Below are 144,179 nucleotides of genomic sequence, written 5' to 3'. Positions count from 1 at the left end.
TACTCTGGGAGACAATGTTTATAAAATTTCATTTTTAAAATTGTCTTTAATGGCTGGTCCTAAAAATTTTTTTTGGGTCCTTTTAAATTCATTTTTTTTCCCCCTCAAAAAGACAAGCAGTTACTAAGTTTCCACGCACTTTATTTGAGTTTGATTTGAAGATTTATCTTAATAACTCTGCCAAGGTTTATGTTTCACATCCTGATAGTCTTATCAAACTAAAAGAGTGCATGGCCTATCTCCTGATTACCCAGAAAGAAAACATCCAGGTTGGTCTCAATCCATTTACAATATGTTGTTAAAGAGAGAGGAAGCTGGTTATTAAGGACAGTTTGAATGGAGTACTATAAATTCTTTAGCTCTTCAGAGGCAGCCTATGGAGTTGGAGAAACTCCTACCCACAAACACCCTCCCTCAGTAATTTCTGTGTGTCCCAAGTCTCATTGCTGCATTTCTATGTCTGCTGAACCCGAATCACAACAATGCCAACGGACAGAAGTAATTTGACCAAGGAAGTAATGATGCTCAACTGCCTTAACTACTACTTCAAGTTGCAAACAAATATTGACGCACTAACTATGGAAACAAACTAACAAATGAAAACCTTGGCCCGATAAATGGAGATAAAGTATAATTTTCTTTCTTGACCAGCATTTCCTAAAGCAGGTTTCATGGAACACAAGAAACAATGACCTCCTTTTCAGGCTCTCATAAATTGGAGGAATACAGCTTACGTCACCCCTCCCTGGGAGAGTCATAATTAGTGGTTCTGAGAAGGCCTGCAGTGAGGAAACCACTTTCAAGTTGTTTAACGTGAGTTTTTTAATTTCCTTGGGGCACAGAACTTTTTCGGAATTCTACTAACAATATTTCTAGAACATGCCTAGGGGAATGCTACTTTGGCCTTATCTTTCACACTCTCTTTTAGGAATATTAGATCACAATACTAAATCAATTTAAACAAATATTTTCCTTTTCCCCAGGTGACTTTTGGTCAAAAGTTGACCCATTGGGAAGTAGCTGTCAGAATTTGACTTTCCAAAGAACTTTGCTTAATTCCAAAATTATTAAATCAGCAAAGGGATCTGTCCATACAAACAGTATTTTTTTTTTTTTAAATCATGGATAGAAAGATAGAGCTGGGCACCTAGTCAGAGGCCAGGTTACCTAGAGTCTTATGAATGATATGACCATTCATCCTGAGTAGGATTATACCCATTATTCCTGTGTAATTATTAGTAATGTTCTTTTCATTCTCAAAAATGTTCTGCCGTGGACCATAAATTACATGGTCACTCTACTTACATTCCACTCTAAAAAATGTGATGAGTCTGTCATCTGCACCGGATTCTGATAGTCTCTGGGGTGGGAGTGGGGGTGGTGCAAGGAGGCTAGGGTAAGAGTTAACCTAAATGTGGGGTCCTCAAAACAAAATTTGGAGGAAAATTACTGAGAATGTTGTTAGATCACGCCCACTGACAAAATGAGGAATAGCCAAATGATAAGAGAATGGTAGGTAACTAAGAACTTCCTTAGTTCAAGAACTGACAAATGCGGGCGGGGCTGGGGAAGGATTTGAAATCAAGACTGTATGTTTGTCAGTATACTTTGAAATAGCTAAACACAATCTGTGAACAAATGACCTCTCATTGTACTTATGAACTTGTATAAAAAAGTAAGGATTTAATCTTCACCTTCTGATTTCCAAGACACAGCACATATTCAGGTGGGCTGGAGATTGGCATGGTCTGGCATGTTACAGAGTCTTTGTCTTGGGAGTTCTGGATTCCAGTGTTCTGGTTACCAAAGGAGATTCATGAGATGATTTCTTTCCCAAAACTGATGATCACTCATGTGCTAGGTTCCTGGAGCCTTTTAGAGGGTTATTTCATCCCTAGTCAACGTCTTCACTTCCCTGAAAAATTAAACTCTTCTCTGGAAGACCTCAGCCTTGCCTTTTGGTTTAATTAAAACTATACCAAAAGTAAATAAACACTAGAGGAACTCTTGCACTTTGGCTATTTTCCTTTATTGTACTATGCTCTGAGAAGGTCATAAAAATGTCTAGGGCTATGGCAATTTTCCAAAATTAAATTTGTGAAAGGTTTATTATGGGCATGCTGTAGTGCCTTTTCAGCTCATGTTGTGGGTTAATAAAGGGGCTTATTTAATATCAGAAAGTCATGCATGATGAAGAATATGACTTCAATTCTTCAAATAAATACAGAATGGTTCTGGATATGACACAAGATATTCCAAAGCTTTCCCTAATATCTTTGGGGGCAGGGGTTATCTCCTGGGAAATTTGAGCTGACAGCTTAGCTCTTTGTCTAGATGAGTGGTTTTATGTGTCAAATTCTCAGTATTACTTATAAGTCACCCTCAAGGTCATGAAGACTATGTGATTGGACCAAAGTCACATACATCACTTATAAACTGGAGGTTTAAAAAGCCTGCTTACAAAGCCCCAGGGAAAAGAACATTTTGTTTTCCTTTTTGACAGCATGGCGGTCAAAGATTACAAGATTGTGCCCCTACACCGGAACTTTAATTTCAATGAATAAGAAATGCAAGTAATAGTAAAAACCAAACAAACAAAAAAGACAAACAAACAACAACACAACAAAAATCTAAAAGCAGTTACCTCGAACTCTTCCCTCATTGGACTATATCCAGATGGACATGAACTCTCATCAAGTATACCTTTCAAATGAATCTTGACTCTTGAATTTCTACTGCCACTACCATAGTTCACATCCCATCTTTTCTTGTTTATGCTATTAGAATAGCCTCCAGCTTTGTTACTGGACTTTACTTTTTCCCTCCCCAATACATCCTATAGCATTTCCCAGGAGATATTCTTTAAGAACAATTTCAATTATGTCACATCCCTGCTTAAGCACTTAACATTTTGACCAATGTATATTTAAAGCAAACTATCACATTATCATGTATCACTAAACAAGAAAAAAAATGCTATAAAATAATTCTTATCACTTAGACTTTTTACATGTGTAAACTCTTCTGGACATCTTTTTAACAGATTTTTATTATATATCACCTATAAATCATAAGGAAAAAAGTATAAGCTGTGGCTGTAAATAATGACAATTATGTCACAACTCCCACTGTGTGACACTATCCATTGAAAGAGACAATGTAATGTGAGAATTGTCAATAAGTGAAAAGCATATATCTTAGAATCAGTAAACACAGTGAATGCTTACCATCTTATCTAGCAATCATGCCCCTTAATATTTACTTACAGGAGTTGAAACTTAATGTCCACACAAAAACCTGACACAAATATTTATTAGCAATTGCTAAAACTTGGAAGCAACCAAGATGTCCTTCAGTAGCTGAATGGATTAAAAAAACAAAACAAAACTGTGATACATCCAGACAATGGAATATTATTCAGTACTAAAAAAAGATGAGCTACCAAGTCATGACAAGACATGGAAGAAACTTAAATGCAAATTACTAAATGAAACAAGTCAATCTGAAAAGGCTACATGCTGTATGATTCTGACTATATGACATTCTGGAAAAGGCAAAACTATGAAGGCAGTACAAAGATCAGTGATTACTGAGGGGTGGGGGAATGACGAATAGGTATAGCACAGTGGATTTTTAGGACAGTGAAAATACTCTGTGTGATATCATAATGATGAATACATTTGTCCAAACCCATAGAATGCACAACACCAAGAGTGAACCCTAATGTTAACTATAGACTTTTAGTGATAACATTGTGTTAATGTAGTTTCATCAATTGTAACAAATGTACATCTCTTTGTGGGAATGTTGACAATGGGGAAGGCTATGCATGTAGTGGGGGCAGAAAGCATATGGGACATCTCTGTATCTTCCCCTCAACTTTGCTGTGAACCTTTGCAATATTGTGATTTAGTGTGTGTGTGTGTGTGTGTGTGTGTGTGTGTGTGTGTGTGTGTGTGTGTAATTCAGATGACCCAAATGTATTTCTCAGATATATTTAGTCTTTGTCTACAGTTCCTGGCTCACAGCTCCCAATCTCCTCAGAATTTCTGAAGTGACAAGAGCAATTATGTTAATGAGGTGACTTTAGACTCCCCCCAAGGGTGAAACAGGCTGCTGATAGGAGTCAACCATGTGGTTAAAGAATTGGATCTTTCATTCCCACTCACTGATTTCTGGAGAGAGTAGAAAGGCTTGAGGTTGGCTCAATTGCCAATGGCCAATGACTTAATCATGCTACCTAATAAAGCCTCCATAAAAACTGCAAAGGATGGCTCATCTTCCCTTTATTTTTTTCCATAAAGTCTACATGTTAAGGAGCCAGAATGGTACTTCGTGCCACCGTGCTGGGCCCCAAGCTCCACAAGGACAGAAGCTTCTTCACTTGGGATCTCATCCTATGAATCTTCACATCTGACTGTTGATTCATCTCCTTTAACATCTTTTCTAATAAATCAGTAATCTAGTGAGTAAACAGGCTTTCTCGAGTTTTATGAACTGTTCTTAGCAAATTAATGAAACTTGAGGAATAAGTCGTGGGGACCTCTGCTTTGTAGCCCTTTGGTCAAAAGCACAGCTAGCAACCTGGGCTTTTGACTGGTGTCTAAAGTGGAAGGTGGTCTTGTGAGACTGAGCCCTTTACCTGTGGAATCTGATGCTAAGTCCAGGTGAAGAGTGCCAGAAATCAGGTAAATTCTTGGACACCCTGCTGGCTTCTGAGAATTGCTTGTTGGTGTGGGGAAGCTTCCTTACACAGGTTGGAATGGGATCCAGGAACACTTTTCAACCTTAAACTGCTCTAAAAAATTAAAGTTTAAATACAGAGTGTATACACGTGACTTGTATTCATGTTTTGTTATTGGTATATATTATTAGAATTTTAATACAGTTTTTTCCTTTCTTAAAATGTGTATACATTTTTTTGGCACCCTCTGTATATGGTATTAGTTTCATGAATTCCGCACACCCCTTTTCCCCACCCCCACCTTTGATTACAGGTAAAAGACTGAATCCCTCAGCTTCACATTCAGAGATTTTCATTCCATAATCTGTCCCACAACTAGGTTTTTGATCTAACTTCTTTTCATTCACCAGTGTCAACACACCTGCATTTTCATGTTGCTCTGCTCTTGGCCCCTTTCTTTCTCTCCCTAAAGTCCTAGATTTAATGCCACCTTTGTTGTTTTCCCTCTCCACTCTGACACATTAGTTCCTCCCTATGGTCCCCATGTAGCATTACCTGCATGCTGGCAGTGTGGGGTTTGAATTCATTGCTCTGTATTTAGTAGAATATATTATCAGTGGCCATGTCTTTTTATGATGCCTGGAATAAAGAAGATGCTTCATAAATATATTTTGACTGAATTGAACTAAAAATTATAAGAAAGCCATTCATGAATAAAAGAGCAAAATACATCAAAGAATTCTTCTACCATCATCGTTATCATCATCATTATCAAACAAACAAGGTCATCTATGTGTATTTAAAGTGATAAAAACTGATTAAAAATGGCTGTGCAGCTGCCGTGACAGTGTTGGTGTTTAATATTTTCCCTTTTTCTTCTGGAGGAAACTTGCTAGGAACTAGAAGTGACGCTCAAGTATCTAGATGGGAAGCAGCAGCAGAGAGTCCTTGGCTGCAGAGAGTTTATGGCATTTGTTGTGTGGAGGTCATTTCCAGTAGATAAGGAACTGGCCCTGAGCAAGGGGAAAAGTACTCCCATTTCTTATTCCTCGAAGGTTTATTTGCTCCAGAATGGTTAGAACTGTCATGCAGCTTGCTATTAAAGTGCTTATTCCAAGGATTGCTTCTTCTGCTTATTTAATCCTTTTGATAGTTTTCATGAATAATGATCTTTAATGGACAGAAATATTTCCCACAACAGTTGATCTCCCTTCTCTCTTTGTGAATAAAGAGAATTATACGTAGTTTGTAATCTTTGCCTCGTTTTAACCCTTGAAGAGCTGTGTCTTCTCTAATATTTGGAAATACATAAACAGATAGCACATAACTGAAGTTAGATACAAGTAGCATTTGACTAAAACTACCATGACATTTTTTGACATTTTTGAGAAAAATATGTTTTTAAACAAAGCATGTTAAAATAGATACATTGTGAATTCAATTGCATGTTGTTTTGATTTACAGAGAATTATTAGAGGTGTTTCCTGGCAATTTGTACTCATTCGTTCATTATTTATAGCCCTAGTTGTTGTCTTTTTCAGATACAATTTAATTCCCAGTGGCACTGAAACATATTTTGAATAAATCTTGGCAAGAATAAAGGCATAAACACTTGAACTTTGTTCAGTCAAAACAGCTGTATTCTTCATTTGGAAACTAGTGCACTAGAACAGCTTTGGTTTTCATACGACTCTCCTGGTTTTATAGTAGTGGTTCTTTGAAACAATAGATCAACTTAAGAGTCAAGACTTAGCTGACAGGTTTTTGGATATGTTCAAGAAGATACAGGAGCACGTTAATGCAGTGTTAGTGAGCCAGTTACTCTTTCTCATTCACAAAATTAGTTCTTGACCCACCCAACTGTGCAGCTGTTCTACAGAGATACATTCATATTTATATTTTTAAAGTAGAAAGATCTAAGAATTAAAAGTTCATATTATTTTCAAACATAATTTTTTGGGAATTTTGTTTCAAAATAATACTTGTATTTATTTGAGGCATATACATTGAGTCAAAACGTATTAGGATAAACAACTACAATAAAAGATGTGTTGGATCATCGGCTTTAGTTATCTCAAGGGTAATTAGAGGCATAGCTAAGTTGAGAACCCAAGTGTCCGAAACGACAGTTCCCTTGTCCCTGTGTTATATCGTATTAAAGTCAGAAAACCTCTGAAAAATTGCTACCATCATTAAATCATCTATGTGATGTGGGCCCGGTTGCCAGGAAACGGCTCTCCATGTTGGTGGATCTGGGCCCAACCTGATTAGCCATAAGTAACAGCCATCGCCCAACTCTGTGCCAGGAAAAGACTAAAATCACTTCTTGAAGAAAATATAACCTTCTAATAATTGTTGAAATAAGCAGTATATTTTGAAGCACACTTCTGATTTACTTTTCATTTAGGTAATCTTAGACTTAGTCCCAGTTGATGTGGCATTAAAATAGCTGCTTCTCTCTAAGCTTAATAAATATTTGTTGAATGGATATCTTTTATTTATCTTTGTAGCCTCCCAGGTGCCTTATCCGGGTACTTGCGTAGCGTAGGTGGGATAGCAACAATAGTTGAATTGCATTAGTATGGGGCTCATGCCCTTTCTTTTCCTTTTTCCCTTTCTCATGTCCCCTCCTTATCTTTCCACATCTCTTTCTTCATCTCCTCATTCCTCCTTTTTTTTAAATAAGAAATTATATTCCCAAAGCCAATCAGCTAATTACCCTAAAATTTAGCTTCTTTTGATTTTCCCAGCAGTTTCACAGGGTTAGAATATATCACGTTGGGCAATTTTTAAGAAAATGTCTGTTAGCCCTTATGAAGCTCAGCTTTATATAAATCTTTATATAAATTATAAAGTTATACATACATTTATATAATCTTTATATAAATCTATAACATTAAGATTTTGATCCTGCAATGTCATAGGTGCAATTAATAGAAATCAGCTATTATGGCCAATTTCTAGCTCATTTGGTTACTTCAAGCTACCAGTTAAGTAAATAGTAAATAGATGAGACCAGTTACATCTGCTCTCCCTTTGCATGTCCAGAAGTCTAGGGAGGAGAATGCAGGAAACTATTTCCTGCTTAGCCAGGGGAGAGATTGGTGTAGGCCTTATACCATATCACATAGCACTGACTGATGACAACGTGAGCTGCTGGAAATGCTCTACTTGTATTCCTAGGTAGGTTCAGAGACTGATGACTTGTAGAAATCCCACAAGACTGAAGCCAGAGATTTGCACCTATACGTGCTTCTGATACACGGTCCAGGAAATAGTTGTGGGTTGAGTGGCTGAACAGGGATTTAAAAGGCATGCCCACTAGATAGTGTAGGAGAAATATGAATAGTTTTAGACTATCCTCTCCATGTCTGTTGTTTGCAGTTTTCTAAAATAAACCATGGCCTTGAGGACTCTGCAGACAATAATACTTTATATGATCACAGTGCTTTGTACTTCATGTATCACCTCGTCATTCAATTTCTTTTTTAATCTTCCCTAAAACCATAGGAGGAGAGGTGATGTTTTCACATAAAGAGCACACAGATATGAGGTTTATATGTTTTACTAAATGCTCTCTAGGAATTTTGACTATTTGGTATCATAAGGCCTTAAGAAATTGGGGGTCACCGTGATACACACACACACACACACACACACACACACACACACACCCTTCACAGGTGAAAAAGAATTCTTATTTATGAACTACAAAAAGGATGCCTTTAAGGTTTGTTCTCCCCAGACAGGCAGGGTGATCTAATGAGAAAGTATGGATTTGGAGTTTTGAATCTGGTTCTACCACATGTTAACAATGTAATCTTGGGTTAGTTATTAATCTCACTGAATCTCATTTTCTTACCTAATAACCATAAACATTTTCCATACAATTACTGTTAGGACTATATGAAATAATGTAGATTAGATGCCTGGGATGCAATAGGCATTAGTAAAGTCAATTTCTTGCCCAAATTACTCTGTACCACTGCACAGACTATCTTTCCAATCCCTTCATTAATAAATGACGCCCTTTGAGAGATAATGAGCTAACAATGCAGTCTGTAGCCTTTGGGAAAGAGAAAAGTAACTGGTCCATGCCAAAACCAAACCTGGAGCTCTGATCTCACGAGCACACAGCAAGGAAGGCTAATCAGTCGCAGATTTGGGATGGCTCACCATTTGGGCACTTGAGGGAAGTCTTGGGACTCATCTATTTTCCTTATGTCTCTGAAAAACTGGTGTGCTGAGACCCCTCTACACATGCAGATCTATTGTTATTCCAGTATAAGTGTGCCTCAGTCTACTCACTGAGTGCCCACAGAACAAACTTAAGCCATTAAACAAGTTGAACAGCTATGGCACACACTAGATTCTATCTTGAGTCTTGTCTTGCTGATTAAAAACTCTCACACTGAGGTAGAGGTTTGATTGGAGAAAGAACTTACATAAATTTAAGAAAGTTCAATAGAAAATCCTTGCCTATAATTCATTGATGTCCACAAGGTATTGTGTGTGGGTGAACTTCCAATCATCAGTGAAACTATAACAGTGGGATTACTGAGTGATGGGATTAATTGCGATTTTTCATCTTTCCTTCTGTGTGCTTCTCTGTATTTTTTCAATAAAAATTATGACTTTGTCTGCTTTTGTGTTGTTTTTTTATTTATAACCTACATATGAGTTAAATCATATGATACAGACAACAGAATGGCGGTTACCAGAGGGGAAAGGGGGAGAAGGGAGAATGAAGAGGGGAAAGGGGTCAAATAAATGGTGGTGGATGTAGACTGTATTTTGGGTGCTGAGCACACAATGGAGTATACGGATCTTGTATTATAAACTTGTACACCTGAAACTTACATAATGTTATTAACCAATGTCACCCCAATAAACCTAATTTAAAAAATACATGATGAGGTAAGGGCAGTCAATTAATCAGTCTATCCATTAATTAATACATGTAGGAAAGAAATACTATTTTAAGAATTGTCATCCAGGGTCTCTGGTCCCACTCTTGGCAAGTGGACACAGCATATGGTGAGGCCAAAAAGGAACCCCAACGGAGCTATAGATAGGGGAGTCATACCTCTATATTCTCACTGTTGCCTGAGTTGGAGACACAGAACATAAGAGACGCAATCTGCCGTCCTCGTTTCTGCCGCCAAACAACCAACCCCCTTGCCAGCCTAGCCATGGCAGTTATATTAGTGGCTAATGGCTAACTGGTAACAGCTGATGGCCACCCAGCCAGCGTGCATGGCCATCTGATTACAGCTGATGGCCATCTAATAACCCAACCAGCACCTTTCCACGTGAGGCTGAGAGCCTGGAAACTGTTCTCTGGGACTCTGTCCCCACAAGAATTCTTTGGGGATAGAATGAAAATACATTCACTGAAGTAGGAATTGCTTTTGACAGAGAGCAAGTGCTTTTGTTCATCTATGTTCTGGGGTTTTTCTGCTCCTAAGTTAGGTTTTCTTTTCCTGAAGCAGCTCTTTCTGCCCATCCATGGATCTCATCAGCACAATCTGTAGGATTTGTATGCAGCTGGCTTTCCCTGTTTTTACTTTTGAATGGGTAGCTTATTTCTTCCCAGCAGTTCTTTATTTTTTTCTGATTGACCCAAAATGGGTGCAGATGTGGTAAGCACATGCTGGAAGTTGTTGAATAGTATTTTCACCCTGAAGAAAGGCCTGACATAAGCAGTTTCAGATTGTGTGAATTCTTGATTTTGCAGTGGCCTTCCAACACTGGTTCTGTTGCCAGTGATAACAGAAACCAGGGCGAGACCCTGGGGGGCGGGGGGTAAAACCACAGATCTACTTGGTTTTCAAGAATTGATGACCTCATGTGTTCCTTGGCATGTGATCTTGTGAAGTGCAGAGGTGTAAAATAATGTTTTGATTTTCAAAATTGGTAGTAGGGCTAAATTAGAGTGTATGGTAATTTCCCCATAGTTTTCAGTGCATACTTGTAGTAGCCAACTTCTGTTATTTGTGTATTTACAACAAAGATAATGCTTTGTGCTAATTCTAAGTCCTGAGTATTTGTTTGGTTCTTTCTAATACCATTCTGTTAGCTGCATGGTGTGTTGAAGAGCCATTAAACTGGGAATCAAAAGTCTGCATTTTCCCTTTTGTTTTGTGAAAGGAGTGTATATTGTAAATATATATTTACTGAATAAGGATAATGTTACCATCTACCTAAATCTAATGCATAATTTCTAACCATATTACTCATAAATTGTTTTTTAATACTTACATAAAACATGTTTTTATATAGTGTTAGCTCGAATATATATATATATATATATATATATATATATATATATATATATATATATATATGAAGTTTTTGTGTTTCCACAGATGGATTTTTTTATCTGTGGAAATGTAAGACTTCTTTCTTGACAGAAGGAATTGATAGAATTAGTATATTTCCTTGTATCTCTAAACATCCAAGGACTAGATTAATACACTCATTCATTCACTTATTTAACAAAAATGTATCAAGTGCTCACCACATACCAGATACCTTGCCAGGGGTCAGGGATACAATAAACCAATTAGAGAAACATAGTTCCTGCTATCATTTTGTCTGCAGGTGGGTGTGGAGATGAACAAATAAGCAATTGCTGTAAGAACACATTGGAGGAAAAGCTGAACCTAGCTTTCGGGGTCCGATAAGGGATTCTGAGGGGAAGGGAGATTTGAAAAATGAATAGAGGTTTTACAAGTGTTTGAGTGTGTCAAGAAAGGGAAAGAGAGTGTGCATGTGTTTGTATAAGAAGGCAGAGATGACAGATAGAAGATGACAGATAGATAGATGCTAGATAAATAATAGTGCAAGAGAGCTTGATAGCTAATGGCTTAAGCCTACATTTGTAATGAATTAAAATAACAATAAAAGCTGGTGGAAACTCACCCCTCCATCATCATTAGACTCTTACAAGCTTACTGGCTGGTTCCAAGGTTTGCTTTCTTGGAACACTTAAAGAGAATTTAATAAATTTCCCCTTAGGGGGAGGAGAAAGTTAATAGACCAATAAAAAGGCCTAATTTACCTCCCAGGATTCTATTACTCAGAGTTAAAATGGGGCAATTAAGATGCAGATGTCATGTTTAAAAGCTAGAGAGTTACTCCGTGCAATTCCGAAAGACCAATCCTCCAGAAAGCACTAGAATTCCTTAAAGGCACTGAAACTTTACTTTCTCACGAACCTCACACCTTCGTTTCAGGTAAAATGAAATGAAAACTAGTCGTGCCGATTCTGTTTTTCATTCTCAGGCACGGTCTTCAATGTGGTAGATTGTTTGGTTTTACTGGTGCCAGGATGAAATTCATGTTGTAGGAGGAAAACCAGATGATCTTTCTGAAATACATCTAAATTTCTTGCCAGCTTCAAACGAATGAGTCATATTGACCTCATCCTAGGGAGCCACGTTCTAAGCTAAATTCCTAATCCTTCAATGATCCTTATTGATTCTTTGGCCTATTTTCCTAATTTTTTTGTTTGTACTGTCACGCAATGTCTTTTCTCCTACACCTCAGAGCCCAAGCGGACCTCTTGGTGAAACTGGAACTGGTTCTGGCTGTCATGATGTTTGCTTAGCATTTTACAGAAAGATTCAATCCAGTTTCAAAACACCCTGGTTTGGGAAGGTTCTGAAGTTTTGTAAGAGCTTTAAGATGCTTACATTTAACTCAAGGACTGGGACATGAATTAATGTACATTATTCAAAAGACAGAGGATGCCTCCAAGTGGTCCTTCAAACTTGGGATTTATTCACTCCTTCAAGAGATATTTACCAAACATCTGCTATGCACCACTCTTCTAGGTGTTGCGGTATGACTGAAAGCCTAGATACACCTGATTCTGAGTCAGAATTCCAGTATCATGAGACAACGTTCATTGATCTTTCAAACATGGGTGAAACGATCCGAATCCTGGCTCTGCCACTCAGTTGCTAAGTGGAGCAGGGAGCTGATTTATGAGCTCTGGTCTCTTACAATTCACCTGCCAGGGTCAGCCAATCCGTGGGCAGCCTGGTATATTCCCCTCAGGAGTCTCTTCATGAACTACTCTTACTTCAGGCCTGAGCTTTAGCATGACTTCCTCCAGAAGCCATCCTTGACAGCTTTGCACTGCCTCTACTATGGCCTTTACTATGATTTGTCCATGAAAGATGTTTAATTTATCATCTGTCTCCGTGTTAGAGTCTAAGCTTCAGGAGGGCAGGTTATGTGTCTGTCATGCGGGGCATCCGGCGGGGTCTCTGCTCCCGCTCCCCATACAAGAACGCAGGACATGGTGAGGCCAAAAAGGAACACCCACGGAGCCATAGGTGGGGGAGTCATACCACTATATTCTTGCTGGCGGCACTATACTCTCACTGGAGGCTGGATCCACACTGTCCGCAAACCGCCATCCACGCTTGCCAGCCCAGCCGCCATCTTCTTGCTAGCCCCCATTCTTCCTCTCTTCCCTCTTGTAGCCACAGCAGTTATATTGTGGCCAATGGCTCACTGGTTACAGCTGACGGCCAACTAGCCACAGCTGATGGCCATGCAATCACAGTTGGCCATTTACTACCTGAGCCAGCACCTATCTATGTGAGGCCGAGAGCCTGGAAACTACTCTCTGGGGCTCCGCCCCCACAGTGTCTGTTCTGCTTTCTGATGTAGCTACAATGTTTAGCAGAGTCCATTTATGGCTACTGAACACATAAATGAAAGTATGTCTCCATCCTTACATGCCTGCTAAGAGGAGTTTGAAAGGAGATGAGAAGGGAGCATATGTACTTTGTCTGTATTGTTTGCTGTACGCTTATACACAAGTGATTGCATTTAAACCTCATGATCACACTAAGTGGAAGAAGTCACAGGAAATTTGATTCCTGTCTCTTGAGGAAAACGAGGTTCAGAGAGTAAAGTCACTTGTCTGTGTTTGTATGGCTAGAAATTGAGAGGACTCGAACTGGAACCCAACTTAGTTTGATGCCAAATCCTTTGTTCTTTCCATGAAATCACAGTGTTCCTTGGTCCTGAGAAACTATTCTGGAACTTACAATGACAATAGGATTAAGAGTCTTCTGGAATTTGATTTCTATGAGTGTCTTTTCATATAGTCTATTTTTCATTTCTATCTGCTGCTTTGCTCTTATCAAATAAAAATAAACAGCAGCTGCTACTGGTGCTGTTGATTGGGGTTTCTGTTTGAAAATGAAATCTTGGGCATCTGTTCTCCCGTTATAATTTAATGTGAAAAGAAAATCTATTTTTTAAAAATTTTTAAATGAACTTTCTAATTAAATTTATTTAAAGTTACTTTTTAAAGGTAATGCATCCATGTGCATCCATATGGTAAAAATGTACACAATACAAAAAGGTATTTCTTTTTTAACACATGGTAGCTTACTCTGTGTGTCTCTGTGTACCTTGCTTTTTCACCGAATAATAGGGCTTTCTAGTCACTCTATATCGGTACATAAAGAGACCTATTTCATTATTTTAATGTTTATATGTAATTTCATTTTATTTGTAACACATAAATGGCACATATAATAATATAACCACAGAAAAAGTGATCTAATATCAAAAGTTACAATGTTTATCTGGTGAGCACAAGACTAAGTATTAGTTTAACAATATAGGTTAAATCAAGCAATGTGGCTAGTAAAAACAGATAGAATAGGAAAAGACAGACTATTTTTATATTAAAGCAATAAAAGTTTTTTTTTTCTTTTTAAAGTTGCATTGCTTTTATTTTAATTATTTGTGGTCAAGTATCACTTAGAATCAGAAAGTTTTAGAGCTAAGAGTGAGTTTAGGGATCACTTAGTGCAGTAATTTTAAAGAACTCCTGTGTGTGTGTGCGTGCGTGTAAGTTTTCTTGAAGAGTGAGCTTATACAGAGGCATAATGATGTCTGATTTATTGAACACTTACTATGGGCCTGTAATATTATGAGCATTTTACATTATTATCTTATTGCTTATAATAATTTTAGAGATAGGTACCAATATCATATTTATTTACACGTGAGAAACAGAAATGCAAACTTTTTTTCTGATCCTAAATACTATGCTCATAACTGTGGTATACTATTTTGTCTACCCGATATAAACTGGCTGAACTCCAGAAATGGTCTCATAGCCTACCTCCTTAGCTCCAATATTTAACCCTGAAAGTCCTCCAAACTTTTAGGATGTTTCAGAACATGTTTTTAAAATCCTCACTAAGTCCATGCCCTGGGTTAATAATCAGCCACTACTCACTGGTATAGTTGTACCAATTTTGAAAATATTAAAGTACTTCTGACTGTTCAGTAAATAATCCTGCGAGATCTAACTACTCTCTAAGACATGCTGGCTGTTATGGGCTGAATTGTGTCATCCCCAAAATTTATATGTTGCAGTCCCAATCCCTAGGACCTCAGAATGTACCTGTATTTGGAGTTAAAATCTTTGAAGAGGTAATTACATTAAACAGGGGTAGTTACAGTGGGACCCTAATCCCATTTGACTAAAGTCATTAGAAGAAGAGACAGAGCCAGTGTAGCTCTCTGTCCTTCCACGCATGCTCAGAGGAAAGGCCGTGTGAGGTCACAGAAGACTTGCTATCTGCAGGCCATGGAGAGAGGCCTCAGAAGAAACCAAATGTGCTGACACCTAGACCTTGCAATTCCAGCCTCCAGAAATGTGAGAAAATAGAATTCTGTTGTCTTAGCCACCGAGTGTGTGGTGTTTTGCTAATGGCAGCCTATACAGACTAATAGAGTAGTCCGCCTCATCAACTGGAAACTACAGAGTTAATGCCTGGCACACAACAGAGGTCCTCTCTCAGGGATATTGCTCTGGTTGGTTGCTCCGTGTGACTGTCCCCTAGTAATGGACACTTTGCTTGTTTCTCACAAACTATGGTACGATAAATTTTCTTTGTCTTTGTTCATCTATAGTTTAGTATGCATTTCTAGAAATGGTTAACTTAGAAAATAGCTACATGTATTTTAACTTTCTTCATAATTTTTTAAAAATTCACCTGGGCAAAGTTACCTTTGTGGAAGATTCTAGTGTACTGGTTGAGTTCATTCTCACTTCTTGACGTGAACAGCGACCTCACCTTTGAAGGAAAACAAAAATATTTCAAAGGAGAAAATATTTCAAATGCATTAGGGAGAAGAAGTTTGAAATATTCCATCACCTGATAAATGAAACCCAATGCCACAAAGGGAAGACATGTCTAAGCAGCTCTGACAATGGCTTTGGGTGTGAGTAAGGCCCCAGAGCACCACTGCTGAGAATGGAGACTTCCAATAATGCCTTTTCCCTCAGGCATCCTTTGCCCACAAAACTTATCCATGATGACAGTTTACATTATGTTCATTCCTTCAGGAAAAATTACTGTGCCTCCATGTGGAAGTTTTCTCATTCCAAAGAAGCAGGACCATCCATCATATCAATGTGATACGGTTTTGCCAGATGCCAGATGAATTAGCAAATGGTATTCAACATACGCATTCGTCAGTTCTGACTAGTGCTTAAATAAAACCATAAGGACATATCCTTGGAAAATACTCGGGGACTTTGAACATATTTTAAAAATTGTCCAGACAGATATATGATGCTCTCAGTCACTTAAAAAGTTTAGAATGAAAATAGTGTTTGTCAAAAGCTAGTTCTCTTAAATATAAATTGAAAAAGGCCAGAGGCGGAAATTCTTACACTTGAACATGCATCAGAATCGCCTGAAGGTTTGTTAAGACACAGATTACTGGACTGGACCCTAAAATGTTGGACTCGGTAAGTATAGAATGAGACCCTGGTTCTGCATTTCTAACAACTTTTCAGGTGACAGGGATGGATGCTCCTGGTCTGGAAAGCACACTTTGAGGATTGCTATTGTTGACAAGTCTTTTACAAAATGTAAGGCACGTGTGAGTCACCAGGGATCTTTGTAAAATGCACATTTGGGTCCAGGAGGGGCTCAAGAGTCTGCATTTTGACCAGCTCCCAGGGATGCTGATGCTGCCTGCCCGTGGACCACACTTGGGGCATCAAGGTTCTGTACATTGTACAACACATTTTAGTTGACAGATAAGTTTGGGGGTTTCCTCATTAAAAGACAAAGGAAATTAAAGAAATGTGTAGATGTCACCCACTCCCTTCCAGTTTCTCTGTCAACTGTCAATGAACACTTTGAAACTGATTGCCAGGCCTTTTCATATACCCCAGGAAACTTAATTAATGCGACCCATTCTTTCCACCTCGCAATACTACTGAAACCTAGTTTGATAGCTTTTCAATGACATGCCAATGAACAGAAACTGGGCACGGAACATTTTTGGATATTGAGACCACAGAGATTCTGAAACCCAAGTTTCAGAGCATGTAAGTAATTTACTTAAGACACAGAGCCCAGGTCCAATATGCTACTTCCGTTTCCATTGCTTAGGAAGGCAATATGGTGGGGATGGAGTATAAGGCTGGAAAAGGGAGGGAAAGAGATACCTGGATGTTCTGGTGATACTGACAGCCTTCTAGGAATAGGGTGAGGTGATTCCCCATATACCTAAATTCCCTAGCTCAGTGTTTTGGATTAAGAAATCAGAAGCCTCTCTGTTTCAAAGCCTTGAGGAAGGACTTCAGACTTCAGCCATCAAATTCCAGGATCCATTCCTGTTCCCTACTCCACGCATACTAGTTTACATCAGTTCATATTGGGGTCAGTATGTTCTGGGAGATTGAATCACACAGTTGAAAAGAAACTTAAGAATTTTCCAAGGCGTTTTCTCCTCTGAGACTGTGGTTCAGCACTAATAAAACTCACAAGAGGAAAGTTCATAACCCATCTCTAAGATAACATTTGCTAGATATCAGAACACTTGCACCCCGAATATAAGACTCCTCTGACTAGTAATAAGACTTTGAAAATGAATAAGAAGTTTGATGAGCATGGAATCAATTACAGCAGGAGAAGATGAGAGGTTTTGTGAGACATTTCACACAAATATGGAAAAATCTGAGCACTAACTTGTTCCCCTATTAAATACTGTAACTGTTGGCTCTAGATATTCTGAGCTGGCTTTAGATTCAAGCATTTTATCTATTGTAGTCAGTTCTCCTGCTCAGACCACATGTAACAAATTTTGATTTTGGAAAATGTAGTTGACATAACTAGAGAGTTCACTTTTCCTGGGGCTGGCATCTCTTTGTCCCCGGAGAGTCTCTCTCTGTCCCCTGGAGAGGGCACAGTGATGAACTCTGTCCACCCAGCTCTCCTGGCTCTGGGCTCTGTGCTGGTCTCGAGAAAGAGCATTCTAGGCAGAAAGAGTCAGTGGTAGAAAAGTCCTAAGTCCAGAAGAAACCCCATCTATTCCAGGAAGCGAAAGAAGTCCAGGGAATCTGAGAGCGAGGAGACCTATAGTAACAATGGGAAGAGATAAGTGATAAAAGATAAGACAGTATAAATTGCTTTGGAAGGAGGGGCATGTGTAACTAAGTGAAGAGATAGGGGACTGTGGGGCTCTGTCCTGGGAGCATTCAAAGAGGAGGTGGCTTTTGCAAATGGCCTTTACAAACAGGAGCCTTAAAGCAATCATTCATGTAGGGTGCTTCTGGGACACTTACCTAAGGAGACTGGAGCCAATGAGTGGAAGGGATGGGAGTCGGGGGGAGGAGAGCAGAGGTGATGGTTGCGGGGATGCTGCCTAAAGGGTTCTTATAATTTTATCCATCACCATGATGAAAACGTCCAAAATAATTTATACACCTAGAGATGCCACTTTCTAAAACATTTACACAATTAGATATATTTTGGCTCAATCCTTTCCTGAGTGATCACAAATTCCAATTTAGTAAGGTCTGCATTTACGAAATTTTCATGTAGTCATACCCTTTGTCAAGCAAATTGAGACCTATGTCAAAAGCAGCTTTTTCCTTATTAAGCTCATCTGTTCTTTTATGGGTCTTTAAAAATATACATTTATGTGTGTGTTGTGCACTTTTTCTTTATAATGGAGGTGTTAGGGATAAGGAATAAGCGTGAATTTAATCATCTTGCTTGGTCCTTCCTGCTAAGGACTGTGGGTTCTCTAGAAATGTAATTTACTTGTGGCTAGAAATAATTCAATAATATTAGCACTTAAAAATAAAAAAGGAATTTCATACAATTTGGGTTTAAAAATCAGAAATATTCTTCTAGTAATGTGTGTGTGTGTGTGTGTGTGTGTGAGAGAGAGAGAGAGAGAGAGAGAGAGAGAGAGAGAGAGTTGTTCTGATATTTTAAGACAACAAATGGTCCAGATATGCTCATGGTTTGAGCACCACCATTGCCTCAGGATCTTACTGTTCCTCTTTTTTAGATCTTCAGCCCATCTGGGGCTTTATGGGTAAAAAGTGAGATGTATCACCTACATTTCATTTATCATTTAGTATAATTTCATGTATCATTTAGTATCACCCTAAGCCAGCTGATATTTAAACTTCTCTTTCATATTCTGAGAAAAATGTGATTCTAGCTTTTAAAATCCTGCCTGAGTCTGTCTCTACCCCTGTAAGTGGAACCAACAACAAAGCTAGTGCTGTCTGTTGCTAGCTCTGAAAAACACAGGTGAGGGCATTATGAAATAGGTTTTATAATTACTTAAAAATGCATTCACCTGTGCTTCTTTGCCTCGCTAAACAGTCCCCCCAGAAGTTTGTTTTTAACTGAGAGGATTTCAAAGCTTGGTGTTTTCGAGAATTGCAGTAGTGTTTTTGTTCTTTAAAATAAATTACATTCATATGCATAAGCTAAGGTTAGAAAAGAATATAATATTTTCTCTCATGCTTTGTCTTTTAATAGAAAGATTAGAATAATAACACTTCAAATTGAACTCAGATAGCATCTTTTACCAATTTTAAAAAAACACACATATTTCCTGTTCTATCTTTTCTGTACACATTTAAATTACTTTTAAAATTCTAAAAGCACTATGTTCCCCAGAGGTTCCCTTCATGGAGGACAGAGCATTTTGCAGTTAACCCTGCGTAGTGGCTGAAATGGTTCAAAGCAATTTGTCCAAGGGTGCACCTGAATTAATGCAGTAAGTGGATTGTATATTATGTTACTTTTTAAAATTCAAGACACACTACAACCTTTTCAGTTATTCAGTGTCAGCATTAAAGTATAAGTGGTGTAAATGATGGGACATGCATTTTGGGAAGAGATGCGGAGAGACACTCCTTCCCATCCCCTCCCCTTTTCTCTCTCCTCAGGGTCCAAAACTTTTCTGTTGGAAAGACTGTGTGTCTAGAAGTGTGATAGTAGAATGCAAATACCTATGTCAAAGGTTAAATGCAGAGCAATGATTCATCTATGATTCCTCTCTGGAAATGTATTCATCAGATTACTTAGCCAAGCACTTGGGGTTGGGGGATAATATTTACAAATATTTTATTGATGAAAATAGTAAAGAAGAGAGAAAAGCCCTGGTTTTCTTTCCAGATTTCACGCCCCCCCCCCCCCCCCAATGTATGTAAGGGGCTGGGAAAGTTTAAAGGGGAAAAGGGGTTGCTTAAGTAACCAGTAGAAGGATGAAGCCTCCTGACCTGTCTTTGGATTCCTCCTGAGGCTCTCTTTCTACCTCTGCACAGGTTACCCTTTCTGGCCTCCACCCCGGCCTCTTCATGAAATTCTTCTTATCTTCAAGTCTAAGGTCAAATGTTGCTTGTTTCCAAAATTCTTCTCTGACCTTGATTCCTTTTCTTCCCTCATGCTTTCTTCTCTGTTTCCAGTGCGTCTCTGTTACTGTTAGCTCCCCTTACAATGTTGTGTTTGGTTGTCTCCCTTGCCAGACAGCTCTTCAGTAGCTGTGACGACGCGTCCTTTATTCTTTGGAGGACCCGGCATAGTTATTCAATAAATGCAGAATAAATGCATTTCAGCTCAGCTTTTGTGTGTTTCCTGACTTGTTTATCTCCTATAAACATTGCTAGATGATCTTCCATTTCAATGCCTTTAATTAAAAAAAATCGTAGTCATCACTATTTTTTTTCCTATGAGTTCCCCACATCTTTATAAAATGGAAACTGCATGTGCAGACTCTAATGTTATAGTCATCATGGTTCACCTGCTCTCTGATCAACACCACCCCATTCACCTTCCCCATCTCATTCAAAATGGGTAACTGACGGTTATTCCCTGCTTGACAGAGGGAAGGCAGCTACCAGCGTAACGCCCCCAACTCCTAACCTACCAGGAGTGGTCCCCCTTCCCTCTTCCTTTACTAGAGATTCCTTCTTCAACATGCTCTTCTACATATTATTTATTCTATATCCTTTGAGAGATTGTTCGATTACGTTTCTCTTCTTTTCCGTATTTTCAACAACTCCAATGACTCCTTCTCTACAGCATGCAAATATACCCAAATCTCTTTAAGTAATAATAATAAAAAACCCTGTCTTGATCAGAAGTGTTCCCAGATCTCTGTTCTTCTTCCATTTCTATTCAATAAAATAATAACAATTACTGTCAATCTTAATCTCACATTTCCTTCACTCCTAAACTATTGGATCAACCATGCTCAGTACCAAAGCCAATGTTCTTTTCAGCCTTGAATCTCACTTTTACCCTCTGCTGCATTTAACTCTGTTGGCCATAGCCAATTTTTTAAACTTTCTGATTACTTCTACCCTCACCTGATCTCTTTCTGATTTTCCATTTACATCTCCAGCCAGTTTTTTGAGCCTTTTCTCTGAGCCTCTCCTTTTCTACTTGCTGCTTAAATGTTAGTATTTTCCAAGGTCCTACACCTGGCTTGCTTCTCTTCTCACCCTACACTCTCTCCAAGGTTAATTGCTTCGTACACATAAGATCCACTACCAACCATGCTGAAAGGCTCTCAAATATTGGTGTTCAATCCAGGTAAAACTCTGCATTCCCAGGCGCCCAGTCTGGAACTGGCAGTCATCTTGACTTTTTTCCTTTCTCTCAGTCCTACAAATAAAAGTTTCCAACCAATTAGGAGATGGAAGCTGAAGCTGAATAGCTTTCTTCACCCTGTTTTCCCCAGGGGGTGGATCAGGTTAAGAGCAGTGCCCTGCACTCCCTTGTGGGAGAAACATGGCTGGAGACCGATCAGGTGCAGGAGCGTTGGGTTTGACCTGGCCCTGGTGAGGAGGGTGTACGTGGGGGAGAGGTTTTCAGGACGTGTTCTTTCCTCCCAGGGAGTCCCCTTATGTCAGCCACGTCATCTCCTCTCCTGTCCTCTCCCTTCCAGTCTTCCCTTTCCTTCCTTTGCCCCCTTCCTCTTCATAGTGTGGTCTCTCTCTGTATTGGAGAAACACTTACGTTTTTGGATGGACTAGACAAAGAAGGTCTTTCATTCTGCTTTTATTGTAGAGTTCCAAGGTTGAATTTGCTTAGTAAGAGGAACTCCTCTTGGAAACAAGGAACTCATAAGACCTCCCTATTGGACTCTTGTGTCAAAAGCCTCAGCTAGAAATAAAAGGGGTCATTTTTACTTTGCTTTGTGCTCTGTGTATATATCTCCTTTTGGAGAACTGTGGGGAGAGGTAGGTAGCGCAAAATAGGATTCAATTATACATGGACCTCTGGTCAATATGGTCAACGTAATTTTAATGTGATTATCTTTCCTCTTTCACCAGCAGCCACCAACTGTTTGGACTCTACCTTCTATTTCAAGAGCCTGTCTCTGTGGTTAGATTGCAAAAATGACCACAATTTTTGTAGCCCTCCCGTCACGAAGCACAGTCTCTTTCTCTGTTCCTTGGATCTGGGCTGACCTGTGACTTGCTTTGGCTCAGAGAATGAGGCTGATGCTACACTGTGTGCATTCTGGGGTCTCAACAGCCTTTTCACATTTCTTCTTGATCTCTCAGAGCCCTGCCTCCACCACATGACCAATTCCTAGTCAGCCTGTGGAAGGAAAGAAACGACAGGGATCAGAGAGAAGTTGTCACAGCGGAGCCACTTTAGCTCAGCCAGCTCTCAGCAGACCAACTAGCTGACCACAAACAAATGCATGAACCAGCCAGCGGAGATTGATTGAGCCCGGAGCACAGCAGCCCAATCCCAGCTAAGCTCAGACTAAACCGATGACCTGCAGAATCAGAACCTAATTCAGGGTTTCTCCACTTCAGTACCACTGACATTTTGAACTGCATCTTTCTTGGGGGCTTTCCTGTGCAGTGTTGGATGTTTAGAGGCATCCCTGCTCTCTACTTACTGATGCTAGTACTACTGTCCCCCAGTGTGACAACTAGAAATATCTCCAGACACTGTCAAATATCCCCTGATGGTGGTGGCAGGGGACAACCTCCCTTCCAGTTAAGAACCAGTGAGCTAAAAAGTCGCTGTTGCTTTAAACCTCTAAGGTTTGGGGTGGTTTGCTATATAGAAAAGTAGCTAAAAGGTTTCCTTTCTTTCTAGCTAATAGGTTTCCTTTCTTTCAGTCATTGTCTTAGGTCAGCTCCCTAGAACTTTGTTTTGCCTAAAATATTGACACTTGCCTAACCAGTCTCCCTACTTCCTGTTCCTTTAATCCATCCCACACATTTCCACCAGTGGTTAAACAAATAAACATACAAACGCAGATCTGATCATATCATGTCCTACTTAAGTAAACTTGACTGCTGCCCCATTGCCTACATGGTACAATTCTAAACTCCTGGCATTCCAGGTCCTTCAAATTGCAGTGTCTCTGCTACAAATCTGAGTTCCCGCCTCTCCACATACACAACTTGTTTTTCAGTGTCATCACGCTATTTGCTGTTATGGAATATATGTTATCTTTTCATGATTTTTGTACCTGAAAATTAAATTGAAGTAATTCAGATCCCGCTTTCTACCACCTTAAATTCTGAAGGATTTTATAGCTCATTGCTTCTTGGAAGGCTTTTACCTTTTTGTTTGTTTGTTTAACAAGCTTTACATTATCCTCAAATATATACATATATCTGCATAACTTCATACACACATATACAGACACACACAGAAATTCTAATGAGATTAGGATTCAAATTTCAGTGTTTTGAAAGTTTTTTAGGGTATTTGTGGGTACCCCTAAAAAGTATTTTGTTAACTCTGAAGTTCTTAAGAGTATACTCAAGTACAGCATATATTTCTTTTATTGGCATTCATTATTATGCTAGTTTATTTTGATTTGGTAAAAACAACTTAAATTCTTCTTAGAAAATTACCTTTCCTCCACTATGTTCAAGACTAGTAGAGCAATCAACCAAGGTATCTTGCCTTATCCTAGGTAGGGGGTGGAAATATGACTTAACTTGGCCCAATCAGCATCTCCTCCAGGATGCTGACTATTGAGCAGAATGACGCAAAACCCTAAAAATTAGTTGGAACTTCCTCACCTCATGGTGGCTGATTACCTCTGCAACCTGGCTAATACCCAATGCCCTAATTCTTGTTATTTTTCAAACTTAGTCCAGGTTTTTCTTTGGTTTCAGAGCTACCTGAGATCCTTTCAATAGATTCCTTTTCTGCTTTTTTTTTTTTTTTTGGAGTTATTTTCTGTTACTTGCAACCAAACAGCCCTAAGATATCTCAAACTACCTATTATTCTCACAATAGAAAAAACAATCATTAAAACCTAAATAAAACAAGAATGAATAACTTTAGCCAATATGTCTTTTATGACTTTAGGTGCATTAACAAAGCTTCCACTGCTTTTCAAAGGAAAGTTTGTTTTTATCTCTTTGAATTATAGTCCAAACATAAGTTTATCATAAGTCTTCATGGCAAGCTAACAAAGTCCATTCCTGTTCCAAGGGAAAGTTGGGTTTCCATGAAACCAGTAATTCGATAGTGTAGAGATCAAGCGGCCTAGAAGTCACTGTGACATGCCAGATATTTGAGATGTATTAGATTCCTCATTATTTAAGTCAACATATATAAGCAAATCTGATTATTTGGTGTTTTGTATGAAGTATTTTCCCTTGAGTCTTTTGGAATAATGGCAATAACATTGTTTTCTTAAGGACTTGGAAAGATAGCACTGACATTTGTTCAGAAGAATAAACACCTAATATTAGGTTTTCCTTTGACCAGCTGTTATAATGCTGTTGATGTCCATGACTTTTTGAAAGAGAAAATAGTAACTTATTCATCTTTTTAATACATAAACTTAGCACTTAATACATATTTTTTTTCCTGTTGGAAGAAGTGCCTTGAAAGTCTATTACTAATGATATGTAACTGATCTAACTAGTACTTATATTTATTTTAGAATAATATTGAATTAACTTGCAGATATTATATATATGTATATATAATTTGCAGATATTATATATGTATATAGATATTATATCTATGTCTATACATATATACATGTATATATACATATATGTGTATATATAAATATATATACATCTATACATATATGTATAGATATATACATATATATGCGTTTATATTCATATACATATACAATTATTGTCATTCATTATGCTAGTTTATTTTGATTTGGAGAAACAACCTAAATTCTTATAAAATTACTTTTCCTCCACTGTGTTCAAGATTAGTAGAGCAAATGGGAGAACATATTTGTTAATGATATATCCGATGAGGGGTTAATATTCAAAATTTATAAAAAACTCACTCAACTCCAAAAAAACAAACAACCCAATTAAAAAACGGGCAGAAGACATGAAGAGACATTTTTCTAAAGAGGACATATAGATGACCAACAGACATATGGAAAAAATGCTCAAACCCACTAATCATTAGAGAAATGCAAATAAAAACCATAATGAGATACCACCTCACCCCAGTCAAAATGGCTAGCATCAATAAATCAACAAACAACAAGTGCTGGAAAGGATGTGGAGAAAAGGGAATGCTGGTGCACTGTTGGTGGGATTGCAGATTGGTGCAGCCACTGTGGAAAACACTATGCAAGTGTCTCAGAAAACCGAAAATGGAACTACCTTATGAACCAGCAATTCCATTCCTAGGTATCTATCCAGAGAAATCCAAAATTCTAATTAAAAAAAAAAAAGTGCACCCTGATGTTTATTGCAGCACTATACACAATAGCCAAGACATGGAAACAACCGAAATGCCCATCGGTAGACAACTGGGTTAAGAAACTGTGGTACATTTATACAATGGAGTATTATGCAGCCATAAAGAAGAATGAAATCTTACCATTTGCAACAATACGGATGGACCTAGAGAATATTTTGCTAAGTGAAATAAGCCAGACAGAGAAAGACAAATACCATATGATCTCACTTATATGTGGAATCTAAAGAAAAGAATAAATGAATGAACTAATCAGAAACAGTCTCAGAGACATAGAGGAAAAACAGGGTTGCTAGATGGGAGGGAGGGTGGGGATAAGGGGGGAGGTGAGGGGATTAGAAAGCACAGTCAGTAACCACAAGATGGCCATGGGGATACGAAAGTCAATTTGGGGAATGTAATCAATAATGTAAAGATTTTATAGGGTATCCGATGGACACTTATCCCATTAGGGAGACCACCTCAGGACCTCAGGGATGATGTAGATGCCTGATCATTGCACTGTACATCTGAAGCTGACGCTGAACAATAATGAATGCTAACTGCAATAATATATATATATATATATATATATATATATATATATATATATATTTACAAGAAGCGGAGTACAGCATTAGGAATAGAAACAGTGGAAATGTAATGGCTGTGTGTGATGTCAGAGGGGTAGTGGATGGCAGGAGGGGTGTTATCACTGTGTGAGGGGTACAAATGATAAATGTCTATTACATTGTTTTGTACACCTGAAACTAAAAAAAAAAAAAAAAAAAGATTAGTAAAGCAATCAACCAAGGTATCTTGCCCTTTCTTAGCTATATACATATACATATGTATATCATGCCCTGATTTTTGCCCTATATATATATGTAGCTTTGACTATATCAATGTGGATTTCCACCAAGCCAATACATTTAATGAGCATTTATTATTTCTTTGCCATATATGTTTTTTCTAGGTGCTCCAAGTATTTACAAATTTTATTAGTATGTGCCTGAAGTGGGAATTGAGTAATTTAGAGGTTATTTGTGTTATATGTCACTTCTGTATTATGCTCACACATACAAGAAGCAGAAACAATGTTTTGAATTTTCTTCCTCTGGCTTGCAAAGGGATTCCATTAGACTTGCTTAGGTTTTTGAGAGACATGCAGATGTTCTCTTGAGATAGTTATTAGTGTTGTTCACCTAATACTTTCTATTATCTTATTTTCAGGGCACATGGGATTATACTTCCCATTCCCATTGAAGCTGAGTGGGGCTAAGTGATTGGTTTGGGGTAATAAGTTGTGAGCAGACATAATGTGTGTTACTTACAGGACAACAATGTAACAGCCAATGTGAGAACTTTAAGAATCCTCTTTTCTCTCTGGCATGTTTGAGGTGGTAGGTATTCCATCAGAGTGTGAAATGGCAGATGGTCCCTGAGTGAACAGTATGAACAGAATAGGTGGGTATGAAGATCGAATAAGAAGCGAAACATAGTTGTTTTAAACCATTAAGATTTTGTTATTATTGCAGCATAATGTGTCTGCCTCTGACTGATACACCTCTATTTCTGGAGGGTAATTCTTTTGAACCTTCTACCACTTCTCCTAATGATAAGCTGTGTTGGACAAGCACGAAGAAAGCTGAAGCCCCCATTGCCGCTCCTGCCAATATCTAGATTTTCCTGCTCAGCTTTCCATAGATCTTCTTAAAGCACACACAACCTTCCTGCCTTCCTATCTACCTACCTCAACTGGCCCATAAATTTCCTGAAAGCTTGAAAATGTTTTAGACAAATTTCCACCAGCCCAAACTCCACTCCTAAAGGCAGAATGGGGAAAAAAGTCTGCCCCCACCCTCCACAGATTTTTTTTCGCTTGAAAAATTCTTTCTTTGAACTTAACAAAGTTTCTTATACTCTAACCTCTTTCATAATTTCTTGCAAAAGGAAAGAATAGCACTCGTCACGTTTTTGGGCCCCCAGATTTAATAAATTCTCTATTTCAGTCTTTATGTTTTTCTCTATCACTATTGGTTTGATATTGATGCCTGACATGTCCTCATCCTGGAGAATGTGGAAGTCAAATGGGGATGGGTGGGGATACAATACATGCTTTCCCTAATATTTTCTACTTTCGGCATAAATCATGCCCTGATTTTTTTTTCTAATTTGTCTTAGAATTGGCACTCACACTAACACTGTTCTGATTGCATTTGTGAGATTTGGAGTACAATAACCTATAGGTTTTGTGGTTCCAGAGGGGTTATACATCTGCAAGTTGACAGGAGAGCTAAAGAAAGCTTTCTTCTATTCTTTTCCATTTAGCCTGAGCTAAGTGGCCCAACAGAGACCAGTAAAAACCTGGGAGAAGGGAAAATGAGAAGGGTAAAAGTGAATGAAGAAGAACAAAACAGCACAACGCCTGCAGTTTTATAGTTTTCACTGGCCACAGGGACAGAACTGAGATGTTTTTATTTTGAAAATTCAGGTTGGAGACTTTTTTAAAAACATTGATTCTGGGGAAAAGTAAATTTCCTCAGGATGTATTATTTTCTCCTTTAGAGGTTTTTTTTTTTTTTAATCTATCCCTTTTACAGAGAACCAGCCATTTAAAATTTATTTCTTTTTTTTTTATGGAAAAGGATGGTATATAAATACAATATTTCATGTATCTATGACTGACTGCTTGAACTGTTGGGACTGTTCTGTTGAAAAACATTCTAAGACTCTGCAGTGGTGACTGCATAGCCATGACAGCCAGGGATGTGGGTGCTCTACATTTGTCATCTTGTTGTAGCAAATGTCTGAGGAATAATCTCTTATGTTTTTGTATAATACATCAAGGAAGAAAAAGGACTATAGTCTCAAAATACAATTAACTATTTTTAGCTTTAATATTTCCAGAGAAAGAGTTAAATTGGACACTTTCGTCTTTCACTTTTTTTTTTTCCAGTCCAGAACTTCTGAAAACTAAGTTGGAAGGCAACATTGTGTAGTACACTGTTTTTAAGCTTTTTCAGGAGAGTTTTTTTGTTTGTTTTTACTGGAATTGCGCATACATACACACTGATCTGTTCCTGAGATTTTACTCTTGTTGCTTGATAAAAAAACAGTATAAGTGGAACTGTTTTGTTTAAAGAGGAATCAATGATCTAAGACCCAAATTCCTTAAACCCCTCTCTATTGCCCTTTGGTAACTTGAGGATCCATGTTGTTTTATCTAATGCAGTTGAAAACTCCAGAAGCGACATTTGAACCAAGCTCACTTGGATTTGGATCTCTTGCTTCCTAGTGTGTAACCTCGGACACGTAGTTGGCCCGTCTACGCCCTGTTTTCTTTCTTTGTGAAGTGCAGTAACAGCTCTTAGCCTGCAAAGTTGTGGCACTGAATTGCGATTTCAGAGCACAGTAGTTGCTCAACAAAGATTATTTCGGTTTCTTCCTCTGCTTGAAGCTAAATCTAACATAAGACATCAAATTCTTTGTAAGAATGCTTAAAAGTAATTTGTTACCATTATTCTTCAAATATTTGTCGATTGTTACGGAATTTTCTTCAGTTTTTCTTTGTTGTCCGAATCTGTTCTCATTTTGTGTCTTTTTTACTCTTGCTATTCATGTATCTGGTGAAACGATGGATAAAATATCTTTTCCTTTATTTTATATTTGTCAAATTCTTATTAATGGCGATATCTTACTTTTACTAATTTAAATAACCAATATCACAGTTTTAGAACTACACTGTTGGATATTACTTAGCTTGTTTATTCATTTAATATTATAAATGGTGCTCAATATATCTTCTACAATAGCTAAGGTGTATTTTGGTAACTCTCATCTTTAAAAATGATGGGCTTAGAACATCTTTTTAAAAAATATACGCTACATCCATGAGTTTCCAAGGTTATATGTTGTTATATAATGTGTACATATGTTCTTGATGTGAAGAAAGGATTGGAGAAAATATGAAATTATAGCTTAAAGTACTATTTTTTCCACTAAAAAACTAACCCAATGAATAATACAATGCTATTTGCAAAGCTTCTCACTTTGCTTTTCTTTCTTCTCTTTAGATTTAAGTGTTGCATGATGCCTTTTCTTCTTCCATTTTAGCCTATTCTTGGTGCTTTTGCAGTCATTAACTACTGCAGGTTATTTAATATTGGATATCATTATGTATTTGCAATATTTGTTTGAGTCCATACTTATGTCCTGCTTTCCAGTGGGCTTACTTTGTTTAACATTATTGCTTAAATGTTAAGCAATTCAGGAAATAGATTCAGTGAAGAAAGTTAACAGTTCCTAGACTGAAAGTAAATTTTAAAAGAAATCACTGTCTGATTTTTTCATAGACTTACCAAATAGCAGTTTTTATGGAACTGACCCTTGAAAAAGCCCTACCTATTTAAAAATAGGGACAGAATAAAACAGAATTTATTGTAAATAACAAAAAAAAATTCACTTCTATCTTCTTCATTAGGTAATAGATTAATTTGCCTAATGAAAACACAATTTTTCATGCTTTTCTTTTGTTATAATTTCTCATCAAAGGGGAGCACATACATAGAAGATTTGGAGTCACTGTTAGCTATGGAGTTTATAATGTGGAAAAAAATATTTTCTCTATATTGCATAACTAGGAGGAATTTAACAAAAAGTCCACCTTCTAAGATGACCGGGGGAAAAAAAGACTTAGCTTAGAATGAAATTATGAGATTGTAGAGATCTAAAATGAATAATTTTTAGCAACCAAAATTAAGTTTACATTCCTGACCCATTAGCTACATCTAGAAAGGAACTTGACATTATAATATGAGGAGCTGCTTGAAGAGTTTAGACAGCTAACTTACTCTCAGTAGATATTTAGATAAAGGAAAATTAATGAGCATGTTGTACAGAAAATTGTTTTCCCTGTAACATAGAATTTAATGGAAAAAATGTATTTGCTAGAAAAAATAGACTAAAGGAAAACAGCTGGAATTCTTACAGGTTATAAATGAAGTGCCTGAAGGTATCCTTAATATAGTTCGCTAAACGTTTCCAAAGTTACCAACAGGTCTCCACATCTTTGAACTAAAACACACAGAGTTTATTAAGGAAACTCAAAGTAGGTCCAAGCTGGCACAGCATTTCCGGGCCATGTGACTCAATGGATTAAACATCAGTCATCACTTCCCAAACAAGTGGAGCTGAGGTTCTTATGTGGGCAAAGTTTCCCCCTCTTGATGTGGAGGGCTGCCTTTGAAAGGTTCTGTGATAAGTCCCAAGGGAGTTTTGATTTGAGAATCACAGGAAATGTTTTTTTCCACCTTCCAATGAAATTCAAATTGTTTATAATATGAGCACTCAGGCTTATAATTGCTTTGCTTTAATAACTTGTTTTGTAGAGTAAGATAAATAATTCACATTGTAGAATGAAAAAAACGATGTATGCCCACATGTGTATGTATAACTAACTGTTTGTGGGAAACTTGTATTAGTAATTATAGCCGTTTTTTTCCAAGCCCTCAGTGATGTAGTAGAGATGAGTCACTTAGTCATTTTGATGTTGCTTAATTAAGGAGCGTGCTGTTTACAAAGTTATCCCGAAAGAAAAAAGTCTTGTGGTTGAGGCCTTCCACTTAGCTAAAACACATATTGCTACTTTACGGCCAGATTGGAAAACATCTGAGACGGTCTCTTGCTGTAATTTTAAAGTTATCTTCATTTCACAGGCAAATTTTCTTTATGTTTTAAAAATATGTGTGTTAATATTTAGTTTTTAAATAAGTAATATTTAAGTATTTTTTAGAAACCCTTGGTCTTGGAATAATGTCTGTTAAGCTTGTGGCTTTCACTAGTACTTTTAGTATTTAGGAACATCAACCCTTTCCTAGGTTTTCACAGCTCATATATGAGACCCTTTAATGAATGAGTTGTAGATACTTCTTCAAAGTAGAAAAAAATTAAGTCAACTTTACATTAAGAAACTATGGAATGTCATAAATGCCAGAAAGACAACCGTCTTCTACAAAATATGGATCCCACACCCCTATAAATAAGCATGCACAATTTTGAGCATGCACAATTAATAGATAACTATTTACTTATTTATGTAATCAAATATTATAAAATATAATTTTATAAAATCATGTGAAAGTATGATATAAAAATAAAAGAGCATCTTCTTATACCTAAAGGAGTGGATGCAATCACCACAGATGGGAAAACACAGAGAAATTTCATGTAGCGGTTTCTGCTGCAGCTCTGGGGAGCCTCGCTAAGGCAGGGGGACACATGCAGCAGTTTTTTGTGGCCTTTCTAACAAGCGCAACATGGCAGGGGAGAGAGAGATGCTTCCCCATCCACAGGTGGCCCTCAACACTCACTCCCACCCCAGTCACTTGTGTGTTTTTAAAAATACTGATGTCTGGGCTCTAACCCAGGGATTTGGTGTCAAAGAGTCTGGTGGGGCAAGGGCTAAGTGTTAGCATTGTAAAATCTTTCCAGGAGAAGTTAGTATATGGCTGAGACTGAGACTTGCTACCGTAGAACAGGGTAGCTTCTCTACCCTTCTGCGGGCTCCAGTGCAAGTTCCCGGCAGGAAGTGGTTGCGATATCTGATGGGACAGTGGAAGCAGTGAAGTGTCTGGTCACATATGACTGCAGTGCTCTGGGAAGATGTTCATTTGAAGTGGGAGAAGCAGTAGCCATCTGCTCCAAGATGGTGCCCAGCAGAGGTTGTGCAGCAGGCGATGAGGGCCAGACTGGCTTGAGCTCTGATAAGTCCTCAGGAGAACGTTTCAGGGGTTGAGTTTCTGAGAGCAGGCGGGAACAAGGACTATCTATTGCAACTTAAATTAATGTCATTCCTGTGTCATTAAGTCTTCCACAGGCGGAGGACACCTAGGGAAACTCGGGTTACAGCATTAATACTGTAACAATAAGCAACTTTTACAGAGAGCTTCACAATTTACAAAGCTCTTTTGTATATATTGTTACTTGATCCACACTTCAACCTTGGGAGGTAGTAGGATAAATGCTATTAGCTTCATTTTGTAGAGGAAAACAATGAAGTTCAGATATGTTAAATATTTGCCAGAGGTCATCCAAAATTGAAGGGCAGAGCCAGGATGCCACGTTAGGTCTCTCAGCTCTCAACTTTTTTTCCTTTTCACCGTATCTTGAGCTGCTATTAAGAGTTTGGTGATGCGCAGATGAGGATTCTTATGAGTTTGTGTAGTTATTTATTTGTTTAGAATGGAGTAGATCTCTCTCGGGGTTTGCTATTTTGCTCCCCACCACAACTGGAGCTAATAGTCAGCCACACCAGTTGTGAAAATGCTGAAAGGCCTCCTGTTCATTTAGTAAGTGGTTATTGTCCTGAGCCCCTAATCTTCCAACCACCACAATTGCTGCCACTCTAGTTCTTCCCCTGATATGCCCTAGACCCCTCAATGATCCAACAACCAAGGATTTAGTACCTGACACAGCAAAGGCACTCCTAGCACTGATTCAGTGTTGAAAACCAGAGTGACTAGCCAGGCTGTTAAATCTGTGGTTGTTAAATATTGGAAATATTACCCCTCCCCATGGGCATTCACTTGCAAATCCAGGTGGTTCATAAATTAATATCATTGATAATAATATGACACAGAGAATGGATCTGCAAAGCATCCATCCATCCAATGTTCTTTCAATCTGTGATCAAGTTCTTTGTACTCTGACTCCTAATATCTCTCCTCTCTCTCACCTTATCCACAGCCATCACTGCTATAATTCAGATTTTCACCATCTTTCACTGAGACTTTGCTATACAGTTTCTGTCCCTTTGCTAACTCACCTGCAGCTTGTTCTCACACTGCCCCTAGACCCTTAGTGGTTAAATTCAAATCTGATGGTGTCCCTACACTTTCAGACTTTATCGAAGGTTGCCCTTTATCGATAAGATTTTTCCCAACTTCACTGAGGTATAATTGACATATACCATTGTACAAGTTTGAGGTGTACAGTGTGACGATTTGATATACATAATATTGTGAAATGATTATCACAATAAGATTAGTTAACACCTCCATCACCTCACCTAATCATCTTTTGTATGTGTGTGTGTGTATGTGTGTGATGATAACAGTTAAGATTTACTCTCTGAGCAACTTTCAAGGATGCAATACAGTATTAGTGTTAACTATAGTCACTACGCTGTACATTGATTACCCAGAACTTATTCATCTTATAACTGGAAGTTTGTACACTTTGACCAATATCTCCACACTTCCCCTTCCCCCAGTCTCTGACAACCACCATTCTACTCTGTTTCTATGAGTTCACAGGATTTTGATATACAAGACCCTCTGTATTGGCTCATGCTCTCTTCTTCAGCTTCATAGCTCACTGAGGTCTGCTCTTGTATCTTATGCTCACATAACAATGAAATACCTGGAGTTTTCCAAATGTTCCATTCTGCTGTTTCCCACCACTGTGCCTTGACCCATGGGACTTCCCTTTGAGGGCCTGCACAACTCTTACACCAGCACACTGTCTAGGCTTAATTCACGCCTCATCGCCTCCATTGAGCAAAATCCTGACTCCCGGTGGCCCCACCCAATTGTCAGTTCCTCTCTCCTTTATGAACCTGTTTTACTCCACATAAACCTCTACCATAGCACCTACAAAGTCTTATTACATTTACTTGTGTCAACCTAAGGTCATTGTCACCAATTCAATGCCAACAAAAGTCCCAGTTTGGGTTGCGGTGAGGGGAGAGACATTTAATTCAGTGCAAACAGCTCAATGGTGAACAGCTTGGCTATGTAACAGCATGACTGTGAGGCAGACACAGGCAAGGCAGTCCCAGTGTTAGGACTCTGGTGTTACAGCTCCAGTCCAGTGAGACACTTCCACTCTGGTCCAGTCGGGTCCCGTGGGACAGCTCTACTCCTGTGTTTCAGCTCAGCCAATATTGCAGCTTTAGCTGGGAAAACACAATCTTCAATAGAAACTGTAAGTGCATGCACTGAGCCAGAGGGGAGCTGACTTATACAGGAGAAGTCCCCACCCTTGGTCCCTGATTGGTCTGTCCTCATGCAAATTGGTCCTAAAAGCACTGTCCTGATTGGTTGGAATGGAGCTGCTGTGATTGGTCGTTGAAGATGCTGAGTATATGATTGTGTAGCTCTGACTGGACAGGGAATGTCTCAGTCCTATTGGTTGAAACATGAGTCCAGGCACTCTTGTAAGGGTTGACTCAGATGGCAGGAACACTGTGCAGGCAGGGAGTTCAGTACTTCAGAAGTGGCAGGTAGTTCAGTACAGGCTTCTCTCAGAAGCAGGGCTTTTATGAGAGGTAACTGTTTAGCAATGGCTGCTAGGGTCTGTTTATAAATTTGAGCCCAATTAGCCGCCAAGAGCTCTTCGCAACAGTTACATTCATTCTTGAGGTCAACACTTGTTTTTGTGGCCCTCTCTTCCTTCTAAACTGTATATGCTCCTTGGGAGTATGAATCGTGTCTTATCAGCCTTATTACCAGTACCTAAAACAGTCTTTGACATGCAAGGTATTCAATAAGCGCTCACTAAATAAATGTCTCAGTTTATTAATTCCTATACATGATTCAGGGGCTCTTTCTCAGATGTAGCTTAGAGCTTATAAATTAAAAACAACAACCAGGTTAAAAGTTCTGACAAAAGATTTCTTGAGTTCCTGTTTCAAATATATAAAATAATAGTGATATATCTATAAATGTCAGCTGACAGACACTGCTAAATGTTTTTCAAAGCAGTAGGATGTCTGGACCCAGACACATATGCCAAAGACCAAACTATAAATAAATATCTGCATATGGCAATGAATGGTTTATTTGGAGCTGGATAATCTCTGCAAGAATGTAGACGTTGTTTTCAATCAGGAAAGGACTAGCACTGAGTGAGTTCTGGTAAGTTTCTCTTTTATGTGAAGAGGGATTTTAAGCATCACTTTGATACTTAAATAGTTAGAAGCACATTAATTTCAACCATTATTTGGGTATAAGCCTGTGTCATAATTGGCCTAATCCTTTTTTCCCCCTTCAGAATCTGGTGTGTAAGGACAATGCCAAATGTAATTGAAATTAAGCTCCACTCACAGTATGAGGAATACAAAGAAAAATAAACATTTCCTATCTCTTAAATGAGGTGCTGAATTCCCATTTAGGAATTAAGACGGGAAAAATATCTCAGTTTATAAGTGCCTGACTAAACATGTAAATCATAAGCATTTTATGGGTTTTTTAAAATATTTTTAATTGTAAGATATAAACCAAGAGACATTTCAATAGTCTGTTCATCATTTACCCTATCTTATAACCTTGAAAGAAACAGACTGTCCTATACCACGAACCCTTTTGAAGTGAGCTAATATGTGTGGAATCTTTTCCTTAATGGGTTTCAGGGGTAAGGGAGATGCTCCAGAAGCTTTTGAAGAAGATGGAATAAGCATGTCTAGTATTTTATCCACAGTATATGGAATCAAGATGTGATCATTGCCAACCCTTCCACCCTATGCACTGAAATGCGTAGATAACTTCCCTTATCCTCAAAGTACAAACAAGCAATTATATGCCAAGAGATGTATAAGGTCAAGTGAAATAGAAAAATAGAACATGTATGCAAGATGTGTGTACATATAAACATACCTAAAGCTTAACAGCATAATATCACCTTTAATGTCTTGTCAGAACAATAATGAAGCATCAAGTAAGAATAAAGAAAAAATAAATATATATTTGCTTTTTTAAATTAGAAATTATGTTTACTATAATTTCTAAGAAATTCCATATAATTTCAAGGAGTTTACAATATTGTAATATATCCTTTACTGTATTATATTTGGTAAGCAAGGCAATTGGTGAGGTTAGAGAAAGGGAGACTAGAAGACCAAAACTTATCAATTGCCAACAGACAAATGGGCAGATGCTATGGGTAAGGTCAGTTGAAAGGGAGCTTCATTAGGAATTTGGGCAAGGTGAGGGTGGCTTTAGTTTACTGGGTTCTTACGTTTGATATGACTGTCTTTCCTGTACTAATTTCTGTATCTGCCCAAGGCTGACCCACAAACCACCTGGTTGGTGCTTTGGTTTCATAGACCCATTACCAAATGTAGCCTAGGGCTTCTGATTTTTGTTTTGACAGATTAGAAGATCTGACAAATGTTTTCTTCATTAGACTTAATTTACTTTAAGTACTTAATTTATATAGTGCACTGGAGTTAACTCACATTTATTCATAATCTCAAGAGCAATGCTAATTAGAGGAAATAAATTTATATGAAATTGGAACTATTTTCAAAATTCCAGAAAGTATTCAGGAGGCATATATTTTTCAGTTATTTTCTCAACCCTTTGAAAATTCCTGTGCTGACGTTAGATCAAGTTATTGCTGATTTCTCCTCACCTAATAAAATATAAAGACCTTCTCTTTTCTTTCTTAAAGACCTTCTCTCTCCCCTTAAAGTTTGGTAATACCACATGGGAACCAATACACTAAATTTTAAGAGACAAATTTTTACCCACTCTTGCTACCATTGAAATGTTCTTAAAAATTGACATCCTTTACTATAAGAAAATTACCATAAAAACCACAAACTATAATGCCTATTCAGTTTTAATTTAAAAAAACAACAACTTGGACTTGCAAGGGAAGAGCAAGTTTTTTTTACTAACAATTCTATTAACTCTAACTATACTATATATCTCAAATTGTGTTTTTCGGATACACAGTAGGTTAGGCATTATACTTGCTTGAATGCTTCATGATTTTAGGTAACCTCTCTGAGCCTCAGTTTTCTCATTTGTAAAATAAGAGTAAAAATACACACATAGTTTCCCTTTCGGACAATTGAGAGGGTGACTTCAGCTGAGGCCCATAAAAGCACTTTGATAGAAGAGGATATTGCAGGAGGCATAGTCCATGCCTGGTCATAACATGGTGTGTTACACTCTTGATTCCTCATGCTCACAGCTTCTTACAGAGTTTGAGTCAGAAGCTGTTTTTGTCAATCTCCTTTCAGGAGTGCAGGAGACTCATTTCAGTCTCTGGCTTTGAGGAACAAGTATTTCTGTTGCCTTCTTGCTTGGAGTACTGTCTGGTCCCTTGACTCTGCCTTGGGTAAACTCTTGGCAGCTGTTGCCTGCTTCTGGCTTTGTCTCTGCTCTTTGTTTTGCATTTCTGCCTAATAAAAATGCTGATCTTGTGTTTGAGATGGGATATATACTTTTTGGTCTTTCTGTTACCAATCTACGTATGTGTTTAGAGTAGAGAATATGCATGAAAACCTGAGCTTATACAGCCAACTTGACTGGAAGACTTCATTGGTGCAAGTGTTTTATAAACTGTAAAGTTCAATCAAATATAAGAGATCATATTGATGTGTTTAAGCAAGAAAAGCTAAGGTACATCTTTTTCTGAACTCTATCTGATGGTTCAGTAATTAAGTCACTTCTAGAAGAGCAAAGGTCAGTAGTACTTGAACTGTGGTTCACGGACAGTACTGGCCTGGGAACTATTACCAGTCAGAACATGATAAGTTTAGAAAGTGAAGTTTAGAAAGAAACCATGTATATTTGGTTTTCAACAAAGGAGCCAAAAACATACAATGGAGAAAAGGAAGCCTCTTCAATAAATGGTGCTGGGAAAATTGGAAAGCCACGTGCAAAGAATGAAACTAGACTGCTAACTGTCATCATATACCAAAATTAACTCAAAATGGATCAAAGACCTAAACATAAGACCTGAAACAATAAATTGCATAGAAGAAAGCATAAGTACTAATCTTATGAGCCTTGGGTTCAAAGAGGATTTTATGTATTTGACCTCAAAGGCAAGGGAAGTAAAAGCAAAAATGAATATGTGGGACTATATCAAAGCAAAAAGTTTCTTCTTCACAGCAAAAGAAACCATCAACATAACAAAGAGGCAACCAAACAAATGGAAGAAGTTATTTGTAAACAACACCTCTGATAAGGAGCTAATATTCAAAATATATATAAAGAATTTGTAGAACTCAAAAACAACAACAACAACAACAAAATCCAATTTAAAAATGGGCAGAGGACCTGAACAGACACTTCTCCAAAGAAGACATACAAGTGGCCAACAGATATATGAAAAAATGCTAAACTACATTAGCTATTAGGGAAATGCGAATCAAAACCACAATAAAATATCACCTCACACCTGCTAGAATGACTATAAACAAGACAAGGGATAACAAGTGTTGGAGAGGCTGTGGAGAAAAAGGAATGCTCATATATGCTGACGGGAATGTAAATTGGTAGAGCCATATGGAAAACAGTATGGAGTTTCCTCAAAAAATTAAGAATAGAATTACCATATGACCCAGCAATCCCTCTTCTGGTATATACCCAAAAAATATGAAAACAATTATCTGTAAAGATATGTGTACTCTGATGTTCACTGCAGCATTATTTACAGTGGCCAAGACATGGAAATAACCAAAGTGTCTTTCGATAAATGATTGGATAAAGAAGATGTGGCACATACATATCTACAATGAAATATTACTTAGCCATAAGAAAAGTTGAAATACTGCCATTTGCAACAACATGGATGGATTTTGAGATTATCATGCTAAGCAAAATTAGTCAGACAGAAAAAGTCAAGAACCATATGACTTCACTCATATGTTGGATATAAAACTGAAAGTAAAAAAAGGAACAGGACAAAGAAACAAAAACTCATAGACTCAGACAATGGTTTAATGGTTACCAGAGGGTAAGGGGGAAGGAGGTGTGATAGAAGAGGGAAAATGGGGTAAAATACATGGTGATAGAAGGAGAAGTGACTTTGGGTGGTGAACACACAATGCAATAATATAGATGATGTATTATAGAAATGTACACTTGAAGCCTATATAATTTTACTAACCAATGTCACACCTCAAAATTTAATAAAAAATGAGAAAAATAGTAAAAAAATATAACAACTAGACCCTTTATCACAGATAGCTTGAGAAATACTGTTATGTATGCTTATTATATTTCATCAAATATAAGATTACATCAATTTAATTCATACTATTATTTTATATATCACAAGAGAAGAAAACAATTCTGACAATTAAGCTATACACACTGTATAACATTTAGATTTTTAATTTTATATTTACTGAAAGAGCTCTTTTAGACTTTTACATAACTTTAAAACATCATAGTTCACTCATGTTTAGGTATAATTAGGAAAATATTAATTCAATAAATTAATAAAGGTATTTCTTAAGCTTCAGCACATTCAGAGTCCAATGTTTCTAACTCACTCTTCAATTTAGTATTGTCGATGTGTGTTTTTCCAGACAATATTGCCCAACACTTTTTACCAAATGTATTGAGGATATGGCATTTCTTTAAAAATTTCTCAATACAAATTGTAGGTCTTTTCCCTCTACATTACTGACCTTATTAAAAAGTGTTAGTGGACAGTTGTATGTGTTTTGGGATCAAGTTGTATTATAACTTTTATACTTTATCATTCTTTCTAAGGTCATAGAAAGCACTTGATTATTGCTTTGCAAGAAAAAATGGAATCGTGACTATTCTTTCAAAGATGAATATGAGCTTCTTTAATAACAAATGTATACCCACTGCTCCCTTTCCATGTTTTCCTGAAGATACAATAAACTTTTTGTTTTAATGTTTAGTTATAATGTGATCTTTTAGATGGTATTTAAAAAGGCAACTAAACTCAACAGATGTAGTATTAACCAGGCATTTAACTCAAGTGGAGATGAAAATATGAAAGCTAGGATTTAGCTCTAGACTGTTTAGGCAACACCAGCTGACATAGATTGTGATTTACAGTCACAGATTGTAAAATGCATCCTAACATCAGTGATGTTAAAAATGTGAACAAAAGTCTTTAAATTAATGAAATATGGTAATTTTGCATTAATAACTTTTAAGACTGAGCTGTCATTTTTTTCTGAATGATTTAGAAACATGTAGTTTTGTGAATAATATTTATTCCTAAGGGAAGCACTAAGATTATTTAATCCACCTAAATTTAATTCATTAAATTTAAAGGAATGCCTGTATACGGACTCTAGCATCCCATTGACTAATTCAACCAGCTTACTACAGAGTTTACTAAATATCTAAGTGATTTAATTTATCCAACTACTTATTCCCAAGACAGAGTGTATCTAGCACTCCATAACAAACACTTAGCATTTACTATGTGTAAATCATTACTCATAGCAACATTTTAACTTAGGTAACTACTAGTTTCCACATTTTTAAGATGAGGCCACAAGGGCACAAAGCAGTTAGTGAATAGTGGGTCAGGACTCGAACCCACACATCTGGCCCAAGACTCCAAAGTCTGAGCTTTTAAGGTAGGCTATACTGCTCAACAAGTGAAGTTATTTGGCTACACTTCTGGTTTTCAAAAGATCCCATAGTTGATTTAAAAAATGATCCCTTAAAACTTTCCAGATTATGAAAGCACATAAGAGGGGAAAAAACAACTCCGAATTTAAACAAACAAACCAATTGGGTTTGTCAAGGTCGTAAGTATGAGTGAAACCAGCTGAAGAAAATGTGACCCAATCAGAGTTTTATCAAGTCTTAGTAACAAATGCCCTTGGCAAACAAACATAATCAGAACAAAAATTATTTTCCAGTACCACTGAAAGGAAAAATGTTGGCAGTGACTATGGAAATGTGGTAACTGGTAATTATTCAGTCGAAGGAGAATATAAACTGCGACTTACATAGACTTCAGATGCCAAACAAAACTATTACAATGAAATTCTAGGAAACAAAATGTAAACAAAAACTCTCCAGGCTACAGCATTTCCCCACTATTGTATATACATACAAAGGTGAAACTGAATCACCACTGAGGACAAAGCAAGTGATGACATCAGCTAGTCCTCAGAATGAAATCCTAATAAAAATGAAACCGAGTTTATTAAACTCAATTGTCTGAAGTAAATGAATTTCCTCTTATTAGGGAATTTAAATAGTAGATTCTGCCTTACCAAAATGCAGAGCACAAAAATATTTATTGGCAAATATGAATCTTAGACTTCTTTGAAGATCGTTATTAAAAAATACAGAGATTCGGTCAAGATGGTGGAATAAACACTGTTCTTACCTTCTCTCACTACCTTATCAAAATTACAACTGAACTATACAACAATCATCACTGAGAATCACCTGAAGTGTAGCTGAACCACAGCTCTACAACTAAGGACACAGGGAAGAAGCCATCTTGAGACTGGTAGGAGGGACAGAGATGTGGAATGGGGTGGTCTCACATCCGCGTGTGACAATTAAAAATTGTGAGGGATATATCAGCTGCAGAAGTCCCCCACTAGAGAAGCAAGGAGTCTCAGCCCTATACCAGGATCCCCAGCCAAGTGTTCCAGTGCCGGGGAGAGAAGTCCCCATACTTCTGGCTGTGAAAACAAGCAGAGCTTGTGACTGAATAGGACGAGGGCAGTTGCAGTTCCAGGCGCCCCTCTTAAAAGGCCCCAAACAGACTTACTTGCTAATGGACTCACTTACTTTGAGCTCCAATGCTTGGGCAGCAGCTTGAAAGGCACCAGGGAGGAACTGAGTTGACTGGCTTCATACAAGGAGGAACTGAGTTGACTGGCTTCATAGTGAGGGCAGGAGAGGCAGTTATCTCCCAGACAGAAAAGCTGGTGGAAGCCATTGTTTTTTGATTGAGCTCCCTCCCTCCCTGTGTGCAGACACAGGTGGCCACTATATCTGAGTCTCCACTAATCTGGCTAACATTTTTGCTCTGCCCTGGTGATTCCCTAAGACTTTGCCCCACCAAACTTCCAGGATCATCCAAGCAGCTTTTCCATGTAAAAGGCTTGTCTTGGCTCATGCTGCAGACTGTCCTAATCTCTCTCAAATGTTCATAAAGCCCAAACAAGCAGTATCTGGCTTTGGCATGTCCCATACTTCTGGCTGAGCAGACATAAGCCTGGCACTAGTTACAGGTGGCGTCAGTTTATAGCTTAGCCTCCCAAGGCACCTCCAAGCCCAGTGCAGGTGACGGCCATCTGGGGATAGCTTTGTGGCTCATGCCAGGTGGTCCTGGGCAGGACATTGGTTGCAGCTGAACTTGGCCTACAGTGGGACCCTTCCAGGAGGCCCCCAGGCTGGCACCCCAGTGGCCAGCTTCAGACTCAGCTGGAGTATCATCCAACAGCCTTAGGGGACAACACACCAAAAGGGCATACTGGGCAGGGATCAGAGGCCTGCTAAAGTGAATCCTGCTCTGCGGTGTCAGTCAGCTCCTCTATTGTGGTCACAGACATTCCTCAAAACCAATCAGGCTGATGATCAGTCCTTCCCATTGACATGCAAACTGCAACCAAGGCTCAACTGCAACAGGAGGGCACACACAACCCACACAAGGGACATACCTGGAGTATCCAGTTCAGGTGATCAGGAAGACTGAACCACTGGGTCCCACAGGACACCTACTATATAAGGCCACTCGACTAAGACCAGGAGACATAGCAGCCCTACCTAATACATAGAGACAAATATAGGGGAGAGCCAAAATGGGGAGACAAAGAAACATGTTTCAAATGAAAGAACATGTCATTTTTCACAGAAAACACACTCTGCTTTTCTGCTTTGGTGGCCAGAGGCACTTATTTATTTATTAATACAAGAGTTATTGGTTGAATATTTACTGTGCGTATCAAGCATTTTTTTTAGGAGCTGGATTCATGACTGTGAAGCAGCAGTCTTGTGCATTGATTACATGAGGATTAATTTGTTAAGATAGAGTGAAATAGATTTCTTCATGTGTTGATATTTTTAAAAAGATACATTCAGACTAATGCCATGCCTAATGGAATCCTTCATGCTACATGAATAAAAGCAAGTTATTATGGCAAGCTTTGCAGTTGAAACTGACAGCACTGATTTTACCATAGGTGTATAGATATACTGAGTAAACATAAGAATTATTATACTGCTATCACTGCTAATTTATTTAAAGTACATTATTGTTAAAAGGTATTTTATGTGCTAGAAAATTATGTCTTTTCTAGGACAGACACCTGCAACATCCGAATGATATTGAGTTTGTGTGCTTAGGCCTAAATTAAACATTTGAAATTTACCTTTAAAAAAAGCACATCAGTTGGCATCTTCAGTAAATTCATTTTCTTTTCATGCAGCATAAGGACTGATTTATAAGACCTTTACCAGAAAGCTAAAGCCAGATTATTTTTCTCCACTGATGTTTTTCCCCTAAGAATTACATTTAAATATTTTGTTGGGTATTTTTTCTGGCTCTGCTTAAATGTTTAGTCCTTAATGAAAAATTTAAAATTTTATTTGGATTTTAATTGGCATCTTCCTGTTTTGCTAGTATGTCATGCTTGCCTGCTTTCTTTTGATTTTTCTCATCCCAGCACTGCTTGTTGATTCTACCTGTTCTCATTGATAAATATAGTGAGTCAATGTTGATTCAAGAAATGTTCTTGTTCCCCTTGGAGATTTCAGACCTGAATTTTGTGCTGTTATACATGTAGAAACATAATGAAAGGTCTTAAGAGACAGTGTTAGCAGACTGCTTATAAGCCCAGCCCTGGAACCTAACTCCCAGGTTGAAATCATTGTTCTCTGTGACTGGAAGCTGGTTTCTATGCTTGGGTTTCTGCATCTGAAAAATGGAATTTCTAGTAGAACTCAGCTCATAGACTTCTTGAAAGGATTAAATATGTTAAAATATATGAAGTGTTGAGAACAGTGGTGGACCCATAGTAAATGCTGTGTAAATGTTTATTATTATGTAGCTTTAAATTCAGTTTTGTGTTTTTCCCTAATGTACTTTGAGTTATTTCCCTGTATCTTAACTTGTATCTTGCACAGTCGTTCTGTGTGTCAAGACAGTTAGCTAAAAAATTAAAGTTCTATTAAGAAAGAGCAGATTTTATGGAACGAATTGAATACATTTTAGAATCCTGCAGTGTCAGGAATTACTAGAGATACTCTCTTTAAGTATCACAAACATTTTCTTTCTCATACAAGTTCAGGAATGAACCTTCCAATTATAGAACTCTAACTTCCTTACAAAGACATGTTTTTCCCCCAACTGTTCCGTGTGACTTTTGTGGGATTCTACCTTTTCTCACCTCTGCAACAGGTTAGCACCTAGTTCATGGCTAGATGTCCAATACATCCTGTTGCTAGACTGGCTGTGAATTTCTCTAACATTGTGTGTTCCAGTGACTTTCTACAGGGTCATCCTATTATGGTAATGAGTTGTTCTGTGAGACCCTTTAATATCTCTGCCATACCAATGAGTACCTTTAAATACATTTGCATTATAAAAAACATTTTCTGTCATTCTCTGACAGAATATAGGCAAGAATAGGCTTTTGAAGGACGAAATTTAAGGGAGAATGTTTCAGAACAAAAATAGGTTCTTAAGGAATACTGGAGAGAATTAAATTCCATTACTTATGTTTTTTGAAGGGCATACCGCTGCCAAGATGTGAAATAACCAGGAGAACTATTGTAGAGGTGATGACAAACTTTTCCAGTAATAGCTACAAATGATCTCATTCTCTTCCAAACCAAACCGGGCAATGTTTTTAAAGGGATACCTGGTAACATTGCAGTATCTAGAAGAAAATAAAAAGGTAGGGAGACATCCTACCTGGTGACTGATTATACCCCAGAGACTGGAGAAGACTGAACATTATTGACATAGGCAATTTAACGTGAGAAGTTTCAGATGTGTAAGGAATGTTGAGATTTCTGATGAAGAAAACACAGTACAATAGTGATATGTAATTAGAGCTTCAAAAATTAATGTACTTTATGTTCATTTAGTTAAAAAAAAAACCCACAAAATTACAAAGAACAAAAAGATATTACATTAAAACAATCATTTGGGATTAGAGTCATAATATGAGACATTTTCAAGGTGGAGAATATGAAAATACAGTTGATTTTACAATAATAGTGAAACTTCTTGCAATACAAGTTGTGTATTGGAAATGTTTCCATCAATGACATTTATATTCTTATATTAATTAACATTTTTGAGCAATTTGATGTTAATTCCTGCTTCCAAAGTGTAATTAAAAGAATGATGTCTAACTCAGCTTTGAACATTTGAAGTCTTCTCACCAATAAGTGGTAGATAAATTTTCCAAAGGCTTTGCATCCATGTTGTTTTGGGGAAAAAAATATAGCTTTGACCATGATCAGGCAGAAAAGGTTGTCCAAATCATTGGACAATCATTCACTACTCAGAACATTGTCCAAATGTTCTTTTCAGTGCAATTACTGACTTCTGCTACTGCTAACATGATATAAAGTTGGTCACACTTCCTAATATGTTTGTTCCTGCTGGGTGTGGCTGAAGTAATGGAATTATTGGCTCCACATTTCACTGAGGGTGTTTTCACCTTCAGTGGGCATGTGTCTCTCAATGGTCAGGGGAAAAGTGACAGAAGACAGTTATGGGGGCCATACAGGAGCACCCTGGATTTCCTCTGTCAGGACCCCAGCTCTCAGTCCACAGGACTCATGAAGAAACTCTGTGCACAGAAGAGAAAAAGGGGCAGAAAGCTGAGCTTTGAATGTTTTTTTATTTTATTTTGAGAGCTCCAATTGGCTTCATATGAGTGCAATTAAGCTTCTGAATTTGTATCATTTTAGTGTAACAACACACACACACACAAACACACACACACACATTTGGTTTTTGTTCTCCTAATACCTACTCTATTAAATTACTGATTATATTGTAACAATATTATTTATTTAAATCATTTAGCCTCCAGCTTAATCATTCAAATCTGTTTTGTCTTTTCTTACTAATTTATACAATTGTTTCAATCTATTTTTTCTTATATGTATGCAGTTCACTTATTTTTCTTTCATGAGTTTTGTTTTTATTCCATCTTATCTATTTTTATTCTGGTTTCTTATTTGCCGTGTTTTTGTTTTGTTTTGTTTTTCCTGATAGTTTCTTCTTTCAGTTTACTTCATTTTAAAAATCACTAGCTAATGTATCATATACCCTCCCTTTAAACTTTTTTTTTTATTACTCTCGTAGGTTATTAAATTATAAACAGGAAACATGACCCATGTGATAAAGTGGTGCTAGAAAGTTAATTTGTGCCTCAAGAAGGAAGGCTGATCACTTTTGTCTGTGTCTTCCTGGCCCTTTTTACATGACCAACTTTCTGCCTAGTTTAAATTGACAAAAATTCGTTTGGTAAGTGAATTCAATAGTAAACTATGAGTTTTACTTATAAAAAGTATTCAATTTAGAAGCCTTCAAATTATCACATAGATGTAAATTCAGGCCTTGCTTTTTATATTACTAGGAGTGAAATTTTCCTATGAATTTTGCCCAGTGGTTTCATGTAATTGTATTACACTGTACTGAGGGCTTCTTGGAACATGTTTCGAATTTTGCTTTCACGTGTTTTATTTATTTTTTATTCAGATATAATTGACATATAAATTATATTAGTTTCAAATGTACAACATAATGAGTTATATTTGTTTATATTGCAAAATGATCACCACAATACGTCTGGTTAACATCCATCACCACAAAGTCACAATTTTTTTCTTTCTTGTGATGAGAATCATGTGTTTATTTTAGAACTAAAGGACAAATGCACAGGATCAAGAGGAAAACTGGAGGGGTATCCTCCCCAGCTTTTAATAAATCAAACAGCCAACAAACAAACAAATAGAAAAAAGAAGAATTCACTACTGAGTCACACATTTCCTTCCAACTATCAAACCAAATATGTAGTTTCTTCTAATTGAGGTTGTATTTGTCACTTTATAATTAAGTCTTCAACTTCTATCTACAACCCAGGAGAACAAATTTCTTCATGAGGCCATAAGGGACTCACTGATGTTAACAGGAGAAGATCTGAAGAAAGCCTAAAGCAAAAGTACAAAACAAATGTAGAAACTACACATAAAGAACTGGAATATGGTTGGGAACCAATAAGAACTGACCCCAAATTTTTACCCATTCATATATAATGATCTTTGCAGATGTTAGTTAATGGTTTTCACTTCTGTAGTCTTGACAAGCCCTGGAATTCATCAGATCTGGAAGCAAACATTTCAACAGTTCCCAGAGAATTTCTGGCCTCCCATATCCAGGAAGTTATGGAAGTCTCATGAGGAATCCTGTTCTTGCAATAGTTATGGTCCACTTTGCAAATTCCGAACAGTTGAAGTAGGATCAGTAGCAACTACTATTTATTTGCTGCCCACTCCATACCAGACACTGTGCTATCAGGCTGCTTACCATCTTACAACAATAAAAGATGTTATTATCTCCATTTTTAAATGAGAACTGTGAAGTTCAGTTAACTTACCTCAAGGTCACACAGCCAGTAAGTGTCAAAGCTGAGGCTGGACTCCAGGTCTTAAAGACTATATTCTTAACCACCAGTTAACACTACCCTCAATAAATAACAGCCAGATTCTGAATAGTTACTTAAAGTCTAAAAAGAGTGGACATGTAAAATTGTCAAATGCTTTTAAGTTAACCTTGAATTCACTGGGAGATAAGCAGATGCATTTGGAAAAAGTTCTTCACTCTCATTATTGTGAGCTTATCAGCACCATTTATAATTTAATGATACATGGTACCATGTTAATGTCTGTGGGCAAAAATAGCATAAAGGCCATAGCTACCGACTGCAAAGGATATGAGAAATCAAGTGATAAAGCCAAAAAGTTCAATCTGTAAAAATTACACCCAGTGTAGTATATTAAAATCGCACAAATCACAAGAGGGCATAACTTTTCTTTACGATTCCAGGCCTGTCTTGGCTTAAGCATCCTCAGGGTTCTATCTTCCTTTCCTTGGCTTTTTCCTTAGCCTCTGTCAGTCCCTTCCTCTCTATTTTAACGAAAATTTGTTTGAGAAATCTTTCTTAAATGAAAATTTAAAATGTTAGTATAATTCTGATGCAAATCTCTAAATTCATAAACATAATTAAAACACTGTGTTCAAATCTTGGATTCAAGATTCAGAATCTTGGATAGAAGATTCTGTTAACCCTTGGTTTTCCTGTAATAATTTACCAAATTCCAGCACATTTTTTCTTACATCTCTAAAAGAGGAAATTATCTCTTTTATTTAGGTCCTTGTTTCTTCCTATCTGTGCATGACTTCAACTTTGATTTACTATTTCTGCAGGTCCACTGTCTTTCTACAAATCCATTGCTTTGATCTCATACTCTTCATGTCTACGCAGTTGGTTTCCACTTGCTCTCCATTGGAGGGTTGACTTTGGAGGCTTCCTGGCAAGTAGCATAGTTCATTTTTGTTCATCAACCATTTATTGAATATTTCTAAATGCCAGGCATCATGTTGAGTGTTGGGATGTAAATGCAAGAAAAGATACGCATCCTTCCCAAAGGCATTTACAAGTCAGTGGATTAACTTTTCCTGCTTGAGTAAAGAATATTTCCTGTTTCCCACACTCCATCTAAACCAAATTGCACAATACTGTGTTTCCTTTGAAGTATTTTTTTAGTTTAATATCAAGAAATCCTTTATCTCAATTACAGATTTTTCCTGCTATTTTCAGTTATCCCTCGTTAAACCTGGAGAGCAATGAAATATCTGAATCTTCTGTACTTTCCATTGTCACATCCCTCTGTGGTTTTCCCCCGAAATTTCCTTCTCATGAACATCCCTTCCTTTCATCAGCATCTTAACTCAGCCTCTCTGGCCAGTGTGTCTGTAATTGCTCTTATTGTACCAGGCATCCAAATTAGATCATTCTCTTTAATGGAAGGAAGCAGATGAGAGTCAGTTAAGATTTTTCTAGGAGGAAAGTTTGCTACTTTTCTGCCTTGAGGACTGAAGAATTTCTATCTTAGTAGCAGCAGGTGGTAGTTAAGCATGATGTTCCTGGAGTCAGGTTGCATAGGTTCAAATTCTCACACCGACCATGCCTTGTTGTGACCTTGGGCCAATTATTTCAACTCTTTAGGCCCCACTATCCTATTCTGTTACGTTAGCTTAATAATAGTCCCTACCTGTCAGGGTTGTTGGGAGGACTGAGTGGGATCCAGCACTTAACAAATTTAGAAGAGCACAAGTAAGATGCTAAATAACATTATCTATTATTAAAAATAATTATCATTGTTGCATGACCTCAATGAAGAGTGATGTAAAATTGGCTTAGGATTTAAAATTTGCTATGGTCCCATGTAGCAAGATACCAAAATAATTATAATACAAAAAATAAGTTCTAATAATTTGGTCTAATATTTTCATTTGGGAAATACATCCTAAGGAAATAATCCAAGATTCAGTGACTCAGGCACAGAAATACTCATCACATCAATTATTTAAAAGAGCATAAAGCCACCTCTAGATGTACCTCTCACTTAAATATTAGTATATATTAATGTACTAGTAAATGTTATATTAAAATTATATATTGGTTATATATAATTAGAAAATTGTTCATGAATAGCATTTTAATGAATGCCTATTATTTCATTTACTGATATACCATCATTTACTATTTATTTAATACTCATTCAATAAAACTATACGTAAGTGTTCTTCAATTGTTGAGAAATGCTTATAACAAGTAAAAAAATGTTAGAAAATTGTATATATAACACAGACACAACTCTGAAAAATAATATACATAGAAGGAGAGAAATATATCAAATTTATTTGAGCAGTTAACTCTTGGTGGTAAGACTGGGTGATCTCTATATTTATCTGTATATAAACCAACATTTTTTTCTGCACTGAGCTTGTCAATTTATAATCTAAATGAAAAATGTTTTTAAAAATTGACAAGAATAACATGGTAGGTTTATAAAATGCCCTATAAAAATTGAAATCTAGTGAGAATTTTAATTATTGAAAGTCCTTTGGGGGGGTTTTAAAATATTTGAAGGAGGGGACGGCCTATTTTTAATTATCTTCTTCACTTAGTCAAATGCTTGTCCCCAGTGAACATTTGTTTTGTGGTTATTGACAAAGCAACAGACTGGTTGACAAAAATGTTTAGATTTTTAAATTTTAGTAATCAATCAGGGCAAATGCAAGAATTACAAGAGTTCTTTATGATACATATGAATCTTTTTCTGATTTCTTCTTTAGTTTTTTTCTTTCTTTTTTTTTTTTTAATGAGGCTATTGGGCCTGATAAAAACAAAGACCTTACATGTTGTGTATTTTTACAGACCTAGCAGCAGATGTAAAGGGGATGAGAGAAGACTTGAAGGACTGAGGGAGAGAAATGTGAAGAGGAGGCCATCAGAAGCTATAATAAAAGCCTTGTGATCATTGGCAGCATCTGGAACAGCTGGTAGCTGTGCAATTTCCACAGAAGGCTTCCTTAGAGAGTGAAAGGGGCTCAATTTTTGCTGCTGGACCAAGGAAGGAGCGGTGACGCTTACATGGACGACCCCTACAACAACTTCTCAATAGTAAACTCATCAGTCTTGTCGTCAGCACCTTCCTGAGAAGAGGATCCAAGATGGTACCTGAAGGTTTTAGAGCAGAGCAAAGTGGGTACAGTCAGAAGAGAGTTGAGAAGCTGCAAAGCCATTACTGGCTATAATTTCACCAGGAGCCCAGAATCCTCATTCTGTTTCTCTCTTCTTTCCTGGAACAGAGACTGTCATGTTCAGAGGGCAGGTTTCCTGAGACCACCCCAATTCTGATGTGAAACCACAGCACTCTCAGTTCTCTCATCCAGCATTCTCTTTTCTGTGCTTAAGCTTCAAACCCTCACCTAGAAGTTGTGGGAAGATAAACAAAGAAAGGCAGAACAGTGGAAGAAAACACCAATTTTGGTAGGAAAAGTCACAACAAAGATTCTCAGCTAAGATGGCAGAGTTCTCTGAAGACTTTGGTGTGGTTTGAATCCTTTGCCCTATTTGTGAAGACATCTTTGCTTTTAAAGTGATTCCCCCCACACACTTTTAGTTCATTATCATCGTCGTCGTCATCATCATCATCATCATCATCATCATCATCATCATCTGCTGTGTAGTGCCTTACAGTGAACAAAATGCCTTCATTGACATTATTCCATTTAATCCTCACAAGAACCCCATAAAAATTAATACTATCTTTTTAGAGATGAAGAAACCAAAACTCAGGTTTTAAATGTTTTTTCCAGCTGCTAACCAAAATGCAACTCCAAGTCAAATCTTCTGACTGCTGTTCATCCATTTGGTCCTATAATTGACATGGACTATCATGTCATTTTTCCCAAATGACATCTCGGTACTGACTTTATTCATGCTAAAGTGTGTTTCAAATTATCTACAATTTCTTTTGGGAACCTCGGTACTCTAGTTGTCAATGTTTATAATACTCAGAAATCTAAGTAGACTAGGAAGGGTTCTGATGCTTCAGTTCAGGATATTATTCTGATCTATTCGCATAATCCTAAAGTGGCAGACTTTTGGCAATATTCTATGTTTAAGTTTTTCTTGATATATTTTTCATAAATACACAGTTTTCTCAATGCTTCACTTTTGGTAGTAAAGGGAGAAAGTATGTTATTTTAGGCCCAGAAGCAAGACTGAAAAAGTTACGGGCAGAAAAATACATTGTCACAGTTCTCCAAATCTTACCTACGCACAATAAACATTTCCACTTCCCAGGGCCCAGTTGTCTTCAAAGAACTTTAAGCCCTGTTTGTAACTCAAAAGACCTCTTATACTCTGATAATAACTTGGTGTCAGACTCTGGAAACACAGAGCTGTCAAGTGTCAACATTTTGTAGAGAAGGGTCAAATTAGTATTTCCACATGAGACTTTTCTCTAGCTTTTACTGTTACTGGCTCTGGCACTCAAAGAAAGGCTGGACTGTTTGTTATTCCTTAGACCTGACTGAGAAAGAACTCAGCTCTGTTGCTCTCAGGGGATGGTAACATTACTAGATGGCAAAAGTGAAAGCAAGATGAATATTTCCAACTTTGGTAGGATTTAATTTTTTTTCCCTGTCTATGTTGGCTTATTCATACTATACAGTAAAACATCAAATCTTAGAAGTTTGTAAAAAAGGATTAGTAAAATTGTATCAATTTCAGTTTCACTGAAACACATTTTTATAGGATTCCATGGTTTTGATTAAAACATTTACGGAGCACCTACTCTGTAGAAGGCACTGTGGGAGGTAAAAGATGACTTATTCAATCATGGTCCTCTGGTAAGTCTTCCCTACATATATCTCAGGACCATGTAAGGTGATCAACTTACGTGCTTTAATGGTAGTCAACATTTACTTCAATTACAGCAGTCATTCCAAAAATACTTTTGAAGGTCTTCTAAGTGCAGACAATGTGGTAGGTCCTAAGTTATAGCATCTCCCCTACTAAGTTCTAAGCGACCTGAGGGCTGAGATTTAAACAGAAAATACATAATTAAAATGATATTGGCTATCTCAACAAAAGGGAAGGTGTAGACTCAGGGAATGACAGTAACTAGGAGTCCAGGTGTCATGAAATGGTGGATAGTCTCTTCTACCCTAAAATTAAACACCTCTACAGGTTTTAGGTTTTTGCATTTTGACTCAAGAATAAAAGTCCTGCAAGAGAGAATCCAATTGGTTTAGCCTGAGTCATGGGCCTACCACTTAACTAGAGGCATTTGGACAGATGATCTCAGCACACACATCAATGAAGTGGTAATTCATCCAATGGGATAAGAATGTATCATCAAATCAAGAGGAACAAATGCAGACAACCAAAAGCCAACAAATATACACTATATATGACAATAATACACAAAGACCGTTTATATTGTATGGGAGAAAAAATAGTTTTCCTTCTAAGTTCTCTGGCTGGTCTAATAATCACATTGACACGAGAGAGATTGACAGGGGGAAATAACCAAATTTATTACATATGTACATATGAGGGTTCCCTAAGAATATGGGACCCAAGGACAAATTGGGTAGTTGAAGTTTATATGCTGTTGTGGACTAAGGAGAGGGAGGCAGGGGTCTGGCACTTCAAAGAGGAAGTAGGCAATTCACAGGTAGATGAAAAATAGCAAATATTTGGTAAACAAATTCTTGCTGGGCCACCCAGAAACAATGAGACAGAGGAGAGTCTAACAAACAGACTTGGCAGGTTCCTCTCTGTCTGCCACACTTAGTTCATATTTTAATGCTAGTTTCATATTATGACAGTTTCCTTCCTTTAAGGTTTTACTATCTGAATTCCTTTAGGCAGGTAAAATGGGAGAGGTTGCAAGGCTATTCTTGAGTCTTCTGTGTTCTTAAAAAATAACCAGCTTAAAATAATTAAATTCCCAAAAGGCATATTTTGGGGGTTGCAAACTCTGCTTTCCCTCAATGCTTAAATTCTGGAACTTAAAAGGAAAATACTTACTTGAGGTTTTCTCCAGAAGGATTAACTCCCTTCTACTATCCAGTTCCTCTCATTTGTTCCGGGCCTTCATTGAAGAGGAATCTGAAAATAAATGCCCACAAACCCATTGCTGATATGTAGTTCTAAATAAGGTAAACTAAGACTAGGTAAGCCATAGAATTCTTAAGCAATTAACACTTTTTGCTTTTTGGTCATCTAAGGATTCATTTGTTTTTTTATCTGTACATCTGTGCTGAATTTTGCATCTTTTTTCTAAGTAAACCTTTTGTTTTTCCTTATAATTCAGAAAAATGAATTCCTCACCTTAGAGTTCTTATTCTTTTAAGCATTATGATAGCCACATTATTTAACATCTTGAAGGCTCAGTTTCCCGACTTATACAGCAAGAGCTAGATCAATCTAAGACAAATATTCTCTCCTGAGAACATTTATGATATTGTAATGGTGGCAGTATACTTTTAAGGATTTAGCAATCTAGTTTGGTTTATTGATTTATAGTGTACTTTATGTTGTGGTTTATTATTATTTTTTCCTCTTCTTTGTTTCTCGCCCTCACTGCCTGATTTAATTGCTCTTCTTTCCCAAGGCTACATGCATACCTCACTAATCTAGCTAATCAGCAGAACACTAACTTGCAAGAAACTGAGTCAGCCCTCATCTGGACGCCAGCAACCAGGCTACAATTCTGGACTGTGATTTTCTGTCTCATGACATATGAATCACCCCTAAGACCAGGTTTGAGATAACCATCACAGAACAAACTGGACCCCAGGAGATGTTCTCCTGGATGAGATGCATGATTAACTCCCCCTTTTGTTTGTTCTGCTTCTTCTTGTGCACCTATAAAACCTTCTGACCCTTCTAGGAATGGAGGAGACGGCCTTTGAGACAGTAGTCTACCATCTTCCCAGAATGCTGGCATTTTGAATAAACCTACTTTTCTTTCCACCAACTCTTTGTCTCTTGATCTTTGGCTTATGAGCAGAAAGCAGCTGAACCTGAGCTCTGTAACACTGTTAGACATCTAGGTCCTTGTTTTCCCTTTAGAAGCTTTAACTTTCAGTCAGTTTGGCCCAAGGAAAAAAAATTGAAAAGAGGTCAATTTTAACTCTTGTGCTTACCTTCTTTTCCTTTCATCGCTGTGTTTTTTTATTTTTTTCTCGTTTCTTCATGCCCACTTCCACATTTCCCTTTTCCTTCTTAGTGAGATAAATAGTGTACAAAGTGAACTGACAGATGTTTTAGAATAGTAAGTCTTGGGAATATAAACATTGTATCCTGAGTCCCAGTTTTATGCAAGTTGTTCAAATTTCACTGTAAATGTAGCCATATTTTCCAGGGTCCATAATGGTGGTTTGGCTTTCAACTATGAGAAAATGGAATCCTCAGTATAGCCTGGTGAATCTGATGATCTCAAGATTTGGATGGCCTGCCTCTCTCAGCTCCGAGGATTTCGTCATTAATTATTTGCCATGAAGGCAGATTACAGGGCTGTTCACATCACAAAGTACAAACTATATCTGATTATATGACACATCATGAGTTCTTTTGACTCCATAGGCAAATCAAAATTCCAGACAAGTATAACATTCATCTTTTTATGACTCATAGAAATTTTTCTTTCTTGTAAATAAAAACATATGATTTAAAAAAATTTCTATGGGAGTTCTGTCCCTAGACATTTTCTATTCTTCGTCTTTCTGTCTTAAGAATGGCAAACCCCTGCTCCTTTACTCTTAAAATACTCCTCAAGTCTTTATTTCACTCATAATCTCTTATCACTGATTGGCTGGTTAGAATTCTCCACCTAATACTAACAGCTTGACATCTAGAGCAATATCATTTTCCAAGGGAGCTCTGGGAATCTCTGGTGATCAACAGAATTTTCTCAGATTGTATTTTATAATATTTATGATGCTTGATAACAAATTATGAATATAATTGTTTCTCTAGCTTCATCTAGTTTCAGTAAATAAAATAAAAAAAATTACTTGTTAAAATATCCCAGCACCCAATATCTGTGTTAAATTGCCTTTCTTAATAGTGTAAAATTCTAACACACTTAGAGGGACCAAAAACAATGCCATCATTATAAAGATTTTGTAACCGTGAATATTGTAGGGCCTGGCTTGGACGAAGTATTAATAATAGTTATTGAGAACCTACTCTTAAAAGACAAAATCAAAAAACAAAAAAAACCCAACTTCTTATATTGAAATGATTTCAAACTTTAAAAAGTAGAAAAAAAGAACAATAATAAAAGGAACGCTAGTGTATCCTTTTACCCAGATTCACCTGTTGTTACCATTTTAACCCCATTTGCTTTATCATTCGTCACTTGCTCTCTCAGTGAGTACCTATTCTTTTGCTATGGTCCTTTACCTGCTTGCTATTTCAAATCTTCACCCTAACCTTATGCGATAGCATCCATATTGTAGATATAAGGGAACTCAGGCTTTAAGACATAAAGAGATAAAGTAGACATGTTATTTTTGCCTCTTTTTCTCCTTATACATATATCCTGACTTTCCTTGGGGAACTCTTACTCTCCATCTATGTGGTTCAAATAATTGGATCCCCACCCCTACCCCAGCTCCAAGGGTGGGTTCCTATTCCAGGCTTAGCAAATGAATGTGGTGCAACCTCTTTGCTACAGAGATTGGTTCAGAGATGGGCATATAACCAGACTCAGGTAAATTAGATCCAATCAGCATTGGCCTAGGACATTTTTCTAGAATAATTGAGAAAGCAATTATCTTTCCCTTGGAATTGTTAAGTTGTAGAATGTAAGTTTGGAGTTGTTAGAGATCTTTTTTCCTACCACAAAGAGATTATTGTGAAAGGAAAAGAGGGCTGACAGAAAGAGCCATAGATTTCTGGAATCAGTCATATGAGCCAACAATTTCCCTTTATGCACAAACCAGGTTGATTTGGCATTCTGTCACTTACCACTGATTCTTACTATTCAAAAAGCTATGCCCTCCTCCTTGTAGGTTACAAGACTATTAAGTGTTAGGAGATAGGATTTGAACTAAGTTCTGTCTTTGGTCAAACCCCTCTCTCTTCCAAGTAGAGAATTTACCTTTTGCCACTGAGAGTTGGAGACTAAGGAGGAGAAAACTGCACACATGCAACTTTTTAGAAATATATTTCAGTAAGTCAGTTTGTTTTTTAACATGTCTGACACATATGTGCTTGCAGAATATCATACTCAGTACTGTGGCAAATGAAGAAGGAAGTAGAAATCAGAGTAACTCCTTGTTTAATGGTTATAAATTAATGGAGGATGAAAGACATAAAAGTCATAAAAAGTAAAACAGGCAAAAAGACAAATTGAGAAGTTTGATCATTTTGAAATGGATGAAAAATTGATGAAATGTTTCAATCTTCAGCAGAAAGTGAAAGGCCATATTATACGCACAAATCATTACTCATTTCTGGTATTTCCAACATTATCCACAGGGTAACTGGCCTCAGATCCTTTAACATAACACTAGAGTCAACTTCAGTTCGCTCTTTCTTGCTTCCATTAAAAATTCTCTAAATAAGTCTAACGATTCCGTTTCTAGAACATTATTTTGTTTCATATTTCCATAGGCCTGGGCATTTTTATATTAAGCCAGGACTCTTACAATCATACACTTCTGCTTTCAGGCAGAGGGCACTTTTTCACCTAAGAAGGTACTAAACTAGTGTTTTTAAACTATGAACCATTGTCAATGAGGACATTATAGAATTGATTTAGTAAGTCATGATTTCTTTTTAAATGAAATAGAATAGTATAGTTGCAAAGGTAGGTATTGCAATACAAAAATTTTCTTTTTTTTTTCTATAGATATGAGCACTGATATAGATGTGGGTATTAAATTAGATCTAGATATATGATGTGAATGTGTATGCACTTGTGTGCATGTGTGTACTGAGTTGTCATATAAAATATATTTCTTACAATGGGCTATGAACAAAAAAGTTTGAAAGCCAATGAACTGAACAGAGCAGTAATCAGCAATCATCAAAGAGAATATATTAGTAAAGTCTATAAATTGTGCAAACATTGCTGTAGGAATCATCATTATAAAATACAAGTTTGTTTTTTCATTATCCTTGCTGACAAAATTATAGTGGATACCAATCTTCATAAATTCTAAGCACATTCTAAGCACACAGATGGTATTTCCTGTGGAATAGTCCTCATCTGTCATTGCTCTCTGAGCGGCAATCCTCTCCTCTTCTTTCTGCCAAGTGACAACACCACTTCCATTCAGAATCTTGTACAAAATTCACCTCCTCCACCAAACTGTGAGGAACTTTGCCTTGGGGAAAGTTAGTTTACACCTTATTTGATTAAATTGTTTTAAGTTTATTACTAAAACAGTACATGCTTATTGTAGAAAATACAGAGGAAAAAGAGGCGTAAAGAAAAAGAGACAAGGAAAATCATCCATATTGTTCTGGAAGTATCTATTCTTAACATTTTGGTAGTTAGAAATCATTGTTAGAATAGACAAATTTAATTTTGAGATGTTGAAGGGGAATCATAATAATTCCCCCCAATTATTCCCCAGTTAAAGCTTAAATAAAATACAACTAGTGTGGGTACAATCTTTGATAATTAAATAATCAATAATTATCACTCCTGAGTTTTAAATACTAGAAGAACAGGGATTTAACCAAGACCACCTGTAATTAAAGGACATTTATAAGAATTGATGTAACTTACTAGTTTCATCAATAAATAGTCTGTGCAAATTTTGCTTTGATTCAGAAAAGCTAATCAGATTGTCACAGTAATGTACTGGGTTGGTAAAACATATGATATAGTGGTTACAGCTGATAAGGAACTATTGAAAAATCCATGGAAACAAAACATGTGAGAAACGTTAGACTAAATATTGTAGAGAAAAACAGAATAGGTCTATTAACTCTAGTTCAAATTTCCATAGTCTTTCCCCCAGCCTCATCTCTGACAATCATCTTTCTAAATAAATCAGTGATAAAGCTAGTAAAAATAACAAGAGTTTTGATGAAATGCTGATATAGTTTCATTCTTCTACTTGAACATAGCAGGAAGTAAATTTGAGGTTATGAATATTACATTTCATTGCCTGGTTAATGGTCGTATACCTGTCTTGTCCCCACATTTCTGGACCAAATTTGGAGCTTCCATTAAAGTCAAATGGTGCTTTGCCCTGAGGCAGGGAACTGACAGGTTTTAGGAACAGAGTGAGGATTTGCCCCACGGGGAATGAGTAAAGGAAAAGGAAGGTAGCTTTTGTTAAAGAGAGCAAAAAAGTCTGCCTAGAAGTTGGAATAAAAAAAAAATCAAACTTTTTCAGATATCTTTGTCATTTGATGTAGAAACTGAGGCAATGTTTGAAGTTAGAGATTTAGCAGTTTATCCTCATTCACCTTTCAGAAACAGTAGTACCTGTGAGCAGTAGGCTCCTGTGGTCTCTGTGGTCTTCTCTGAGGTCTTTTCTTATCACAGGTGATGGAAATGTATGATGGGAATTTACCGAAACACTGAGTGTTTAAGAAATTAAGATTGCATCCGGGGCTTTCTGAAGGGAGAGAAGAGAAAAAGTTACTGCATACTTCTGCAAATATAACCCTTAGAGAAGTGGATAATGACCAAAGAAATGCAAAAGAAAAAAAAAATCATTTTATATCCTTCTAGGAAAGTTCTGTAAAAGAAGGCAGAGCCAGCTTTTGGCTGAATTTCTACCAAAACTAACAGAAGGCAAAAATATTAAGCATCTTAGTATCCTACACTTATTGTCTGCCTTGTTTTCTCTAGGCTTTGAAGGATGTACATTGCATTTCTTCTCTAGCAAGCCAGTTGTTCTGGAAGTCCCTGCCTGGCTAGCCTCTTCCCTTGGAAAGAATGGACAGCAGCATCTGTTGAGCTAAACTGTTTGAAATTGCTGGTGACAGGAAGTAGACACCTTAGATCTGCTACTGCTTCAATCCCTACAATTCTGCTTTGAGGTAGGCATTGCTGTTCATAGGAAACTGTTGAGAAATGAAGTCAGAGGGCTGATAAAATTTGCCTAAAGTAGGCTGACTTGGTTTGTCTGTGTTGGAGTTGGGGTTTAGATGAGGTGTGATTCTGAAACTAATGATGAGTTATTTTATCAGAAAAGAAAAGAAAGTTATAAAGAAATTCCTGAAATGTTTTCCTTCAGGTCCAAAATTAAAAGTGTTTCACTAAGTATGTTAAGGTGGAAAGGGGATCTACTCTCTTTGGAAACAAAAATGGGGAAAAATGGGAGAAAGCTAAAAGTAGAAGATCAAAATTACTGCAGTGAAGAACAGAATCAACTGTATAGAACAAGTCATATACCTGGGACAAAATAAAAGCAATAATTTGCCTCTTAATGAAGAATAACAAGATATAATACATAAATGCAATGGTAGTTCAGATTACAAAAGGAAATTTAGAAACTCAGGAGAACATAGACTGTTTATTTAAAAAAAAATCTTAAAACTCTTTATTGTAAACAGTGTTAGAACCTTTAACAATTTTTAACAACTCAGACCCACATTACGATTCCAGGACATTATTTTTGTCAGCTGTATAAAATAAATCATGAAATGAGTCTTCTGAGTTCATTTATCAATGTGTACGTGTACCCAGGTCATGCTTTTTGCAACTTCAAATGTCTGCTTTCCTCCCTAAGTAACTAGAGGAATTCATTCAGTCTGTTGGTTTATTATGGGTGGTTGCTTCACTCTGAGATGTAGACCAAAATACACTGAAAAAAATATGTTTTTCTGTCTTTGAGTGAGGCTGTTATATATGTAAATAATCAGCACTTGAGTTCCTTTTTTTTTTTTTTTAAGAAACATTCACTGAAATGCAAACTTTCACTATTTCTCTGTACAATTGATCTAGGCCATTTAGTTGAGTAAAATGCATTCAGTTAGTCACTCAAGAGGTGGTATCTTCCACTTGAAACAATCTAGAAGCAAGGTTAACCAGGGTCCCTGTGTTACTCATGGGCTCTGCATGTACAGTGACAAAAGTCACAAAAAGCCTGTTACTTTTCTCATTTTTAATGGCTTGTTCTTTTTCTTTTTAAATTTTTTATTCCCTTTAAATTAACACTAGGGATCTAATGTACACATCTGGGCTTTAAAATAATGGTTACAAAAGTATCTCTGAACATACAAACAAGTTATAACATCACTAAACACAAACTCTTAAATGTTGATTAAAATAAATTTAAACAATTCAAAATACCACTAGTGAAAAACTGTTAGGGAAATATAGTTAACTCTCATAGTACATTGCTTCTTTTGTTGTTATGTTTTATATTATTTTGTTCATTTTTAAAAAGTTCTTTTCCATCTGTTATCCAACTTTTTAGTCACCTGACATTTCCCTGAAAATGTACCAGAGGTTTAGTTCAATGAATAGCCTGGATGGGGGGAAAAAAAAATTGAAACTGAAATCAACCTTAGATAAATTACAATAATGAATAGGGCTGGGCTGGGATTAGTGTTATTTGCCTAAGAGCAAAATTTAAGAATGTACCAAAAATCTCAGTAATTAACATATTTTAATGCAGTGTTTTAAAAATAAATAAAAATTAACCCCCCAAATCCAAGATGAGCAAAATAAAATTTCCAACAAAGGCTGCTGCTTGCTTGCTTTACCACCCTGCATTATTACATAACCATAACATTTGTTTCCTATCAGCCCATAGTTCCCAGCTAGGTGGTCTATGAAGGTTGACAGTGGTGGGTGAATAGTGTTTTATTGTAGAACATTTATTAACTTTTTCAACTTGGTTCAAATTTGGGAGGAGATTATCTATCTATCGATCTATCATCTATCTATCTATCTATCTATCTATCTATCTATCTATCTATCTATCTATCATCTATCTATCATCTATCTATCTATCTATCTATCTATCTATCTATCTATCTATCTATCTATCTATCTATCTATCATCTATCTATCTATCTTACCTCCAACATAGCTCTGACCAGCACAGATAATGGAGTGAGTCCCAAGCAGCTAAGTCAGAATTCATCAGCACATACCTTTGTGTCTGAAGATGAGCGTATTTAATATTCTAGAAATTTGCTTCAGACTAAACTAGAAGTTACCTCATGGGATCTAAAGGAATTAAAACAAGTTCTAGTTTTCTTATCAATATTTAGAAAGACAATCAAGTGAGTCTTAGAACAAATTAAGGCTCTGAAACATGGCTGGGAAAAAAATGACAAAACAGAATCTGTCCTTTGGGCACATCACGAGAAGGCAGAGTTCTTTGAGAAAGACAACAATGTTGGGAAAAACAGAAGGCTGCAGGAAAAGAGGAAGACCACATAGGAGGTGGGTTGACTCCATAAAAGAAGCCATAGGCAGGAGTCTACAGGAGCTGAGCAGGGCTGCTGAGGACAGGACACTGTGGACATCACTCATTCTTAGGGTCACCAGGCTGACTCAATGGCATGTAACACATATACAAGGTCAATCTTAGCACTACTCTAAGCAAAATATGTGCATTTAATCCACAGTATAGTACCCCACATGGATTAATTGCCCAATATGTGTTAGCTCTCTGATCTTTAAAGTTCTCACGGGTGCTAAAAACAATCAAACAAACAAATAGTGGTTTTAGTTGTTAAGTAGAAAGTAATAGTAATAATAAATAGTTAATTCAAATTTGTTAAGAACATTTGAAGGCCTTAAATTATTGAATTTGGTATCCTCAAAAATTATTATTTTTTGCTGGGTCTTTTGTATTTTTTTACAAGACCATGAAGATCTGGATCCCATCTCTCCAAACCAAAAGTATCAGATTCTGCCTTCTCTCAAAGTGTGTAAGTCTTTGAGGTCATGTTCAGTGTAGTGTCTTAAACAGCACATTTTTTTTCAAGATAAATGCATATTGAATTAAATGCTGTGAATCTGAATTATAGTGACAGCTTCACTACCAATTTTTGCCTTGTTTTTGTCCAGGATTCAAGGGGATGGTGGCTTTCACCTGCCTGGCTAACCTCAGCCTGGAGCAGCGCATGTGAGGATGATCAAAAGTGTCCAGAAAGAACCAGTCCCCAGGAAATTCAACCTGCACTACGCTGTGTGGGACCCCCAGGAAGAAGTTCAAAAGATTTTTAGGCAAAATTATACTGTTTTCTGTTATTAGGATTCCAAGCAGTCTGAATCCCTCTCCTACACCTTGTGAGGATCTTTTTCCTATGTATAATATCAAAATTAGAGACAAATGAAAATTTGTGTGTTATAGAAAAACTCAGACATAGACAATAACAGCAAACTGTAATACAATTTCATGAGTGGAAGATTAGAGAGGAATTTGCCATTCAGATAGCTCAAAGATCCCCTACAAATGAATTCTAAGTTTCTGGTATTTCTTCTTTTCCCCCCAGTTTGGCAAATTTACCCGTGCTGTGAAAAAAAAAATGGCAGGACTTATAAATCTCATTATCAAGCTGGTAGACTATAGATTAGGGGACGGGAGCTTTCGAGGCATACCACATGAGCAACAACCTTAAGGAGGTATAGCCATAGAAACAAGTTCACAGATAACACTTAGATCAAGTAATGCAGAATGTTTTCAATACAGTGCATTCACCTTTTGGTTTTAAGGGCAGCCCAAGGAAATATGTCTAAAGCAACTTGTTGAGGATACACATTAATGGTTATTTTTACACAACCCCCAAGACATGCACCTAGCTTTTAGAAAAACAAGTCAACCATATGATGTTATTGAAAACCCACTGAGATGTTATATAGTAGGCATTTAACATTCTTGAAGTTAGATTTTGACGTTGATTATGCTTATAAGGAAAACTCTTATAAGCAATATGTTATATGGTTTTGAGTTTTGCTCAGTAGAGAAATACATACATACATTATATATATAAATTTTTTTTTTCAGATCAAAATAATTTTCTTTCTTTTTACTATGTGGTCAATAATGACCCTACATTTTAAATGTATTCATTGATTTACTAGGCACAATATAAATAATGAATTCCTTATTGTTATTTTCTTAAGGGATTAAAAATCTGAAATGAAATGCTATTCTGTCTGCTCACCAGAAAAATAACTACAAACCGTATAAAACAGTGTTAGCTATACAGTATATAAATTTTGCCATGTATTATTGATTTTACAGAGGTAATCTTGAAGAGTATAAAGCTAGCTTAGAGTGTCCTAAAATATAAATTTATTTGAGGAAATTATTTTTGATGCATTGAGCATCAAAAACAGAACAATTTGACCTGGATTTTGAAAGCCATGGAGCCTAGTTTAAAAGTGATAGGTAGTGGTGTAGCTGGTATTACTACTGCTCTAAAGGGAAAAATAATTTTAGTAGCATTTTTTCAGCTGAAATCCATTGATTGAAATGGAAGAAGAATTTGTGAGAGAGACTATAGGAGCTAAAGATCAGTTGCATTTTCTTTCAGTCTAGTTGTCTGGCACAATAATAGGTCAAAAACCTTCATGTACAGCATTTGAAAAATAAAAACTAGGACTTTCAGATCCTTTCAGTGTATCCACCATCGAGATGTCCATGTTATTAACCCCGTGGAAGGGATACGGTCAGGCTTACCCAGGCCAGTGCACTGCTTAATGAAATAAGAGAAAACTCAGGCTTTCCTATGTTGTTAAAGGAATCTCTGTGAAAATATTGACATTTAGTTTGGTATTCAGCTGGATGTTGAGAAGTTGTCAACTCCCCAGATCAGTTTGAGTCATGTTAAAAATACTTTGGTATGTGTGCTTGGTTAACTGCAGGTGTTTGGCTGTGAAAGTTGAGGAAGTACAAACATGCAGCTAGAACATTGTGGTGATATGACTGGTTCACAATGATTTGAATGAAAGCTGAGAGTAAACATAGTTTATTAGCAACTAATTTATTTCCTTTCCGGAAGTGTCTATGCAATGCCAAACATCTGGTTGAAAAACAGAAATCCTTAGAGAATCCTTTGCAAAAATTGTTTTCTTCATCCAGCCAATCGGTCATTTATTCAACAAATATTTATTGGGTGTTTATTATAGACAAAGTCTTACCGCCAAAGAGCCTAGAAAAGGAGAAAGCTATACACACATACTAATATTATTACAGAAGTTAGAAAAAAACTGGAGCATGCCACAAGAGAGATGTAAATAAACTATTACATCGGAGCAGGTTAGTTATATACAGCCAAGAGATTCAGGGACCTCTTCTGGACAAGACGGCATTGAACCGAGCTTTTACACTGAATGTTGTCATTCTAACTAGAGTTTAGGCTATGTAACAGAGACACTTTTGGTTGCAAAAAAACACAACTAAAACTTGAATTAAGAGACACTCTAAGCTAGCTTTATACTCTTCAAGATTTCCTCTGTAAAATCAATTATAGCAGGATGGTTGTTGTTCAAACCACATGACTAGAATACAGTAGAAGCACATGCTGTAAGATGGGGAAGGGGAGTGGTGTGCTCACTCCACAATGTGAGAAGGGATTGATTTACAAAGCCAGTATTCATTAAACAATAGCTTAAGAGGTAAGGCTGTAAAGGTAGATGCAACTGTAAATGTCAGATGAGGGATTTAACAGTACAAAGAAGAAAAAGAAGTAGGAAGTAGTTGTAAAGGCAAGGGAAGATAAGAAGAGCTTGGATTATGATGGTGAGAGTGAAGTCAGAGGAGTGAGCATGTATTCTAGATCTGCCAGTTCTAGAATCAATACCATTTGGTGTCTAATTTGAATGTGAATACTGATATTTTTATGGTGCCGTAAACCAAATTAGGATGTACATTCGAAGGAGCATAAGTGCGAGGGATGACATATAGTCAATTTGGTGCATACTGAGCTTGTGTAGATTGGCTATGCAAATGGAAATGTGGGGCAGGTTTCTGGATTAGTGCTGGAGACATGTCAGGATGGGGCCACAGATCTTGGCATTCTGCAGAGCTGTTAATAGAAGTGGTTGTCAAGAGGGTATATATGGAGAGAGAACAGAGAGAAGAGATGGCGAAAATGTGTAGTGACTTAAACAGCAGGATCCTTAGAAAAGTGTGGCTGTATTATGTTCCTAAACTACTTGAATAGCTACTTGAATTTTTACTTTGCACCTACATGGCTTAGTAGAAGGGGTCATTTATATTTCAATTTTTTGGTGATTTTAAAGTTTATTATTGTATGAGGGAAGATGTGGTGGTTTCTAACATGTGAGCTTGGTTCTAGGGTCTCTGTGTAACTATCACATCCTTTCTCAATCTTTATTTTTTTTTTAGTTTGAAAAGTCCAAATAATCAAAGTTGATTTTTCTGTCTCCTCAATATTAGACATACTTCATTCAATCCTATGTGCTTTGGTCATAACCAAGCTTATTTATATATTTTGTATTTTGGTCTTCGGGTGTACTCATTAGACCTCTATTTGACCTCTTGGAAATTTTTGCAAACTGATCTGAAAATTTCTTTTTGGCGAACATTAATTAATTAATATTGATTATAATAAACATTTGTGAACATATTTTTTATGTCATTTTTATTTCAAAATTCAAAGTCAGAAGCATGTTTGGCCATCTCATGCAAATTTTCACTGAAGCCTATACTTTCCTCATTGTGCATTGATGTCATTCATAATTATGGAGTATATAGTCTTATTATAGGTTGGTGCAAAAGTCATTGCGGTTTGAAAGGTTAAAAATCATTGCAAAAACCGAAATTACTTTTGCACCAACCTAATATTTAACATAATCTCATTCAAGACAGTTTATATATTTTTTGCATGTGTGAAAGCAGACGGTAGGGTGCTTACCCATAGTAGGCATTTAATAAGTGCTCATTCGAGTTAATTTTAAGGGGACTAAAAAGGAGGTTGGCACTATTAATTAGAAGTGTTTGTCTTTTCTACCCTGCAAATGGAACAACAGATCACTCCAAGATTGCTGGGATCATTAATTGCCACAGTTAGAAAACAGTATTTTTGTAGTAATAGGTAATTTGTGCACAAAAATGTACCTATGCACACAAAATAATTCTATTCAACATAATAAATAATTTGACATTTGTATTGGAAGGCCTGGAAAAAAAAACAACAACTAGATATTCACTTAAGGAGCTTTAACAGTTAAAGGATGACATTTCATAGATGGCAAGATAAAAGAGAATATGATATATCTGAGTGGATTTTATTTCCTAGAATGTGTTATTAAACAAATCTCTAAAAATTACATTTTTGGGGAGAATACTGGTAATTCTGAGTGGCTTAGAAATTTTTTCAGCCTAGGAACTGGGAGATAGACTAAATTATTTGTAGTGAATTCCACTAGCCCTGTAGATCTATGAAGCTTATTTGGGGCAATTTAGGACCTTTCATGCCAGAAATGATCAAAAGCAAAAGCTATTTTATTTATGGAGAACAGAGCTAAAATTGGCTTTTTGAGAATTCATTGTCCTCTCAGTTTACTGTGCTTCTCTAAGAAGACAAGTGTAATTTTGCACTTGTTATCAGTCGCTTGGAAAAATAAAGGAAGCCTTCAATGTTGCAATGATTGTGTTTTCTGATCTACATGTCCTCAGCTTAACTTCCAAATACAGAGGCATTTTCACAAAATACAAGAGTGTAAGCATTTGGGAGGCTTAATTAATAACAGTAGAAAAACAAGGAAGTCTCCCCAAATATTGCCCAATATTTTTTATATAACTTCAATCTCTCTGCCCCCATTTTCACACGGTCTTCCTTTCTGTGTCTCTGTGGACAACCATTTTAAGGCAGGCAGCCTGTGAGCTCTTTAGGAATGAGTGAATCCAATGCATAAATAACTCCCTTCCTGTTCTCTGTAGGTAAATCCGAAGACAAACCATAACTCACTTTCCAATGAACCAACATTGGGAAAATGTTTTAATTCTTTTCTTTTTGTTTTTGACGCATCTCACCCTTAAAAATTCAGAGAACTAACTCAATGTTTAGGAAATGTTTCACCTCTAATCAAAAACGAAGGATCTGAAAGAAATTTAATTATTTATTTTTGCTTTACCTAATTCCTTACTCGCACACATGTTGTTTTGTAAAAACTCAAAGGAATTCTTTGAGCCTTTTTTCTTAAGAATAGAAAGTTCTATTTTGCCAAGTATAAGGGCATGTAGGTGCCAAGAGTTTCAAATTTTACTTTAAATTACAATTCACATTTGAGGAAACTTGGCAAAAACGTGGCAACAAGTTACCACTGGAAAACAAAAGCAGCTTATGAATGGTAGATTTCTTAGTATCTAACAAAATAATCGAAAGGACAATAAAGTAAATATAGGTAGAGGCTTAGTTCTTTATGACTGACAGCTGAGCCATCATCAATCTGTGAAAAAAATCTTGCAAATTGGGGAAAACTATCTTTTAAACGTAGCATATCCCAACTGTACAATCATAACCACAATAGCTTCCATTTCTTTAGTGCCAAGTTCTTTGATAAGGGCTTTGTAAACAATGTAATTTAATCTTCTCAACAGCAGTGGGAGGTAGATGCTATTGTTATATTACTCATTTTCCCTGATGAGAAGATTGAGCAAGAGAGATGTTAAGTGACTTCTTCCAGTTTATAAAGCTAGAAAGAAGTCCATCTGGGGTTTGGACCCGAGGATCTGACATCAGGGACAGGTTCTCATCCAGTTATTATGATGCATTCCACTAAAATATGAATGTATACGAGGTTGGAAAATTAAGTTCGCGAACTTGTTGCAATGATATTGCTAAACTTTTTTGACAGCAGAGGGATTATTCATTATGAATTTGTACCAACGGGACAAACAGTTAACCAAGTTGACTATTTGGAAGTTCTGAAAAGGCTGTTTGAAAAAAATTGGATGAAAATTACCTGAACTTTTTGCCAAGAATTCATGACTCTTTCGTCACATCAATGCACCAGTTCACAGGGCACTGTGTGTGAGGAAGTTTTTAGCCAGTAAACAAGTAACTAGTGAAACACCCTGTCTACTCACCTGACCTGGCCCCCAATGACTTCTTTGTTTATCTGAAGATAAAGGAAATACTGAAAGGAAGACGTTTTGATGACATTCAGGACATCAAGGGTAATACGATGACAGCTCTGATGGCCATTCCAGAAAAAGAGTTTCCAAATTGCTTTGATGAGTGGACTGGGCACTGGCATCTGTGCATAGTATCCCAAGGGGAGTACTTCGAAGGTGACCGTAGTGATATTCAGCAATGTAGTATGTAGCACTTTTCCTAGCATGAGTTCATGAACTTAATTGTCAGACTTTGTATTTTCTAAGAAAAGAACACAAATGGTAATAATGATCAGTGTAACCTCTGTCTGGTGCAAACAGTTTTTGGTATCCCTTCAATTCAGTGTGGAAAGTTTAGTAAATAGAATAAATAGTGAAAAATTTCTTAATTCTAACTTACTATATTTATACCTGTGATTCTTAACCTTTTCTGGGTTCCTGACTGCTTCAGCAATTAAACAAAAGCTAAGGATATTCTTCCTATAAAAAACAAAAACCAAAAGAACACAGGAACCTAAACCATTGCTTAGAGTTTCAGAAGATTCACAGGTTCCATGCAACTTGGCAGATTAAAGCCTCAGATTCCCCTCCTGCTCTAGCATCACCTTCCGAGAAAATTAAATTTTGGTTAATTACCAGGTTGTGGGAGTCCCCTTACCCTGTCACATACCTCATCTATTTATTAGACGTTATTAGATCAGTAAAACTGTAATTAATTATTCTCACTCTTTCTAGATATAAAGAAAACTCACTGACTTGAGGTGTTCATGGTAGAGAGAATATATCTGAATTGAACTGGATAATCTCCTATGTCACTTGAAACATTGATCTGAATTTCAATGCTGCATTAGAAATTTCGCTGTATACATGTCTGAGTCCAGGTAACTGCAAGTTCTCAAACTCCAAAAGGGATTAAATACATGACTTGAAGAACTTTAAAATTACTTTTGTCAGTCAGCCTTTGCTTATTCTAGTCCTGCCCTTGTAAGTTTTAGATTCACCCCAGCACTCCCTAAGATGTGACGCCAAATCTTAGAAGTGAGGAGCTGTCATCTTGACCAGATATTGGTAATTTTCTTTCCTCCATCAAATGGGTTAGTTCCCAAATATTTTAGCGCTTAAGGCATGATTATTAAGCCTGACTTCTATCACAAAATCGTGAACTTTTTAAATTGCTACCATTGTAGTAGCCTTATAGTTCCTTCAGGAACCTTCTACAAAATTGGCATAAAAATAATAGTTATCCATAGGATTATTAGTGAAGCCTAAACGAGTTAATTCATATGAAGAACCTAAAACAGTGTCTGGCACTATCAAAATGTTGGTGGTGGTTGTTATTAAAAGTACTAGTAGTATTTTTATTGTCCTGGCTTGAACTCAATCAAGAATGACACGTGGCCAGTTCTCAGCCACAGTTCATAATAGCCTATGTCGTGTAAGAACTAGTCTGAGAGGAAAAATTCAAATATATTTACTCAATAGTTTTTATGATATCCACCACGTGTCAGGTACAGTGTTATTTGCTGACAGCTTCCCATGACTTATAAAGTCAGAGGAACTATGTTCAAAAAATAACTGGAAATGTCACAAAGATAAGTCTAGAATTTAATGTCAAGCATGCCTGGAAACATGTTGGTTAGTGGAAAGTATGGCATTTCCTTGTACACTATGGCTGGAGCAAGGGTCCTCTTCCCAGCTGAGCTCCTGTCCTTTTAAGTGACAACACTCACTCTTTGTTCTCTTCTCTGCTTGAGGAAAGAACATTCCCTCCTCACTGTCTATGATTCATCTTATTTCTTCTCTGAGCTTCCCATGGACACCCACAGTGCCTCACTGGTTTAGATCAATTGAATCATCTCCCAGGTATGGTGAACAGTTATGTTATGCTCTCCTCATCCTATTTATCATGGTTCTTGATATACCTATGAGGTCTATACATTGATTCAGCCTAATGGATTTGTTTGTTGTTTAAGTTCTGTCAGGTATTGAGGTAAAAAGGTGAATAAGGTGAATATGGAGTTGTTTTTATCCCCGAGGAGCTTTATACTTCTATGTGGAGAACACAGACCCCAAAGCAGGACGTCTCCAAATGTCACGGTGAGTCTGAGAGCACAGATGTGATGGCACCCATCCACCTTACAGCTTTCCCTCCATTCCCCAGTTTCTCATTACAGCACATGCCACCCATCATGTGAAAAACTGGTGTTCCTGACTCACAGTCTGTATGGAGGAGTTGTACTCTGAGTTGCATGCTCTGAGTTGTTTTCTAGTACTGGTAATGGGTGGTACTGAATCATTTATTTACATTTTCTTGGCCAGTTTATTTTGACATATGACATGTATTTACTGATAGAGAAAACACATGCTGTTTATGAGTGTGGTGCAATGATGTTGTTCCTTTGTAAGTAGAAGCAAGAGAGACCTCATTTAAGTTTTACTGGCTAAATAGTTACCTTGATGTTCTTAAGTGTGTATAAAGTAGCACATTCTGCATTATCCTTTGTGTGTGTATATACATGTGTACATGTACATGTTGTGAAGGCTGGGAAGGATAAGGTAATATCTATACTGTGTAGTATTTGAGGCCGAGAAAAATAAGTGGCATGTTAGTAATTTGGACCCTTTTGTATGTTGATTGCTCGGGTTATTTGTTTGGACTAAGCATCTATACCTTCATTAATCTTTAATGCTACAAAATAATTTTTTTATTCCATGCATTTTTTTAAATCAATCTGGATTCAGTCAATATTTAATAGTGTGCAAAAATTGGTTTCACTTTATTGATTTTGTATTGCTCATCTAGTTCTAGAATAACTTACTGATATGCCTGCAATTTTAGTTATTTCCACAAGAGTAGGGGTATCGAGTTATGGCTTTGTGGGACCACAAATTAGATAAACCCATGTTTGGATACATAACACTAACATAATAGCACATGATCCAATTTCTTAAATGCTGCTTTAGACAAAATATACTCTTAGTTTTCCTCCCATCTCTGAGTGCTGCTTCTAGCATGGTCTTATTGTCTTTGGTTCCTTGCTGGCACCTCCAGTATATCCCAGGATTCTCTCCATGGCTCTTTTCTAGGGATTTTTTTCCGGCACGTGCTCCATGGGTCATCTTATTCACCCTCATAACTTTTAAGTAACACCCACAAGCTACTGAACCCCCAATCTGGATCTCCAGTCTGGATCTTTTTTGGCTTCCTGAAAAAATCACCAGGATTTCCCACTGCTGCCACAAGCCCTACCTGAGTGTATTGGAACCCATCACTTGCTCCCCCTCCGCATCCCCTTCATGACGCAGCATCATCCCTCTAAATAGAAACCAGTCACCCTGATGCTCTTTCTCCTTCACCCTCCATGTGAAGTCCTATCATTTAAGCCCCCAAAGGACTCCCTGTTATCTCTATTTCCCTGACACTGTTTAATCGACGCCTTTGTCATTTCTCACATGTATGATTGAAAGACTCTCTCAAACTGTCCTTTTTATCTTTAATTTCTGTCTTGTAGTCTGCTCATTGTCACCTGTGCCATCTCTCAAAAACCCACATCCTTCACTGTAACTCATCCGTCTTGCCCACAGGATGAAGTTCAAAGTCTTCAGCAGGAATTACAAAGCTTCCCACAATCTAGCCGAGCAAGCGGCCTCATCTCCTGGCACTGGTCTCTTCACAACAGTTCCAAAAGGTCCTTCACTCCAGGCCTTTTACCTTTCCCCAGATAGTCTCTGCCCTTTTTCTCTTTTTACTTTGTGTATGCTGTTTCTTCTGTGTGGAACATTCTCGTCTTCCCTCTTCTCTGCCTAGAAAATTCCTCATCTTTTAAGGTCCATCTCAGATCTCCCCTTCTCCACCTTTGCTATGCAGTGCGGGCTGCTCCCTGCACTGTTTCCACTCTACTCTGTACTCACTTGGATATGTGGAGCACCCGTCACTAGTGCTATAATAATTTCGTTCTTTTTTTTTTTTAATCCACAAAATTTTGAGCTCCATTTGGATAGGAAACTTCAAGTCATCCAACATTTTCTTATTACCCAACACAGTGCCTCTCGTATACAAGACTCTCTTAACTGCAAACCAAATGATTAGTAAACTTTATAGTAACAGTTAAAGAAATATCAAGAAAAGTATTATGTGGCTCTTTTCTCATACCCATGTCAACTATATCAACCATTGATTAGTCCATCTTTGGGCTTCCTCACTGTCCTTTAAGACTGAACTTCATCTTTCATTCATGTGTTGGCTTTGAGTCTTGCAGAACATTAGAACTGGATGTGTTCATGGGTTCCTGGTCGTCCGAGGTATTAGTATCTTAAGCAGTCAGAGTTTAATAGCCTATCTTTCCCTAAACTAGTCCATCAGTGAGACAGCACTAAGTGCTTCTCGGTGCTCCCACCTCTGAAAGGCTTGAGCTGCTCAGTCCTTATTGGAACCATTGGGATAGCAGAAGTGGCTTTTTGTTACTCTAATTTTCTATTAATTTAAGGAACGAGTTTGAATCACATTCACCTGCCTTAGTGGTTGCCATATCTTCATTTTCTGGGACTAAAATGTATAAATAAAGATCAGGACACCCAATTCTTCTAAATCATCTGAAACTGTCATAGTCCTCTTTTCCCAGTCAGAACAAGATTTTCCTCACAAGTGTGGTTCTCACTCCACGAACTTCTCCCTCGTGAGGGAAACTTTATATACACTGAAGGGGCTTCATGTCATTATTTTTAAAGCTAGATCTGGTCAGATACCCACTTTCTGTTCAAAAGGAAGCATTGCCATTTTCCTCTGAATGGAATGGGGGAAAATGCACTTCTAAACAAAAATATAAAGCAACTTTTTAAAAACAGATGCTAATAAAGAATGTAGCCTCCAAAGATAGTTCCTTTTGTGATAAATCAAGCTTTTAAAAATTTTTAAAATTCATAAATTTTTAAAATTATTCCCTCCTAATGTGGATATGGATTTCTAAAGTGTGAAGTGTGTGTGTGTGTGTGTGTGTGTGTGTGTGTGTGTGTACACTAATTAATGACAAAGCAGGGAATAAAACAAATCATGGCAAAAAAATGTCCTTTTAATAATAATTTATATATCCTTATTTCCTTTATTTTCCCAACCATGTTTCCTTATTATTTTAATGGTTTCTACCCTTCCTGCTAATATATAAATGTGCCTTTGCTAAATCATCTTTTTACATGGAAAGCAAACGCTTTGAAATATGAACACATTTTCAAGTTAATAATAATAAGCTAATATTTATTGAACATTTACCATGTACCAGACACTCTAGTAAGCAATTTAGATGGATGAGCTCATTTTGGTTATAAATTATAACAAAAATGTAAATACTAAATGAAATATTTAAAAGCAAAGTAGAAGAAATATATTTATAAAACATAAAAACACTGAATAATTTCTTTTGCCCTTATATAAGCACAGCCCTCAATTTGTATTTGATTCTCAGTTATTACAGATAAATTAATCTCACTCTCTTTTCTTGCTTTCATTTTTGTCGGAGAGCATTAAAGAAATATTTAGTATTACTGGGCTACAAGTCCACGATCAGGAATTCTTAGTGGATCAGTGTGCCACATACACTCAGGGGAATTAGTTATAGGAAATTAGTAAATAGTTATAGGAAATTAGACCTAGAGAAACAAGGACTCATTTACCCATCCTGCTTGTTAACTATTTTAATCCTGTAAAACAGACAGTACTAAATTAGCACTTTGCTATTTTCAGTCAGTCAAAAGTAGAAAGTTTATTATTATTAATTTTTCAGTAGTAAACAAAAGAGAAACAAGGAGATGCAAAAATGTCTTCTCTCAAAGAATTTGAGAAATTGAAGTGATCTTACACCTCTGAGGCAAAAGTGATTTTACAGAGTTGGAAGTGAAACCCAGTGAGATTCAATATCCTACAGAAAATCACACAACCAGTTAGTGGTAGGTGAGGCTGAAACCTGTGTCTTCTGTTTCCTGTGCAACTCTTGACCAGAATTTCTAGAATTTCTCCCTTTCCCTTTGATTTCCTTATGCCATTGCTTTTATTTTATTGATATATTTTTGTAACAACATAATAACTTTGATTATTTTTTTCTTCTACTTCAAATTTGTCTTGCCAGTTTCTTTATACCCTCTTGCCTTTTGCCTTCTTGGTTTATAAAATACTTTATTTCTCCTGCAGAATTTCTTTACTTTCATTATTGGAATAGTTTTGGATTACTTCTTTCTTTTTCTCTTTTCACTCAGTGACTGTGAAAGAGGATTAGAAATTTTGAGATACTGAATGTCAATTGTCCCAATCAAATCAGGCAAAATGACAACAACCAAAAGCCAACAATGAAGAAAATGCTGTTTAGCCAAGTATGTTCATCGTAGGTTTGAATTTGCTATTTTTTCAGTGGTACAGCTGTTGCAGCTAAATCTTGTATGTTGAAATTTGGATGGTTTTCATTTTGGAAGACAGTAATAAATCTGAGAGTAGAATAGTTATTCAAACAGAAATGTTTTTTTTTTTTAAAGTATGTATTTGCATAGGAGAAAAAATAAATATGACATTATTGGTTATTTATTGCTTTAATTCACAACTTAGCAGTTAATTACCACACAATTTATATTTATTCTCTGGCTATTCTTTATTGGTTGTTTTTTTGTTTTTGTTTTTTTTTACAACTAGAGTGCAATAGGGCATCACTGTGTCCAGTTTATATGCTAATTTCAAGTTTTAAATGTAGTGTGATTGGGTGTACACATTAAAAATAGACACATCTATTCAAATAAATTCCAATTCTTGTCTTGTCTAAATGCCTTGTCAGAATCAAGTTCAAATAAAGGAGCACAGACTGACCCATACACCCCCTTCACTAAAGAAATGTAAAGTGTTTCCACACACAAGAGCTGAGAAATGGTAAGATTTCCTTTATCCTTCTCTTATTTCCCAATGGTGATCTTCTTTGACCTACACCTGTGACCTGTACACGTGAGGCCTGAGATGCAACACAAGAAGACAGAGACAGGAGAAGGAGAAAGGGAGGCTTGGGAGAGACCTGTTATGACCTCAGACTCTCAGCATTTTAGTAACTACCACCATCACCATTCAAATACAATAGTTCAAGCTGTCCTTGAAAAAAATAATAAAAACACACAAAAACTGAGGCATTTCAAAGCACTTCCGCTGCGTAAGCATGTGTGTTTGATTATTTTGTTTGGCCCAAAGAGGATTAAAGGGACCAAGGGAATGTTCACTCATCCTATCCAAATTAGCCATTTTGCAGTAAAGTGTCTCTTCTGATCACTGTTCTAGTTAAACATGTGCACAGAGTGCGTAATTGTTGTCTGGGTTGATCTGAACAAAAGATTCCTGGCAGGAGTTGTGGTCAGAACACAACATCCATGAGAAATTAGCCTTGCCACAACATACTCAGTGTAGAAAGGAATCCAGGCAGTGGGGTTAGTGAAAACGAGGAACTGCCTCTGAAAGAAATGTCAGATATTCACCTCTCTTTTGTAGGCCTTTCAATGGTGATTTTTATAGGAATTTTATTTTGTTTCCTATCCACCGGCCTTAAATAGTGTCTTTTCCTCTCTTAATTGTCCATTCAAATCCACACTACAGCTGAGCCCAAGAATGAGTATTGAAGCATCTATAGGACCTACCTGGGAAAACAGAATTTTACAAGATAAAGTAAATAGGGAACGATACATAGCAATTTAAGGAAACTTTTCCTACTACTCTAGTCCACATTGGTTTCATCCTTCTTGGTCCTTTGTAGCATTTTAGTCTGCCCCACTATATTAGTCTTGATTGTCTGATCTATTGTATTTATTCCAGTTCAAAAGAAAGAATAGTATATCACCTATTACCTTATAATATAATGTGATATTACCTTATAATTACCTGACAATATAAGGTAATGTTCATGGTTATGCTTTGTAAACTATTAAGTATTTTGTAGTGTATTTAAATTTATTTTGTATGCTATTTCTGGTTCTTGATTTATATCATAATTACTTTTAAAATTCTCTTTTATCTGGCATCATGCTGTACAAAATGAGGGTTTGTACTGTTTATTCACTTAAAAATCAATCAGTAATTATAATATTTTTAAATTATCCTCAGTCATTGAAGGACATACTGACTCTCTAGGTTAACATTTGTCAAAGATGACTGCATCAAAGCCAGATATTGCTTCGGAGAAAAGCATTTAATCTGAAAGGGCAGAGTTTAGTTTCCCTTATTCTTAAATTCATGCTTCTTTTCCCTTTTAGATAAATTAGTCAGATTTTCTCCATTTCAAAATGATGGTTATTTCTACATTGCTACATAGGTTTTAGAGGTACCAAAAGACCTCAATAAAAAGAAAACAAATTTTAAAAAATTAGGTTTTAATGACTATTAATAATCCCTGAACAGTAATCTCTTGAAAAAAGACACTCTTGATATTATCTCTGAATTGTTTTCAGCACCTAGCAAACTATGTTATGGAGGCTTAATTAAGGTCTGTTGAATAAATGAGTAAAGGTCTGAGAGTAGGAGAGCCCATCTGTGACCAGCAGACCTTGGCAGTAACTATTGCTACTGACAGAGAATTAACAGCGTGAAAGGTATCTAGGCATCAAGTGAGAAATAGCATGATAATGCCTTTTAATTCAGGAATGAGACTCCTGCACTAATCACTGAGCGTAAATTTGTCTGTAAGGACATTTCTTATGAAAATGGTTTGTTAACGCTCATTCCATGATGGAGGTTTTATATTGCACAATACTTAGTTTGCTTTGATAGGGATACTCAGTGGGAATTGCTACCTTATTGATATGTGAGCTTAATAATGGACACATGCCAAAATTAATTGGGAAAAATAAAGCACATATAAAGTAGAAAATGAAGAAATAGGAGCAGGAAACAATAGCAGGAAAGATCTGTAATTGAGAGAAAGGATTTCTTGATATTAAACTCAATAAGAAATATTTCAAAGGAAATACAGTATTGCGTAGCACTCCATTAGCTGTCTTTGCATATCTTCTGCTGAGTCCAGCTCCTCTTCCTCCTCTGTAACTGGTTCCCAAGATTTTCTACTACTCCCTCAATTTGCTCGATTTTCCCCATTTCTTATTGAAGTCAGCCCTAGAGTTTGAATGAAATCCATATTTGCAGGTATATGCCAGGAAATTTCTATTTTCACATCGTATTTTCATCTCAATTTCACGAACAGAAAATCTGAACCCATTCATTTAAAAATAGCTCTGTGCGTACTTTCTTATTTTCCTCTTCATTAAGTCACCTGTTAGGGGGACTTGGTCTCATTCTTTTTCTTTCTTTGCTACAGCTGAATTCTCTCCAAACCATTTATTCTTTTAAACATGTGTGGGAAACTTGTAGGCATAAGGTTATATTTACAAGAATTCCCTTCCCAGATGTCAGTAAAACTAGCCAAAAAAAAAAAAAAAAAAAAAAAAAAAATCAATAAAAATGATCTATGTTGACTTTTAGAAAGATCTTAACCTCATATACACTTCCAATGATTTTCATCAAGACACAAATTCAACCTAATTTATATAGTTTCTCAACACAGTGCAACAAGTGTCATTAGTAATTAAAAGAAATAAAGACATTGCAGAAACAAACAAATATGAAAGCCACCAACAATATCCACAGCTAGAGCTATAAGCATGAATGGACTGTGGAAAAGAATGAAAATATTCTGTCTTGAACCAATTCCCCAACTGTAACTCAGCCAGAATGTAAGAGAAAGTTCTAAGCCAAGCCCCTTCTTACTTGGGAGGTGTAAAATCTGGAAGCAGGTCTACTGTGAAACAAACTTCAGACAAGAGATGACCAAATATTGGAAGACCTAAAAACAGAAGCATAAAATGTCAATCTGATTCACTTTTCATCTGAGGGTGAACACACTGAAGCAGAACACGCCAATTCTCAGCAACACTGAATATGCTGTTGTAGCAACAAAGGGGCCCTCAACCTGGCTTGCTGGATGTGAGGGCTGGACTCCCAACAATTTTTGAGAGAAACAGCAGGAAAAATGTCTTTTACCACACTAATTCCCCACCTCCCTTCCTTTGATTCTGAGGAAAATGAATGAGAACATATGACAACAACACTCAGAACGCCATCTTGTTTGGGAAGAGCAAGTCTGAAGGGAGTCAAGAAGATATTTCCTATACTATTTTAGGGAAAATAGCAAAACATAGGTCTGCCCCCAAAGGTAAGGAAGGAGAATGAAGGGAAAGATCATGTTGATTTTGTTCATTATTCCATGGCCAATACCTCTGGCAGTGCCTACAGAAAGGACTCCATGAGGATCTGATGAAGAAACTGTTTTGGCAGAAGGTAGGAGGATGGACTTTGAAGTCAGAGAGATGGTGAAGAGGTCTAGATCTGCAACTTTTTAGCTCTGTGTCCTTGGACACAACTTATATAATGCATTACATCCAAATACATAAAAATCAGGCTCTAGTAACATCCATCTTATTGTGGTGATTAAAAGACACAATATGTTTGAGGTGTTCAGTTCACGACTGCAGGCCATCCATCCTTGGGTTCCCCAGCTTGGTTCTCCAGTAACACCAATTCCTCCTCTTACCTCCTTAGGATATGGAGTGGTAAGTGTTCTCCACTGTTGCTGATCTCTGATTTCCTCAGCATCCCTTATCAGTTTCCTTAATCCTGACCACAACTCTGTAAAATATTACTTACATTAAGTTTCTTGCATCTTCTGATTGGATTTTGATTCCTGGTAGGATTTTGAGTGGTACAGGGCCTGGAAAGGAGCAGTAATCAAAAAGGATTACTTTTGATGGCATTATTGGTAGGAGTAGTTGTACTAGTGGTCATAGCAGTAAGAATCAGAGTAGTACAGCCAGAAAAATAGTGGCAACTGTTATTGTTACTGGTATGAGCAGAAAGACTCCCATTGTAAAATAAAAACTGCTACAGCAAAAGAAGTACCTAAGGTGGATACAGTATGCCATAAGATGGGAGACAACTTTGGATTAGAACAGTATTACACCATCAAGAAAATGAAAGAAAACATGTATTTTTAATACAATATAAAATTTTTACTATAAAATTATTAGTTGCTTAATCAACTAAAAATAGCACTAAGAAAAGAAATAAGGGAGAAAGTTAATGTTGTTATAAAATATAAGAGTGCATTTTAAACCAGGACACATATCGGCCATCTAGAAAATGGAATTAGTAACAGACTTGAGAAATTAATTTTTTAAAATACCAAGGAAAAATTTTTTCAAAATGAGTTTTGGTAAAATACATTAGAATCCAGCAGATGGACAGTTGATTTTTCCGAAAAACAGAACAGAAAAAAATATTCAAAGAAATGTTAAAATAAAAATACTTTAATAAAATGACGTGGTCCTGTAATTAAGAAAGACTCACTGTGTGTGTGTGTGTGTGTGTGTGTGTGTGAGAGAGAGAGAGAGAGAGAGAGAGAGAGAGAGAGAGAGAGAGAGAGAGAGAGAGGGAAAGGGAGAGATTATCCTGAATTATTGATCTCCAATGATTTAAAAAGATCATGTTATCCATGCAGAAGAAGCAGATCACTATGAGTTAAGATTTCAAAAAAATAGGTTCATATCAAATTTCTACTCAGCAGTATGGATAAGAGAAAGCAATAGAATAATACATTAACAAGTTTTGAATATAAAATCGTGAACCATAATTAAATATTCAACCGTTTTTCACATGTCAGAGTTTAGAAAATAGACTCAAATACATGACTCAGAAAGTCTATATGAGTCTGACCTAGAAAAATTTATTTGAAGATGTACTCTACCATATACAAAATACATTAAAATAAGGAATTTTCAAATGGGCAAGCCGAGAGCCTCAACAAATGGTGAGTCCAATTGTTGAGACTGGTGAGTCCAAAATGATAAAATTACTTTAATTTATTTATCTTTCATGGTAAGAAACAATGAATATCTTTACTTGCAAGTTTATAAATGGAGAAATATGTTTAAATTTGTAAAAGAACCACTAATGGAAGATGTTAGGGTCTACACTTTGCAGATTACTTAAGGGAATGTTTATGGATGTGGGTAGGGGTTGAGAAGGTCAATGGTGCAGTCACCGGGGTAGAGAAAAACAAATGAAAGACAGATTATATAGCTAACTACAGAAAACAAAGGAAACAAAAATAAATGAAGAATATAAAACCAAATATGCCTGTTTAATAATTAGAAATAAAATAGTCATCTTTTAAAACAAAATGATTCACATTAAACAAACTCAAATCAATTACATGCACCTACAAAGGAGATATCAAAAATAAATGTTTCAGAAAGTTTTGAATGAAAGAATGGTCCAAATAAAATCAAACAGAAAACTAGTAGGAATCATTGGAAATTCAACAGTTGGCTTATGATGTGCTTTTCATGTTTCTTTTCCTGGGTGTTCCTTGAGCTTCTTAAATCTTGCAGTTTTCTTCAAATTTGGAAAATTTTGGCCATTATTTCATCAAATATTTTATTTTGTTTCTTCTTTTGTTCCAGAACTAAAAGTACATATGTTAAGCTATATAATATTGACCCACACATCATTGAGGCACTCATTTTTGTTGAGATTTTTCTCTCTGTGTTTCACTTTGTTAGTTTCTATTATTGTGTCTTCAAGTTCTCCAATCTTTCCTTCTGCAGTATATAATCTCTTATCACAGTATAGTCTTCATTTTTAGAGGTTTTATTTGGGTCTTTTTTACATCTTTCACGTCTGTCCTCATCATTTCCATGCTTTTCTCTACATTCTTGAACAATGGGAAATTTAAAAAATATATATGTTTTATTCTCTTATGTAATTTTATCATTTGAGTCATTTTGGGGTTTGTTTCTATTTTTTGCCTCCCCTCCTGATTATGGGGCATATGTTTTTGCCTCTTTGCATGTCTGTTAAGTTTTGATTGGATGCTGGATATTGTTTCCTTTCCATCTCCTGTACTAAATCTTATTTATTTATGTATTTATTTATTTATATATTTATACACCATTTGGTGTTGGATTTTTTTTTCTTTTCATTTCTTTAAATATTTTTTTATTTAATTCATTTTTTATTTAATTTCATTTCTTTAATTATTTTTTTCTAGGATTCAGTAAGTTCCTCGGAAACAATTTGATTCTTTCAAATCTTGCTTTTTAAGATTTGATAGATCAGGTCCTGGGTGGCCTTTATTCTAGGGCTAATTTGACCTCACCACTGAGACAATGCTCTCATGAGGACTGACAATTGCTCTGTGTTTTAGGAGGTATTTCCACTCTGGATGGCGGGAGTAAAACAAAGCTTGGCCCTGTGAGCTCTGGGGATTGTTCTGTTTATTACTTTTCAGTGGTTTTCTCCTTAGCCTTGGGATGTTTCTTACATACAATAGAAAACTAATACTGAGCCAAAAACTTGAGGTTCCCGTTCTGCAAATCTCCCAGGCTCTCTCTGTGCTGCACTTTCCTCCCTGGTCTTCTCTGCAAATTCTATTCATCTTGGCTTTCCTGAATTACAAACTCTTTTTCTTCAACTCAGCAAGACTGCTGGGCACTGGATTTGTCATCTTTGTGGTACTGACCAGAAACTTGCTCTGAGCTAGAGCACCCATAGATCCAAATTCACTTGTTTCCCTTCTTCTCTTACAAATCACTGTCTCATGCTGTCTATTGTTCAATGTCTGAAAACTATTGTTTCATATGTTTTGTATGGTTTTCTAGCTGTGCAATGTGGGAGATAAATCCCTACCCCAGTTATTCCATCCTATACAGAAACAGATGTCCTATGCTAAAATCAGACAAACTTGAATTCAAGGTAAAAAGCATTAAAATGGAGATTTGTTTTTTAGTGATTATTATTATAATCCATAATGAAATTATGGTCTTACACTTTTTGTACAAAATTTATTCTTTCACCCATCCCACACATTTTGACTTTGTGGCAAATTACCACGTGCCGGCATTTTTCTGTTACTGGGCAATTTAAAAAGAGATATTTCTGCTCTCAAAAAGCTTCTAATGGAACATAGAAAGATATTAATAAAATAACACCCCAAAATAAAATGACCAATAATGAGTGCTATAGAGAGAAGTAAATTAATGTGATATAACAAGTGTCTATCAGACCAGAGATCTGGGGCATTGCTATTTCAGCTAAGATCTGAATAACAAGAAGGAAACCTCTATGCACAAAACAGGAAAAAGAGCATTCTGGAAAGTGGGAAGAGTTAGCACACACACTCTACATGTGAATGAGTTTGTCCCATCTGAGGAAGAGAAAGAAATCCAGTGTGACTGGGGTTGCTGAGGAAAGGGAAGGCTGAGGTCACGGAAAGAAGGGTTCAAGCCAAGTCTTTATACTATGCGAACAGAGTTGAAAGTGTCGATGGATTTTAAGTGGGGTTGGGATGGAAAGCTGTTGGGAGGTTTTAAGCAGGGGAGCCTGGAAGTTCATTCTGACTTCTATGTAAGAATCAAGAATGGAATGAGACCGCTTGAGAACTGATATCAGTAATCTAGGCAAGAGATAACTGGCTTGGACTAGGATGGTACTAGTGGGGAGAGTGAAAGGCGGGTAGATTTGAAATTTTTGTGGAGGTAGAATTAACAAGACTTACTGTTGAAATGGATTAGAAAACTTTTGATTTTTGGTTTCAGTAACTGGGTTTGCAGTCTTACCATTTATTAAGAGAGACAAAAATGGAAGAAAATTGGGGGATATAAAATAAAAAATAAATAACAACATGAAATATAATGAGGAACAAAGAGAAATACACCAAAAGAAGAACTTTAAAAACACTTATCTCAATTTTTCACTGACCAAGAAAAAAACATAAGTAAACATAAAAAAATAAAAGAAGGCCAGGTTCTGACTAATATAGGTATTTATTTAACTCTATACCACTTCAGAAAAAAATATATTTTCTTTTCAAAAGCTCATGAACCATTTACATAAATTTATCTATGTATTAGGCATGAAAGAAAATGTCAACATATTCTAACCTATAAAAATATTACAGACAAGACTTTTATCATAGTACCATTAAAATTAGAAATGAATTTAAAAATTAAATTAAAATGAATACCCCCAAACTTGGAAATTTTTAAATTCCTAAATTGGAGGTCCAAAAAAATCACAAAATTGTAATGCAAAAAGAAAAAAAATATTGTGAAAAACCTATATAACACATAAAGAATCCAAAGATGCATTCAGAAAAATCAATACTCACATTTTTCATTACTAAATGAAAAAATAAATCAACCATTCAACTAAAAAATACAAAATTATCAATAAAATAGATATAAGGAAAACATGATAAGGAAGAAACCAATACCAAAAAAAGGGTTAAAATGAATAAAATGATAGATCTAAGAGTAGTTTATTGGAAATGCTAATAAATACATAAATCATGAGCTTAAACAAAAATAAGAAAACAAAGTTATAGCATAATAGAAAATATATTAAAATACGAAAACAACACACTTTACACAACATTATAAGAGAAAAGCTGGTTAAGCATACAAATTTCCAGGAAAATATGAGTTATGAAATGACTCAAGAAGAAAAGGAGAATGTTATAAATTAATTTTCTAACTGCTGGCCTTTAATTTCTTTTATGAATTCAAGCTACAGATAACTTCTAAGTGACTTAAACTGTTCCAGAGCAAAAGAAAAGAAAGCAATCTCCATAACGTTTTAAATGAAGTCAGCAAAACTCAAAAACGATATGTTTCAATGAGAATAAAAAATAATAAAATTTTAGTCCAGCACCACTAATAAATATTCATGTAGTAGCCTAAATAAAATGTTAATTAGACTTGAGGAAAACATGGAAAGTCTTGTAAATCCATGATTAACAAAGACTCATTCCAAGAATGCTAGGAGATTCATTACTAGGTGATCTATTGCTATAAATAACCATTATTATAAAGAGCAAAGAAAAAATATTATTGTCCTCATAAATTTCCCAAGAAGTATTTAATAAAACTCACTATGCATTGCTGATTTAAAAAAAAGGGTTATATGGATTGTGACACAGACACACAGACACAGACACATTGTCTCTCTCTCTTTCTCTCTCTCTCTCTTTCTTTCAGTATATATTCAATATGCTATAACACTAAAAGTCTGTGTTGGGCTTAACTGCATATCTAAGAAGACTAACTCTGGGAAACATGGTCAAATAAACTTAAAAATTTCTTCATTAAAAATGTCCTCAAAAGTTGATAAAATGTAAAAAAATCAAAAACAAAAATATGAGACACTGTATAAATTTGTTTAACTTTATTTAATGGATAAACTAATAAAACTGAGACTTTTTTTTCAGCACACCTATTAATATGCCCTGGCAGACATTCCCTCATTATGAGTTTTAAATTCTGTACTAGAAAAATTCCATTAAAATTAAGAGCATCATTGTTATGCTAGCCATTGCAACTAGATAATAGAATAAAATACAATACTTGATACTAAAAATAAAGAGGTAAAATTATCATTTTTTGTAGCTATCACCTGTGTGAAGTTTGTTTTTTAACTTTTTTATTTATTTAAGTGTGTTTTTTCAGGACCCATCAGCTCCAAATCAAGTAGTTGTTTCAATCTAGTTGTGGAGGGCACAGCTCACACTGGCCCATGTAGGGATCGAACCGGCAACCCTGGTGTTACAGAGCACCGCGCTCTAAACAACTGAGCTAACCTGCCACCCCTGGTGGAGTTTTTAAGAAAACATTGAAAACACTGAAAAATATAAAGTAAAATAAGAGCTTATGAAGGTGTCCAATAAAGAAATTAACATAAAAAATATAGCTTTCTTTGCAAGTAATTAAAAAATACAATATAAGTAAGGATATAATTCACAATGGTGAAAAAAACATTAAATTATCTAGATAATAATAAACTTTAAAAGAAATATGTAAGACTAGTGAGAAAAATTTTAAAACTACCAAAAACCATGAAAGAAGACTTAAATAAATAAAAAGACAGTTCTTAGTCTTACAGTTAACACTAAATATTTTTAAAATGTCAATTTTCCCTAAAATAATTTATAAATGTATTAAATATCAATTAAAACCCCAATTGGATTTTTTTCTAATTTGAAAAAAAACTTCTAAATTTTAACTGGAAGTATGAATGTACAGAAATATCCAGGATATTCTAATGTAAAAGAGAAGTAAGAAGATACATGCTTTCATATATATATTGTAAAATATATTACAAAACAGCAGTTATAAAAATGTATGGTGTAGAAATAGACTGGCATTAATGGAAAAGAACAGAGATATCATGAAATAAACCCCTATGTATGGGAATTTAGTGTGAGAAATATGACATCTAAAGTCAGGTGGAGGAGGGAAGACATTATGCAAAAAAGACGGTTATATGATAACTAAATAGCCATTTAGAAGAATAAAACGTCCAAAATAAATTCTAGGTTGATCAATTATTTGTAGAAAATTAAATTCTTAAGTTATTAGAAAAATGGGTAAATCAAAATTTGTATAACACCCTGCTGAGGAAGTTCTTTCTAAGCTTCCAAGCATACTGCACCAAAAAAAGAAAGAAAGAGAGAGAGAGAGGGGAGGGAGGGAGGAGGGAGGGAGGGAGGGAGGGAGGGAGGGAGGGAGGGAATGAAAGAAAGAAAGAAAGAAAGAAAGAAAGAAAGAAAGAAAGAAAGAAAGAAAGAAAGAAAGAAAGAAAGAAAAGAAAAGAAAAGAAAAGAAAAGAAAAGAAAAGAAAAGAAAAGAAAAGAAAGAAAGAAAGAAAGAAAGAAAGAAAGAAAGAAAGAAAGAGAAAGAAAGAGAAAGAAAGAAGAAAGAAAGAGAAGGAAAAATATAAAGGAAAGGGTAAATAGATCTTGACTAAATAACAATAGAGAAGAACTGTTGACCTCCAGAAATACAATAAATGAGTTTGAAGGTAACCTCAGGAATCAAGAAAAATATCTGCTGAAATATGACAGATAGGTAATTTCACCAATTTTTAATAAATAGATTAAAATAAATTTAAAAATATATATACCATGATAGTAAAAAAACAAACAAACAAACAAAAAACAAGGGAGTTGAAAGGTATTTCAGATAGGAAAATATAAATGACCAATAATATTTGAAAAAGTATTCCACTTTATCAGTAATTAAAGAAATGAAAAAAGCGATGAGTATTTTGAAGAGTTGAAAAACATGACAAAACTTAGTTTCTATAAGGTTTTGGAAAACTCGGGAAACTCTTATTTGAAATACACATCTGAGCAACTTTTTAAACATTATTTAAAATATTTATCAAAATGTAAAACATCTTTTTAGTACATTGATCCAACTACTGTGGATAAAACCGAGATAACAATACTGCAAGTATATCAACACTCATAAATGAGGAAAGTGTGTGGTTTTCTTTGGGTGTGTTCTGTAGGTTTTGACATCAGTGTTTTAACATCTTCAAAGAATTTAGATTTCCTTCTTTCTTTATGTTCAGAAACATTTTAGTAAAAAATTAGAAACATCCAAAATGTTTATCAAGAGAAGCAAATGAAAGCTACACTATTATTAAAATCATGATGTAAATCTCTATTGATCTTGTTGAATGAAAGAAAAAAAAACAGGTTAGAAAAAACAGTATGTACATTAGTGCATGTACATGAAACTGCATATACTTCTCCATGTGTATATCCATGAAAAGAAAAATATCAGGAAGCAGTTCATTTAATAGTTTGCAGTTTTCTTGCCCTGAACTTTAGAATTTGGGGTGAATTTAATTTTTCCTTTGTACTATTTGATTTTTTAGAAAAACAAATACTATGTATTTCTTTTATAATTAGTAAATTAGTGAAGTATTTAAATTTAGGAAGAAAAGGTATGTCTATGTAACTTCATTTTTAAGTGGAATAGACAGAATATAATTGTGGAAAAGACCTTTATTTTGAGAAATTAAGAAGTTATCAGAGTCTAAAATAGTTTCAGAAGAATGGAGAGAAGAAGCCAAATCATAGGGTATTAAATAAGAATAAATAGAGGACGTAGAAGAGATAAATTTGGAAATTGTCAGACTGTTTTTACTTTCCTCCTATTCCATTATCTCTGCATTGCTTCAATTTTCTCATCTCTTTTCTGCATTTTAATGTTAATCTCTCCTTCCTCACCTTAGAGATGGCACCTTGCTCACATTGCACTAAATGATCTGTACCACCTCCTCACAAGAGGTGTGCAGGCATAGGAAATGTTTCTTATGCAGGTTAAGAACGTACAAACAAGGTCTTGAATAGAAATACCATGCATTGGAGCGTGAAATATACTCATTTAAATTCTACTTTGTTTTCCTTTTCAAAACTGAGCCCTAGCTCTTTAACTCTTTGTTATCCTTCATATTCATTTTCTGTTGATTTCCCCAGTTGTTCGGCATTTTCTCTATGACCTACAAGCTTTCCTCCATCTTTTCACTCACCCCAACTGTTTTCATTCTTTTTCTCTATCGCTTTCCTTCTTTTTTTTTTGCGCCTTTGTAACATAATAAAACTGGAGGCCTACAGTTCTTTTGAGTGCAAAGGGTATTGCGTAGAATACAGTAATTAATTTTTATTTGTAGTAAACATACACATCAAAAATTGAACAAAGGGTGAACTAAAGAAGAAAGACGATACAGAGGTGATATTACCTGATAAACAAATGGCTTACACTGAGAATCTAGTGTATGATTTCCAGTGTATGCCATATACTTCCATATACTTCCATGCTTTTTTAACAATACTGACGGCAGAATTACCATTTTGGGGGGAGTGAAATGCTTTTGTATTGTACAGCAGTAATTCTCCTTCTCCTTCTCCTCCTCCTTCTTTTTTTTTTTTAACAGGAAATCCTAGTACATTGTTTTTGTCCCTGATTTTCTCCAAGTCCTGTTGATTCTCTCCCTCCAGGTGATGTTTTGGAATCATTTCGCTTCATTCCATCTCCACCATCACCACTCACTGGCTTTACTACAGAAGCCTCCCAACAGCCCTCCCCATCTTTAATCTGGATCCCCTCTAAAATCCACTCTACACACACCAACAAGTTAGCTTTAAAAATATTAATTTAATTATAGTAATCCTCAGCTTAAAACCCCTGAATATCTTTCAGTGTTACTTAGGAGAAAATTAAAATTGCTAAATTTATATTTTAAATTATTAAAATTGTGAACATGGCCTGTGAGGTCCCACCTGATCTGGCCTGGGTCAGCTTCCAGGGCTTCCTCTTAACATTGCGCCCCTCACTCACTGACCTCCAGACTCATTAGCCTTCTTTAAGGTCTACGTGGGCCAAGTACTTCCTACTTCAGGACCTGCATGCGTGCTGATCTCTCTACCTGTGATTCTCTTTTTCTTTCTCTTCACCTGGCCAAACACTGTTCCCTCTAGTCTCACGTGTTTCCTTGGGAAGGCCTTCCCCTATACCTGTGGCAGATACGTGGTACTCTGGCTCATTGCCTCTTCCAATCTCCTTTGGTGTGGCCTCCTGAACTGAAGACCTGAAAAGCTCAAAATTGCATTACTTGTAGTCCCTTGCTACCTGGGTTCTCAATGTGATTTATGTTTACCAGATAGAAGCTCTCATGGAAGGCTTCAGAAATGAGTTAACTAGAGAGAAAAGCAGGATGTGAGGCTTCCATTTCAAAGGTGTAGATCTTAGCAGAGGGGTTGTGGGTCTGGGGCTACTTAGCAGCAAGAATATCATCTCTCTGATTCTGGCATCAGTAATAAAATCCCTCATGGTCCAGTTCTGTAGTATGGCTTTGGGGAGTGTTCATGGCAGCTCATTCTAAGATCCATGACTTTACCACTCATTCTGAAAGCCATTTAATACTCTGCAATGAATACCTTTCTGTTTAAGCTGCACAGCATAGGTTTTGCTATCTGCAGTTAAACCCTAACGGTTAAGTGGACCCTCCTCAATCTAAATCAGGCCCCTCTCTTACAGTCTTCTATTACTCTTGACATTTCTTTCAGAGTATTTATTCTAATTAGTAACAACATATTTACTCATCTCTTTGTCTGAGTTGCTGCATCCTCAGCTTCATGAGAATGTAATAGGTGCTTAACACATCATTGTTGAAGAAATTAACAAAAACGCTAAATACATGAACATTCCTCTTTATTTACTGCCTGATTACCTGCTTTCCTTGGCTTCCAGACTGTAGATATACTAGCTGTTTGGATATAACTACTGTTAGTTAGTGACCGTCCTTATTATCCATTCTGCACCCATCCAAAGTAATCTTGTATTGTTCCGCCTTAGCAATATGGACTCCACTAGAATTTCCTTCTTGAGTCTGACCTCATTACAATGACTAGAATTAAACTAAGTCTCCCTGACATTCACTCTTAAATATAAAATAATGTATACTGCAAAGAAAGTGTGTAAATATTTCAGCACAAGAAATTTGGTATGAGATTTGGACAGTTAGATTAATGTGTCCTTGCTACATACAAAGTCTTCTTTGGGTTTTCTGATCTCCAACTAGAAGAAGGAAAAAAAGATTAGTGACAGGGAAGAGCAGAATTATTATTGAAACATGTGTTTTCCTCAGCTGTATCATATGCCTTTTACATTGACAAATCTGGACAGGTGTTTTACGTTAAAGGATGAAATTTTGATTTAGAGTATCATCCATTATGTTCTAGACTATATGAAGAAAGTCACTGGATAGACACCACAAAACAGAATGAAAGAAGAGGAAATAAGACAGCTAAATCATGGGAAGAATGAGCTAGCAGGCTCAGAACACTTATCTTTTATGACTGGCATTTACATGTGCTCCCATATGCAGATCTAACTCAACTTTTGGTGACTTTTGAAGACAGCAGCCTGTTCCTCTTCCTGTTTTTTTGATGTCAGTGAATGAAATGAGCCACCAAGAAACCCAGACATCAACCTTAATTCTTCCCTCCTCCTCACAGATCGCACAGATTCATCTTCTCCATCCCATTTGATCAATAACTACATTCTAAAAATTTCCCTTTTCTTAATCTTTTGTGTGTGTTTGTGTGCTCTACTTTTTGTCAGTATTATTAAAACAGTCTCCTAATTGGTTTTCCATCACGTTAATTTAGAATGACATGTCTAACTCCAAATACTGCTCGCATCATGTTAGTCCCCTGCTTGAAATCCTGTAGTGGCCTCCCTTTCCAGTCCAACAAGATAGTTTATGATCCCTTCTCATGCCTTACCACTCCCTCTCCCACTCATGCACTCTTTGCTCTATCTTCATGGAAATACTTTTAATTCTCAGAATGCACTGGGTCATGTCCCTAGATCCCATACCCAAGGTTTCTGCACATGCTGCTCTGCATCTCTGATACCTTCTTCCCATATGCTTTGCTTGGCTAACTCCAACTCATTTTACAGGGTTCAGTTTAGACATCACCTCTTCCAAGAATCCCTTCCCAAACCCTAGTGTCTGGGTTACCACTGAGCCTATGTCCCTATAAATTCTATCACCACCCTAATTTATCATACTCCTAAATTTGCTTCTTTACCTTTCTATATCCATTAGGATTAGGTTTGGCCTAATATTAAAATAATAATTATAATAATAACAACAGTGGCTTAAACAAGTTGGAAACTTCTTTCTTTCACCTTATGTAAAGGAAATCCAGAAGTGAGCAATACTGGGTTGGTGTGGCCACTTCAAGATCATAAGGCTCCTAGGACCCTTCTATTTTTTGAAAATGATGTAGTTAGCACATGGTTCCATCCCTATAGATGCCACGTAATCAGAGAACTTTAGTAATCGCATCTGCATATCAGACAGCAGGAAGGGAAGAGAAAGTGTTAGATAACGGGTGCACGTCCTGTCTATTTCCCTTCTAAGGCACTTTCCTGGAAGTCTCACCCATCTTAGCTTACTTTTTGTTGGCTGCCCCTATCTACAGGGGTTGCTGGGAAATGTTATCTTTTAATTGGTCACATTGACTCTTGTCTTCACACTGTGCTTCTGTTGGAAAGAAAGAAGGAAAGGAGGGATATTGAGCAGCAATCTTTTCTTCAGGAGCAGGGACTATCTCTGTATCATTGTCAGGCCTGAGCACCTTACCACACACTGAGTAGATGGTCAGTAAGTATTTGCTGAGCTAAATACTCACATGTTTAAGGATAAAGAGTGTAATATTGAGCATGCTGATAGGTTAGATGATGGTTCCTCATATGTCAAATAGTTTGTTTATTTTTCAAACTGTGTAATTCTTTTTTATTTTGTAAATAAAGTCTTATCTAGGACTGATTATGAAGCAACAGAAGTAGAATGCTTGGGTTAGCATCAAGCAGCCTGGGTCCTGACTTGGCCTCCCCTTCCACATTCCCTGGGAGGAGTCCTAGGATATCTCCTTGGAAATCTAGAGCTCCACAAATCACAATTTGAAAACAACTGTACTTAGGATCCTACCAGCACAGGAGTCTCAGATTGTAACACTAAAATCAAGGTGCTGTCATATCATCAAGAAATAATCAACCCAGTTTGTTATCAATAAAATTTAAGCCAACTTCTTTTGTTCCTGACAATGACATCATCTATTCTTGGAACACTGAAATGCGCTGTCAAAATGCTGAAGTAAGGAAGAATGGCATTGGAATAGCAAATGCAAATTAAAACTTGGTGGTCTATATGGAATACTGAAAAGCAAAGATATAGTCCTTTCCAATTTCAATTGTGCCTGTCTTTCAAGGTGTAGCTCACACCCTAATTCATTTATAAACTCTTCAATGATATCCCCTGACTGCCCACTTCTAAACTAGATGTAGGAATTGGATGGGACTTGGCCACTGGATGCAGATCATGGAGTCAAGGGGAGACATACTACACATAGCATCAAAGAGCAGAGCTGGGATGGAAAAAAAATCAAGCAAACAATGGAGCCCAATTATTCTTCAGATGGTCAGAGAGATAAAAATGAAGTACAAGGCAATACGGTAAACTGAAATATTAGCATAGAGCCAACAGATTTAGAAGGAAAGGTAAGAGAGGGAATAAAGACTGGCTGGAATGTTAAGACTTTTCATGGGACACCTGTGACCACCATTGTAATAGATACAATTTATTGTAACTCTAATAAGGCCTAGTACTTTGATACGAATTTTATATACCTTATTCTTAATCCTCATAACCACCTTGAGAGAATGCTATTATTATCTCCATGTATCCATTCAGAAACTGGCTTAATAAAGATAAGTAAATCCTCACATCTTTGGTAAGAGAGAACAAACTATACAATTGTAGTTGAGCATGTGTGACTCCACTGCGACCCCGTGGTCTTTTACAACACCAAGGTGATGCTGTGATTCCTGAGTTGCAGCGCTCTCAGACAGGCGCCTCCTCTTTGGTCAATATGGTTGATGATTCTTCAGAGAGGTGCTTGAGACTGTTTCTGTAAATACAGCCTTCAGGGTGAGGACAGCAGAGCTCGGAATTTAGTGATAATTATTTCTATTTACTCTCTCACCCTCTGAACTCAGAAGTCTGCACAAACATTGAATCATAATCTGTGAGGTAATGGGTGCTAAATGATATTGGAATTTATTATTTTCATAGTGAAGTCTGTCTCCTTCCTTGATCATCTCGAAAATATACCATCACATTTCTAATGGAAGAACCTCCTTTCATTGCTCAGAAAAGGCTCTCTACTGGGACTCCCTATGGGGGATTAAATTAGGAATTTAAAGAGCAGTTAAGAAAGGAAAAAAGATGCTGGAGAAATCCTTCCCTCTCCCTGCTCCCATGTAGTTACTTCTCTGCCATCTCAAAATTTCCCATTTCCTCAATGCATAGGTCTCCACTCCCATCCATCACTGGAAACCAGGTTGAACCCAGCAGTGACTAAATCTCTGAACCATCTCTACTCCAGCTAATTTATTTGTTGCTGATTGACTGAAAGGCCAACTTCTTCCTTTGAGACTATTTCTGAAAAGTTCACCAATGTATCACACATCATCAAACACATGGCCACTGGGTCTCTTTACTAAGGAGACGAATGTAAGCAAAGCAGAAGCAGTTGTGCTTTTTCCTGGAGAAGTTAGCAGGAAGTTGCACAAAGCTTTCCACAGCTGTGCAGAAGTGCTCCCGGAGTGGTCCGGAGCACTAGTTTACCACACTGTTTTACATATTCTTCTGGTTTGACCTCCTTCCCAGAGGAGAAAGGCCTTGGCTTCCTGCTCTCTAGCATCTCTTTCTTTCCTTCCTGATGAGCACCTTTCCCAGTCTTCCAGGCTCCAAAGCCTCCAAGCGCAAAATGGCATGTGGAATAAGAAACTATCTCAAGATTATGTAATTAAATAAGTAGATAAATTATTCATATGATTTAAAATGAATAATTTACTTTCATTTGAATTATCCAAATGTTTTAAATTCATTTTTTATTTTGTTGGTAGCTTTACATAAATCATTGGCTCAAATTATTCTGGATGAGTAGAGATTGCCTATATTTTTAAAATATAATATGTCTAACATATAAGAATTTAATTTTGAAATCCTAAACTAAGTGAATTTCAAGGCCTTCTAAGGAATATATGGAGCAAGGAAAAAAAAGGGTTCATTGTGATTTTGAATAGTCCAGTCAGTCCTTATTGGGTTGTGTTAGCACATTTTTTGTTTGTTCACACATGATTAGCTAACATTCTTCTGTGCCTGTAATTTATGTTTTTAGAAAGGATAATTTCTCTGATTATCCTTATACTCTTAGCACCATGATGGGCACATCTATGGCACTTAGTAAAAATGTACTTTGAGATTAATTTTTAAAATTATGATGATCTAGTAGATGGGTTAAATAAATACCAACTTCGCTTACTGACTATTAATAATAACAGTATGATATATTCTCATGGAACACTAATAGTAGGACTTTGTGATGGAATTTCTCAAATATAAGCAAAAATAGATTATTTTAAAAGCCTCCAACACGTTAAATGCACCTGTTTCTTAAATGTCCTGAAAATCCCTCTCAGTCTGGGTATTGTAAGTAGGGTTTCCCTTAAAAGACAAAACAAAACAAAACAAAACACACAAACAACAAGAGTTCAAAATTGGCCACAAATGAGCCAAAGCAGAGTAAATTAAAAATGTGGCTCTCTGCCATCTTGCAAAGTTGTTATAGTCAATGGAAAGCACTGTCCGCCTCCCTTAACTATTCCTTGGCTGAGTGAGGGCTTTTCTTGGGAATACATTTTTCTAGAGAAATCCTAAGAACATTTGTTTCCTTGAAAGGATGTGTGCTCTTGCTGGTGAATGTTGATTTAGGAAGAAGATGAAAGAGATGTGACAGGCAAGAAGGGCCGTGCAGTTCATGTAAGGGGAAGGGAGGAGGGACGGATTTGTGTTTGTTGATTAAGTCCTTATTTTGGCTAAGTGTTAACAACCATCATAACCTTTACTCTTTCAGGTGATATTATTTCCCATTTTATAGATGAGGAAATCACTTAATTACATTGCCTAAATTCTTTTTTTTTAAAGCAAAAAGTATATAATTCAGTGGCGTTCACTGTATTAACAATGTTGTAGATCATTTCCACTAATTCCAGAATATTTTCATCATCCACCCAAATAACCCCTGTACCTGTTAGCAGTCACTCCCAGTTCCCTTACCCTATACCCTGAAAACCACTACTCTTTTTTTCTCTATAGATTTGCCTATTCTGGACATTTTACCTGTGTGGACTCATAAAATATTTAGCCTTTTGAGTTCAGTTTCTTGTATAATGTTTCCAAAATTTATCAAGTTTCTTCTTCGTGAGTCAGAGACCATTGTATGAATAGTCCTATAGATATCTTGCTTATTCATTATAGTTTGATGGATATTAGATTGTTTCTAGTTTTCATTTCTCTTTATGGCTGAATAATATTTCATTGTATGGATACACCATATTTTGTTTATCTGTTCATCAGTTGATGGGCATTTGTGTTGTTTCCACTTTTTGGAAATTATGAATCGCATTGTTATGAGTATCTGTATAGGAGTTTTTTGTGAATGTAAGTTTTCAGTTCTCTTGGGTATATACCCAGGAGTAGAATTTTTGAGTTCTATGTTAAACTCTATGTTTAACTTTTTGAGGAACTGTCAAACTATTTTCTAGAGTGGTAGCACCATTTTACATCCCCAACAGTAATGCATGATGGTTCCAATTTCACCAACACTCACATAAATATATTTTTCCTTTTTTTTTCTTTTTAATTATAGCCATCCTAATGGGTGTGAAGTGGTATCTCATCGTGGTTTTGATTTGCATTTTCCTAATGACAAATGATATTGAACATTTTTTCATGTGCTTGTTAGGCATATGTATTTAATGTATCTTCTTTACGGAAAAGTCTATTGAAATTCTTTGCTTATCTTCACCTTAGGTTCTTTGTTTTCTCATTGTTGAGTTGCAAGATTTCTTCATATTTCTAGACACTAGACCCTTATCAGATACATTATTTACAAAAATTTTCTCCTACTGTGTAAGTAGTCTTTTCATTTTCCTGGTAGTGTGCTTTGATGCACAAGTCTTTATTTTGAAATTGAACCAATCATTTATTTTTAAAGAAATTAAATGATGAGAAAAAGGCATTTTATATTTACTCACATATTAAACAGTCCAGTTCTTTTCATTTTATGAGGAGAATTAAATTTCTATTAACATTCTCCTCCAACTTTAGGATCATCCTTTAATATTTTTTACTGTGCAGGTCTGCCAGTGACAAAGTCCTTCAGGTTTTATCTGATAATGTAGTAGAGGAAGGTGAGATAATTAGCTTTACAATTTAAAATCTCTGTACTACATTGATTCACTTTTTAAAAAAAATTTATTTATTTTAAGTGTTTTTTTTCCAGGACCTATCAGCTTCAAGTCAAGTAGTTATTTCAATCTAGTTGTAGAGGGCACAGCTCACAGTGGCCCATGTGGGGATTGAACTGGAAACCTTGTTGTTAATAGTACTGTGCTCTAATCAACTGAGCTAACTGGCCGGCCCTGATTCACTTTTTATAACAGCATATTTTAATATTATTATCAGATGACAAAAAATTTAAAAGAGAAAAGCGTATTGAATTTCAACAAGGGTTAATTTATTCATTAAAGCAATCTTCCTATTATATTAGCATGTGACTCATTACAAATAAAAGAGATAACAAAATTTTATGTTTGAGATCTTAATTTTTTCCAGATTAGAGAGTTTTTTTGTCCTTCTATGCACTAAATATTAGATATTCCTTGGAAACCCACTGATTAAATATATTCTGAATAAGAAACTCACTGAAACATTTCTGAAAGGTGCAAATTAAGTCAAAACAGAGGAAAAAAGATTCAAAGGAAATTAGCTCAAGAGTTCTATTTTTATGACTACATGTGCAGAAAAGTTTCAACATAGTACATATTTTCTAACTTAATGTTCTTTATTGTCAAAATTTTCTTACATGTATTCAGTGAGAATTGTAAAAATATGAAATGATGTTGATAATATAAAGTTGCTTTTTGTTCACAAATGTGTAACTTGAAAGACTAATAGAAGTTGTGCAGAGAAAAATGTTGAAAGCAATATAAAAACATTATAGGCTCCCCCAGACTCTTGAGAATTATTCATGATGCTGATTAACTCCATTAGCATATCACATGTACTCTCTGTATCTGTTCTGGAGGAAAAAATAAGAAAGCAATTCAGTCTTTATCATTTGAGCTATTTGCAGTCCCTCGGTGAACAACTGGTATTTTACAAAGTGAACTGTGTTTTGACAGACTGAGGTTTTTCATGTAGGTGATGAAAAAGAAAAGCAATTTTTAAAAGTGAATTTAATCCATACATTACAATTTAAAGGGAGAAGTTATATTTACTGTGAGGTTGAGGGTATTTTTTTTTTTTTCATCCTCTATAGTGATTGGATAACTTAGTTTTTATGTGTGTTTTACCTGTAGAGTAACAGCACTGGACATGGAATCAGAATACATAATTTTGATTCTTGCATTTGTCATTAACTAGTGGGATAATCCTGAGTAAGTCATTTAAAAATTTCTAAACCTGAGATTACTCACATCTAAAATGGTAACACAGTTATGAAGCTACCTAATACATAAGATTGATGAGAGATCAAAATAAGGCAATGTTTGCAAAAGCAGTTTGTAAACTGTCAAGTTCTATACAAATGTATCATCGTCATCTCAATCATCATTGCACCATTCTCCACTCATGCACTTAGAAAAAAAACATCTTTTCCCCTGATTTAGGCTTTCTATTATGTGTGAATGAAGCACACTGCTATCCTCTTCCATAAAAATTGAAAGGGAGAAAACTGGTGGAAGAAAGTCTGGTTTAATATTTTTAACATGTAATCTAGTCAACAGATGAGGACATTTGGGTTTTTCGTGAAAAAGACAACAGTGACTTGAGAACTCAGCTTCCCCTTACATCTTTACTACAACCTAGCTCAGACCGTTCTTTTTTCCTTAAGCATTGGTCAGTAGGCATATCTGATCATTTTACCTCATCAAGTCTTTGCGGCTCCTAGTCTTCTCCACTCTGACATCAGATATATCTTCCTAAATGGGAAAAGATTATCTCCATGTTTGTAAACGTCTATTAATTTCCATTTGCATATAATATAAAATCCATACTCTTTGTTTTTGAAGGCTCATCCTAACTTGCCTCTCCTACTTCTGAAATTTCCAAAGTGAGAATTACTCAGAGTCAAAATATCCAGAATCAATGTAAAATGTCATATGAAATTTACTTCTGCTTATAGTCTGAAAAATTTAAGAATATTATAAATGATTCCTTCATATCTGCCACTTTTTAAACTCCTACTCTTTGCCAGCAGTGTATGTCATGATTTTCATACCAATGCCAGCTGAGTTAGGTATTACTGTATTATTTCCAAGTGAGCAAATTAAAGCATAACCAGATCGAATCACAGAACCTAGAACATATACCTTACAAGCAGTAGCGAAAGGTGCTAGATTCCTGAGTTCTACCATAGACTTCCTTTGTATTTATGTTTTAATTATTATAACCCTTGGGATTTTTTCCCTGAATATGAAAGTGATATTTTCTGTAAGCAAACATAAAAATAATTAAATTCCTTCATCACCGATAAATATTTGGTTGTGTTTCCATCCAGTTATTATTGATAATTGTAGACTTTTTAAAAATTGTGTATTATTAAATATATTACTTTTATGACTTTTCATTGTATCTGTTTGTCATTACACTATGAATATTTTACCATGTCATTAATGATACTTTAAATAATTTAACGAGTGCATACATAGTATGTCATCATATAGTATTTAATTTATTTAATTGGTTCTCTTTCACCAAACATTTATATTTAAAGACTTTTATGACATACTCCCAAATTATTTTCACTTAATGTTTCATAATCAACCTTTCCCAACAGTAAAAGAGGTTCGTTTCTTAATGCAGGCCTCACCAAGATGGCTATTATATACATTTTTTTAAAAAAAGTTTATGTGAACTATTGCAATGTCTTCATAAATTATCTTCTCTTTTCTACACTTCCTATTAATACATTATCCAAACAGTAACTTTTAAATATTAAACTATGAAATACTTTTAACATGCTTTTAATTGATATATAACTTACATATCATAAAAGTCACCATTTTAAAGTATACAGTTCAGTAGTTTTTAGTATTTTCAGACTGTGCAACCATCACCACTATCTAATTCAAGAGCATTTTCATCAAAGTCCCTCATACCCATTAGAAGTAACGTCATACCCACCCCCTGTTCCCTTGTTCCCTGTGAATGACTACTTTCTGTCTCTATGATTTTGCCTATTTTGGACATTTTCTATAGATGGAATCATACACTATGTATCTATGCAGGAAAAAGGTTAGCACATCACAGTAGGTTATTCAAACTTTGTATATTCCCAAGAGAGGCCTATTTGCAGGACTGGCCCTTGGCCAGCTTGTGGGAGTTAAACTCTGAGCCCTTGAAATGTTCAACCTGGTAAGAGTATTATTGTATACCTAAGACATTGAGTCATGCTGTATTAGTTCGCCCAGAAAATTTACAAATGTGATTTATGACAATGTGATTTATGGTGCACTCCTATTTTTCCTGAGGGCTGAAATCTGAATAGCTGAAGCCTACGCGACTGACACCCAATAAAAATCCTGGATCCCAAGGCTTGTGTCAGCATTCCTGGTTGGGAGCACATGTGTTGTCACACACTGTTGCTATGAGAATTAAGTGCACCCCACGTGACATCACAAGAGAGTACACTTGAAGCTTATACCTGGGCTCTCGCAGACTTCCTCCCACCTCACGCACCTTTCCTTTTTGCTGGTTTTAATCTAGATCCTTTTGCTGTAGTAATTCATAACCATGAGTACAGCAGCTTCTGGTTCCTGCGAGTTTTTCTAGTGAATCATCAAGCCTGAGAGTCGTCTTAAGCTGACACAGTGGCTTTTTTGTTTGGCTTCTTTCACTTAGAAAGAAGCATGTGAGGTTCATCCATACTGTAGCATTTGTCAGTGCTTCATTCCTTTTTATTGTTGAATAACAAATGTCCCGTTTATATTTCAAAACGACTCATTTTAATATTCTGAGTCCTTTCTGTGTGTTTCCATTTGTTTGATAGATCTTTCAATACCTTTAAAGATTCCAAGCCAATAGCAATATTGCAGATATCATATTATTCCATCTGTTTTTTGGAGCCTAATTTGATATGAATTTGTGTTATTTGCATATTTGCTGTTACAGAAGATATGTGTGGCTCTTTGGTCATGTTATTTTATGCTTAACACATTGATTTCTAAAATTTTTCATTGCTGATTGTTTTGTTTTATATATTTTAATTTCTTCACTGATAATTTAGAAGAAATATATGCTATACATTTCTAAAATAAGTATATATCTACATTTCTGAATTAGGAGATTTAAAAACCCAAACAATATATATTGTCTCCTTGTACATATTTGTAGAGGTTGTATAGTTTGACAACTTTTATATAACCATGACTCTTTATCCACCAGGTATAAACTTCTTTTGGAGTTAATGTTGATAATTTATATTTTTTCCCAAATTAAACAATTTCTTAATATTTCCTTGTGTATTTTACGAATTTGTAGGGTGCTTTTTTTTCTTTTCTTGATTAGACTTGCTTAGAGGTCTATTTTATTGCTTTTAGCATTTCTTTACCATAAAAATCTGATTTCTAGGTTTATTTATTAAGTCTACGCTTTTCTTCTAAAAATTTATGATATTCATTATTTTCTCCTTTATCTATGTTATTTTGTCCTCTTGCTTTCCTTAGGTTTGTATGCTCTTTTTTTCTCACTTTTTCAGTTTCATGCATGTTTCTTTGAAGGGTATAAATGCACTTCAGAACAGCTTTGCCCTCAGTCTCCTGAGTTTTGATACATAATGACCTTATTGCTGCCATTTTCTAAATACGTGATATTTAAAGTTTTAAACTTCCTCTTTGGCCAAAGAATTACAGAAGATAACATAGATGATTAAAAGCTCTTACCATTCATTTAATTAGCTTTCAAAACATCTTTTTATTAATTAGTAGTTTATTTTTCATGGTTAGAATATGTGATCTGCTCAGTTTCTACTTTGTGGAAAATAAGAGCTTGTCAACATTTTAAGATCATCCAAAAATACTGCATATTCGTTTGTAGGTTAGAGTCTTTTTCTAACAATCTATATTAACCAAGATAGTCTAAGTGCTTAAAAAACAAACAAACAAACAAAACAATAATGGTAATGGCTGAACTGAAATAATCAAGTTTATATCTTGTTCCTGCAACAGTCTAATGTGGCTGTGATTGGTCTCGTGATCTGCTCTAAGAAATGATTCAGGGATCCAACTTCCTTTACCCTCCCGCAGGCAGTACTATTCAAAGTGTAGCGGTCTTTAAATTGTTATCTGGCCGTTTGTGGAAGAATATAAATCAACTGCATTACTTATCACATGGTTTATTTGATGTACTATTTACAGTAAGAGTTTCTTAATGAAGGAAGCATTGGCTGCCTTAGAGTCTTAAAGTCTGAAGTTCTCTACATCTTATTGGAAGACTAGAGGAAAGAGACAGCAGACAATTATCAGGAGGCTTCTTTGAGCAGTAGCGGGGTGGCATGTATCATTCTACCCACATTTCATTGGTCAGAGTTCACATGACCACATGCCACTGTAAAGGAAAAAGGAAAAATATAGGGTAGCTGAATGCCAAGGAGGGGGAAAAAATGGATTTTTGAAAACATAGTCGTCTCTGCCTCAACAGGAATATTTTGCAGCGCTTCTTGTTCTCAATCACATTACTAACGACATACATGCAATTTCTTCACACCCAAGAAATAAAGGTGACTTTCAATCAATACTTATTTTATTTTAAGACACAATATTGGGCTTTCTTTGTCTGACCTAGAAATAAGGAATCTGTTTTCTCAGTTTACTTGTACTTTATAAAAGGCATCATTATCATTAAATTGGTCCCTGCCAAGAGTAAATAACAGGACTAGCAGTGTGCACCTTGCCATGAAAACTCGTTCTCATCTGGTCATGTCACACTGGTACTATTGGTACATTTCAGAAACATAATGGATGTAAAATCTGATGCTTGGCCAATATTATTTTCTAAAAGGCTTCAATTTATCAAAAGCTTCTGAATAGCACGTATCAGTTTTTTAACCTCTAATCTCACCCTGATTTGTGTTTAGTCCTACTCTATATAAAACTGTAGTTTACTCTAGATGTTTAGAGTTCAGGGGTTAAAATAAGATTTCTTGATTTTTTTCCTCTTAGGGCTATTTTTCTCTCACTTATTCAAGACAAATGGTTTATTTTTGTTTCCATTTCCCTATTAATGACCCATTATGAGTCTTGCACAGCAACTTAAAGAACACATTTTCTAATTTATGATTCTGAAAGACCTATCCCAAGTATTGCCAACAACATAAATAAACCCATCTTGTAGACTATCTCTGTTAACTCAGCTTAAAGTCAGAAATATAAACATATGAATTAGTGGGCCATAAAGACCTGAGGGAGCAAGTTTATTGCATATATATCAGCCTTGCAAGGTTGAGTAATTCTATTTCTCAGTTCAGTTCAAGCAATTGTACGTTTAACTTATGCTTGATTTTCCATTAAAAAAAAGAATTGTCATCATTTGTCTAACCTGCTTTTCTGCCATGTAGTGTGTTTTAAATTGGTTTGCTAAGATTGAGTAGCTTTGCCAATAATGAAAATTTCTGATTTGTGGTAGAAGAATGTGTGTGGTACAGGCAAAACCCATAGTTGGCTTCTGGAAGACACAGTGAAGTCACATAGTACATATTTGGAAAACCATAAGAAAGACAAAGTAATTACTCCATAGTATTTGAAAGGCTGATACCTGATTGCTATATATAGCACATTTTCAAAGACGTGAACCATTTCTATTTTTTTCTGGAAAATGACCAGAATATTTATATTTGGGTGCCAATCACTGGTTCTTTGCTGTTATTACTTATTAATCCTAACATCAGAAATAATCGTGTTTTTAAATGTCACATTAGACCAACCTCATAATATAAGGGGTGTTATTTTGAAGCAACGGGGACAATTTCAAAGTTATTACAAAGACTTAGTTTTGATTGGTTTATCACTATGATTCTCTTGTACGACCAATGTATGTTTTACTATGTTGCATTTATTTTTATTGTCCATATCTTTCATTTTTCAGAGGTAGCAATGATAGATTCCTTGGTGTCATGGAAATTGAGTTCATTTTCTGCAGGCAGGAATTTCTTAATCTTTTAGCCCTCTTTAAAAATCATTACCTTCTTTCTCATAAAACTGGTCTTTGGTAGCCACGCATTTTCATGCTCACTTCAGAAACTTGATTCGAAGGCAATTCCCTATATTATTTGGCCAACTTTCTGGATCCCCAGTGGATAATGAGAACTTAATCCTCTACTCCTACAGTGCAGAGTCTGATGGCAGCACATTGGTATCTAGCAGGTATAATCTCAGAAATATTTTTGTAGTTTTGTTTTTATTTGATATTAGTACATGGCTAAATATGTTTTTCTTTTCTAGGCTTTCTCTTTAGATTTTCATAAATCTATGTTTGAAAAGAGTTGAGAAAAACCTGTAAGACAACTTTAATACCAAAAAAAAAAAAATGGAGCATTGCAGTAGTTTGTCTTTCATAATTGGTTTCATTTGATTATATCCACAGCAAGTCCTAGTTAGTATCTTATTTCAAGATGGCTGATTTTCTCTATTTATATCATCCTATACTGGCTAGCATAGCATTTATTATGTAATCGATGTAAAATTAAATACGCTTCTGAACTCACTTGTGGGTGATGGATTGTCTTGTTTTAGGCAGCAGTCAGGAAGATTTAATGGTCTCGTTGAGAACTGACAACAGAACGTCCATACTGCATAAGGACATAAGAACTCTAGTTCTTAGGCAGCATCCTGGGTTCTGGGTTGGGGCAGGGGTGGGTCTATACATCTCAGGGACATGGTAGTCACAGGGTAAAACAGAAAGGATGTTGAGTCAGCAGGGCTGGGTGGCAATGCTGGGATTCTGTCTCAACTCCTTGAGCCTGGAACTCAACTACGACCTAAGGAGGCAGGACGGGTGTCACTGAGAGCACTTCCTACTTCCATAATCATTTGGTTTATGACTGACTCCTGAAATGTGTGTTTTCTGAAGATGCATATTTCTCAGTCCAGTTCTAAATCATCATACATGCTCTACATTAAAACATTTAATTAACAAAATCATTGTGCGACCCATGTATTTGTTATTACGTATCTGATCCACAGTAATCATTGAGCATTCTCTCCTATGAAAGGACTCAGCCTTTCTAAACTTCCACAAAGGTTAATGATATTTCCATTTCTTCTTTAGGCAGTTGGCACATTTGGATACTTTTGATTTTCTGACTTTACTGCATCCTAAAGTTTCTGTGGTTCTGCTGAACACCTAGAATGTATATCTCCTTAAAGATCTACACTGTATATTAGATGCAGTTTTCCTGAGCCTTGTGGCTATTCTTTTATGAAGGTTAATTGTTGGGGGCATAAATATATACATACATACATCAATTCCCTCAGATATGTCTCTGTAATTTCCATTCCTCCTTTCTCTCATTGCTGGACTCATATTTTAAGTCTTGAAACGTTTTCTTATCCATTTTCTGCCTTTCAGAAACTTAAAGCCATGCAGTCATTTGCTAGTTGCCAATCCTATTTTTAAAACACAACTCTGAAATATCTGCCCATTTATACCAAAAGGACAGCTTAATTGATTTCCCTGAAAGTTACTGTCTCCTTTTTTTCTCCCTCTCTTACCCAATGTGGATGTCTCTAATCTGTGGCTTTCTCTTTCTCAATCCCAACAACCTGAGAGACCCCCTTTCAATTGTCCCTTCACCTACCCCTCCATTTAATCTTTCAGGTATCAATGTGACAAAGTGTTCTCAAGTATTAACCAACAAGTGTGACGGACTGATAGTGACCAATCCTCAGGAGAAGTGTGTGGAAAGAGAGAAATAGGGCTGCAAGCAGGCTCACTGGAAAGTTCTAAGGTCAGTAGCTGAAATTTGCTGTGGGCATAGGATAGCTAAATGAAGAGAAGAGGTGTGCATTTAGAGCCTTTCTACTCTGCCTGAGGATGACTCACTGTGGGAGAGTCCAGTCCGAGTGCCTTAAGAACAATGAAGTGTTACGTGACTTAATATATTATTTTCATTATCCAGTGTCTTTTGTTATATGTAATCTACTTCTTTGTCAACTGGAAGATTTCAGTGATGATACTTCATGGTTTAAGAATTTCAGCTTTCATCTTGTTTTAAATTGTATCAGCGATATAACCAGTAACTGGAATAGAATCTGGCCAGTTGTGGAGGATTATGCATATGACTGATAAGTAACAGTCAAGTACTCCTAACATTGAGATACTGTGTCTCTAAGACTGATGTGGAGATATATTTTTATCATTATCTGAAAAGTGGTGGTTATCTGCAGATCAGGGGTTGGCAAATATTTTTTCTTTCTTTTTCTTTTCTTTCTTTTCTTTTGTGTGTGTGTGTGTGTGTGTGTGTGTGTGTGTGTGTGTGTGTGTGTGTGAAGGATCAGACAGTAAATATTTCAGGCTTTGTGGGCCACTTATGAAAACATTAGTTGCACATTATTGTTTTCTTCAAAATCCTTTAAAAATGGAAAAACTATTCTTAGTGAGTAAGCTGTTGCACATAAGTATAAGTCAGCCTTACAAAGTTTGCCAACTAGTGCTTTAGATCACAAAAGGTCAGAAAAACTGCCGTAGATAGATCTTTATGAAATTGCTCCTCTAGACAAGAACATTCTCACTAAAATGGACTACACTTAAAAGTTTTAATTACAAAATTAAAATATATCCCAAGATAAAATGATAGGAAAAATACAGTTATCTTATGATTAATAAAACTTTGATTTTGGTCCTCATCATAAATAGTATCATAATAGAATATATTTAAAAAAAAGAAGAAAATCTGTTTAATAATATTTCTCAAAAAAGCATGGGATTGGCATAAAAACAGACACACAGGGCAGTGGAACAGAATTGAGAACACAGAAATAGACCCACTTACATATGGGCAGGTAACTTTCGATAAAGGAGCCAAAAACATACAATGGAGAAAAGAAAGCCTCTTCAATAAATGGTGCTGGGAAAATTGGAAAGACACATGCAAAAGAATGAAACTAAACTATTTTCTTTTACCACACACCAAAATTAACTCAAAAGGGATCAAAGACCTAAACAAAACACCTGAAACAATAAACTGCATAGAAGAAAGCATAGATGCTAAACTTATGGACCTTGGGTTCAGGGAGGATTTTATGAATTGACTTCAAAGACAAGGGAAGTAAAAGCAAAAATCAATGAATGCGACTATACCGAACAAAAAAGCTTCAGCACAGCAAAAGAAACCATCAACATAACAAAGAGGCAAACAATTGAATGGGAGAAAGCATTTGTAAACAATGCCTCTGATAAGGGGCTAATATCCAAAATATATAAAGTACTTGTACAACTCAACAACAAAAAAGCAAATAATCTAATTAAAAATGGGCAGGGGACCTGAACAGACGCTTCGTGGGAGAAGACACACAAATGGCCAACAGACATATGAAAGAATGCTCAACTTCACTAGCTGTTAAAGAAATGCAAATGAAAACCACAATGAGATATCACCTCACATCGGTTAGAATGGCTATCATCAACAAGACAAGTAAAACAGTATTGTACCATAGGGCCTGTGGAGAAAAAGGAATCCTCATACACTGCTGGTGGGAATGAAAATTGGTACAACTACTGTGGAAAACAGTATAGAGGTTCCTCAAAATTTAAGATTAGCATTACCATATGACCCAGCAATTCCTCTTCTGGGTATCTACCAAAAAAACTGAAAACACTTATCAGTAAAGACATATGTACTCCTATGTTCATTTCAACATCATTTGTGGTGGCCAAAACATGGAAACAACCAAAGTGTCCTTCAATAGATGATTGCATAAAGAAGATATGGTGTGTATATATATATATATATATATATATATATATATATATATATATATATATATATATATATACACACACATACACACACACACACACACACACACACACAATAGAATATTACTCAGCCATAAGAAAAGATGAAATACTGCCATCTGCGACAACATGGATGGATCTTGAGATTATCATGCTAAGCGAAATAAGTCAGACAGAAAAAGTTGAGAACCATATGATTTAACTCATATGTGGAATATAAAGCTGAAAGCAACAAACAAATAAGACAAACAAACAAGCAAAAACTCAGAGACACAGACAACAGTTTAGTGGTTATCAGAAGGAAAAGGGGGAGGTAGAAGTTGGTAAAGGGGGTCAAATTCATGGTAATGAAGAACTGACTCTGGGTGGTGAACACACAATGCAATATATAGATGATATATTATAGAATTGTACACTTGAAACCTATATAATTTTACTAATCAATGTCACCCAATAATTTTAATATAAACTAAATAAAAATATTCCTATTTGGACAAGTTCCAGAAGAGTAAGAGTTTTAAATCACAATGTAAAAATGATCATCTTCAATCTAACCCAACTTACTCTTTACTTGAAACTCACTGTTGTGTTCATACTTACCATCTTACTATATACATCCACTTGCAACAAAAAGAAATTCCTTAATAATTCCATTCTGGTAATAACGAACATTTAGCACATATCAAATCAACATTCAAAATGCTGATGGACAGTGATAAGAATTGGATACCAATTATAATAAAAAAAAATAGTCACAGGGATATAAAGTACAGCATAGGAAATACAGTCAATATTATTGTAATAACTGGGTACAGTGCCAGATGGGTAATAGACTTATTGTGGTTATCACAATATAAATGTCTAATCACTATGTTTTGTATATCTGAAATTAAAGAAAAAAAGAAATATTTCCTTTGTAGATATCAGAGAAAGTCTTTTTACCTAGGGAAGATAAAACAACAGATGCTTTCAGCAACACCATCATTAGCTGGTGGAGCCCAAGCATCATTAGATATGACCTAAACAAACAGAAAGGTCGATTTGTAGCTGAGTTTGATATGATGTTCAACCATTCATAGTTGTGAATAAAAAGATGCATTACTGATGAATCATATATTGACTGAACACAGGTGACCATCTAAGTTGCTACCTTGCCTCTTCTGAAATTCTACCTCCTCATACATGGTGCTGATATACTGATAACTAATTTACTGATTCTGAAACCAAATATACATACATATATATATATATATATATATATATATATATATATATATATATATATATATATAAAACTCTTCTCAATTCTAAGTAAGAAGGTCTTTTTTATATTATTAGAATGTTCATATGTTCACAGTAGGAGAGAACTATGAGTTTGCTGTGTTGTAGAAGTAAGGCTAAGAAGGCATTTATTGCTGAATTTCTCAAACCATTTGGTATTGGAGAGCTTCATCAATCATTTATCTGTGTGATTTATTATTTTTGTTTCATTTTTTCCACCTATAAAAAAATAAACAATTTATAAGTAACCTGAGTAAAGATTCAATATGAGTGACAAATATACACTTCAGAATACTGTTTTTAAAACTCCTGAACAGAAAGTTTCTATTACCTTTCTGTGCTCCAAAGAAAACCCAATATACTCATATCTCAAAAGCCTTTTGGTACAGATTTGTGTTTTTAGCAAGTGGAGAAAAATCAATTGCACATTTTCTTTTTTAAGGGAATATTTTAGTTAATGCTTTCAATAGTATTAGTTTCTTCTCAATTTATGAACTGCTCTATTTGTGAAAAATTACTCTGGGCCAAATACTAAAGCAAGCATTTAATGTAGGGTTTCAGTCTCATTAATGTTCTGTTTTCTGGTTCTTGGTAAAATGTATTTTCGTTCAATAAATTTTAATTACTCACCAATGGGATGTAAAGCCCTATTTTGTAATAGGCATATTATGGGATACTAAGATGGTTCAGGGATAGTCTTTGTTTTGAAAATGCCTAGCTTTAGTAAGTACAGCCACCAAGACATCTAAAACAGTGTTAAAATAAACAGACCTATCACTTAACATATTGTAAACAAAATAACTGTTTCTATCATGATAGTTCACTGGATATCTTGATCTTGCCATACAATGATAGAACAGCTGCTGTCCAAATGTGTCGTTCATAGCTTTCTGGTTATACATGTGACAATAAAAAACCTTACTCTTACAATTAGCTGCTGATATATGAAGAAGAGACAGGCACACAGGTATATATAGAGAGCAAGAAAGTCATAAACTATAACTAGATTGCCAAGCAATATGAAGTCAATTATGAAAATGGAAAGTGAATAGAAGTGCTTTGAAAACATGCCCAATTTCTAAGGTAAATCATTCAATCTCTTTGAAGATTTGCAAATGCTCTAGGGTTTTTATACAGGTTATTTACACAGATAAAGGAATTTGTGATCATATTTTATTCTCTTTTATTTAGAAATGATTTTCTATTCTGTGGAATGTGCAAGGTATGATTAAACATTTTGGGAGCAATTAAAGCTCTCCCTTGTTTTTATGGTGGATTCTTCTAGACAGAACTATAAACAAACAGCCTAGTCCTCTGTGGGTGACAAGAGTGTACGTGTTTGATTAATGGTTAGCACTGATGACACCTGGAATTGAAACAGTTGGAGCTGTACCTCAGGAAATGCTTCAAGGACATGAGGAAGCATCATCTGAAGCAAAACAGATGCTGATAACAGAAAAAAAGTTACATCCAGGATGAAAACTGTGGATCAAGGAAGTGACTGAATGTAAATAGAAACCAGAGGGCAGAATGCAGAGCAGGAAAAGGGCTGAAAAAGAACTAAAGCAGTGGGCCTGGCAGGTGGCACCTGCTCTCACGAATCAGCCTGTCATTCTGCCTCTTTTCCCTCCTCTCCAGTCTCTCTCTGGCTGGCTCCTCTTCAGTTTCCTCCCCTCCAGGTGGGTCCCCCCCAATCATTCACTTCTTTGACCTCTACTCTTCCCTTTTTATCTGAAGAATCTCTGTGGCTTGCTCATTTGGCTTTCTTTCTTCCTCCCTTGCCTTTTTTCCCCCCCCATTTTTGTTTCTTTTTTCTTTTTTTCCCCCTGGAGGATGTGACCTATATTTCCCCCCCCCCAAAAAAAAAAAAAAAAAGTTATAGATTTGTTTTTAAAAACTGGATGTGCATTTCTGCATAGTGGTATTTATAGTGATAACATTTTAGTTATTCAAGACTAATTTATGAAGAGGATCTATTACTGCAAGCCCCATGGGGCCACAATAGTCATAGCGGGATTTTCAAGGTAATAGAGGTCCCAGTTCTTCATCAAGACTTATGTTCAGGTGTCTTTATAAGTGTATTTGTATTTAAAGTGGAGCTGATACTGCAGTTTTGAGGGTGGAAATTTACCTCACTGAGAACTGAGATTCTGGAATGACTGCTTATGAAGAAATTGCTTTACATCTATGTCATTAAACAAGTTTTTTGCCCTTTTGATATATTTTCAAAATGATTACTCTGAAGGATATTGGACAGGTATTTCCCAGTTCTCAAAGAAGATTTGTATCTGAAGAAAGAAAAGCACATGGTTCTACTAATGATGGCCGCTGAGGAAACAGACAACACAAAGTTATTTTATATGACTCAGCTAAGCTAGTGATTTGAAGACAGAAGAAAAAGCTTAAAGCAGTTGTTTTTTCCCCCAGAAGGTAAAGACAGACAAGTGTCCAGATAGACATAAACTATACTCTTAGTAAAAGACACACAATTACAAATATTCATGTTGCTTCTGATTGGACTATGATCTCTTTCACTCTTGTGAGTAAAAAAAAAATATATATATATATATATGGCTTCTCTTTATGGTGGAGTTAGGAAGAGACTAGACAGTAAGTGTTAGTAAAAGGGCTTTTGTCACCCAAAGGCTTTTTGATAAGAGTTAAAGTTCATAGTAAATATCTGGAATCAGTGAGGTGGACAAGCTTCAGGAAGACCAGGGTGACTCAAGATTAGGGTCACTCTGTGCTAATTTATTGATAATAGTGAAGAATTTCTGATTTATATAACTAATTTTAGGAAAGTTGTTATCTATATCTTATTATATAAATTGCTGTATTTAAGTCTTGATTCATTTTCTTAGTTAATCATTGAAGGTCAGGTTCACTGAGTGAATTATTATCCACTCGTGACAACATACTTTAACTGTAGTTACTGTACCAAGGGGGAAAAATCACCTTCTGACTCCACAAGCACTGACCATGTAAAACCCAAAGTATTTGTTCAGTCTATTTTTTAATACATATTTTATGCATTTTTTAAAATTTATTTTTCCGTTATAGTTGACATAGAGTTTGTTATTAACTTAACAAAAATTTATTTGAGTTTATGCCCTAGGCATTGGGGATATAAAAATAAACAGGAAAAACACAGTTTCTTCTCCTATAGAGAAGGAGAGAAAAAATCAAATCACAATTGATTCTACAAAGAGAAATTCATAAAGAATACATAGTTCTGCTGTGGATGGCCTGAAAAGGTGGCTGGTGTTTCAACAATGGAATGCAATGCGATATAATTAAAAATTTGAAAGCATGAGATCAAAGTGGTCAGATTTGCAATTTAGAAAGGCCTTGCTAGCTACCACCTGCATAACAGATTAGAGGATGATAAGAGTGGAAGCAGGGATATCTTTTGCAATTTTTCAGGCCCTTGATAATAAAAACCTGGCCCGAGGTGGTATAGTAGGTAATGAAGCAATGAAGAGATTTAAGAATTTCTGGGAATAAATCAAGATGATTTGGTAATTTATTAGATGTGAGGGGTAGGGAAAGAGAGAACTCAAGAATGACATTCAGATCTTGGGCACTTTAGTAAATGGTCAATCAAGGACATTTGGTTAAGTATTTGGATCTATAATCCAAATTCTAAGAGAAAAAATACAGACAATGGAGATACCAGCATAAAGATGGTGCTACGTAGTTCTGTCTATGACAGGGATTAATAGCCTAGAAAGCATCACAAAATGCTTTTAATGGTTACTAATGGAAGAAAATGGCAAATTAATAGGAATTCCCTAGGCTTGTTAGTTTCTAAGAAATTCTTTCATAAAATAATTAATTTTTATAAACTTATTTAAAATGAATTATTTAAAAATTATAAAATTATAAAAACTATTAATTTTATTGTACATACCCTGCATGGGAATATATATTATATAAAAGAGTGTGTTTTTCTTATTAATTTTTTTCATTTTTTATTTATTTAAACATGACATTTTAAAACAATGCACATTGTCAATCTTGGCCAATTTGATTATAACAGGAACTCTAAATAGGAAATCGCCAAGTGTTCACACTAAAACCACTTGTAGTCTCCACTAATTTAAGCTCAAGGGAGTTCCAAAATAACCAAATATAAGCAGTGTATTTAGTTCGTTGAAGACAGCTATGACATAGCTATTTTAATTTGCCCTGATCGAAAACTTGCTTGGACCAGTGATGAGCAAGTTATAGTTAATGAACTTTCAGATAAAGTGACTCAATTAATTTTAGTTTGTTATTTACAATAAGCCTTTTCCTAACATTTCCTCTAACTTATCTTCAGTTTGCTCATGACTTGTGGATGCTTATCTTTGACCCATATTTATCTTCTGAACTCTAGATAAATTAGGTAGGGTGATATTTTGACATATGATTTAAAGTTGTTTCCTCAACATTTTCTTATAATGTTTGCTCCGATATTAATTCAGTCATAACTCATTACCTCAGGAAAGAGATGATGCAATAAAAAGCAGAAGTAAATCTTAAGGCTTTTCGATTTCAACAGTCTATCTCTCAAGAGAGTATAGGGAAGAACTCAGGACATAAAAAAGAGATTTGAAAAGATATATCATTAGTCAAAGGGCACGGGCTTTCTATTCTGCAGACTAGATTAATTGTCTCTTGGCTGGGAAGGAAAATGAGTCAGAGAAGCAAAGAAAGCGGAGATATTGATGGCTCTCTAAGGAAGGTGTCTGTGCCCTCCACTCTCCAATCTCCCCACCACATCCAAACCAGGACCGAGTCCCAAGGCAGGGTCTGGAATCCTGCAGCATACAGAACCTGTCTTCCAGACCATTTCCAGACTTATATTACTGTGCATTGACTTACTAAAAGCAACATTAATTAAAACAATTAGGTTTTGGCTCAAGGATTGACTAATATATATCAATATAGAATAAGGAGCCCAAAAAGCACCAACGTGTATACAGACACTTGATAAGTAACAACACTGACACTGCAAACCAATGAGAAATGGATAGTCTTTGCAATAAAACTACTGGGTCAGTAAATATCTTTATTGGAAAAATTGAGACTTTACTCCTACCTCAAACCAAAATATCAATTCCAGGTGAATTATTTCCCTAGATGTGAATGTTAAAACAATAAAGCCTTTAGAAGATAATATAGGAGGACATCTTCATGACCTTAAACTTAGAGCAAGAAACGATTTCTTAAATAACATAGAAAAAGTGCTGAACATGGAGAGAAGGTCCAAGATGGTGCAATAGGTAAACATTATGCCTGTGACCTCCCAGGACCACATTGAAATTACAACTAAATTATAAAACAATCAACATCAAAAATCATCTGAAGACTAGTTGAACAGAACCCCTATAGCTAAGGATATAAAGAAGAGACCACCTTGAGACAGGTAGGAGGGGCAGGGTTGTGAAATGGGCTGACCCCAAACCCACAGTAGTAGTTGAGTATCGAGAGGGATACCTCAGTGGTGGAGGTCCCCCCGAAGAGGGAGGGGTCCCAGCCCCACACTGTGCTCCCCAGCCCAGGGGTTCTGTGCCGGGAAGAGGAATCCCCACAATATTTGGCAGTGAAAATCAGTGAGGACTCTATCTGTTAATTGTGGTGAGATGGAAGTCTGCGGGAAATCCAGATGCCCTCTTAAAGGGCACTTGAACAGACTCACTCGCTTGCAAACACTCACCTGGTTTCTAGTGGAGGGCAGCAACTTGAGAGGTGCCAGAGACATATGGGGAAACACTGAGTTGTGTGGCTTGGGACAAAAGCTGGAAGGACAGCTGCCATAGACCTTGTGTGGAGCCTGCCTAACATATAGCTAATAGGAGGGCACCATCTTTCCTATGTTGAACCCTCTCCTAAAAGACCAAATCTGAAACCACATTGGTCTGGTAAAATCTGCATTGCACATTAGTGACATCCTGGATCTTGCCCCACTCAGCTAGTGTTGTATCGCCCAGGGCAGTCTGAGCTCCTGGGCAGCCGGTCCTGCCCCACAAGCTGTGTAAGCCTTTTACAGCAGCCAATGGCCCACGGTGGCCTAGAAAAGTTTTGGTGGCAGATAGTCAGCTACAGCTGACACTGCTGTCTCTCTTGGAAGGCTCTCTGGGATTTGTGGGCCCAAGGTGAGTGGTGGCTGGCCACAGTGTTCTCTGGGCATTTTGCAGAAGGATAACAAAATTATCACTGGCAGAAGAATTAAATTTGTATTAACTTTGGGCCATGGGCCATGCTCTGTGATTCCTTGGGACAGTGCCCTGGCCAGCTAGTGATGCATCACCAGAGGTACTCTCAACACTGGTCAACCAGCCCACTCCGCACGCCTAGGAGGTCCTTTTGGTGGAGCCTTACAGGGAGCAGGCAGGTGCAAAGAGCCCTAGGAAAGCCCTGGGCCTTTTGCTAAGCTGCCCCAGGCCCAACAGTAGTTGCAGCTGACCTCAGTTCACAGTGAGGTCACTGTGACACATCTCCAGGTATAGCACAGGAAGCAACCAACTACACACAGCTTTGAGGTTCCCATGAGGTAGCCCTGGGCCAGTAAGCAAAGCTGAAATTGGCATGCATGGCATGAGACACCAGAAACAACACACCCAGAGGTCACCTTCAGAACACACGAGAGCACTACCTGATTAGCCCCACATGTGGCACACCTATACCCAAAGGGTGGTCTCAAAGGGCACAAGAGCTTGCTGAGCAAATCTATCTCTGGGGGGGGTCAGTCCCCATACAGCAGCTCATACACTGTGGGCATAGCCAGTCAGCCTGAGAGTTAATCCCACTCACTGACATGCCAAAAGCAATCAAGACTCAACTCAACAGGAGAACACACACAAGAAACACAAGGGACACTACTGGAACACATGTACAGGTAATTAGGTAGACTATTTAATCAGACAGACACAGGTAATGTGCCAAAGGACCACACAGGATACATACTACATAAGGCCACCCAGCAATGACTGAGAGACATAGGAGATCTACCTAATACATAAAAGCAAACACAGAGAGGCAACCAGAATAAGGAAACAAATAATATGTCCCAAATAAAAGAACAGGTGAAAACTCCAAAAAAAGAACTAAATGAAATGGAGGCAACTGACCTACCACAGAGAGAGTTTAAAACACTGATTATAAGAATGCTTCAGGAACTTAGCAAGAACTTCAACAAAGAGTTAGTAAGTATAAAAAAGGACATAGAAACCATAAAAAAGAACTAGTCAGAAATAAAGAATACAATAACTGAAATGAAGAATACACTAGAAGGAATCAACAGAGGATTAGATAAAGCAGAGGACTGAATCAGTGATTTAGAAGACAAGCTAGCAGAAAACACTGATTGAAACAATAAAAAGAAGAAGAATTAAAAAAAAATGATAGTTTAAAGGACCTTGGGACAACATCAAGCTTAACAACATTCACATCATAGGAGTACTATAAGGAGAAGAAAGAGAGCAAAGGATCAAGAACCTATTTGAAGAAATAATGACTGAAAACTTCCCTAACCCGGTGAAGGAAATAGACATACAAGTCCAGGAAGTACAGAGTGTCCCAAAAAAGATAAACTCAAAGAGGCCCACACCAAGACACATTATAATTAAAATGGCAAAGGTTAAATACAAAGAGCGAATCCGAAAAGCAGCAAAAAAAAAAGACAATTAGTTACTTACCAGGGAGCTCCCATAAGACTATCAGCTGATTTCTCAACAGAAACTTTGCAGGCCAGAAGGCAATGGCAGGAAATATTCAATGATGAAAAACAAGAGCCTATAACCAAGACTACTCAACCCAGCAAGGCTATCATTTAAAACTGAAGGAGAGATAAAGAGCTTCCCAGACAGGAAAAAGCTAAAGGAATTCATTACCACCAAGGCAATGCTACAAGAAATGTTAAAAGGATTTCATTAAGAAGAATAGAGAAAACAAACAAACAAAAGAAGATCAAGAATATGAATAATAAAGTGGCAACACCTATATACCTACCAATAACCACTTTAAATGTAAATGACTTAAATGCTCCAATCAAAAGACATATGATAGCTGAGAGGATAAGAAAATAATACCCATGAATTTGCTGTCTACAAGAGATGCACCCCAGATCAAAAGACAAACATAAACTAAAAGTAAAGGGGTAGAAAAATATATTTCATGCAAATGGAAATGAGAAAAAAATATGGGGTAGCAATATTTATGTCAAACTAAATAGACTTTGAAATGAAGACTATAATAAGAGACAAAGAAGGACATTACATAATGAGAAAGGGATCAATCCAACAAGAACACATAACCCTAGTAAACATGTATTCACCCAACATAGGCACATCTAAATACATAAAACAAATATTGACCAACATAAAGGCAGAAATTAACAGTAAAACAATCATCGTAGGGGACTTTAACAATCCACTGACACCAATGGACAGATCTTCCAGGCAGACAATCAAGAAGGAAACAGCAAAAAAAAAAAAAAAAAAAAAAAGAAGGAAACAGCAGCCTTAAATGACACACTATACACTACAGTAGATGGATTTCATTGATATTTTTAGAGGATTTCATCTCAAAGCAGCAGAATATACATCCGCTTCAAGTGTACATGGAACATTTTCCAAGACAGCTCACATGTTAGGCCACAAAAAAGTCTCAAGAAATTTAAGAAGATTGAAATTAAATTAAACATCTTCTCTGATCACCTGGTATGAAAGTAAAACTCAATTACAAAAAAACAAAAAACAAAAAACAAAACAAAACGAAACAAAAAAAACCCCTGAAAAACAGAAACACATGGAGGTTAAATAACATGCTACTAAATAATGAATGAGTCAACAATGGGATCAAGGAAGAAATAAAAAAGATACCTTGGGAAAAATGAAAATGAAAACACAATGACATAAAATCTATGGGGTACAGTGAAAACAGTCCTATGAAGGAAATTCATAGGAATGGAGGCCTCAAGAAACAAGAAAAATCTCAAATAAAGAATCTATCTTTTCACCTAAGAGAACTGGAGAAAGAACAGCAAACAAAGCCCAAAGTAAGTACAAGGAAGGAAATAATAAAAATCAGAGTGGAAATAAATAAATGGAGGCTGAAAAAATGAAACAAAAAACAAAAGATCAATGAAACAAAGAGCTTGTTTTTTTTTTGAAGAGAAACAAAATTGACAAACCTTTAACCAACTCATCAAGAAAAAACAGAGGAGCCAAATATATAAAATTAGAAATGAAAGAAGAGAAGTGACAACAGACAACACAGAAATACAAAAAAAATTAAGAAAATACTATAAGCATCTATATACCAACAAATTGGGCGATGTGGAAGAAATGGATAAATTCCTAGAAATATACAATCTTCCAATGCTAAATCAAGAAGAAACAGAAAATCTGACGCAACAAATTAGTACTAATGAAATCGAATCAGTAATCAACAAACTCCCAACAAACAACAGTCCTGGACCAGAAGGCTTCACAGGTGAATTTTAACAAACATTTGAAAAAGAATTAACACCTATTCTTCTTAAACCACTTATTCCAAAACATTCTAAAGGAGGGAAGGCTCTCAAGCTCATTTTATGAGGTCACCATTATGCTGATTCCAAAACCAGTCAAAGACATTACAAAAAAAGAAAACTATAGGCTGATATTCCTAATGAACACAGATGCAAAAATCCTCAAGCAAATATTAGCAAACTGAATTCAGTAATACATTAAAAGATCATGCACCATGATCACGTGGGATTTATTCCTGGTATGTAAGGTTGGTTCAATATCTGCAAATCAATTAACATGACATACCATATAAAAAAATAAACATGGTCATTTCAGTAGATACAGAAAAAGCATCAGACAAAATCCAGCATCCATTTATGATAAAAATTTTCAGAAAAGTGATAATAGAGGGAATATATCTCAACATAATAATAGAGTCTATATATGACAAACCCACAGCTTATATCAAACTTAATGGGGAAAAGCTAAAAAGCATTCTCCTTAAGATCAGGAACAAGACAAGGATGTCCACTTTCACCACTTTTATTCAACATAGCATTGGAAGTCCTAGCCAGAGTAATCAAATAAGAAAAAAAAAAGCAGCCAAATGGGAAAGGAAGAAATAAAACTGTCATTATTTGCAGATAACATGATACTATATATAGAGAACCCTAAAGATTCCACCAAAAAATTGTTAGAACTGATAAATGAATTTAGCAAAGTAGCAGGATACAAAATTAATATTCAGAAATTGATTGCATTTTATACATCGATAACAAACTATCAAAAAGAGAAATTAAGAAGACAATCCCATTTACAATTGCATCAAAAAAATAATAAAATACCTAGGAATAAATTTAACCAAAGAAGTAAAAGACCTTCACTCAGATAAGTATAAGACATTGAAGAGATAAATTAAAGAAGGGAGAACATATACCATGCTCATGGATAGGAAGAATTAATATACTTCAAATGTCCATACTACCCAAAGCAGTGTACAGATACAATGCAATCCCTATCAAAATACCAATGGCATTTTTCACAGAACTAGAACACATAACCCTAAAATTTATATGGAACCAAAAATGACTCTGAATAGTCAAGGCAATTCTGAGAAAAAAAAACAAAGCTTGAAGCATCACACTCCCTTGCATCAAATTATACTACAAGACCATAGTAATCAAAAGAGCATGGCATTGGCATAAAAACTGACACATAGATCAATGGAACAGAATAGAGAGCCCAGAAATAAATGTACACCTATACGGGCATTAAACTTATGACAAAGGAAGCAAGAATATATATTGGGGTAAAGACAGTCTATCCAATAAATGGTGTTGGAAAAACTGGACAGATACATGCAAAAAAAATGAAACTGGACCACCTTCTTATACCATATACTAAAATATGAATTAAATAAACTAAAAATGAATTAAAGACTTAAATGTAAGACCCAAAACCCTACAACTCGGAGAAGAATACACAGGCAGTAAACTCTTAGATATTACCCTTAGTAATATTTTTACTGATATATCCTCTCAGGCAAGGGAAACAAAGGAAAAAAATAATAAATGGAACTAACTACATCAAACTAAAAAGTTTATGCACAGCAAAGGAAACCATCAACAAAATGAAAAGACATTGTACTAAATGAAAGAAGATATTTGCCAATAATACATTTGATAGTGGTTAATATCCAAAATTTATAAAAAATTAATACAACTCAAAACCAAAAAAGCAAACAATCCAATTAAAAAGTGGGCACAGGACCTGAACAGACATTTCTCTAAAAAGGACCTACAGATGGACAACAGACATATAAGATGCTCAACGTCACTAATCATTAGAAAATGCAACTAAAAATCACAACAAGATACCATGTCACTCAGGTCAGAATGGCTATCATAAATAAATCAACAAGCAACTGGTGTTAGTGAGGATGTAGAGAAAAGGGAACCCTTCAGCACTATTGGTGGGATTGCAAATCGTTGCAGTCACTGTGGAAAACAGTATGGAGGTTCCTCAAAAAAATAAAAATAGAACTACCATATGACCCAGAAATTCCACTCCTGGGTATTGATCTAATGAAATCTAAAACACTAATTTGAAAAGATATATACACTCCTATGCTTAGTGCAGCACTGTTCACAATAGCCAAGATATGGAAATGACCAAAATGTCCATCAATAGACGATTGGATAAAGAACTTGCGGTACATACATACAATGGAGTATTACTCTGCTGTAAAAATGAATGAAATCTTATCATTTGCAACACCATGGATGGACCTAGAGGGTATTTGCTAAGTGAAATAAGTCAGACTAAGAAAGACAAATACCATATAATTTCACATATAAGTGGAATATAAAGAACAGAATAAACAAATGAACAACAACAAAAAAAGACTCATAGGTACAGAGAACAAACTGATGGTTGTTAGATGGGAAGGAATTGGGGGACTGGGTGAGAAAACTGAAGAGATTAAGAAGTACAACTTGGTAGTTACAAAATTGTCATGGGGATGTAAAGTAAAGCATAGGGAATATAGTAATAATATTGCAAAAACTATGTATAGTGTAAGATGGGTACTAGACTTATCATTGGGGATCACTTCATAAATTGGTAAATGTCTAAACGCTATGCTGTACACCTGAAACTAATATAAAATAATATTGAATGTCAGCTATAATAATAATAATAATAGTCACAGGATATAAAGTACAGCATAGGGAATACAGTCAATAATACTGTAATAACTCTACAGTGTTACATGGGTAGTAGATTTATTGTGGTATCACTTTGTGAGGTATATAAATGTCTAATCACTATGTTGTTTTGTACACCTGAAACTAATAATAAAAAAATAATTTTTTAAAAAAAGCACTAAGCATAAATTAAAATGGTACAGCCCCAATTCTGAAAATGGCTTTGGCACCGTCTATAGGAGACCTTTAGCTGCTCCTCAGCTAAATCTCCAGGGCACACATTTGGCAATCTCTGTGGGTAAGGACATCCTCCAGAAACAACACTGCAGCAGTAACTGATGCAGATTCTTCGAAGACCTCCTGACCCCTTCATTCTCAGTAGTGAAGGCTGACTTTGCAAGTTCAGGGATAGAAGTAACTATTCCAACTCTGTAAGGAACAAATCTTAAAGCCACATGGAAAAAGAATTTAGGAAAGGGAAGCATAATTTTCTTGGACCCAGAAACCCTAAATGATTCTGTGAGTAACAGAACCATTGTAGCTCAATTGTAATTTTTTTGGAGAAAGAGAATTTAAAAACAGCATCTTTCCCAAATGGCTTCAATTTGAATTCCAGTGAAAGAAACTTGACAAAAATCCATGAAATGAAGTCAGGATTAGTCAATGTTATATTGGAAGTCATCAGTATGATAAAGCAAAATAAATAAATAAGTAAACAAATAAATATGTAACTAAATAAATAAGTAAATAAATGTTTGGAATTCAGGTGGTGTGATTTTATACTAATCTATAACTAAATTAGTAAAATTGTTATGTTTTATAAGGTTGATGGATACAAAGTCAATATCGACAAAAATTAATTATATTTCTAATATCAGCAGTAAACACTTAAATTTGAAAAACAGTACTTTCACAAGAACATAAAAACATGAATATCTAGGAATAAATCTCACAAATTATGTCCAAGACCTCTATCCATAAAACTATAATCATCACTGAAATAAAGGAACAAATGTCTAAATCAATGAGGGACTATATGACTGAAGGAAATGAAATCATTCCCGTGTTCATTGCAGCATTACTTACAATAACCAATACATTAAAACAACCTAAGAGTTTGTTGATAGATGAATGGACAAAGAAGAAGTTGTGAGATATATACTCGTATGTATGTGTGTGTGTATATATATATATATATATATATATATATATATATATATATAAAAGGGAATATTATTCAGCCATAAAATGGACATCCTTCCATTTGTGACAACATGGAAGGGCATTATGCTAAGTGAAACAAGTGAGACAGAGAAAGACAAATACTGTTTGATCTCTCTTATACGTGGAATCTAAAGAAACTGAACTCATAGAAACAGAAAGTAGATTGGTGGTAGTGGCCAGTGCAGGAGTGGGGTGGTGGGGTAAATGGGTGAAGGTGGTCACAGGGTACAAATTTCCAGTTATAAGATGAATAAGTTCTGGGGGGAACCTAATGTGCAGTATGCTGACTGCCGTTGACGGCACTGTATTGTATACTTGGAAGGCGCTAAGAGAATAGATCTTAAAAGTTCTCACACCACACACACACACACACACACACACACACACACACACACACAAAGGTAACTGTGAGGTGATGGATGTGTTGACTAACTTTATTTTGGTAATCATTTTGCACTATATATGTGGATCAAAACATCACACCTTACACCTTAAACAATGTCATATGTTAATTACATCTCAGTAAACCTGGAAAAACAAGATCTGTCCTTTAAAGATTTGAAATAGTTACCTCTGTCCCTGAATCTGCAAAGTCACTACAGGGAATGATTAGATTCAGAGATTTTCAAAGAGTCTGTATCAATAGCTGCTGTGGTGTTGCTTACTAGATGTCCTTACCCACAGTGATTGTGATAAGTTTGCCCAATGGAATGGAAAAGGCTGAGAAGCAGCTGAAGACCCTTTGTAGAGTGTGTCAAGGACATTGGAGGATTTGCGGTTGCATCATTAGTTGCTAGACATGTTTGAATCTCTATCACACTCCCAGTTAGCTGTAAGCATTTCCTCCAGAACGTTCTTCCCTATTGCTGACTGACTCCAAGCACATTTGGCTGTCTGTGTAATGCTATTGCTTCTTATTGCTTTTCTGCTTGTTTTGTCAAGCTGCTTCAAGGTTTCTGTAAAATGTTTTCTGACTCTCCATCCTTGCTTTTGGTACATGACACTCAGTGTGTAGTGAAACTTAAAAATGTTTGGCATCTGTAAATCTTGAGGAAGATAATGGTAGGGATTAACTGACGATTCCAAGTGTAAATTTTGAGGCAAATTCTAAATATGACATTTTGCTTTTTGTAAACTTCCTTTTTTTTTCATGATTATATTTTCATTTTACTTTTTTTTTCTTTTACTCAAAGCAAATTAGTAATGTGGTGGGGTCCTCTCAGGAAGAAGACTCCGAACAGAATACATAGTCATACTCTAGCAACATCAAACATGGCATGTGAAACCACACAAACTCGGGATACTGTTAACCATCCAGGTGGGAGGTCTGCCTCTAAAAAGCCAACACAGTCTTCTTACTGTCTCTCACTTACTGTCTCATATATCAGCATAAACCAAAATAATTTGGGCTTCTATTTTCAGTGTATAATTTGGTTTCTTGAGATGATGTTGAACTATTTATATAACAAACATCTAGACATTAAATCAATACAACTTTTCAATGGTTGTTGTTGCTATGCTGTTAATGCTGAAAAATACATTGTACATTGAATTTTCAAAAACATAAGTCTATGTCAACAGTCAAGTAACACCATCAAACAATATTCCCAGATCTCATATTTTTATCATGGTGTTACCTCAGGATATAACAGGAGGTAAGCACAAAGTGCTTTCCCTCTAGGGTTTACACCTGGTGGAGATTTCCAGAGAACCTATAAGGATGGTGTTCCATTGGCCAACTGGCAGGAGATACCAGGAGACATTTGAAGGAAAGACACTTGAAGTATACAAGCTAATTCCTAGATCAGAGATATATGGAATGTGGCAATTTTGAAACAATGGAGTATCTGTCTTTACTTTTCCTAGGGAAAGTGGGAGGGATGTGGGAAAGAGGGTGGTTAGTGAAAGGACTGCCAACCATATAATACAAAGTAACTTTTTAGAAGTTTACCTCCTTTCCCCCACTAAAATCAATCACCTGGGTATTTATTCAGGAGATACAAAGGAGGGTCTTTTACCACCTTGTGGTCCTTGAGAAGTGCTGACAGGATGGAACAAAACAGAACGTGGACTAGCCTTAGAGAGCTGAACCGGAGGCGAGATCTGCTGCCTCCTGAGCAGAGCATTGCAGCTCCCAGGAGTCACCTCGGCAGTTACAGCAGAAAAAACGAGATTTGCTCCCACATGCATATGCATAATAGAGAAAGTCGACTCAGAAAATTACTGTTTGTTTCTGCTCTTCTGTTTCCATTTTTACTCCCAGGCCAATATGACCTGGGAATTGCAGATTGCATAAAAATTGAAATACTCTCTTGAGAAAAAAACAAACATACTCCTCAACTTTCCCTTGGCCCATATTCTTTCATAATTTTCCATCTTCTCAAATAACGCTTCTTATACCTGAAACATCTCTCTTGCTTCTCTGCCCCTCAACCTTGTTTTACTCACATCAGTCAAGGCATAGTAGACACGTAAAATGTAATTGTAAGTCACATCCTTTATCACTTTTTGCACATTACACAATTCCTCTGCCCTCTCACCGGGAGGTACTCCACTCTCATGCCCTCTAGACACCCAGATGCAGTTCTGCCCTAAACTGCTAAAGCAGCTTCCTATCTGCAATCATGATCCCGTCGGGTCTGTCCTCTGGAAACTACCAGGGTTATGTTTGCAGAACGCAAATCCGATTATGTCGTCTCTTTAACTGAAAATTGTCTCTGGCTCTACAAGGAATATACTAGAGTTCGCAAACCTGGAGTATGGGGATAAAGAGACGAATGTGCGATCTTCAGGGAGGTCAGTGAAACCTCTGGCACTACGGTATACTTCAAGAGTTATTTTATGAACATTGAGTATATTTTTTCAGAAGAGTGTCAAGAGATTTCAACAGATTCTCAAAAGAGTCTGTGCTGTGATGTGGTCTCCTCCCGCCCCCCAAAATATAAAGACCTCTAAAACTCATCAGGGTGTCATTCCAGGCCCTTTGCAATCTGGTCAATGACAGCAGTGCAGAGCATGAGACGTGGATAGCGTGGGATACTGAGGATAATGTAACATTTTAGTCTGGCAGTCCTGGGTTGTAATTCTGGTTTGATTATCTGGCTGGCTGGTCTTAGAAATGCTCCTTTCTAAGCTTTATTTGGCCTGTCTGATAAATGGAATAATATTCCTCTTCTCACAGGACTGTTTTAGATATTAAATTTAATAATAATATGCAGTAACTGGGAAATAATAGACACTCAGTAAATTGTAGCTTCCTGACTATAATTAAATCTTTGGACATCCATAGAATACTTGTAAAAGCAGTACCCTAGACCTACCTAGTGATAAATCCCTCATTTATCAGTTGGAGTTCTTTTTTTTATTTAATTTTTAAAAGGCTTTTATTAAAATATAGCTAGCATACGATATTATCTAAGTTTCAGGTGTACACCATAGTCACTCAACATTATACACGTAAAGAAGTGATCCCCATGATAAGTCCAGGAACCATCTGACACTGTATCACACTATCACAATATTATTAGCTATATTTCCTAAGCTTTACTTTTCATCCCCATGATTATTTTGTAACTACCAGTTTGTATTTTTTTAAGCCCTTCGCCTTTTTCACCTGCCCCATAACTCCCGTTCCGTCTATAAATCTAGTACCCATCTTATACTATGCATAGTTATTAGATCAGATGGAGTTATTTTTGTTTCAAGTTACAAAAAGTCCACATCAAATTGGCTACATTTAAGGGACTATATCAGCTCATGTAGTTCAGAGGTACACTATGCTTCAGGTGCGGTTTGTTCAGGATGCTACCTATAATTTTCTATTATACTCTCAGCTCTGTCCTTCTCTATGCATCAGCTTCTTCCTCAGGCTGGTTTTCCTCATGGTGACAAAGTGACTGCAGCGTGTCCGGCCCTTACAACTGCATGTCACACCATCTAGACCAAGGAGAGCATGCGTGCCCTGGAATTCCTAGCCAAAGTCTGAGATTCCCTCTGCTTTGACTGAGATTTCCCTCACGTATCAAGGCCTTGAGCCAACCTCCATAGCTGAGGTTACATCTTTAGTCTTAAGCACCTCTTAAATCATTGGCATCCCCAAAGGGAATCAGGGACACAATGGAGGGCAAAACTTACAACATTCAGCAATTAAGATGACAGACACAACAACTCATCTGAACTCATACCAGCCTAATCAGAACAGACTCCAGTTGGAAGCAGCCTGTATTCCTCGGCTGTTACTGGAAGCTGAGTCTCAGCTCACCTACGGGAATGGTGAAGGTGAGAAGGGTTTGCTGTTGTGGAAACTCTCTGGGATTCCCTGGGCATACCTGCCCAATAATGAGCTAATCCTTTGTTCTTCAGGTCAGCCTTTTCCGTTAGAAAATCAGGATTCGACTCGGGCTACCTGCTAATGAGCTTCTCCTTGAAAACCAGGTATGTACCAAGAGAGGAAAAAGGCAGATATTAGGTTTCCTGTTTTCCAGAGAGGAAGAAATCATTGAGGAGAAAAAATAATACTGATTCTGATTTTAAAAATGTTTGTAAAAAATTCTATTTTAAAAACATTGAGTTAGTAATATATACCAGTCACACACAGAAACACTTAGAAATGCATTAGTTGATCTGAAATCATTTCAAGCCATTTCCAAAGTTTAGCAATCTTGAATTAATTTTTAATTCTACAGTAGGAAGACCTATTAACAAAAACTGTTTGCTGTTCTCTAGTTTTGTTTCATATTAAACTATTTATAAATCACTTCTCAAACCCAACCCAGGAATCCAAACTGTATCACAAAACAAAGCCTTACATTATGAAGAAACATAACTGGGCGACTTTGTTTCTCCTTTGCCTCCAAGTTCTGCTTTCCTCAGCTGTGGGTCTGGGAGCTCTCCAGATGCCAACAGGGTGGGGGAGTTGTAACACAGGCTTGGCATATCAGCCTCACCACAGATTCTTGAAGAGGACGTTAGAGTAATAATGTGAGTGGGCTGGAATGTGGGGAGAGTGGCTGCTGTTCGTTAATTGTATGTAGTATTTTCTTTTGAAATATCAAATTGAAATGAAAATAAACTAATGGTTGCCAGAGGGGAGGAGGGTTGGGGAACTGGGTGAAAAGATGAAGGGATTTAGAAATACACATTAGTAGTTACAAAATAGTCACGAGGATGTAAAGTACACGATAAGAATATAGTCAATAATGTTGCGACAACTGTGTATGGTGCCAGGTGGGTGCTAGTGCAGGGGGATCACTGCATAAATTGTATACATGTCTAACCACTATGCTGCACACCTGAAATGAATGTAAAATAATACTAAATGTCAACTGTAACTGAAAAAAAGAAACAAATAATTTTTAAAAAAGAGAGAATTTGTACCCAGATTAGCTGCTTTGGAAACCCTTGGTTCATTTGAAAATATGAAAGGCTGTTAAGTTCTCCCTGAGATGAGAGTCAATCTGTTACTTTTGTGCTTGTGGCAAAAGGATGCAGTTGTCCTGGAGGCGCTCCAGAAGAAGAAGAACTCATTTTAGAATTTCACATTAAATATAGTAGGTGCACACGGCATCGTGCCATTTCACTCATTCATTCATTACCTCACTCATTTCATTCAAGAAATATCCTTGAGCACCCCTGGGTGTCCGGCAGTGTTCTCACTCCTGAGGATACAGAATACAGCCAAGTAGACTAAGTCTTGCTCTCTTGGAGCCTGTATCCCACTGCAAGGCAGATACAAAAAGTAAAATTTGAAATCTCAAACAAAGAAACACAACATACATGGTAAGTATGGTGATGGTAACTGCGATGAAAAAAAAATCAACAGAGTTCATGAAGAGAGGGAATGATGGGGCAGTTAGGTCAGGTGCTGTGTGTAGGGGGTCAGGGAAGGCCTCACATTTGAGTAGAATCCTGAATGAAACGCGAGAGCAAGCTCTGAGACACTGGGGCTAGAGCGTCGCAGGCCACAAGAACAGATGGCATGATCAACCCTCACACGCAGGCCTGCCAGCAACCCTGTGACAGGGGCTATGACGGGTAATTTACCCTCCAATTGAGACATGAGGAAACTGGGACTCGGAGAACTGTGTGGCAGATCCAGGAACAATGCTCATCCCTTTGAATTCCTAGGCCTTTATTCTAGAAAGAACTAGTGAAAGACAAGTGCACTGCGCACTTTCCGAGCTTCTCAGACTGGCTCATTGATTGAGACACTTTTTTCAAATGAAATGTGATGTGGACTCTCATGTTGTGAACTAGATAAAAATAGGACTTCTCTGTAAGAAGCAGGCAGGGGGTCTTTGCCAGTGCCTCACCTCCAGACCTCATCATGCCCCCAGACGCCTTTCCTCTGGGGAACTTCTGCAGCTCCAGTGAGTTCCTTGCACATCGTGCCCTACTCCATATACCCCCCTCCAAGCCTGAGGGGTGAAGGAAAGAGTGGGGAAGCAGGTAGTGAAGTGTACAGAAGGAGAAACAAAGAAGCAAGGAAGACTATGACAAGTCAATCACCTCCATCTGGCGAAAGACCTGCAAACCCAGCCTTTTACTTCTTTCAAGATCCAACTTAATTTTGTTTCCATTTTTTGAGGGGAGGGGACATTTGCTATCTATTGCTCCACAACAAATTGTTCGCCAAATTTAGTGGTTTAAAAGAACAAATCTTTATTATCTCTCAGTCTCTATGAGTCAAGAATCGGAGTGCCTCTTAGCTGGATCCTCTGGCTCATGGCCACCATGAGGCTATAATCAAGGTGTTGCCACATCATTTGGGCTGCAGACATCTCGGGGCTCAGCTGGAGGGTACTTGCTTCCAAGCTCACTCATGTGGCTGTGCTAAGATTACATTTTTTGTGGGTTGTTGGACTGAAAACCTCAGTTTCTTGCTGGTTATTGGCTAGGGACCTCCAATATCTTGTCATCTGGGTCACTTCCTAGGGCAGCTCACTTCACAGGACAGCTGGTTTCACTCAGCAGTGGAGGCTGACTTTGCAGGTTCAGGGACAAAGGTTACCATTTCAAAGTACAGTGCCCACATTTTCTGCCAAGAGCGTCCTTGGGCAGCAAGCAGGAAGTAAGGACTGACTGACCAGAGTAAGACCGAGATGTTAACCCTGTTTCAGGAGGGTTTCCAAAATCATCATGCCTTTATAAATCACAAAGCGCTCAAGTTCAAACCCTCCGTTTACACATGACTATGCTTTTTCTTTATTTAAATTTCAAGACATTGGTGGAGAACAAATTTGGAGTAAACACGCCAAGTAGACTCTTATCTCTGGGGTCATTAATGAGTTTTAGTTTCACAGCTTACGAAAACTGAAAGCTGTTGAGAAGAGAGGAATGATTTTAAACAAATAATCCAAGATTACTGCCAACATTCCTAAAAAAGACATTACATATTTCTACATCAGTAGGTGTGTTTGCTTCAGTATTTTATATACTAATCTTCCACAGCAAAACTTCACAGTATAGACAGTCTACTGAAATATATATATATATATATATATATATATATATATATATATATATATATATATAATAACCTTTATTTAATAATTTAATAGCCTTTATTTAATAACACAGGCTCTGGATTCAAATATATATATATATATATATATATATATATATATATATATATATATACACACACACACTCTCTTGCTGGGGGCACACTCCATTCCCAAGGGGCCAGGTGTCGGCTGGAAAGGAACCACAAACTCTGCACTCTTTCTTAGGTCTTTTTCTTATTGTCTTACCATAGACTGATTGCAAGTAGCTTCCCTGCAAAGGCAAAGCAGGAGTGGGCTTTCCAGCAGGAGAAAGCCTTGTAATCCAAGAGGGGTGGTTTAAGCTGTGAGGAGTGTACTGTAAACATTTTTAGGCAATTTTACACTTTCTTTGTCTTGTTCTCTCTGAAATAGTGTAAATAATAAGAAATGGCTTTTACTCATGAACCCTCCATTGTTAAAATGAAAGCTTCGGGTTATAGGAGATGTTTGTCCATCCTCCTTCAAAGGTGAAGAGGGACAAAAGGTACAACTTTTCAGTTATAAAGTAAATAAGTCATGGGATGGTATGTAAAGCATAGTGACTACAGTTAATAATACTGTGTTTCATATGTGAAAGTTGCTGAGACACTAGCTCTTAAAACTTCTCATTTCAATAATATGGTTTGCAGCTATGCATGGTGATGAATGTTAACTAGACCGATTGTGGTGATCATTTTGCAATATATACAATATTGAATCATTATGCTGTACACCTGAAACTGAATTAGTGTAACCTGTCAATTATACCTCAATAAAAAAATGAGGGCTTAGTTATCTCCAATTCATCCTTCAGCAATCAGCAGCAAGCGACCATGTTCCCCATTTTTCCAAATCCATTATTGTATATTCATATAGCAGTATATCCCTCTCTTTCATAATGTTTAGCATGGTGGTGATTTTACAGCTGTCAGTGCAATTTCTTTCTTTAATAACACAGGCTCTGGATTCAAATTACATAGATTAAAATTCTGACTCCACTTCTTACTAGCTGGTTGACCAAATACCTTAATAGCTCTATACTGCTGTTTCCTCATCTGTAAAATGGGGACAGTAACAGTCCCTACCCCACAGACTGGTGAGGATTAAACATGTAGAGGACACGTGGAGCCCTTATAACAATGCCTTCAACACAGCAAGTGCCTAACAGAAGTTAGCTATTTGCTGTGCTTTGTTTTGGCTCTGAGAGCTTCAGGTTTTATGAGAATAGTCATATCACTGCCTAACGTCCATCATAGTGTCAACCAAAAACCCTTTTAGCAAACATTTATTGAATAAATGAACAAACAACTTAATCTGTAAGATTTCATCCAGGTTTATATGTATTCCATTTTTTGTAGTAACTGCAGAAAATCAAGTAGAAAGCAAAACCAATATGGAGGGTTGTGGGGAGGTTGACTCTGAAGCACTTGATGTTTGACCTCAATTACTTCTTAGATTAACACAACATGAAATGACTGCTAAACACTGTAGGTGTTAAATACCATAGACTAGAGATAGTATTTCAAAGCACTTATACATATTTGTTAAATTTTCTGTTATAGCTAAACAAACCATTTGGTTTTTTGGAGGGGGAGTGAAAGCAAGTAGAATATGTTTTTAATATCTATACATGATATCCCAAGGATCTAGTACTAAAAATGTATGAAAACTTTTAAGAATCTACAATCTTAGTAACTTCCAAATGTACAATACAGTGTTGTTAATTATAGTCGAAGCATGAAAGTTAGAGCAGCACATGGTTCAGATGGGCCTGGCCCCAAACAGGCTTTGATGACTTCTCTACAAAGAGCTTTCTAGGATAACAACAGAAAAGACCTTATTTATTTATCATCAAATAAAAAATTATGAGGTGATTTTTTTGTTTTTTAAATCCTTAGTTCTAGCATTGTCTTGAAGAGAAATAGCTCTCAGATGTGAAGGCTGAGAGAAAATAAATCAGTATATTAAAAGCATTGTACACAACTCAAAATAGTGATTAAAAAAAGTGAGCCTTCAAATAACCCACCAAAGGATTACACTATTTTTAAAGCTTTCCCTCAAACTATCCCCTTTCCAGTATGCCATTGCTGTGAGCAAAGAGTGACTGCATCAGACCATCGTGCTACAGGGAAGGAAAGCAGTAAGCAGTTGGGAGATCTGGCTTTCGTGTGCATAACATTAGGGCCTAGAAGCACTTTGAAATTAGTTCTTTTTTTTACCTCCTTGATGATCCCTACATTTTTAAAAAGAGACAAAGTTTATTTACTCAATAATTGAAATGAAGGCTTAAAATGCAAATACACTTACTAACTTCCAGTTAAAATAAAGTGTCGATGACTGAAGTGGACATTTTCTGAATAGATTTTGACAGGAGACAGAAGAATGAGGAAGCACATTGGTGCCATAAAATAGATTCAATACTAGAAAAAGGAGGTTGTTGACCTCAAAGACAATGTCAACATAATAATTTTGGCTAACACAACGTCTGATAAAATCTGAAGATAAAGCCATAAAAGTTCTCTTAAAATTCAATTCTTTGTTGGAAAATAATTTTTTTTCCTTGGATTTTCTTAGGGTTTCCTTCCACTCTATTATTTTTAACCTGCATTATGGGGAATAAAAAAATATTGTTATGACTCATCAAAGAAAGTTCAGCTCTTTTACTTCTGTTTTTGGCAGAGACAAGAGAACTTCAATAACATAAATATTTTCATTGCATTACTGAAAGCAACAGGCAGAACTGACAAGTCATAAATGTTTATTTACTTGATTAGTGAATAAATGAATGGATGTATGAATAAAAGAAAGAGGAAGGAGGAAGCAAGCTATATACAGTTTGGGAAAGGCACAGCTTTCCACATAGGCAGTCACAGAAAGAGGGCCTTAATTTGCAGAGAGGAATTGGCACACAAAGGCTAAATGTGAGCATTATTTATTTCATAGTTTTCTTTGGAGCAATGATGGTTTATACTGGCACAAAGGGTTTGACTTGTGCTGATAGTTTTCCAGTTTCCAGATCAAGTCTAGAAATAACTTTCCATTTAAGCCAACGCACAAATGGTGGATAATTAAGAGGATGACAAACCTTAGGCACTGTGCTACAGCCACATTTTCAAAGGTCACCTATTATTTTTTGATTGACAAGTTAACTCATCTTTTTTTAATTCCTATCCTCCTTGACCTTTTTGTAAGAACTGATACTCTTCACCACCCCATCATGAAGACACCTCCTGTAGTTTCTGCATCACTTTTGTCTCCTGCTCCTTTTATATTGATGGCTTCTCTTTCTAGGCTGTCCCTAATGGTACGTATTGTTTTAGTTTCAATGTTCCATCCCTTGGGGCTTCCATTGGCTCCAACCTCTTCAATAAATTCCTCTAGATTAAAAGCTATGTTTTCTATCCTTGCTCTGCCTCCTGAATGCCTATCCCACATTTCCAACACTGGGATGAACATTTCTGCCTGGAGATTGCCCTGGTGATTCACATTTAATAATGAAATTCATTATTTTCTATGAATTGGTTATTCCATTTGACTTCCTTTTTTTTTTTTTTTTTTTTTTTTACTGTTGCTTACAGAAGATATGCTTGTGCGTAGTAGTAGAAGGAGTTGTATCAGGAATGACCAGAAAATAGAAATGAAACTGATGCTTGGGGGTTAATCCGAAAACAGGTAAAGACAAGAAGTCTGGCTCAACCATATCCTACATCCTTGTGATACTGGAAGTTCTAGATGTTCAGCTTTATAGTTTTGTTTTGCTTAGATATTTTAGGAGTTTTTTGTTTTTTTTCTGGTCATGGAAAAATGATCAAGTTGAGGGTATAGGCAGTAAGATAAGGATTCTGTCATAGGAACTAAAGTAAAAGACATCAGGGACTAAGTCAAGACAAGTTACCTAGCTTCTCTGAATGCCACTCTTCTCATCAAATAAAAATAAAGGTGCTATACTTACCTTGAAGTTTTTTGTAGGGATTAAAAATAATACACATTTGATGCAATTAGCTCAATCTGTACTAATTATTAACAGTATGACCATCACTTGATTTTCCTGGTTTGAATCTGAGTTGTTTATAATTGTTCTCTTTAACCAGTAGCCCCATGTCTAATTGGACATTAACTCTGTTAGCTCCACAGTTCACTTTGTATATTTTCATGGACTCCATCTTAAGACAGATCTAAAAACGCTCTAGCAGAAGCCTTCTAGTGGTATAACTACCCAAAGATTTCCTTTCAATGGCACAACTCGGGTTATCATGATCTGCTATCCAAATGCACTGTCATAGCTTACTTCTGCTTTCCAGATATGGTATGTTATTCTCAGCATGGCACAAACAGCCATGGACAACGCGGCCACGTGCTAATTTACCAGTCTAGCATAATTTGTCAACTCATTGTTTTATGAACTGTCTTTACTTGTTTCTGTCTCTATGCCTTTCATCATATTTTTCCCCTTCTGCCAATATCTTTTCCCTTCTTCTTTAGCTGTCAAATCCTAAATGCTTTTTAAGTCTCAGGTTAAATTACTTCTTCAAAAACATTTACCAAATCACTCTAGTTCACCAGTCTCTCACTCTGAATTTATAGCACTTACTGTCTAAAGCATTTAGTTGGCCATTAATCATGTACATAAGCTTTGTCAGTTTGTAGCTCATATTGTTAATTAATGATCTTACCATCATTTGTGTCTGTCATGCCAACTATTTTAAGCCACCAACATTGTTGATTTTGTCTTTGATTTAGGGACCAGTGAAGAACATATTCAGTAAACTTTGGAGTCAATATTAAACTTTTGCATTTGTTATTCATTAAATATATATCTACTTTAACAACCTAATGTTACTGGCATATCATTGGCTGTGGAATATAAAATGAATCAGATAGAGCTCAAGATTTCACAGTCTAATGAGAAATATAGACAGGCAAATAGCTAATTAAAAGGCTGCAGAAATCCTGTAAAAGGTACATGCATAAACCTATGGTACCACAGAGATAAGATATTTAACTTTGCTTTGGTAGAAGGGAAGGCACGGGAAATCTTCTCAGAGTAACTAATAGTCGAGTTGCAGTGAAAGGATGAACGTGGGTTCTCTATACGGGGAGGAAGTCCGGAGGAGCTTTAGAGAAATAGGAAACAAGAAAAGCATGCAAAGACAAGGATCCATGAGAAACTTTTGTATGAGTGATACATACATACGGTATATAGTAGTGGGGCCAGATATAAGACTGAAGAGAAACCAAATCATGAAGAAACTACACGCTAAGAGTTGGGGTCATTACCTAGAAGGCAGCAATTCAGAGGAAGAAAACAATGAAGGGTCTTAGATAGTGGAGGGAAATGATTAATTTGGGTTTTAGGAAACTCACTTGGAGAAAGGAGGATGTGAGAGAGCCTGACAATAAGAAACCTGATAGAAATCAATTTTAATAGTTCAACAAGAGGCTATCGCATTGATAGTACAAAGTAGCCATCAGATTCGAGAGATATTTAGTGGCAGATTAAATTTGGGGATAGTTGGCCATACGTGAGGTTGTGGGGAAATTCAAATTGATTAGTCCAGTGTTTGTTTTGTAATATGATTCTCTTCCAGTTCTGTTAAAAGACTACAAATGTAAACAGAGAAGCCAAAGCCATCTGGGTGTAAAAGGTGGTCCTTCATGTTTTTCTTCACATCAATTCTTGGCAACAGTTATCAGTTATGGGAAAATGCATTAAACATAAAAAGTTTATGAGAGTGACTTAGCATATATAGTAATTTATGACAATATTGTATCCTGGTAGTTCCAATTTTCAGTTCCCCATTTCTAACTGAGACCAAAGAATTTTATGGAATAGAAAGTAAACTTTTGGGAAAACTTCACAAGTTGTTTTAATGTCATTACGTGAGTATACATTCTTACACTATCATTTTGAGGTTCATTCAGTTATTCTTAAGGAAAGACCACTTAAGCAATAACATATGAGTAATTCCTCATGCTAACTGGGAAAAATATGCCAGATTTAATATTGCAGATGTTATGGAAGTTGGGAGAGTTTTAGCTTGCTTAGTATAAGAATTATATAACCAAATAATTTAAACTTGGGAAGGGATAAAGGAATTGTCTAGTTCTGCCCTTTTATTTAACAGATGAGGAAACTGAAAATATGGATGTTAAGTGACATAAACAGGGTTAAAACTGGGTTTAAAACCACTGTTTAATCCAGTGAAAGTTTTTTCACTGTCAATGTGGCATCGTTAAAAGGGAAAACTATTTCAAATTAAAAGAAACATATTTCAGTTCCATCTCTGACACTAACTGTGGTCAAGAGGAAACCATTTAAACCCAGTTTCCATTGGTAAGACAGCGATTATATTTTTTATTTCATAGGATCGTCATGAGGAACAAATAGAATGATGCATGTAAAAACTCTGTGTAAACTATAAAACACTAAAAAATGTAACATTATATTTGTAGATTAAATCTTCAGCTAGTACAATTTAATGAAAAATCTTAGCATTTATTGAGCAGCTGTTCTATGTCAGGATATTTTTGCATTTTATTTCATTTCATTCTTACGTCAGCCCTTGAGTAAATGTATTTTCCCATGTTATAGATTAAAAAAAAAAAGACAAGGAAACTCAGAGAGACAAATCTCCTTCTCTAGATCACACAGCCAGCAAATAGGGGAACCAGGACTTGAGGTTACTTCTGCTTGGTAATGACTCTACAAACGTCCTTTATGCTATTGCATAAGGTTTGTGGCAGTCACGACAAAAAAACCACTCCCTGCATTTGGGATAGCTTGGATGAAGAAAAATGAGGGTGAGAGATGGACTAGAATGCTGGCATGGATTCAACTCCAGGCAATAACAGATAACCCAGGTGAGGCAGGATTATATAGCTAAAGGTTTTGTAATTCATGGTCAGAAGCAGGGTTAGATGAAGATTCAAAGGCACCCAGGAAGGATGATAAGGATGGTGGGTTAATAATTGGTTCCCCTTCAAACTTTTATTCTTTAAATATTTGTTCAAAGATTTTAAAGTCCTGCAACTGAGAGCTGTATGGAGAAGGAAGAAAGAAGACTCCAGGTACTTGGGATAAATCTATCCTCTCTTGTCAAGAAAAAATGGAAAGTTGACCTTAAGTTTACACACTTCTTTCAACAAAAGAAAAACACTGAAATTAGCCAAAGCAATTTAGATTGAGCTAATTTGAGGTGTAAGAGTGTGTGTGGATGGGGCAGGGAGGAAAGGTGTCTGAGAAGTTCTTTTCTTCTACCTTATTTTTAAAGGTATTTTAAAGGCACCTTACTTTGCTCTCCAAGAGAGGAGTTTGGATAAACACATTTGATTTTAGTATTCCATTGATAATTCACCACCTCTCACAGCTTAGTGCTCCAACAATGCTTCTTTAACCCCTAATCTGGTAAAAATTTAAAGCTTGACGGAAACTAGGTAATGAGGACATTGAGAGGTTTGTGAGCAGAGTAAGTTGGAAGGTGATTTTAAAGTGAACATTGGGTAGGTTAGAATAGGGAGGAATAGAAGCTAAGAGCCATCCATAGAGAACCGATAAGAGCCAATAACTAGCAGAATTTAATGAAACAAACAAAAACAAACAAACAAACAAGTCTCCCAAATTTTATGCCTGGTTCTTCCTTTTATAAACAATGTGATTTTAGGCAAAACCTTTAAATCAGTTTCATCGTCTAAAACCTAGGGATATGTATTTGTTTTTTTTATATATATATATATGTTTACATAAAAAAATATGCCTAGTCTTTGCTACATATGTCTATTCCTTGCTACACGAGAAATATATATATATATATGTATGTATCATATCATATATCAGTATGAGGCTTTTTTCAATCATATATATATCATGTAGCAAGGACTAGGTACTTTATAAATATTAATTCATTTATTCCTCATAACAACTTTATGAGGTAGGGACAGTTATATTCCATTTTGCAGACGAGAAAACTGAAGTACAAAAATCACTACTAACCTTTCCACTATGATACTTAGCCAATCTGAAAAATTGCTGGAAGATTGAGTGGAACGATTTACTTTTTCCATGAGACAATTTATCTTAATAGCTTTGCCTATCATTTTCAACATTTTTAGTTTCATAAACTCCTTTTAGGATCTGGTGAGACTGTGGGCATTATATTAGCAAAATATACAGATAAACATAACATAAAATTTGTGTGCCATTTTCAAGACTTCACAGACCTCTAGAAATCTCTTCCTGGGCATTAGGTTTAAAAAAGCCTGACTTAAACCTAGTTAGGTTTCCCAAAACTCTGTGTCTTCTAACCAGAAATAAAACTGGAAATATAGTGACCCAATAACCAGTACCAGTTCTGAAAGGTGAGAGATGTACATACAATTTAGGGATGTACATATATCCCTGCCACTTTGGATTGCTTAACTATGTGTTATTCAGAAGTCCTGCTTCAAATTTCTTTTTTTTTTAATTAAAATTTTTTCAATTATAGTTGACATACAATATTATATTAGTTTCAGGAGTACAGCACAGTGATTAGACATTTATATACCTTATGAAGGGATCACCCCAATCCATCTAGTACCCATCTGACACCATCAAATTTCCTTTAAAAGTGTATATTCAGGATGAAAAATAGAATAGGGGTAAAGAGTTTGGCCAAAGTCTTTGGTCTGTCTGGGATCCAAAATATGGAAGGGTTGGTGACATATAGCCATTGTGAGTTCCAAGAATCATATCTTGTCAGCTTTCACTGATTTGCTTATTGACTTATTGATATTGACTTATTGATGTTATCTCTATGTCTCTTATTCATCAAAGCCATTTAGAGAGTCAAAGCATGGCACCCTTCAGGACCACTTTAAGGAAAACCATTCATCCAAGTTGTACATTTCACCACTTTTCAACACTTAAAAATTCTGACAAAGGTTGATCAAGTTGCTTGAAACCCCATTGTGATTCAAATCAACAATTTCAATAGAAAAATTCTACTGAATAATTAACTTTGGCTTGTAATAACTGTTCATATTCTCCCCAGCAAACACAACAACAAATCATATTGTTTGCCATTGATTACAAAGACCAGAATGCAAGAAAGAAAAGAGGCATTGTCAGCTGTGTTTTGGTTTCCAGTTGGTTATTTCTCTCAAAGAGAAGCAACTGTCTTTTAAATCAAATCCTTACCCATTTTTCTATTTCATATTGATAAATCCAATTATAATTAATGAACAACTAATGAACAATTGTGTAACTTAGCAATATTTTAAATTTTCTCTACCTGAGTCAAGAGCAGCTGCACAAATACAGACAAGATCATTTTATGATTTTAAAAACATATCTTAAGGTAAAAGCTTATGGTAGATCCAAGAAATGCCAAAAATCTCTGTATAGTAGCCTAAAAAATACTATCAACGGAGGTTATAATCTAAATTTTTAAAAAATTTATGAAAGCCAGTGAACTCAGCAATGGCAATCCGTGCATATGCATGTGTAAATTGGTCAATTAATTAACAAAGCACAGTTATTTACTGTGTAAGACAAGTCTACCTATTAAACCTCCACTCAACTGGTCAAACGCATTCTACCAATCTCAATTTTATATCTAAATTAGGGGTTTGCTCAACTTAAAAGGGGATTCATAAGGAATTTATAAGCATTGATATCTGTGCATCAGGGAAAGTATGGAGAGACAAATTAGCTCAACTATTACTTAGTGGAGCTTAGCAGGTTTTGTTCCAACCAAAAATTCTCAAGGAAACACGGTGAATTTAGTAAGTTCCGTATACCTCCTAGTTAGCCAAAACTATTTATTGGATGTTGACAGGCAATGAGATGATGTATAGAAGTACTTTTGTAATGTGAGGGAAAAGCCACTATGTAACACCGAGCTGGTCGTATGATTAAGATACTTATTTAAAAAATAGGTATTTTCCACATACATCAATATGATTAAAACATGTTATAAAGAGTAAATTTGCTTGGCTCAAAGAATGCGTCAGATTCTCTAACATATTAGTGTTATCTCTTTGCTTACCCACTCATGGGGATAACTCAAATCGTTCATTCATTCATTCATTCATTCATTCATTCAATACATATTTTTTAATTACTATGGTTTAAAATAGGAGTTCACAACTTTTTCTTTAAGGGGACAGATAGTAAATACTTTAGGTTTTTCAGGGTATAGGATCTCTGTCACAAATACTTAATACACAATTATAGTGGTAGTGTGAAAGCAGCCATATGCCATACGTAAGTGATTGGGCATGGCTGTGTTTCAATAAAACTTTATTTACAAAAACAATCAGCTAGGTGCCTGCTGGCCATAGTTTGCAAACCCTGCTTTAAATAGGTAGATGTTTATATTCTGCATATAATGCTAATTTGTTTAAAACATGTAACTTGTGGTCAACAAATTCACAATCTCCCTGGAAGAAATAGAGAACTCAGTTCAGTTTCTTTTTTAACTCTGAAAAGGGATGACTGCCTTAACTTAAATGCTTGTACTTTCATTTTACATGCACCGAAAATTAGGCATTTCAAAGTAACACAGGAACATTATTTTCTCCATTAAGTAAATAGGCAATTTACCCAAAATTTTGTTTTCTGAAACTCTGCTTAGCATATTGTTCAAGCTCAACAATGATAGAATTCTGTTTCAAAAAAAAAAATAAAATAAAATAAAAAATAACTTTAAAGAACTATTAAAAGACTGTGAACATTAATAGTGCTATATGAAATTAAATGACACCCCATAAAATGTCTATTCCATTATCAAATTTAAAGTATCAAAGATCCTCTTGGAACAGAGGTAACAGTTCTTTGAGGAAAACTTTTAATTATTAAAGTAAAGCAATTACTTGGCTGGTATAATTCATTGGCAGGAAGTGGGACTATTTTAAAAAGTTTATGATTTTTTTAACATGCATAACAAACCGCTCTTCTCTTTTTCTAAATTCCTACCATAATTTTATGTAAAACTAGCTCCCTCTAGTGATGACAATCATGTTTTTCGCCAAGAAAGCAAGAGGCTGTCTTGACTGTGTATTAATAAAACCCTTTGGAACTGAATCTTAAATTATACACGTGAGGAGATCAACTTTTAATGTAAAGAATATAAAAATTCTAATAACCTGTCAAGTCATCCTTTAGTAGCTTTTCTTAGTTTAACACTATTTCAAAAACATGGTATTATGGGGAATGACCTTGGAGTCTTCCAGTTCAACGTGTTCTGTTTGCTCCTGGGAAAAGCAGGCCCAGACAACTGAATCAACTCTTTCACATTCAATAGGAAACTGCTTACAGTTTTCTTTAAGTCTAGTTAAGAAGTTCATGATTTGATGTGAAGATATGAATTTTTAAAATGCCAATTTCTACACCTGGACATAAACGTAGTTATTTTAATCTGCATTTTGAACGTCCAATTGCTTTCTTTGCTGGATGAAAACTTAAATGTGTAACTTTAGCAATGTAAAACATCAGACAGCTGTTTGAAAATGGACTCCTCACTGGAAACCCTGAAGTTCGGCTATGGCTGGTGTAATGTAGAACAGCAGTTGGCAATTTTTCTGCAAAAAAAGGGCCAAATAGTAAATATTTTCAGCTTTACAGGCCAGATGGTCTCTTGTAATTACTCAATTCGGCTATTGTCGTGTGAAAGCAGTCATAGCTGACACAGAGAAGAACGAGTATGGCTATGTTTTGTTAAAAGATAATTTTCAGAAAAAGATAAACTCATGACTGTGAAAAGCTGACACAAGTGGAGCAATTTTAAAATGAAGCCAGAGTATCCATTCTAGAGAAACTGCCTTGCACATGTTGCTCCTTGAATCTTTGGGATGTGTAAACTGGGCAAAATAACCTTCGGACTGGGCAAAACCACCACTGTCTTACAAACAACTGTTCATAAAGCTGACAGGAAAGCAGCCAGCCTGCCCACAAGGACTTATGATCACGGACTCTCTTTCTGAAGTAACCAGCCATGTGTAGCTAAGGAGGAACACAGCTTGTTAGCACCAAGAGACATTTCTTTCCTCTATTCATGTAACTATTTCCTTCCTTTTCTCAAACAAACAAACAACAACAACAACAAAAAACCTTGCCTTCACTTTATAATCGGGACACTATTTGGGTTTCTGTCTGAATAGTGCTTTTCAAATAGTAACTCTTTTTGATCCCAGATAAACACTTGTTTGCCTCTCATTTTGGTGTTTTACTTTTAGGTTAACAACTCTTAAACATAGATAAAAATAAACATGTGTAAGGATTTTATTATATGAGCAAACAGACAGATGTTACAAACAGTTCAAAGAAAAAGTGAAGAGGTATCAATTTATATGAAGTAAATGTGTTGAAAACGGAAGCAAAACTTTTTTTTTTATTCCCCACAAAGGAATGAGAAGTCAATCAATATTCTACTGGACAAGACAGAGCTTGCATGTGTACCAGTCACCTACAACTCAAAGAAGGTTGCAAAGTAAGTCAAAGAAAATGAAAGTCTAGAGCTTGATCACCCCAAAAGATGGGCAGTGTGTTGACAATGCATAGTTTTCAATCAAGCACAATATTTTTCTGCTGCTTTAATAAATTTTTATAGACACTGAAATATGAATGTTACATAATTTTTATGCCACAAAGTATTATAATTCTTTTGATTTTTTTCACTATTAAAAATGTAAAAACTATTCTTAGCTTACAGCTAATACAAAAACAAGTAGTGGGCTGGATTTGAGCCGCGGATGGTAGTTTGCTGACCTCTGGACTGCTAATGTAGGGGCTGTATTTTCTCAAATGAAAAAAAAACAACAAACAAACATGAAGTATGTCATAAAGCAAGTAAAAGTATAAAAACAAACCCCACAAACATAATTTTGAACAAGCCATTTCTCTGATCCCTTTAAGGCCAACTTTTAGGCACTAGTAACATGTTTGAAAGCAGGCTGGTAATATTTGTTGTTAATTTTCTAAACATTTTGTCTGTAGGCATGTATGATGCATTTGTATGTGTAGGTATGTGTACAAAGTGAAAGAATGAACAAAAATGAATTTTAAAAGCTCATATATTAAAAAAGAAAAGTACGCATATGTAAGTACAAAATAGAAAATTACGATGGTAGAAAATGGAGAGAAGAAGCTGGTTCTTTGGACTAAAAAGGAGATAACAAGTTTCCTGAGTTTTAATAAAAATAAGAAAGAGATAAAATATATTCACAATTAAGAAAAAAAAACTTAACTATGAAAATGCTTAATAGAATTCTATCCAATTTTATAAGGAAGGATTTGAAACTCCAGAGGAAATAGCTTATTCCTAACAATATTAATTATAAAAATTGACCTAGGAGTATGTGCAACAGTTGGTGTCTCAATTAGCACAGAAAAGATTCAAAGAGTAAATGAAGTTTTAACACTGAAAAAGACACTCATATTAGATAATTCCACAGGTGGTTCTAATCAACTTTAAGGAAAAAAATTATTCTATTTTAATTTAAACTATACCAGATGTTAGAAAAAATATGAATAAAATGGCAATCACTATATATCAACAATTACTTTTGGTGTAAATGGATTAAATGTTCCAATCAAAAAATGGCAATGGATAAGAAGACAAGACCCTTACATATGCTGCCTGCAAGAGACTCACTGCAGATCAAAAGACACACACAGACTGAAAGTAAAGGGAAGGGAGGAAAATATTTCATGAAAATGGAAACAAATAAAAAAGTTGCGGTAGCGGTAGCGTACTTATACCAGACACAATAGACTTTAAAACAAAGGCTATAACAAGTGACAAAGAAGGACCCAGTAATCCCACTTCTGGATATTTATCTGAAGAAACCCAAAATGCCATTTTGAGGGGATGTGTGCAGCCATATGTTCATTGCAGCATTGTTTACAATGGCCAAGATGTGGAGGCAGCCTGGTCGATGGATGAATGGATAAGAGTTGGTACATATATACAATGGAATATTTCTCAGCCATAGAAGAGAATGGGTTCTTGCCATCTGCAGTGGCATGGATGGACCAGAGAGTATTGTGCTGAGTGAAGTATGTCAGACAGAGAAAAACAAACGCAATGTGATTTCGCTTAGATGTGGAATCTAGATCAAAATAAACAAACAAAACAGAAACAAACTCATAGATACAGAGAACATTTTGATGTTTGCCAGACAGAAGGGGGGTTGGGAATGGTTGAAAAAAAGAGAAGGGATAAGAAGTACAAATTGGTTGTCACAATGTAGTCATGGGAATGTAGGTATAGCATAAGGAATATAGTCAATTATATTGTAATGAGTATGTATGGTG

At 36.1% G+C, this 144,179-nt stretch overlaps 1 long non-coding RNA gene across 1 annotated transcript; it reads right to left on the bottom strand.

Annotated features, from left to right (window-relative positions):
• Positions 1–50,431: 50,431 nt before the first annotated feature.
• Positions 50,432–127,328, bottom strand: LOC141570486 (uncharacterized). The gene is made up of 6 exons (XR_016019666.1): positions 127,172–127,328; positions 79,808–79,871; positions 78,872–78,947; positions 69,073–69,361; positions 54,101–59,661; positions 50,432–53,102 (listed from the first exon to the last, which is right to left on the bottom strand). It is a non-coding gene; the product is annotated as an uncharacterized LOC141570486 (long non-coding RNA).
• Positions 127,329–144,179: the final 16,851 nt, after the last annotated feature.

Source organism: Rhinolophus sinicus, chromosome 17, assembly GCF_057876585.1.
Source record: "Rhinolophus sinicus isolate RSI-liver-muscle chromosome 17, RSI-T2T, whole genome shotgun sequence".
NCBI lineage: Eukaryota > Metazoa > Chordata > Mammalia > Chiroptera > Rhinolophidae > Rhinolophus > Rhinolophus sinicus.
Note: the sequence above shows the minus strand (reverse complement) of the source record. Positions and strands in the feature narration are given on the sequence as shown.